The sequence below is a fragment of the Oncorhynchus nerka genome, linkage group LG18, assembly GCF_034236695.1.
Source record: "Oncorhynchus nerka isolate Pitt River linkage group LG18, Oner_Uvic_2.0, whole genome shotgun sequence".
Classification (NCBI taxonomy): domain Eukaryota; kingdom Metazoa; phylum Chordata; class Actinopteri; order Salmoniformes; family Salmonidae; genus Oncorhynchus; species Oncorhynchus nerka.
In genome coordinates this window covers 76,822,014-76,966,192 of record NC_088413.1, presented here as the reverse complement: position 1 = coordinate 76,966,192, position 144,179 = coordinate 76,822,014, and the positions used below count along the sequence as shown (strand labels likewise).

At 41.3% G+C, this 144,179-nt stretch overlaps 2 protein-coding genes and 1 long non-coding RNA gene across 3 annotated transcripts; all 3 read left to right on the top strand.

Annotated features, from left to right (window-relative positions):
• Positions 1–10,198: 10,198 nt before the first annotated feature.
• On the top strand, positions 10,199–16,110 carry lg18h8orf74 (linkage group 18 C8orf74 homolog). Its single transcript, XM_029688756.2, has 6 exons — positions 10,199–10,307; positions 12,838–13,027; positions 13,164–13,284; positions 13,423–13,525; positions 15,178–15,339; positions 15,578–16,110. Exons 1-6 carry the CDS (start codon positions 10,260–10,262, stop codon positions 15,800–15,802), a joined length of 849 nt encoding a protein of 282 aa, XP_029544616.2. The 5' UTR covers positions 10,199–10,259; the 3' UTR covers positions 15,803–16,110.
• A 15,875-nt stretch (positions 16,111–31,985) lies between these two features.
• Positions 31,986–33,298, top strand: LOC115146696 (uncharacterized). Its single transcript, XR_003866211.2, has 2 exons — positions 31,986–32,018; positions 32,383–33,298. It is a non-coding gene; the product is annotated as an uncharacterized LOC115146696 (long non-coding RNA).
• A 1,961-nt stretch (positions 33,299–35,259) lies between these two features.
• Positions 35,260–142,025, top strand: LOC115146531 (gamma-2-syntrophin-like). Its single transcript, XM_065003297.1, has 17 exons — positions 35,260–35,714; positions 61,744–61,881; positions 62,391–62,447; positions 64,157–64,214; positions 66,370–66,413; positions 67,186–67,227; positions 68,475–68,562; positions 70,295–70,380; positions 78,378–78,505; positions 99,470–99,599; positions 103,418–103,456; positions 114,508–114,624; positions 114,840–114,911; positions 115,088–115,297; positions 138,022–138,114; positions 138,269–138,379; positions 141,050–142,025. The coding sequence occupies exons 1-17, from the start codon at positions 35,646–35,648 to the stop codon at positions 141,173–141,175; spliced, it is 1,608 nt and encodes a 535-aa protein (XP_064859369.1). The 5' UTR covers positions 35,260–35,645; the 3' UTR covers positions 141,176–142,025.
• The last annotated feature ends 2,154 nt before the right edge of the window (positions 142,026–144,179 follow it).

Below are 144,179 nucleotides of genomic sequence, written 5' to 3'. Positions count from 1 at the left end.
GTTTGCTTTCATAAGGTCCGTCAGCCACAGTTGGAATCCAGCCACTGTAATAAGTGAGACTACAAGAACACACACACCCAGTAGCTCTCCAAGAGGGCGCTTGGCCACCCATGTCTCAGAGCAGAGGGTAGGAATCAGTTCACAGTGGCTGCCAGCTGAAAGGCTCTCTATTTTGAATACAGTTTAGGGATTAGCTTCTGAGAAACTTAGGCACAGTCCTTCACACCGAGGCACAGTCCTTCACACCGAGGCACAGTCCTTCACACCGAGGCACAGTCCTTCACACCGAGGCACAGTCCTTCACACTGAGGCACAGTCCTTCACACCGAGGCACAGTCCTTCACACCGAGGCACAGTGCTTCACACCGAGGCACAGTCTTTCACACCGAGGCACAGTCCTTCACACCGAGGCACAGTCCTTCACACCGAGGCACAGTCCTTCACACCGAGGCACAGTCCTTCACACCGAGGCACAGTCCTTCACACTGAGGCACAGTCCTTCACACACACAGCACGATTATATAATTACATCTTAGATCTTCCTCACGTCGTACTTAAATCTTACCAAACAGAGCATTTGTGTCATCACATGAAGTACTTTATGGACTTAGAGATGTAGAGAACAAAGTGTCAGACATCAGAAGACCAGGAACACTCACTCACACTCTCACACTGCACATTTGGGCTTTTCACCCAATAAATACATGCTTTTTTTTCTTCATCTTTTATAGTTTAAAATTCTTTGTATTGAATTATAATTTTGGGAAAGAAATATTCTCTTAGGTCTGTGTATTTGTCACAGTGTAATAGGAAATGCAGCTCTGTTTCTACCTCTCCCCTGGAACAGAGTGAGCACAGCCTGTCCTCTGGGCAACCAGGTTTGTCTGTGAGACCGGTCTCTATAGCCAGACTGTGCTCACTGAGTCTGTACCTAGTCAATGTTTTCCTCAGTTCTCTATCAGTCACAGTGGTCAGATAGTCTGCCAAATAGCATTGAAGTTTACTTTGATTTTTTTGTGGTGTCTTTCCAATAGATGATATATTTGTATTTTTGTTTTGTGATGATTTGGTTGGGCCAGATTTTCTGAGTGCTGTCCTGAGGCTCTATGGGGTTGGTTTGGGTTGGTTAACTGAGCCTCAGAACCAGCTGGCTGAGGGGACTCTTCACTGGTTTCATCTCTTGACATTGTAGAGCTGTGTAATGGAATGTTTTGGGATCACTTGTTTTTAGATGGTTGTAAAATTTGATGGCTCTTTTTTCTATTCGAATGAGAAGGGGGTGTTGGCCCAATTCTGCTCTACATGAGATATTTGGAGTTTTTCTTTGTACTTGCAATACAGTCTTGCAAAACTCTGCATGCAGTATTTCAATTGGATGTTTGTCCCATTTGGTGAATTCATTATACTTCCCTGCCATGTAGAGTAATTGGTTCTATAACCAATTAGAACATTGAGCCAGATTCTAATTGGAACTTCGATTTGAATGTTCCTTTTAATGGCATAGAATGCTCTTCTTGCTTTGTCTCTCAGCTCATTCACAGCCATGTGAAAGCAACCGGTGTTGCTGATATTTAGTCCTAGATACGTGTCGTTTTTGGTGTGTTCTAATAGAACTGTGTCCAAATAGAATTTATATTTGTCATCCTGATTTCTGGACCTTTTTTGGAATATCATTATATTTGTTGTTTTTTAGGATAACGGTCAGAGCCCAAGTCTGACAGAACCTGTGAAGACGATCTAGGTGCTGCTGTAACCCCTCTTTAGTGGGAGACAGCAGCACCAGGTCATCTGTCTACAGCAGACCCTCCTTAGTGGGAGACAGCAGCACCAGGTCATCTGCGTACAGCAGACACTTGATTTCAGTGTTTTGTAGGGTGATACCAGGTGCTGCCAATTCTTATAATGTTTTTGCCAATTCATTAATGTAGATGTTAAATAGTGTTGGACTTATTGGGCAGCCCTGTTTCACTCCCCATCCCTGAGAGAAGAAGTCTGTTTGCTTGTTGCCAATTTTAGCCGCACATTTGTTTTTAGTGTACATTGATTTAATAACATCATGTGTTTTCCCTCCAATACCACTTTTTATTAGTTTATTAAAAAAATACCTTTGTGCCAAATTGAATCAAATGCTTTCTTGAAATCTACAAAACACGAGTAGATTTTGCCTTTGTTTTGGTTGAATTGTTTGTCATTTACAGTGTGTAAATGTGGTCTGTTTGTACGATAATTTTTTAGAAATCCAATCTGGCTTCTGCTCAGGACGTTGTGTTCGTCAAGGAAATTATGTAGTCTGCTATTTATGATACTGCAGAGAATTTTCCCCAAGTTGCTGTTAACGCAAATTCCTCTGTAATTATTTGGGACCAATTTTTATAGATTGGTGTGATCAATCTCTGGTTCCAAATATTGGGGAAAATACCTGCAATGAGGATAATGTTGAAGAGTTTGAGTAGAGCCAATTTGAATTTGTGGTCTGTATTTTTGATCATTTCATTTAAAATACCATCAGCACCACAGGCCTTTTTGGGTTGGAGAGTAGGTAGTTTTTCCAATAATTCTTCTTCTGTAATTGGGGGATCCACAGAATTCTGATAGTATTTGACTGCTGATTCAAGGATTTGTAATTTTTCTTGTATATATTTTTGTTCTGGGCTCTTTGTTATATTGCTGTAGAGGTTTGCAAAGTGATTTCTCCACATATCCCCATTTTGGATAGCCAGTTCCTCATGAGGTTTGTTTTATTTATTCCAATTCTCCCAGAAGTGGTTTGATTCTATGGATTCCTCAATTCCATCCAGCTGATTTCTAATGTGATGTTCCTTTTCTGTTCTTAGGGTGTGTTTGTATTGCTTCAGTGTTTCCCCATACTGTTCTTAGGGTATGTTTGTATTGCTTCAGTGTTTCCCCATACTGTTCTTAGGGTGTGTTTGTATTGCTTCAGTGTGTCTCCATATTGAAGGTGTATGTTTGTTCTTAGGGTGTGTTTGTATTGCTTCAGTGTTTCCCCATATAGAAGGCCTATATTTTTGTTGTCTGGTTCTCTGTGGTTTTGATTAGATATATTTCTCAATGACTTTCTTAGATTTTTGCAATCATTATCAAACCATTTCTCATTTTCTGTTATTTCTGGTTTGTTCTTATGCTTCTTTAGATTAGCCAAGGAGGCAAATTTGTCAAATATATAGTTTATATTCCAAACGGCCAAATTTACACCTTCATTGCTGAAGGAGAATGTTAAGGCTAAAAAGTTGTCCAGGAGAGATTGTATTTTTTGGCTACCAATTGCTTTTTGGTAGATGTCTGTACTGTTTGCACTCCATCTATAGGCCTGTTTTGTACCGTGTAATTTATTGGGCCGTGATGCTTCATGGTTGGGTTCCCCTCTTCTTAGATACACTCTGATTTTACTGTGGTCTGAGAGAGGTGTTGGTGGGCTGACTGTGAAGGCCCTGAGAGACTCTGGGTTTAGGTCGGTGAGGAAGTAGTCTACAGTGATGCTGCCAAGGGATGAGCTGTAGGTGTACCGACCAAAAGAGTCCCCTCTCAGCCTACCATTAACTATGTACAGACCCAGTGTTCGACAGCCTACCATTGACTATGTACAGACCCAGTGTTCCACAGAGCTGTAGGTGTACCGACCAAAAGAGTCCCTTCTCAGCCTACCATTGACTATGTACAGACCCAGTGTTCGACAGCCTACCATTGACTATGTACAGACCCAGTGTTCCACAGAGCTGTAGGTGTACCGACCAAAAGAGTCCCCTCTCAGCCTACCATTCACTATGTACAGACCCAGTGTTCGACAGAGCTTCACGAGCTGTACTCCGTTTTGTTTTTCACTTTGTCATAGTTGTTTCTTTGGGGGTATGTGGGGTGGGAAAGGTGGTTGCTTCCTGGTAGGTGTTTATCCCCATGACTGTTTATAGTGTCTTGTTCTTCTGCTGTTCTAGCATTCAGGTCTCCACAGACCAGTACATTGCCTTGGGCCTGAAAGTGACTAATTTCCCCCTCTAGAATGGAGAAACTCTCTTCATTGAAGTTGGGTGACTCTGAGGGGGGAATGTATGTGGTACACATTCTCTCTCTGTCTCTCTCTCTATTGTCCGCTTCTCTCTCCTTTCTGTCCCTCTCTCTCTCCTGTCTATCTTTCTGTCTTTCTCATCTATCTGTCTATATTTCTGTCTTTCTGTCTCTCTTTCTCTGTCATGTCATCTAGCAATTGCCAGATACATAAATGTTGGCAGCTGGAGGTGGAAGTTGAAGACTGTATGCAGAATAACTAGCAACGACAGAGCCCTCTCCTGGTAAGGAGAATAACTAGCAACGACAGAGCCCCCTCCTGGTAAGGAGAATAACTAGCAACGACAGAGCCCTCCTGGTAAGGAGAATAACTAGCAACGACAGAGCCCTCTCCTGGTAAGGAGAATAACTAGCAACGACAGAGCCCTCTCCTGGTAAGGAGAATAACTAGCAACGACAGAGCCCCCTCCTGGTAAGGAGAATAACTAGCAACGACAGAGCCCTCCTGGTAAGGAGAATAACTAGCAACGACAGAGCCCTCCTGGTAAGGAGAATAACTAGCAACGACAGAGCCCTCTCCTGGTAAGGAGAATAACTAGCAACGACAGAGCCCTCCTGGTAAGGAGAATAATTAGCAACGACAGAGCCCTCTCCTGGTAAGAAGAATAACTAGCAACGACAGAGCCCTCTCCTGGTAAGGAGAATAACTAGCAACGACAGAGCCCTCTCCTGGTAAGGAGAATAACTAGCAACGACAGAGCCCTCTCTCCTGGTAAGGAGAATAACTAGCAACGACAGAGCCCTCTCCTGGTAAGGAGAATAACTAGCAACGACAGAGCCCTCTCCTGGTAAGGAGAATAACTAGCAACGACAGAGCCCTCTCCTGGTAAGGAGAATAACTAGCAACGACAGAGCCCTCTCCTGGTAAGGATAATAACTAGCAACGACAGAGCCCTCTCCTGGTAAGGAGAATAACTAGCAACGACAGAACCCTCTCCTGGTAAGGAGAATAACTAGCAACGACAGAGCCCCCTACTGGTAAGGAGAATAACTAGCAACGACAGAGCCCTCCTGGTAAGGAGAATAACTAGCAACGACAGAGCCCTCTCCTGGTAAGGAGAATAACTAGCAACGACAGAGCCCCCTCCTGGTAAGGAGAATAACTAGCAACGACAGAGCCCTCTCCTGGTAAGGATAATAACTAGCAATGACAGAGCCCTCTCCTGGTAAGGAGAATAACTAGCAACGACAGAGCCCTCCTGGTAAGGAGAATAACTAGCAACGACAGAGCCCTCCTGGTAAGGAGAATAACTAGCAACAACAGAGCCCTCTCCTGGTAAGGAGAATAACTAGCAACGACAGAGCCCCCTCCTGGTAAGGAGAATAACTAGCAACGACAGAGCCCTCTCCTGGTAAGGAGAATAACTAGCAACGACAGAGCCCTCCTGGTAAGGAGAATAACTAGCAACGACAGAGCCCTCCTGGTAAGGAGAATAACTAGCAACGACAGAGCCCTCTCCTGGTAAGGAGAATAACTAGCAATGACAGAGCCCTCCTGGTAAGGAGAATAATTAGCAACGACAGAGCCCTCTCCTGGTAAGGAGAATAACTAGCAACGACAGAGCCCTCTCCTGGTAAGGAGAATAACTAGCAACGACAGAGCCCTCTCCTGGTAAGGAGAATAACTAGCAATGACAGAGCCCTCTCCTGGTAAGGAGAATAACTAGCAACGACAGAGCCCTCTCCTGGTAAGGAGAATAACTAGCAACGACAGAGCCCTCTCCTGGTAAGGAGAATAACTAGCAACGACAGAGCCCTCTCCTGGTAAGGAGAATAACTAGCAACGACAGAGCCCTCTCCTGGTAAGGAGAATAACTAGCAACGACAGAGCCCCCTCCTGGTAAGGAGAATAACTAACAACGACAGAGCCCTCTCCTGGTAAGGACAGAGCCCTCTCCTGGTAAGGAGAATAACTAGCAACGACAGAGCCCTCTCCTGGTAAGGAGAATAACTAGCAACGACAGAGCCCTCTCCTGGTAAGGAGAATAACTAGCAACGACAGAGCCCTCTCCTGGTAAGGAGAATAACTAGCAACGACAGAGCCCCCTCCTGGTAAGGAGAATAACTAGCAACGACAGAGCCCTCTCCTGGTAAGGAGAATAACTAGCAACGACAGAGCCCTCTCCTGGTAAGAGCCCTCTCCTGGTAAGGAGAATAACTAGCAACGACAGAGCCCTCTCCTGGTAAGGAGAATAACTAGCAACGACAGAGCCCTCCTGGTAAGGAGAATAACTAGCAACGACAGAGCCCTCCTGGTAAGGAGAATAACTAGCAAAGACAGAGCCCTCTCCTGGTAAGGAGAATAACTAGCAATGACAGAGCCCTCTCCTGGTAAGGAGAATAACTCTCTGGTAAGGAGAATAACTAGCACGACAGAGAATAACCCAGAGCCCTCTCCTGGTAAGGAGAATAACTAGCAACAGACAGAGCCCTCTCCTGGTAAGGAGAATAACTAGCAACGACAGAGCCCTCTCCTGGTAAGGAGAATAACTGACAGAGCCCTCCTGGTAAGGAGAATAACTAGCAACGACAGAGCCCTCTCCTGGTAAGGAGAATAACTAGCAACGACAGAGCCCTCTCCTGGTAAGGAGAATAACTAGCAACGACAGAGCCCTCCTGGTAAGGAGAATAACTAGCAACTACAAAGCCCTCTCCTGGTAAGGAGAATAACTAGCAACGACAGAGCCCTCTCCTGGTAAGGAGAATAACTAGCAACGACAGAGCCCTCTCCTGGTAAGGAGAATAACTAGCAACGACAGAGCCCTCTCCTGGTAAGGAGAATAACTAGCAACGACAGAGCCCTCTCCTGGTAAGGAGAATAACTAGCAACGACAGAGCCCTCTCCTGGTAAGGAGAATAATTAGCAACGACAGAGCCCTCCTGGTAAGGAGAATAACTAGCAACGACAGAGCCCTCTCCTGGTAAGGAGAATAACTAGCAACGACAGAGCCCTCTCCTGGTAAGGAGAATAACTAGCAACGACAGAGCCCTCTCCTGGTAAGGAGAATAACTAGCAACGACAGAGCCCTCTCCTGGTAAGGAGAATAACGAGCAACGACAGAGCCCTCTCCTGGTAAGGAGAATAACTAGCAACGACAGAGCCCTCTCCTGGTAAGGCTGGAGACTGACTGGTTTGACAAGAACACCAAAAATAGTGTCTCTCCTGTGTGTATTTTTCAGATCCGCCTTGGCAATTTTGAGACACCTGCTCCACTGGAGAGAGAGAGTGTGTGTGTGTGTGTGTGTGTGTGTGTGTGTGTGTGTGTGTGTGTGTGTGTGTGTGTGTGTGTGTGTGTGTGTGTGTGTGTGTGTGTGTGTGTGTGTATGTGTGTGTGTGTGTGTGTGTGTGTGTGTGTGTGTGTGTGTGTGTGTGTGTGTGTTGGGGGGGATATAGAAGCCTGTCAACTTCCTGTGATGACAGGAACTAGACAGTTGAACCAGGAATAGTGTCTCTTGTGGGGTCAGATTCACAACTCTGTCTCCATCTCAAAAATCTCCTCCTTTCTGTCAACTCCCCTTTTCCCGCTCTCTTAACCCAATATCTCAACACCTTCGCTTTCACCCCTCCTCTGTTTTCTGGTCTGTTATTTTTGTCTTCTCCTCTGAGTCCTTCCTCCCCCTCTCATATCCACTCTCGTTATCTCCTCCCTCCTCCTCTTCCCTCCCTCCCTCCTCCTCTTCTCTCCTCCCTCCTCCCTCTCTGACCCTCATCCCTTCCTAAGCAGCTGTGACTCACCTGAACAAACACCTTAATCCACCTCACCACAGGAGCTATAGGCTAAATAAATAACACACACATACACACTCTGTAGCTATTCTCCTGTGCTTACCTTAAATAACTCATTGGCTTCTTCTCTACCAGAAACAGATAATTCAGCCAGTCAACTCCTCAGGTCATTTACCAGAAACAGATAATTCAGCCAGTCAACTCCTCAGGTCATTTACCAGAAACAGATGATTCAGCCAGTCAACTCCTCAGGTCATTTACCAGAAACAGATAATTCAGCCAGTCAACTCCTCAGGTCATTTACCAGAAACAGATGATTCAGCCAGTCAACTCCTCAGGTCAGTTACCAGAAACAGATGATTCAGCCAGTCAACTCCTCAGGTCATTTACCAGAAACAGATGATTCAGCCAGTCAACTCCTCAGGTCAGTTACCAGAAACAGATGATTCAGCCAGTCAACTCCTCAGGTCATTTACCAGAAACAGATGATTCAGCCAGTCAACTCCTCAGGTCATTTACCAGAAACAGATGATTCAGCCAGTCAACTCCTCAGGTCACAGTTACCAGAAACAGATGATTCAGCCAGTCAACTCCTCAGGTCAGTTACCAGAAACAGATGATTCAGCCAGTCAACTCCTCAGGTCAGTTACCAGAAACAGATGATTCAGCCAGTCAACTCCTCAGGTCATTTACCAGAAACAGATGATTCAGCCAGTCAACTCCTCAGGTCACAGTTACCAGAAACAGATGATTCAGCCAGTCAACTCCTCAGGTCAGTTACCAGAAACAGATGATTCAGCCAGTCAACTCCTCAGGTCAGTTACCAGAAACAGATGATTCAGCCAGTCAACTCCTCAGGTCATTTACCAGAAACAGATGATTCAGCCAGTCAACTCCTCAGGTCAGTTACCAGAAACAGATGATTCAGCCAGTCAACTCCTCAGGTCATTTACCAGAAACATATAATTCAGCCAGTCAACTCCTCAGGTCATTTACCAGAAACAGATGATTCAGCCAGTCAACTCCTCAGGTCAGTTACCAGAAACAGATGATTCAGCCAGTCAACTCCTCAGGTCATTTACCAGAAACAGATGATTCAGCCAGTCAACTCCTCAGGTCATTTACCAGAAACAGATGATTCAGCCAGTCAACTCCTCAGGTCATTTACCAGAAACATATGATTCAGCCAGTCAACTCCTCAGGTCACAGTTACCAGAAACAGATGATTCAGCCAGTCAACTCCTCAGGTCATTTACCAGAAACAGATGATTCAGCCAGTCAACTCCTCAGGTCAGTTACCAGAAACAGATGATTCAGCCAGTCAACTCCTCAGGTCACAGTTACCAGAAACAGATGATTCAGCCAGTCAACTCCTCAGGTCATTTACCAGAAACAGATGATTCAGCCAGTCAACTCCTCAGGTCATTTACCAGAAACAGATGATTCAGCCAGTCAACTCCTCAGGTCACAGTTACCAGAAACAGATGATTCAACCAGTCAACTCCTCAGGTCATTTACCAGAAACTGCTTTATAATCCACAGCAAGAAGCAGAGTCTCTGCTTTATAATCCACAGCAAGAAGCAGAGTCTCTGATGTAATCCACAGATACGGAACGGTAAACTCCAAGTCAGATACGGAACGGTAAACTCCAGGTCAGATACAGAACGGTAAACTCCAGGTCAGATACAGAACGGTAAACTCCAGGTCAGATACAGAACGGTAAACTCCAGGTCAGATACAGAACGGTAAACTCCAGGTCAGATACAGAAAGGTAAACTCCAGGTCAGATACGGAAAAGGTAAACTCCAGGTCAGATACGGAAAAGGTAAACTCCAGGTCAGATACGGAAAAGGTAAACTCCCAGTTCTGTCCATGACCCGGTCTGCACAGCATGCATTCCGTTATCTCTCTCCGTTAATGGCCCTGAAATAATATTAGGTGTATTGTTTCCGGTTCTCGCTCTGTTGCTCACACCATTTATCTAATTATGATCCCAACAGGAGAGGAGAGAGGAGAGGAGGTGGGATTCATAAGAAAAGGGATTAGAACGTCTGAGCCATCTGTGTTCACGGGGAATTAACCCCCCACACTCAGGCAGACAGACAAAAACACAGATACACACAGACACAGGCACACACACAGACACAGGCACACATAAAACACACACACACACACACACACACACACACACACACCACACACACACACACACACACACTGCAGGTTGTCAACTCAACTAAGAAGCAGACAAGACATAGAATGATGTTTATGGGTTAACTCAGGTATACCAAGCAAACTGCTAGAAATAGACACCTGCATAAACTGCTAGAAATAGACATCAGAATACTGAAATGAGTTGGAAATTCCAGTCAGGCGACGTCATCAGCCAATGTCAAAACCTGCGCCGTGGTTCCCATAGCAACAAAAACGCCCCCCCCTGACAACGCTGCAATGGCCTCCCTGACAGACGCAGAGATGGCGGAGATTGCCAAACTTCAGGTAAAATTAAAGACACAAAAACGGCATTCATAAATGCAACTCCGGGTTTAGAGAATACGACGATAAACAATACGTGATTTGTGCGGATTACTGGAGCGTCACTAAAACACGATTTGCCTACGATATCCAACATGCAGGCTATTCGTGATGTACTGTTAGTCAATTGCATGATGTAACGTTAACGAGTTAACTTCGTTACAACTTGACATTTAGGGTAGACTAGTCGGCATGCAAGCGGTAAGCGACGATTGGTAGCCTGTCGATATTCACTGATCTAGGCTACAGGACGAGATCATCGAGGGTAGGGGAGAGGATTGACAGGTGTGAAGGGAGGCCGAGAAATTATGGATTTCATTTTAGAGATATTTGCGATGTACACACACACACACACACACACACAGTCGGTAGCCTCCTGTTTAAAGCAACAAGTTCTCTAGCAGCCGAATCGCACATATTTGATGAGACTGGTGGGATGGCTCTGAAAACAACACACACATCGTAGCTAATCCAGTGCATTAGAATTTCTGCCACACAGTATCAGGATAACATCTGCTGTCTATCTCTTTAACTATCTTACCTTCAGTAGAGAAACAAGCGCCCTGCGCACACAACAATGCATGATGGATCGTGCGCGCACAGCAAGGGCTCGTGTTTCTGTGCGCGGTGTGTGCCTTTATCCATGCGATCATATTATTATTATTGTTGTAAATAATAACAACAACAACAATAATACATACAGATATAGCAGCGAGCAGCAATGAACAGGGTTGACAGGATGACAGAAATTATTAAAGATCAGTTGGATAACAAAGCAAGCGCTGTATTATGTAGGCTAGGGACTATCTTCCTCATCAGGGAAAAACATGACCATGTTTATCACTCAATACCTCAAGGATGACGCAAGTGAAGTCATTGCTTAATGTTTTGAGTTCATATACCAATTTCGGGGTCAATTTATGTTATGATTTGTTCAATATTTTCAGAGTTAGTGTAGGCTAATGGTATATTTGCCGTCATCTTCGAATTCTGGGACTTTATTTTTGTCGAAATCTGCTTGTGTAAATAATTATAATCTCACTTGGTACACTCTACATTAGCGTTCCAAGCCACAGGATTTTCCCAAATAAAACATCCACTTTTCACTACATTTACATCACATAATAAGGCAACAATATGTGATTATACAGATATACTATATTCCACATTGTTCATGGCCCCATGGTCCATTGGTTTAGTTATTTTAGCTCTGGTATGGCCGACTTTGAAGCGAGTAATCATTCAACACACTTTCACAGCTTGGGGGTGGCAGGTCGCTGATAGACCACTGTGGAGTGGATTTACAGTAGTTTAAATTGACATATAACATATGTTTTGGGGGTAATTTTGTCAAAAACTCAGCCATCTTTTGACCAATCCTTTATCTTTTCTCAAACTATGTTAAGACATGTACCATGGGCATACATTTGGTGTCATTTGGTCCTATGGTTTAATGAGAATAAGATTTTGGAAGTATTTTTAGCATATGTGCTAATATGCATTTACTTGTAATAGCGTGGCCATGTTTGAATGAGAAAAAGAAGAAGATTTTAAGCATTAACGTTACATAGTCAAAGAAGTTCATTGTTAATAGTTTCCTTTTTCTTTTTTTTTAAGATATCAATGTCAAATTTAACATGGTTCATCAGGTTACCCTACAGTTTTCAAGTTGATAGGCCATTTTAAAGAGGATTTTCAAAGGGTTTTTATGGACATGTAAAAATCATAATTCCTGATTTATCTCTTAACCAATCTCTTAGTTTTTCTCAAACTAAGTTTAGAGATGTACCATGGGCTTACATACTGAATTTGGTGTTACTTCTTATGGTTCATGAGAATAAGGTTATCCAACATTTCCAAAATGGAGGACATAATAAAGACTCGAAGTTTCAATGGGTGACGGATTGAAGTGAGATTGCTTATCACAGCGCCACCTATAGGCCAATCTGTGCCATTATTTTAGACCAAGTTACTCATGGCCTTTAGTTTCTGAGTGCCAAATTAGAAGAAAAAAATCTATGCTTCTCATTCAGAGAATAACAATAAGTTAACCTCTAATACTGTGCTATATTTTTCCCCTGCTCCTAATGTATGCGTCTTTTCTTGGAAAAACTCAATTTTATAGAGGCTATAGGACCTACACAACGTTTGTCTACAGAGGTGCTCTTTGAGACAAAATAGGTTTCAGTAATTGGACAGAAATATAGCCCAGAAATGACATTGTTATTGGCCAGTCAGGGCACAACTCCTCACACCATGAACAAAAAAAAACAAATAGTTTGCAACTAAAACAAAGGATTTGTGTGGTTTCCTGAGATAATATTCGATTATAATGTTTATGAATCATTACAAGCCAAGAAGTGACATTAAACAATTATCAACTAGTCCATAGTATATCTTTAGTGTATGTGAGTTTCCGTAAAATTCAGACTTCATACAGATAAAATATGTTTCCAGAAAGAACTCTGTTCACTAATCAACTTGTGTGTGTCAGAGAGAGGAGGGTGTGCAGCAGCTAAGCGGTCACTTCTCGTGGCCTGAGTTCTCTGGGGACGCTGTATGGCAGAGCGCCCATCAACAGTTTGTTTACGAGTGTGCCATGTTCGCCGTCGACCGCGGCCTGGCCTGGAGTGCTGTGAGAGCAGTGGCCGGGATGACTAGAGACCTGTTCCCTCAGCTAGCTGGTCAGTAGTTATCTATTGTCTTTATTATACATATATATTATATATTAATAATTCAAATTGACTGCAGCTCCATTTCTATAATATAAAATAATGTCATAATTTATATTGAGTTTGCGATTTCATTCGTCTCCCCCAGATTTGGACCCGCCCAGAGTGCTAGCCCTAATTTCAGATTGGCTGACAAAGTGTTTGCCCCGCCTACCTCCTGCCCACCACAAAGCAGTCTTCCACTTCCTGTCTGACACTTGTGTCACTAGGTAACCAATAAATTACTGGGAGTTTATATATAGAGTGTGGTACTCTCTTTATTTGGGTGTGCGTCAGCTCATGTTTTTTCTTTGACTATGATGTAATGGTAAATATCACAGAGTTCTGTTCATATGTCTGACATTTAGTCAACGACTGCTACAAGCTGTGGTGGTCGGGACCAGTCACCGGTCAATCAATCAGAAACACCTGGAGGTTCATGTGCCCCCAACACCCCTCCCCCTGGCACAGGTGATACAGGAAGTGTGGATGTGTATGTGCGCATTTACATTCTCTCTCAGGGTGATGATGAGTGTGTTCTGTCTCTCAGGGTGATGATGAGTGTGTTCTGTCTCTCAGGGTGATGATGAGTGTGTTCTGTCTCTCAGGGTGATGATGAGTGTGTTCTGTCTCTCAGGGTGATGATGAGTGTGTTCTGTCTCAGGGTGATGATGAGTGTGTTCTGTCTCTCAGGGTGATGATGAGTGTGTTCTGTCTCTCAGGGTGATGATGAGTGTGTTCTGTCTCAGGGTGATGATGAGTGTGTTCTGTCTCTCAGGGTGATGATGTGGGTGTTCTGTCTCTCAGGGTGATGATGAGTGTGTTCTCTCAGGGTGATGATGAGTGTTCTGTCTCTCAGGGTGATGATGAGTGTGTTCTGTCTCAGGGTGATGATGAGTGTGTTCTGTCTCTCAGGGTGATGATGAGTGTGTTCTGTCTCTCAGGGTGATGATGAGTGTGTTCTGTCTCTCAGGGTGATGATGTGGGTGTTCTGTCTCTCAGGGTGATGATGAGTGTGTTCTGTCTCTCAGTGATGATTGTGTTCTGTCTCAGGGTGATGATGAGTGTGTTCTGTCTCAGGGTGATGATGAGTGTGTTCTGTCTTTCAGGGTGATGATGAGTGTGTTCTGTCTCTCAGGGTGATGATGTGGGTGTTCTGTCTCTCAGGGTGATGATGAGTGTGTTCTGTCTCTCAGGGTGATGATGAGTGTGTTCTGTCTCAGGGTGATGATGAGTGTGTTCTGTCTTTCAGGGTGATGATGAGTGTGTTCTGTCTTTCAGGGTGATGATGAGTGTGTTCTGTCTCTCAGGGTGATGATGAGTGTGTTCTGTCTCAGGGTGATGATGAGTGTGTTCTGTCTCTCAGGGTGATGATGAGTGTGTTCTGTCTCTCAGGGTGATGATGAGTGTGTTCTGTCTCTCAGGGTGATGATGAGTGTGTTCTGTCTCTCAGGGTGATGATGAGTGTGTTCTGTCTCAGGGTGATGATGAGTGTGTTCTGTCTCCGGGTGATGATGAGTGTGTTCTGTCTCAGGGTGATGATGAGTGTGTTCTGTCTCTCAGGGTGATGATGAGTGTGTTCTGTCTCAGGGTGATGATGAGTGTGTTCTGTCTCAGGGTGATGATGAGTGTGTTCTGTCTCTCAGGGTGATGATGAGTGTGTTCTGTCTCTCAGGGTGATGATGTGTGTGTTCTGTCTCTCAGGGTGATGATGAGTGTGTTCTGTCTCTCAGGGTGATGATGAGTGTGTTCTGTCTCAGGGTGATGATGAGTGTGTTCTGTCTCTCAGGGTGATGATGAGTGTGTTCTGTCTCAGGGTGATGATGAGTGTGTTCTGTCTCTCAGGGTGATGATGAGTGTGTTCTGTCTCTCAGGGTGATGATGAGTGTGTTCTGTCTCAGGGTGATGATGAGTGTGTTCTGTCTCAGGGTGATGATGAGTGTGTTCTGTCTCTCAGGGTGATGATGAGTGTGTTCTGTCTCAGGGTGATGATGAGTGTGTTCTGTCTCTCAGGGTGATGATGAGTGTTCTGTCTCTCAGGGTGATGATGAGTGTGTCCTGTCTCTCAGGGTGATGATGAGTGTGTCCTGTCTCTCAGGGTGATGATGAGTGTTCTGTCTCAGGGTGATGATGAGTGTGCGTTGGAGCGCCAGCGTGTGTGTGCCCTGCTACAGGTTGCCAAGCAACAGAAGAGGGAGGAACTTCGGAGGCTCAGAGAGGAGGAGGGGCCACAGGGGTCAGAGGTCAGATTGGACACATTAAATGACCGCAGACTCGACAGAGAGGTAGACACACACTCTAAACACACATCACCACCCCAGATTGTGGTCAATTTCTTTTTGTATGCAGTCAATTCAGAAAGTAAACTGAATTTCCATTTCAATTCCAATTTTCCTCAATGTCTCCTATAAGATGAATTTGGAATTAGAAATTGGAGTTTCAGTTTACTTCCTGAATCGACTGAGTTGAAATGGAATTCAGCCACACCACTGTGTACTGTATGAAGTTGTATTGTTTCTCCAGGAGGTGGCAGACCTAGTGCGGTCTACTGTGAGGGCCACAGGAGAGCTGCTGATGGGGAGGCTGCTGAAGGAGAGTAGCCTGGTGCATGACCTACTGGAGCTCAGCCTGCAACACACAGCCCTTACCACCGGGGAGAACTCTATACACCCTGACCACACACACACCCTGACCTCACACAATCGAAGGATCCCACCGGGGTCATACACGCAGCTAAACCCAAGATGAGGTGAGAGGACCAAGATGAGGTGAGAGGGGGAAGAGGCCATGCTGACACAAAAATCAGTAATAAAGTATACTGAACAAGAATGTAAACACAACATGCAACAATTTCTAAGATTTTGCTGAGTTACAGTTCATATAAGAAAATCAGTCAATTGAAATAAATAAATGTATCTTGTCAATATGTCAGTGTATCATGTTTGTTTGTAACAGTGTGTTATATGTGAAAATGTGATTGTATTATACATTTATTGTAATGGAAGATTAGTCCAAATAAGGACTCAAAATAAAAATCCAATCAAATTAGGCCCTAATCTATGGATTTCACATGACTGAGCAGGGGTGCAGCCATGGGTGGGCCTAGGAGGGCATGGGCTTAGGAGGGCATGGGTTTAGGAGGGCATAGGAGGGCATGGGCCTTGGAGGGAATGGGCCTAGGAGGGCATGGGCCTAGGAGGGAATGGGCCTAGGAGGGCATGGGCCTAGGAGGGCATAGGCCTAGGAGGGCATAGGAGGGCATGGGCCTAGGAGGGCATGGGCCTAGGAAGGCATGGGCCTAGGAGGGCATGGGCCTAGGAGGGAATGGGCCTAGGAGGGCATGGGCCTAGGAGGGCATGGGCCTAGGAGGGAATGGGCCTAGGAGGGCATGGGCCTAGGAGGGCATAGGAAGGCATGGGCCTAGGAGGGCATGGGCCTAGGAGGGAATGGGCCTAGGAGGGCATGGGCCTAGGAGGGCATGGGCCTAGGAGGGCATGGGCCTAGGAGGGCATGGGCCTAGGAGGGCATGGGCATAGGAGGGAATGGGCCTAGGAGGGCATGGGCCTAGGAGGGCATAGGCCTAGGAGGGCATGGGCCTAGGAGGGCATGGGCCTAGGAGGGCATGGGCCTAGGAGGGCATAGGCCTAGGAGGGCATGGGCCTAGGAGGGCATGGGCCTTGGAGGGCATGGGCCTAGGAGGGAATGGGCCTAGGAGGGCATAGGCCTTGGAGGGCATAGGCCCAGCCACTGGGGAGCCAGGCCGAGCCAATCGGAATTAGTTTTTCCCCACTAAAGGGCTTTATTACAGACAGAAATACTCCCCCCCTTAAGACGATCCTGCAGGTGTAGAAGCCAGATGTGGAGTTCCTGGGCTGGCTTGGTTACCCGTGGTGTGTACGTACTGCCAAAATTCTCACATACAATATTGGAGGCAGCTCAATGAACATTCCATTTCTCTGGCAACAGCTCTGGTGGACATTCCTGCAGTCAGCATGCCAATCGTACTCTCCCTCAAAACTTGAGACATCTGTGGCATTGTGTTGTGTGACAAAACTGCACATTTTAAAGTGGTCTTTTATTGTCCCTAGCACAAGGTGCACCTGTGTAAGGATCGTGCTGTTTAATCAGCTTCTTGATATGCCACACCTGTCAGGTGGATGGATTATCTTGGTAAAGGAGAAATGCTCACTAACAGGGATGTAAACACATTTGTGCACAAAATGCGAGAAAATAATATTTTTGTGCGTATGGAACATTTCTGGAATATAGGATCAGTGTATACAGTGGCAAGGAAAAGTATGTGAACCCTTTGTAAATACCTGGATTTCTGCATAAATTGGTCATAAAATTTCATCTGATCTTCATCTAGGTCACAACAGTAGACAAACACAATCTGCTTAAACTAATAACACACAAACAATTATACGTTTTCATGTCTTTATTGAACACACCGTGTAAAAATTCACAGAGCAGGGTGGGAAAAGTATGTGAATCCTTGGATTTAATAACTGATTGACCCTCCTTTGGCAGCAATAACCTCAACCATATGTTTTCTGTAGTTGCAGATCAGACCTGCACAATGGTCAAGAGGAATTTTGGACAATTCCTGTTTACAAAACTGTTTCAGTTCAGCAATATTCTTGGGATGTCTGGTGTGAACTGCTCTCTCGAGGTCATGCCACAGCATCTCAATCAGGTTGAGGTCAGGACTCTGACTGGGCCACTCAGGTTGAGGTCAGGACTCTGACTGGGCCACTCTGGAAGGTGTATTTTCTTCTGTTGAAGCTATTCTGTTGATTTACTTCTGTGTTTTGGGTTGTTGTCCTGCTGCATCACCCAACTTCTGTTGAGCTTCAATTGGCGGACAGATAGCCTAACATTCTCCTGCAAAATGTCTTGATAAACTTGGGAATTCATTTTTCCGTCGATGATAGCAAGCTGTCCAGGCCCTGAGGCAGCAAAGCAGCCCCCCCAAACCATGATGCTCCCTCCACCATACTTTACAGTTGGGATGAGGTTTTGATGTTGGTGTGCTGTGCCTTTTTTCTCTCCACACATAGTGTTGTGTGTTCCTTCCAAAAAAACTCAGCTGTAGTTTCATTTGTCCACAGAATATTTTGCCAGTAGCTCTGTGGAACATCCAGGTGCACTTTTGCAAACTTCAGACGTGCAGCAATATTTTTGGAGGACAGTGGTGGTGGTGTCCTCCCATGAGCACCATTCTTGTTTAGTGTTTTATGTATCGTAGACTCGTCAACAGAGATTTCTGTAAGTCTTCAGCTGACACTCTAGGATTCTTCTTAACCTCATTGAGCATTCTGCACTGTGCTCTTGCAGTCATCCTTGTAGGATGGCCACTCCTAGGGAGAGCAGTAACAGTGCTGAACTTTCTCCATTTCTAGACTATTTGTCTTACTGTGGACTGATGAACATCAAGGCTTTTAGAGATACTTTTGTAAACCTTTCCAGCTTTATGCAAGTCAACAATTATTAATTTCAAGTCTTCTGAGCTCTCTTTTGTTCGAGAAATGGTTCACATCAGGCAATGCTTCTTGTGATTAGCAAACTCAAATGTGAGTGTTTTTTATAGGGCAAGGCAGCTCTAACCAACGTCTCCAATCTCGTTTCATTGATTGGACTCCAGGGTAGCTGATTCCTGAGTCCAATTAGCTTTTGGAGAAGTCACTATCCTAGTGGTTAACATACTTTTTCCAACCTACACTGTGAATGTTTAAATGATGTATTCAATATAGACAAGAAAAATACAATAATTTGTGTGTTATTAGTTTAAGCACACTATTTTTTGTCTATTGTTGTGACTTAGATGAAGATCAGATCAAATTTGATGACCAATTTATGCAGAAATCCAGGTAATTCCAAAGGGTTCACGGTTTTCTTCCGCTGCAGGAGAGGAGGACCAAAATGCAGCGTGGTTAGTGTTCAACATCTTTAATATAAACGAGAACACTACAAAATACAAAACAATACATTGTGAAAACCGAAACAGTCCTGTGTGGTGAAACAAAAACAGACACGGAATCAATCACCCACAAAGTAACCACAGAATATGGCTGCCTAAATATGGTTCCCAATCAGAGACAACGATAGACAGCTGCCTCTAATTGAGAGCCAATCTAGGCAACCATAGACATACAATATACCTAGAAAGGAAACAGCCCCATAAACATACAAAACCCCTAGACAAGACCAAAAACACATACATCACCCATGTCACACCCTGACCTAACCAAAATAACAAGGAAAACAAAGAATACTAAGGTCAGGGTGTGACACACATACTGTTTCTTGTCACTGTAAATGAACAATACTTGTCAATCCTGATGGTTTATTTGTTTTTCTTTGGAACAGTTTCCAGATATTTTCATAAACTAAATTAAACATTGGTGTTATCTGGTAACCCTGGTAACAAATATTGCATTTTACTATTACTACAATGTATCGTAATGAACAGTTGAATTTGGGAAACTCAGCCCAGGTTTTTGCGACAAAAACAACATATTTTTTTACTAGATATACGTTTTTTTTATTTTTTATAAATTCACACAAGGTTTTTGGGGTGGAAATCAGAGGGTTTAAAAGCATTTGTCGAATAACACATTCTTGGTTAAAGTTGGCTCTGACAATCAATGAGTGGGTTATTGCGATAAGAATCATATTTTGACTAGATTTAAACCACGAAGTGACTCAAACTTTCAATCTTCTGATTTGGAATCAGAAACCTTTTCCATTACGTCAAGCGGTCTGTTTGGACATGACAATATCATACTGTTTCTTGGCAACAATGGACATGTTTTTATAAGCAATTTGGGAACCTGTGCAAGTAGGTAAAGTTAGTCCAATTAAACCACAAAACAACTGGAAGCCTCAATCTTCTGATTGAAAGTCATACGCCTTATCCATTAGGCCACATGGTCTGTTGTGTCAGGCAGATCAACTGAAAGTGTACTCAACTTTGTTCCAAATCCGATTGGTTTCAAAAAAGTCAATGGGCGGAGTTTAACAGATTTTTTATTTTTTTTACATACTTAAGTTTTTATTGTAGGAACACAAAGAAAGTACAAATAAAGTCAAATAAAAGAACAACAAAAAAAGGATTTGGCAGTTACAGTGCACTTCATACCTTCATCATCATATCATCATATTAGTTACATTGACATCTTTGAATTAGTCCGTTTTCCATGTACGAAACCCATTTTTCCCAGTATTCTTGACCTCTCTCCTGTTGAGTTCTTAAAGCAAAGGTCATACGCTCCATGTGGTGTATTTCTTCTACAATGTCTATCCAATGTGTCACTGTGGGAGGGTCTTTTTGTAGCCATTTCCTAGTGATAGCCTTTTTACTGGCTGCTAGTAGGACCTTCAAGAGGTACTTTTCTCTATTGTGTAAGTTATCAGGTATTTCACCCAAGTACAAAGAAATGGATGTTTGTTCTATGTCAAATCCCATTATTTTTCCAATGTTAGATCTTATTTCTCCCCAGTAAGTTTCGATTGCGGGGCAACTCCAAAAGATATGAGAGTGGTCGGCCCTCAATAGACCGCATTCTCTCCAACAAGGGTGTAGTGAGCCAGTCTGTTTTGATTTCAGTTTAGGTGTTTTGGCTATTATTGATGCATATAGTTTATAATCTGTGTTAAGAATTGCGATAGGTCTATATGAACTGCATTCTTTCTTATCTTTACCCTCTTTTGGGATTACTGATACTGTATATAATGGTGATGTAAGAGACCTGGTATGTGTATACACGACATCTCGGATGTTAAGGACTGTATTATCTGTGCTAGTTGACCTGTAACTACTGTATATCAAGGCACAACTCAAGACCCAAATGCAGACACATGAGGCAGATGGTTGGAGTCTTACAATGTTTGTAAATCCAAAGGGGTAGGCAAGAGAATGGTCGTGGACATGCAAAGAGGTGAAAACCAGATCAGAGTCCAGGAGGTACAGAGTGGCAGACAGGCTTGAGGTCAAGGCAGGCAGAATGGTCAGACAAGCGGGTACAAAGTCCAGAAACAGGCAAAGGTCAAAACCAGGAGGAATAGAAAAAGGAGAATGCAAAAAGCAGGAGAAAGGGGAAAAAGGCTGGTTGACTTGGAAACGTACAAGACGAACTGGGACAGAGAGACAGGGAACACAGGGATAAATACACCGGGGAAAATAAGCGACACCTGGACGGGGTAGAGACAATCACAAGGACAGGTGAATCAAATCAAAGTTTATTTGTCACGTGCGCCGAATACAACAGGTATGCTTACTTACAGGCTCTAACCAATAGCGCAAAAAAATATATTAGGTGAACAATAGGTAGGTAAAGAAATAAATCAACAGTAAAAAGACATGCTACATACAGTAGCGAGGCTATAAAAGTAATGATCAGGGCGTATCAGATCAGTGCGTGACACTGTTTAAAATATATTTTTTCTTATCTTATTTTTTTAATCTCTTTGTTATGCTGCATTATTGTCTTTGTTGTATATTACTACCAAATAATGTACAAGGGCAATTATTTTGTAAACGCTGGTGTTGAAAATTCAAGAAACGATGTAAAAAAATAATAATAATAATCTTGTATATAAAAGTTTGAGTTACAAGTTGTAACATTTTGAAATCATTGTGTTACAGTAGTCAGACAAATGTAACAATATCTCTAAAATACAACTGGTCTCCTGAACCAAAAAGTAAAATGTAGCAAGCTAGCAGCAACATACTAAGCTAATCAGAACAAGTTAACAACCTCTGAGCTACTTATGTTGAATTAATAATAGAGCTAGCTAGCTGTCAAATATACAAGTAAGTCAGCTAACATTTTACTTTATTGAAATATTGAGTTGAATAAGCAAAATGAACTATTTTGTTTTTTAACGGGATGGACAGTTAAACTGCCCCAGTGGCAGCAACGTGAAATACTAAGCTAAACAGATAGCAGATAGCAACCTCTTACTAATGTTAAGTAGTAGAATCAAATATACCAGTAAGTCAGCTCCCACTTACATTATCAAAATATTTCACGTAAACTCGCAATTCGCCTAGGTCCGTACAATTGCCCTTGTTTTAGCGCCCCCAAAACGTAACACTTCCAGATCAACTGTAATGTCAATACCATTGTAAAGCACAATTACTCCCCTTTCCAAAAGAATAAATTACATGACCTAAACGCTGCCCGTTTCTGCATAATTCAAAGCAGGCAATGAGCCCCGTCGGGTCTTTTTAAAATTGGCGCGTGGGAAAGCGAAACTAATGCGTGATAGTGAGACAGAGAGATGTCGTGTGGGAAAATTGCTTTTTTACACTTGATCTGTCCAACTTATCACCTTATCGCCTCTAAAATGTAAATAAAATACTATAAAGAGTTTATATAATGTGTCATTACATACCTATTTGAAGGTTTGTGTCGAATTTGAATCGGGTTTTTAGGGCGGTACTAAAGTGATCTTAGAGGTAAAACAGCGGCTTTGAGAATGATGATCACATGCAATGATGACGCAAACATGACTAGGTATCCATCCCTTACCCCGTCCACTGTCCATTTCTTGTTTTTAAAGGATGAGAGTCGTGCTACACCTGGTGGAGAGAGATTGTAAGACAGAAATAGTTGCTATATGCGTGCTGTACGTTACGACATGACACGTTCCGATGTAACGGAGGGTCCGTTTTTTCAACTTTTCTCCAATATTATAGAGCCATTACCATGTCGATCAACGCTTGAATAGAAACCTAGTTCAACACCCCCGAATTTGAAGTCAACACGGTCGCTACAGTCCCATTAGTTTTCTTTGTAGCCTCGTTTGAATGTTGCGGTTGCCCACATTTGTACGGAATGGGGTGAGTTTACGTTAGCTATCTGCTTAGCCAGCCAGTTAATTTTAGCGTAGCATTTTAAGTTTCTGACCTCTGAAGAAGCATAACAGTCCATTTCCATTTTTAAGTTTATACAGCTTATTCAACTAAATATTTTGCTGAAGTGGGAGGTGACTTACTGGTATATTTGAGACCTAGTTAGCCCTATTCTATGACAGCATTAGTAAAATATGGCTATCTGCTGTCCAATTAGCTGTTTAGCTTAGCATTTTATGATGCTGCTTTATTAAAATTCCAATAAAACAAATGTTAACTGCCTTGTATATTTGACACCTAGCTAGCTAGCTAGCTTTATTTATTAATTCAACATGAGTAGCTAATATGTTGCTAAATGCTCAGCTAGCTAGCTTGCTCTGAATATTAGCATGTTGCTGCTAGCTTGCTACATTTAACAATTTGGTTCAGGAGAGCAGTTGTATCTTAGATATATTGTCACATTTGTCTGGCTACTGTAACACAATAATGATTTCAAAATGTGGTAACTTGTAACTCAAAGGTTTATTTACAAGATGTTCAGTTCAAACCTCGGCCATGCTTTCAAAAGTTGCACATCTGTTAAACTCCGCCCATTGACCTTTTAGAAACATTTTACATTTAAGTCATTTAGCAGACGCTCTTATCCAGAGCGACTTACAAATTGGTGCTTTCACCTTATGACAACCAATCAGATTTGTTCTGCTCAGAGAAGAGCCTACACATTACAATCTCCTACCTTAACCTGGCAACAAGGGACAGTCTAAGCAACTGGAGAACCTGTTCAATATATGTAAAGCTAGCAAATCAAAACAGCCATGATGTGACTTGAACCTTTCATCTTCTGATCAGAAGTGTGAAGCCTTACCAATTAAAGCCACATGGTCTGTGATAGCAGAGACCACATGACAACGTTCGACCTCAATTTGCCTCAGGTGAAATATGGTTGCAATGTGACTGTGAACCGTTCAAATGAATTGTCTGCAGGTGTGGTTGCATTGCCTAGCAACACCAGTTATGTTGCTTGAACCATTAGCATCAGTTACAGTTGAAAATCCTCATTCGTTCTGTGTGTTTGTGAAAGATACAGTCGGAGTACAACTTCTTTGTTGGCTGTGTGGATACTTCAGCACTCGCGTGTAACCTTTATTTAAACTAGGCAAGGCAGTTAAGAACAAATTCTTATTTACAATGTCCGGCCAAACCCGGACAGCGCTGAGCCAATTGTGCGGCGACTATGCGACTCCCAATCACGGCCAGATGTGATTACTCTTTTTTCCCCTCATCCTCCTGGTTTTGACCCTTTCCTGTCCTGAGTCTGCCTGCCCGTCCTGTACCTTTGCTCCTACTCTGGATTACCGACCTCAGCCTGACCTGACCCTGAGCCTGCCTGCCGTCCTGTACCTTGTCCCCACTACTCTGTTTCCTCAACCCCTGCCTGCCTTGACCTTTCGTTTGCTTACCCCTGTTGTTGCAATAAACATTCTTGCTTCAACACGGTCTGCACTTGGGTTTTACCTGAAACCTGATAGACAGATTTTCATGCAAGTAACTCTCAAATCTGCATTAAAACAATTTGCGCATTTTTTTCCACCAGAGATGTTTCCATCAAATTGACTTGTAGTGGATAAAAGGCATAGTGCGCATGAAAATAACTTTTACTGTTAAATTCCCATGTATCAAATAAAAAAACACAAGTTAAATGGCTTTCCATTGGATTTTTAACTCTACTGATGGTTTTGTCAGAATAAATCTTCCGTTATATAACGAACTCTGCTTTTGGCACGTGCTCTCTAGCCAACAGTTCGCAGATACAGTAGCAGGTAGGCTACCTGCAATTAGATGATTATGGACGAAAGAGCAAGATTGTATTTTTTTCAAACGGCAGCCAAACATCGATCTTTCATGTCACCAGATTAAAAACGTCGATATTTATTGGAAAGTGGCATCATGCTCATCAACGTGCACTTTCACCACCCAGTGAAGTTCATAATTTATTTCATCTGTAGCCTAATAAACTTCATGCTTTCCCGCGTCATAGTGGAAGGACCACGCAACATTTCATTGCGTGACTCACAATATTTGCTCCTAAAGGCGTGTCCACCTAGCCTGGGTACCAGTCTCTTTAGCGAATCCACTCCCTGTAACCTACTCCGTGTCATGTGCCAAAGAACGAGCCTGGCCTTTCTGCCATCTTCAAATATGAACGCCCCACAGTGGAGGTGGACTCCTACTGCTGTACTCGTAAAACTACGAATATGTATTGTTGCAATAAGAAACTATTAAAACAATTTAGGTTTGCATTATTGATATAATGGGATTGGGGTTTGGGAGAAGAAGAAAAAATGGATATTTATATAGGGAACCCATTCTGCATGGAGAGGTCTCAGCTCTGTTTTGTAAGCGGTGCGCTCATGATATGCTCTTATCTATTCAGTTGTGGCTGGTTTGGAGTCAGACACGCTCTGCTGTGTGATAGACAGTTTAGTTTGAATTAAATTGGATCTCTCTTTCTCTCCCTCCCTGTGCCTTTACCCACTCTCTCGCTCTCCCTTTTCTCTATCACTTGTGGTGGATATCAAGTGATCTGTGAGAGGTGCTCACAATTCTCCACATCTATTTTCTATTAGTTTATCATTCTAAACTTGACGAAAAGGGAACGGGAACAATATCAAATAAGGAACATTGCATTCGTTCTCCCTCGGCTCAAAGGACTGCTTCTGCTCATGTCAAACACTAGGTGTACCAGCCCACTAGTCCTAGCAAGCAAACACAGTGCTGGGCACGGGAATCAAGAGATCGGGTATCTATTTAGCCTATGCGTGCTCCGTCAACGTTAAGAGGACAGAGAAGCCGGACAAATACGAATTGCTCACATGGAGTGCTCCGAATAAAATACAATGAAAAAAGAAAAAGAAAAGAAAAACTCGAATAAATGATGGTATCAAATTAACCAAAACGTGTTTCTCACAAGTATAGTAGGTTGTGAACTCTGCAAACAAGGTTTCTACTCCCACTTCATAGTAAATGAATGCAGGCCTAATTAATCCATGCATTAACAGAAATGAATGTCACTAAATGGCAGGATTAATGATGCATTTACCACTGGTGGCATGTAATGGACAATTCATAATAACAACAAAACAAATGGGCAAACAATTAACACAATAAAAACATGAATGTGCAAGAATTGGCTGGAGACACCTCAGCTGCATTCAAATCAAATGTTGTTGGTCCCATGTGCCAAATACAACAGGTGTAGACTTTACAGTGAAATTCTTACTTATGAGCTCATTCCCAAGAGTGCTGAGTTAATTAAAAGACTAAATATTTGCAAAATAAAAAAAGGAAATAAGGCTACTGTCACGGCTGTTTAAAGAGCTGGACCAAGGTGTGGCGTTGTACTGTCACGGCTGTTTAAAGAGCTGGACCAAGGTGCAGCGTTGTGAGCGTACATATTATTTTATTTAGAAAAGACACAGAACAAAACAATACACACCACAAAACAATAAACACTACAAAACAATAAACACCACAAAACAATAAACACTACAAAACAATAAACACTACAAAACAATAAACACCACAAAACAATAAACACTACAAAACAAACCATGACGCTAAAGGCTATGTGCCCTAAACAAAGTCACCTTCCCACAAAGCCACCTTCCCCACAAAGTCACCTTCCCCACAAAGCCACCTTCCCCACAAAGTCACCTTCCCCACAAAGCCACCTTCCCCACAAAGTCACCTTCCCCACAAAGACAGGTGGGAAAGGGGCTACCTCAGTATGGTTCTCAATCAGAGACAACGATAGACAGCTGTCCCTGATTGAGAACCCAAACCGGCCAAAACATAGAAATACAAATAATAGAACATAGAATACCCACCCCAAATCACACCCTGACCAAACCAAATAGAGACATCAAAAGGATCTCTAAGGTCAGGGCGTGACAGCTATTCAGACCCCTTCCCTTTTTCCACATTTTATAATGTTATAGCCTTATTCTAAAATGAATGAAATTTAAAAAAAAAAAAATAATAATAATAATTTGTCAATGTACACACAATACCCAATAATGACAATGTGAAAACAGGTTATTAGAAATTTGAGCAAATCTATTTTAAAAAAAAATGAAATACCACATTTACATAAATATTCAGACCCTTTACTCAGTACTTTGTTGAAGCACCTTTGGCAGCGATTACAGCCTTTGATACTTCTTATGTGATTCATAAATGTCCTTCAATTTGCAAGAGACTGAATGTATCTCACCGGAGAAAGCATAGGAGTAAACAAAACAGTTCCCCTATGTCTCAGTATGTGTAGCATATCTATCTGATGTTGTCTGGTCAAAAAATATATAATTGAATCACTCATTGATTGAATGTAAGGGAAACCAGGAGCATTTGGCCTCCCTTGATAATTAAAATTAAATAAAAAAATAGCCAATCAACTTTGATCTAAACTGAGTGAGCTCATATGCATATAATTTTTTAATCGTCTATGCCTAAATCGCCCACTGCTCACTACTGTAAATCGCTTTGGATAAGAGCATCTGCTAAATTACTTTTTGTTTTTGTTTTATGTCAAATGTACCGTTTGTCACCATTATAGTGCAATTCATGTGTTGTGTAGTGGCTTTGCTGGTATGCATCTAAAAAAAATGTTGAGTTTGCCCCACCAAGATTTACATGATCAAGTCCAACTCTACTGTAATCCAGTGCATATTGAACGTTGAATGTTACCGAAAGGCCATTGGCAGTGAGGGGATATTATTCATTATGAATCATTAAAAGTGAATGTTTTTCATAAAAAAAAAAAAACGATCTGCTTTCACATTTAAAACTAGTTTGAAAAAATCAAACAAATATTGAATGGAAAATAGATGTTGTACGTGCCCAATGACAAGTGGTGGCAAGGAGTCAGCGGTGGCCGCTGATTGGCTGAATACCCGGGAAGCGAGGTGGTTTGTTTTCAACAGATTAGATGATACTAGTTAGCTGCCGGTTGATGAACGAACAGACGAGATTAGATGATACTAGTTAGCTGCCAGTTGATGAACGAACAGACGAGATTAGATGATACTAGTTAGCTGCCAGTTGATGAACGAACAGACGAGATTAGATGATACTAGTTAGCTGCCAGTTGTTCAACGAACAGACGAGATTAGATGACACTAGTTAGCTGCCAGTTGTTCAACGAACAGACGAGATTAGATGATACTAGTTAGCTGCCAGTTGTTCAACGAACAGACGAGATTAGATGATACTAGTTAGCTGCCAGTTGATGAACGAACAGACGAGATTAGATGATACTAGTTAGCTGCCAGTTGATGAACGAACAGACGAGATTAGATGACACTAGTTAGCTGCCAGTTGATGAACGAACAGACGAGATTAGATGACACTAGTTAGCTGCCAGTTGATGAACGAACAGACGAGATTAGATGATACTAGTTAGCTGCCAGTTGATGAACGAACAGACGAGATTAGATGACACTAGTTAGCAGCCAGTTGATGAATGAACAGACGAGATTAGATGACACTAGTTAGCTGCCAGTTGATGAACGAACAGACGAGATTAGATGATACTAGTTAGCTGCCAGTTGATGAACGAACAGACGAGATTAGATGACACTAGTTAGCTGCCAGTTGATGAACGAACAGACGAGATTAGATGATACTAGTTAGCTGCCAGTTGATGAACGAACAGACGAGATTAGATGACACTAGTTAGCTGCCAGTTGATGAACGAACAGACGAGATTAGATGATACTAGTTAGCTGCCAGTTGATGAACGAACAGACGAGATTAGATGATACTAGTTAGCTGCCAGTTGATGAACGAACAGACGAGATTAGATGATACTAGTTAGCTGCCAGTTGATGAATGAACAGACGAGTGCACCAGGGAGAACCGTCATCACTAGTTATCCCAGCTATAGTCGAAGTCAGACTATTTCTACAATCTTCCCATAAAATTAGATGTTTTAAACCTAACCTTAGGTTAGACCATATTCATGTTATCTATTAACCGCACTGCTAACCTTATGCCTAATCCATAACCTTAATAAATTAAGACCAAAATAGATCATTTTTGTTTTTATGAATTTCTACTATGGTTGTGATCCTAATGTGCACTCTGCAAATTCAGAGTGTTGTCAGATTGTCCGTTGGTAAATTCAGAGTGTTGTCAGTTTGTCCGTTGGTAAATTCAGAGTGTTGTCAGATTGTCCGTTGGTAAATTCGGAGCGTTGTCAGATTGTCCGTTGGTAAATTCAGAGTGTTGTCAGTTTGTCCGTTGGTAAATTCAGAGTGTTGTCCGTTTGTCCGTTGGTAAATTCAGAGCGTTGTCAGTTTGTCCGTTGGTAAATTCAGAGCGTTGTCAGATTGTCCGTTGGTAAATTCAGAGTGTTGTCAGTTTGTCCGTTGGTAAATTCAGAGTGTTGTCAGTTTGTCCGTTGGTAAATTCAGAGTGTTGTCCGTTTGTCCGTTGGTAAATTCAGAGTGTTGTCAGTTTGTCCGTTGGTAACTTAAGAGTGTTGTCAGTTTGTCCGTTGGTAAATTCAGAGCGTTGTCAGATTGTCCGTTGGTAAATTCAGAGTGTTGTCCGTTTGTCCGTTGGTAAATTCAGAGTGTTGTCAGATTGTCCGTTGGTAAATTCAGAGTGTTGTCAGATTGTCCGTTGGTAAATTCAGAGTGTTGTCAGATTGTCCGTTGGTAAATTCAGAGCGTTGTCAGATTGTCCGTTGGTAAATTCAGAGTGTTTCGCCCTCGGAGCGTTAGAGCACACACTCTGGGACGCTCTGGCCGAGGAGTAGCGTTGATCCGAGCATTCTGACCTCACAACGGCAGAGCTAACTGGCTAACCTTGCCTACCTTGCTGGAAAAAAACTTCCAGACACAAATGAGAGAACACCTCACTCTGACCATTTTACTCGCCCTAGCAGAGCTGGTTAGGCCATTTTCATGTTATCCAGAGCGTTGGTGACTGTAACTGTGCTGCAGGCCACAATTTAATTGCACTTTTTTCCACCAATGTTTACCGACATCGGCCTTATTCAATGGGTGTTGAATGTTTGTAAATTCATCAACGAAGACGCTGGGAGTCGAGAAGCAGGTGGTGAGTTTAATAAAACAACGACCGATACAAACCAGGAGTCACATCTTGACACGAATCACATAATCAATACTGTCTGGAGAATGAACCTAAGGGAGTGACAGATATAGGGGAGGTAATCAGGAAGGTGATGGAGTCCAGGCGAGTCTCATAATGAGGGACAGGTGCGTGTAATGATTGTTGTCTGGGCCAGTGGTTAGTAAACCGGCGACGTCGAGCGCCGGAGAGGGGGAGAGCGGGAGTAGACGTGACAATCAGTAATTCGGGCGCTCTGTCACTCTCAGATGAGAGTGCTCTGAAATCGTAGTAGATGGCCAGAGTGAATTTACAAACGCACCCTATATATATCCACTTTCTGGCTGTGGTAACTATGGAAACCAGGGAGAAGGCAACAAGCGTTCAGACGCAATAAGTGAAAATAAATGTTCTAATTAAGGGTGCGTTCGTAGAATAACTGGTGAATTTACGAACGCTCAACACCTGTTGAATATGGCCGGTGTATTTAAATTGTTGCCAGCAGCAAAGTTAGTCACCAACGCTCTGGATAAAATGAAAACAGCCTAACCAGCTTTGCTAGCGTGAGTAAAATGGTCAGAGTGAGTTTGCTCTCTCATTTGTGTCTGGAAGTAGCGAGTTAGCCAGTTAGCTTGGGTGATTGACTGGCATTGTGAGGTCAGAACGCTCAGGTCAACCCTTCTCCTCAGCCAGAGTGTCCACTATGCGCTCTGAACACTCCCATGAACCAAACGCTCTGAATTTTCAAACGGACAATCTGACAACACTTTGAATTTAGGAATGCCTAGAACGCATTCAGAGCACACTGTGGCACTCCAGATTTAATTGACGAACACACCCTAAGTGATATAATGCCTGAGAAGCAAACCGTGCCAATATATGCTCCAAACACTGGCTTCAAGGGCATTATCACTTTTATACAATGGGTTACCAACATATTAAAATAAAGATTGACATTTCTTTGTATACAGTGCATTCGGAAAATATTCAGACCCCTTGACCTGTTACATATTTTGTTACGTTACAGCCTTATTCTAAAATTGATTAAATTAAATGTCTTTCCTCCTCAATCTGCACACAATACCCCATAAAAACAGTTTTTTAGACATTTTTGCAAATGTATTTACATAATGATTTCAGACCCTTTGCTATGAGACTCAAAATTGAGCTCAGGTGCATGTCAGAGCAAAAACTAAGCCATGAGGTCAAACTAATTGTCCGTAGAGTGCCGAGACAGGATTGTGTCAAGGCACAGACCTGGGGAAGGGTACCAAAACATTTCTGCGGCATTGAAGGTCCCCAAGAACACAGTGGCCTCCATCATTCTTAAATGAAAATGTTTGGAACCACCAAAACTCTTCCTAGAGCTGGTCGCCTGGCCAAACTGAGCAATCGGGGGAGAAGGGCCTTGGTCAGGTAAATGACCAAGAACCCGATGGTCATTCTGACAGAGCTCCAGAGTTCCTCTGGAGTACTCCACCAATCAGGCCTTTATGCTCGAGTGGTCAGACAGAAATCACTTTATAGTAAAAGGCATATAACAGCCCGCTTGGAGTTTGCCAAAAGGCACCTAAAGACTCTCAGACTATGAGAAAAAAGATTATCTGGTCTGATGAAACCAAGATTGAACACTGATAGAGCAGCTCAAGTCTCACGTGCGGAAGTAAGCCGTCTGGCGAGAGAGACTCATTGGGGGAGGAGACTAGAGCCAGTTCTGACCCAGTTCTGACCCAGTTCTGACCCAGTTCTGACTGAACAGACACACATTTTAGCATCCCAATGTAACAAGTGTTGAATTTTATGTTGCATAATTACACAAAATCTGAATAGTTTCCATGCCTGATATTACTGTACATGTTGTTGTCAGTGCCCTTTTTAATGTCGCACACTTCCTTCTCCTTCTGCCTTCCCCCTCATCAATATCCACTTCCCCCTTACCTCTTTCCTGTCTACTGTATCCACGTGGAAGAGGTAGGTCACTGAACTCGTCCCATGAAAATCAGAATCAATCCTATATGTTAAAACACACTTGAGTTTATATAGTCAGTGATATTGTAATATCGTGATGTTCTACCAGTATATTGTGATATTTATGAACATTTCATCTGTTAATTTGTGAACGTTGTACATGCTAGCTACTGTACTTTCTAATGTATGTTGTCATTGGGCTAGCATGGCTATTCATGTCCCCTGTTAATCTGTGCATTAAAGAGGTGCAACAATGGCAGCACATTTTATTTTATGGATGTCGTTTGTCTCTTTATCTGGTATGTCATGTGTTTTTGTTTGTTATGATATTTATACCCCCCCCCCCCTATTTCTCCCAAATTGGTAGTTACAATTTTGTCTCATCGCTGCAACTCGCCAACAGAGAGAGACAAAGTTTGAGAGTCATGCGTCTTTCCCCGAAACATGAACCGCCAAGTCGCGCCGCTTCTTAATACACTTCTCTTTTAACACCTGAAGCCAGCCGCTCCAATGTGTCTGGAGGAAACACGTCCAACCGAAGTCAGTTTGCAGGCGCACGGCCCGCCACGAGAAGTCACTAGAGCAAGCCAAGGAAGTCCCCCCGGCCAAAGCCGGATGACGCTGGGCCAATTGTGCGCAGCCCCATGGGCGCACGGCCGGCTGTGACACAGCCTGGGATCGAACCCTGAGGCTTAAGTGACGCCTCAGCACTGCGTGGTAGTGCCTTAGACCGCTGTACCACCCTTTGTTATGATATTCTTGACAATATTTTACTGTTAGTTTGCAAGTGCATGTCATGTACTAACTGTACGTAAAGCCTGGCTGTAATTGATGAAAGTTGGCTATACTGTACATTATTATACATGATAAATGTTGGCTAGCCCATGCCCATAGGCTATACTGTACATTATTATACATGATAAAAGTTGGCTAGCCCATGCCCATAGGCTATACTGTATATTATTATACATGATTAAAGTTGGCTAGCCCAACACCATAGGCTATACTGTTCATTGTTTTACATGATAAAAGTTGGCTAACCCATGCCCATAGGCTATACTGTACATTATTATACAAGATGAAAGTTAGCTAGCACCAACACCATAGGCTGTACTGTACATTGCACTATATTGTATTGTTATCTAACGAGACAATTGTTATTGATAGCCCTGTCTACTGTATCCATCTGGAAGAGAGGAGTTGGTGCATGAGGGCAGCACAACATTTCATTTCTGGATGTATTTTTTTTCTTCATCGGAATAAAAGATCGTCACCAACTCTAATCTTTTTGTTCATATGTGGACCGATCAAAACACAACGCAGAGGCAATCTACACTGGTCAAACCAGGCTGGTCCATTTGATTTGTACTGTTAGAATTTATGCTATTAAATCCTGCGAGTTCATTGGGGCAGTTCCCCCTCATAGCAAATAGCTGGTAAAATAATGTATGCAATGTTCGCAAGGCCACTGAGCTGCTGCTGCTGCAGGCATTTACTGAGGGACAGATTAGTAAGTAACTGAATATCTTGCTATGAAAAATATTTATTTGAAACAAGAAAATATACACATTTACCACACTTTTATGACCATTTAAAACATAATCCATATTTTTTTTTCATATATATTATATAGTTCAACTTTTTTTAGACCAATCAAAAGATAAAAAAAAAAGAAAAAAAAGAAAGAAAAAAAAGAGGACCAATCACAAGTGGGGTGCCGCCCCTAATGCCCTAATGGGTGGGCCGTCGCTGCAAGGAGTGGAACCATAGCCAAAGACACTGGTTTTCAGACTAGTTTCCACCACCATTTCTCACATCAATAGTTTGTCAGGAACAGGGATGGAGACCCATGCCTTAACCAGTTACAAAAATACTCATTCAATAAGAGTTATTCAGTGAAAGAGACGGAATTCCTCTTTCATAGTTAGATCTTACTATTCACAATAATGGAAAGGTTTTCAGAGTTGACATGTTAGACTGCATTTTCACCTCAAGAAATTAAATGACACCTCAAGTACTTCATTTCATCAGATGATTTATTTTCTTCAAACTGCAACAACAATAGTTTGTCCCATGTAAATAGACCTGCTAACAGTGCTAATGAATCCCCTCATATTTCAGAGCCTCAGACTGAATCAAACATATAGAATCAGATACTACATAACTGTCTCGAGTATTGTGCTACGTTGGTTGAAATGAGAGTATAGTGCCACATTTTTTTTTGCAATTAGTGTTATCCACATCATGGACAGTTAGCCTGGAGAAGAGGGATCTTTTTCCATTTGAGGGCGAGGGAAATGTGGAAGAAATAACAAGCCCCTCTGCTTACTCTAATCTCTAGGGTATTCTGAAAACTGTAGACTGGCGTACAAAATAACATATTGCAACTATATTGCCTGTACACCTTTCGAGAGAAACACAGTGCTCTCTAACAAATACATTATTAATAACAATGTTTTTGTATGTTTGTTTTTTTAAACAACAATACATCTGGTTTGTGGATTGAATGGATCAAATGAATGTATAAGGTCTGTTGCAGAGTCTTGGAGTCTAGTTCTGCTCCCTGTATATTATAACGAAATCAACATGAATGTCTTAGACTGTAAATGTCAATCATGTCCTTTATTACTGAGAGGAATAGTTTACAGGCCTGTGAGTGCTATTGTATTAGATTAGACGTATTTGGCCTACCACACAACTTTTGAATCATGGGGAATTCAAATTCGATTCATTTGTATCCATTGTTTGTTTGATATTAAATAAATGCAATTTATTATAAACTAATGACAACAATAGAGTATTTATTAGATCTGGATCACTAGGCCGATAGCTGATTAACAGGCTACTCCAGTAGTCCTATTGAATTGTAAATGAACTTATAGTGTATTTATTTGGATGCCAAATTGGAGATGGTTTGATGGCACAGAGATGAAACGGTGAATAAACACAACGCATTAAATCACATTTGATGAAATCTCTGCTTCACAAATATCCCAATTCCTTTTGCTAAACCTCATTTGGATACAACTAAAGTCAATCATAGAATGTAAACATTTTTGAAGGAGAAAATTAGTTCACGAACTAAATCCTGCAGTGACAATTGACAACAGAGAAGATGTGTAAACATGTTAATGCATAGGCCTACTGGACCCATCGCAATGGTTAAAAATAAGATGCGGGAGGAGGGAGGGGGAGGCAGCGGGTGAAGAAGACAACGTTTGGACTGTCCCGCGTTTCACCGAGTACAACGACAGAATGCAGTTAACAACGTAGCAGCGGAAGCTGTTTCGACCTCAATCATGGATTCACCTATCTGACACTGAGCTGTGGATTTGTTTTTCTCATAGTTGCTATGTATTGCGTGACTATCTATCAGATCCATAATCACCGTCGGAAAATGTGATATAGAGACTGGAGACAGTGCAGCGTTGAGCTCGGTAGCCTGCCTACCTTCCTTATCTACTCTAGTTGCGTACTGGGGCTAGGCTATATGCTCGGTCTGTCCGTACGTCCGTGTGCCTCTTTCGGTGACTGGGACATAGTTGAACGGCACTACTCGACTATTGTTGGATAAATGACTTATGAAAGTCTCTTCGAGTTCAGTGGACAGAGCCAGCGGCTGTATGGGAAATGAATGTGCCCGGGAAACAGCAACCTGAACTGTTAGAGCGACCAGCCAGCCTCTTGGTTCCAACTTGGGCAAGTAGAGGGTCTCGCTGCCTTTATTTAGCCTACTAAAGATGTATGATGTTTTAGTGTATTTAATCAGATATGCCCCAGTTCTGCTGTAAAGAGAAGGTCAGGTTTTAAACAAATGATCACAGCAGTATATATATATATATATTGCACCGTGGATGCTTGAGAAGCAGGAGAATTTGAAGAAATATTGCACTCATAGAACGTGTTTTTGTTGGTTGTTACGTTGACAATCTGTTCTGCCTTCATGCATTCATTGAGTTCCCGTATTGGATTAACAACTACTGTTCCTACGTAGGCTTGTGTTTATCAATAAGCATGATACACATGTGTTTAATAAAAATAAAATAAATCCCAGCAGGGCTACAAGAATATCTCATCTAATACCAGACTTGGCTAATATAGAAAGCAGCAAGACTATTTACCACATATGAGTTATTATTGTATGGCTCTGGTTGAGTCTTATTTGAACATAAAATGACTTTTATATATTTTTTAAATATTTGTTAATTTTTATTATTACAATTGTATTGACAATTGTCACATGTTGTCAAGAGTAGGATGGTAATGAAGAATACCTACACTGAGATATTTTACTCATTAGTTGTGGTGCAACCCATACGTTCATCATCTTCCATCTATGTAGGTTTGAGGTTGGCCCTAAGCCTATTAGAATTTTAAATACATTTGGTAGGTGCTTATTTGTTCTATTATATTTGTGCTATTTCACATGCGTGTATTAATATGTGTGAATCCCATGGGGTCACGTCACGGCCAGGGATCAGCCATTATCAACGGTGACCTTGGAGAAATTAGGGTTAAGTGCCATGCTCAAGGGCACATCGGCAGATTTGTTTTGACTTTGTCAACTCAAGGATTCAAACTAGTGACATTTTGGTTACTGGCCCAGCGCTCTAACCACTAGACTCTTAGGGAAACAAGGGTTCCAAAAGGGTTCTTTGCAGAGGGATAGGTTTCTACCAAGAACCATTTTCATATGAAGAACCCTTTTTGGAAGATGAGGGTTCTTTGCAAGGCAAAGGGTTCGACCTAGAATCATTCTCAGCCTAAGAACCCTTTTTGGAAAAAAATGGTTCCCCCGTGGGGACAAACAGAAGAAACCCTATATGGCTTTACTATGCACCTCTTTTTCTAAGAGTGTAGGCTTCCTGCCGTCCCCATCTTGGGTTAACCTAACATGCATGTTATTCAATCATTTCATCCAAACTGCTCCCGGGTGTCTGTGTAGCCAGGCGCTAATATAGAACTTGGTTCAATTCTAATTTAGCTCGCGTGGCACGCTGCAAGTCCCGCCTCCCGCCATTTACGCATTGGTTTTTACGAGCATATACCCACGTGGGTAATGGAAAGATGAACAAGGTCCACACTCCCAGTTCAGTTGGTGGACGATAACGCACCTTTTAAGTTGGTTGCCAACCGCCATATAAAATCCACAGAAGAAGGAAGCTGAACGAGGAGAGATTAATTAAAGAAAACAAACTAAAACCTAACTAGGTTTCCCCTTTTTATCTGTGGATAAATCGTCGGAGTAACGAACACTTTTATGTGAATCAAAAAATGGGTCAAAATTCTATAAACATCCGTAATAAAAAGGTTCATATTCATTACAGATAAACATTTGGTTGTTATTTTATCTCCCAGGACAAATTAGCCTGCAACAGCAAGCTAGCTAAATGTCCATGAATGTTTGTGTTTCGACCTGTCCCCAAATTAATAGAGTTGGTTCACAGTTGGTTTTGGTATTTTAACCTGTGTGAGGATATGAACACGTCTGGTGGGGTTAGACAAAACCGACATGAACACGTCTGGTGGGGTTAGACAAAACCAACATGAACACGTCTGGTGGGGTTAGACAAAACCGACGTGCGCATGATGGTACACGCAGATTCACGGGGGTGGAGCCAGTTTGGTCATCATGTTAGAAAAGGCAGAAAGAACACTAGGCGCATTTAAAAAAAAAAAATTGCAAAGCAAGACTCAGTGTGCACCTTGCATAGACCTGAAACAGTGTGCACCTTGCATAGACCTGAAACAGTGTGCACCGTGCATAGACCTGAAACAGTGTGCATAGACCTGAAACAGTGTGCACCTTGCATAGACCTGAAACAGTGTGCACCTTGCATAGACCTGAAACAGTGTGCACCTTGCATAGACCTGAAACAGTGTGCACCGTGCATAGACCTGAAACAGTGTGCATAGACCTGAAACAGTGTGCACCTTGCATAGACCTGAAACAGTGTGCACCTTGCATAGACCTGAAAGAGTGTGCACCTTGCATAGACCTGAAACAGTGTGCACCTTACATAGACCTGAAACAGTGTGCACCGTGCATAGACTTGAAACAGTGTGCACCTTGCATAGACCTGAAACAGTGTGCACCTTGCATAGACCTGAAACAGTGTGCACCGTGCATAGACCTGAAACAGTGTGCATAGACCTGAAACAGTGTGCACCTTGCATAGACCTGAAACAGTGTGCACCTTGCATAGACCTGAAACAGTGTGCACCTTGCATAGACCTGAAACAGTGTGCATAGACCTGAAACAGTGTGCACCTTGCATAGACCTGAAACAGTGTGCACCGTGCATAGACCTGAAACAGTGTGCACCTTGCATAGACCTGAAACAGTGTGCACCGTGCATAGACCTGAAACAATGTGCATAGACCTGAAACAATGTGCACCTTGCATAGACCTGAAACAGTGTGCATAGACCTGAAACAGTGTGCACCTTGCATAGACCTGAAACAGTGTGCACCGTGCATAGACCTGAAACAGTGTGCATAGACCTGAAACAGTGTGCACCTTGCATAGACCTGAAACAGTGTGCATAGACCTGAAACAGTGTGCACCTTGCATAGACCTGAAGCAGTGTGCACCTTGCATAGACCTGAAACAGTGTGCACCGTGCATAGACCTGAAACAGTGTGCATAGACCTGAAACAGTGTGCACCGTGCATAGACCTGAAACAGTGTGCATAGACCTGAAACAGTGTGCACCGTGCATAGACCTGAAACAGTGTGCATAGACCTGAAACAGTGTGCATAGACCTGAAACAGTGTGCACCTTGCATAGACCTGAAACAGTGTGCACCTTGCATAGACCTGAAACAGTGTGCACCGTGCATAGACCTGAAACAGTGTGCACCGTGCATAGACCTGAAACAGTGTGCACCGTGCATAGACCTGAAACAGTGTGCACCTTGCATAGACCTGAAACAGTGTGCACCTTGCATAGACCTGAAACAGTGTGCACCTTGCATAGACCTGAAACAGTGTGCACCTTGCATAGACCTGAAACAGTGTGCACCTTGCATAGACCTGAAACAGTTGACCATAATAATAATAAGACTAGCATGTATTTGTTTTCAATGGGCTTGGTTCACTCATAGTGGATGCAGGTCTGGTTTATAAACTATGCCCGAGTTTAAGTCGTGACTCCCCATAGGGGAACCATTTTTTTTTTTGCTAAATTATTGGTCGAAAGAGCTGATCTGATGAATCAAAAGACCGATTGGTGGATCAGAATTGGGCTGCCTGTATAAACGCCAGACATTGTCCCTGAGATCGAGGCTCAGTCTGATATTTCTCCATCATTGGTCCCTCCTCTCCTTCCCCATGATGTTAAATGACTCACGATATTCTTCCATTATTGAAAGTGAATTTTGTTTGCTATAGGTGAAATAACCCTCCAATGTCAGAAAGACCTGGAGAGACAAAAGTTGGATCTTCGATGTTATTAAATGTAGATATGCCGGAATCATAAGTAGCGGTAAGACTTCCGACATAAGCACGTACTGCGTTTACACAGCCAGCCCATTTCTGATCTTTCTCCACTAATTGGTCTTTTGACCAATCAGATCAGCTCTTTTGCCAGTAAAAGATCAGAATGGGCTGCCTGTATAAACGCACCCAGAGAGAGTATGAAGTAAAGAGGTTAAACCCATTAGCATTTCTTGTCACACAGCCGTCACATTGCATGACGGAGTGAATTCCTGTGAGTGAATACATGCTCAGAAGCGTCACTGAATCTATCTTAAAGCTCACAGACAAGAAAATAGATTGTTAGATAAGGTTATTTATTTACTGGTGAGCAAACCCTTTTTTAGTCAGAAATAATTGTCTTCTGTTATGAATCTCAGTCATGATTCAAGACTATTTTTCACAAGGTGTTCAACCATTCACCTTCTTCCCACCACGGGATCAACAGCCTGTATTTCCACTGTTGGGTCTGGTTTTTAGGATGATTACCTCTGAGGCTGAGTTGACAAAACATTAGGAACACCTCTTTCCATGACATAGACTGACCATGAAGGGCAGAAGACAGATGAAAGATGTTTAAGCTTTGAGACATTTGAGACACGGATTGTGCATGTGCCATTTTAGAGGGTGAATGGGCAAGACGAAAGATGTAAGTGACTTTGAAACGGGTCTGGTAGTAGGTGCCAGGCGCACCAGTTTGAGTATATCAAGAACTGCAAAGCTGCTGGGTTTTTCACTCAACAGTTTTTCCCATGTGTGTCAAGAATGGTCCACCACCCAAAGGACATCCAGGCATCTTGACACATCTGTGGGAAGCATTGGAATCAACATGGGTCCAGCATCCCTGTGGAACGCTTTCGACACCTTGTAGAGTCCCATGTCCCGACGAATAGAGGCTGTTCTCAGGGCAAAAGGGTGGGGGGGTGCAACTCAATATTAGGAAGGTGTTCCTAATGTTTTGTGCACTCTGTGTAGATTTGCAATCAATCAAATGTATTTATAAAGCTCTTTTTACATCAGCTGATGTCACAAAGTGCTGTACAGAAACCCAGCCTAAAACCCCCCAAACAGCAAGCAAGGCAGGTGTTGAAGCACATCACATCACATCTACCTACAGTAACTAGTATGCTGTACAGAAACCCAGCCTAAAACCCCAAACAGCAAGCAAGGCAGCTGATATCTCAACGTGCTTGGCGTGATCCTGGACAACACCCTGTCGTTCTCAACTAACATCAAGGCCCGCTGAGGTTCATGCTCACAACATCCGCAGAGTACGACCCTGCCTCACACAGGAAAGGTCCCCAGGCACTATCTCCCGTCTGGATTACTGCACCCTGTTGGCTGGGCTCCTGCCTGTGCCATTAAACCCCTACAACTCATCCAGAACGCCGCAGCCCGTCTGGTGTTCAACCTTCCCAAGTTCTCTCACGCCACCCCGCTCCTCCGCTCCCTCCACTGGCTTCCAGTTGAAGCTATCCGCTCAAGACCATGGTGCTTGCCTACGGAGCTGTGAGGGAACCACCTCAGTACCTCCAGGCTCTGAAGGCCCTACACCCAAACAAGGGCACTGCATCCACCTCTGGCCTGCTGAGGAAGTATTCAGCCCAGTCAAAACTGTTCGCTGCTCTGGCCCCCAATGGTGGAACAAACTCCCTCACGAAACAGCGGAGTCAATCACCACCTTCCGGAGACACTAAACCCCACCCTTTAAGGAATACCTAGGATAGGATAAAGTAATCCTCTCACCCCCTCCCCTGAAAAGATTTAGATGCACTAGTTCCACTGGAGGTCATAAGGTGAATGCATCTGGATAAGAGCGTCAAATGACTTAAATGTAAATGTAATGTAAATGTGCTGTACAGAAACCCAGCCTAAAACCCCAAACAGCAAGCAAGGCAGCTGATATCTCAACGTGCTGTACAGAAACCCAGCCTAAAACCCCAAACAGCAAGCAAGGCAGCTGATATCTCAACGTGCTGTACAGAAACCCAGCCTAAAACCCCAAACAGCAAGCAAGGCAGGTGATATCTCAACGTGCTGTACAGAAACCCAGCCTAAAACCCCAAACAGCAAGCAAGGCAGGTGATATCTCAACGTGCTGTACAGAAACCCAGCCTAAAACCCCAAACAGCAAGCAAGGCAGGTGATATCTCAACGTGCTGTACAGAAACCCAGCCTAAAACCCCAAACAGCAAGCAAGGCAGCTGATATCTCAACGTGCTGTACAGAAACCCAGCCTAAAACCCCAAACAGCAAGCAAGGCAGCTGATATCTCAAAGTGCTGTACAGAAACCCAGCCTAAAACCCCAAACAGCAAGCAAGGCAGCTGATATCTCAAAGTGCTGTACAGAAACCCAGCCTAAAACCCCAAACAGCAAGCAATGCAGCTGATATCTCAAAGTGCTGTACAGAAACCCAGCCTAAAACCCCCCAAACAGCAAGCAAGGCAGGTGTTGAAGCACATCACATCACATCTACCTACAGTAACTAGTATGCTGTACAGAAACCCAGCCTAAAACCCCAAACAGCAAGCAAGGCAGCTGATATCTCAACGTGCTGTACAGAAACCCAGCCTAAAACCCCAAACAGCAAGCAAGGCAGCTGATATCTCAACGTGCTGTACAGAAACCCAGCCTAAAACCCCAAACAGCAAGCAAGGCAGCTGATATCTCAACGTGCTGTACAGAAACCCAGCCTAAAACCCCAAACAGCAAGCAAGGCAGGTGATATCTCAACGTGCTGTACAGAAACCCAGCCTAAAACCCAAAACAGCAAGCAAGGCAGCTGATATCTCAACGTGCTGTACAGAAACCCAGCCTAAAACCCCAAACAGCAAGCAAGGCAGGTGATATCTCAACGTGCTGTACAGAAACCCAGCCTAAAACCCCAAACAGCAGGCAAGGCAGCTGATATCTCAACGTGCTGTACAGAAACCCAGCCTAAAACCCCAAACAGCAAGCAAGGCAGCTGATATCTGAACGTGCTGTACAGAAACCCAGCCTAAAACCCCAAACAGCAAGCAAGGCAGCTGATATCTCAACGTGCTGTACAGAAACCCAGCCTAAAACCCCAAACAGCAAGCAAGGCAGGTGATATCTCAACGTGCTGTACAGAAACCCAGCCTAAAACCCCAAACAGCAAGCAAGGCAGCTGATATCTCAACGTGCTGTACAGAAACCCAGCCTAAAACCCCAAACAGCAAGCAAGGCAGCTGATATCTCAACGTGCTGTACAGAAACCCAGCCTAAAACCCCAAACAGCAAGCAAGGCAGCTGATATCTCAACGTGCTGTACAGAAACCCAGCCTAAAACCCCAAACAGCAAGCAAGGCAGCTGATATCTCAACGTGCTGTACAGAAACCCAGCCTAAAACCCCAAACAGCAAGCAAGGCAGGTGTTGAAGCACATCACATCACATCTACCTACAGTAACTAGTATGCTGTACAGAAACCCAGCCTAAAACCCCAAACAGCAAGCAAGGCAGCTGATATCACAAAGTGCTGTACAGAAACCCAGCCTAAAACCCCAAACAGCAAGCAAGGCAGCTGATATCTCAACGTGCTGTACAGAAACCCAGCCTAAAACCCCAAACAGCAAGCAAGGCAGCTGATATCTCAACGTGCTGTACAGAAACCCAGCCTAAAACCCCAAACAGCAAGCAAGGCAGGCAGCTGATATCTCAAAGTGCTGTACAGAAACCCAGCCTAAAACCCCAAACAGCAAGCAAGGCAGCTGATATCTCAACGTGCTGTACAGAAACCCAGCCTAAAACCCCAAACAGCAAGCAAGGCAGCTGATATCTCAACGTGCTGTACAGAAACCCAGCCTAAAACCCCAAACAGCAAGCAAGGCAGGCAGGTGATATCTCAAAGTGCTGTACAGAAACACAGCCTAAAACCCCAAACAGCAAGCAATGCAGGTTGTAGAAGAACATGGACCTTTAAACTACCCTTAAGTCTTTTTAGAAGAATGTTTACAGTCTTGTTTTGTGGATGATCCCACATTATATTGCTAATAGAGAAAAACACTATCTGAACCCCCCCCCCCCCATCCATCCATCCATCCATCACTTCAGTTACATTCTCCAGGGACTGATCACCCATTCTGAGGTATATTAAGGCCCAGCAGTATCTGTACTATCAAACTATGTTCTAATCTGCCTTCAGGATTTGGTCTTTTCAGGTTATTATTCTTTATTTTAAACACCTCCTTTGATTTATGCTGTCATGAAAACTGTGAAGTTAAAAAAAAACATGCCACCCCCCCTCTCCTCCTTTTAGCATGGGCAGCAGAAACGTAATTACACCCCCAGTGGAGTGTGAAAGTCGATGGAGTTGTAGCCAGGAAATCAATCAGGCATTAATTTTAAAACAAGTCAGTCCTGCTCTAGTATCTGTTTTGAGAATGTCATATCCAGAGCCACCGTGGTTGGTGGCTTTTACCAGCCTCTATTGTACTGGTCGGAAGCAATACAATCTCAAACAGATAATGATTCTCCGATGTTTCCTATGAGACCGGCTTGGTGATACCTATTTAAATATTGTCCTGAGATGTTTACTTAGTGAATTCAAATGCAACTCCTCCGTTGCATAATTATTAGTGCCCCAACAATCTTTCATTGACATTTTCATTTTGATCTAAGGCGGGGACCTCATGAATTTTAATGATGTCCCATCCATTTCAAAATGAGATTTTTTTATTATTTATTTTTCTTATCTGCCTCGTCTCCTTTAAAATCTGGCATTTCGTAAGTGCGTTGTCCACTAGATTCTACTGATTAGTGTAAGACCTGTTTAACTTTGCAGGCATACTGCTGCTCATTTTGTATTTATTATTATTATTATTATTATTAAAATTATAGTTACTATAAATCATTATGCTGGATTGTAATTCTCCTTGAATTCCTGAATGGTCACAACAGTCAAATGTAAGAGAAATATGTGTATTTTTGACAGCCCCAGATTGCATTTCAAGTTAGATATTTAAAACTGAAGCAGCAAATGATGCTTGGCCCCCAACTGAGCATCAATTTGCTGACATTATCCCTCTAAGGTAGGTTTAAATGACCTCCAACCAGAGGGAAGCTCTCATGACATTATCCCTCGAGGGTAGGTTTAAATGACCTCCAACCAGAGGGAAGCTCTCATGACATTATCCCTCGAGGGTAGGTTTAAATGACCTCCAACCAGAAGGAAGCTCTCATGACATTATCCCTCAAGGGTAGGTTTAAATGACCTCCAACCAGGGGCAAGCTGTCATGACATTATCCCTCGAGGGTAGGTTTAAATGACCTCAAACCAGGGGGAAGCTGCCATGACATTATCCCTCGAGGGTAGGTTTAAATGACATCCAACCAGGGGGAAGCTGCCATGACATTATCCCTCGAGGGTAGGTTTAAATGACCTCCAACCAGAGGGAAGCTGTCATGACATTATCCCTCGAGGGTAGGTTTAAATGACCTCCAACCAGGGGGAAGCTGCCATGACATTATCCCTCGAGGGTAGGTTTACATGACCTCAAACCAGGGGGAAGCTCTCATGACATTATCCCTCAAGGGTAGGTTTAAACGACCTCCAACCAGAAGGAAGCTGTCATGACATTATCCCTCGAGGGTAGGTTTAAATGACCTCCAACCAGAAGGAAGCTCTCATGACATTATCCCTCAAGGGTAGGTTTAAATGACCTCCAACCAGGGGCAAGCTGTCATGACATTATCCCTCGAGGGTAGGTTTAAATGACCTCAAACCAGGGGGAAGCTGCCATGACATTATCCCTCGAGGGTAGGTTTAAATGACATCCAACCAGGGGGAAGCTGCCATGACATTATCCCTCGAGGGTAGGTTTAAATGACCTCCAACCAGAAGGAAGCCGTCATGACATTATCCCTCGAGGGTAGGTTTAAATGACCTCCAACCAGAGGGAAGCTGTCATGAAATTATCCCTCGAGGGTAGGTTTAAATTACCTCCAACCAGAAGGAAGCTGTCATGACATTATCCCTCGAGGGTAGGTTTAAACGACCTCCAACCAGAGGGAAGCTGTCATGACATTATCCCTCAAGGGTAGGTTTAAATGACCTCCAACCAGAAGGAAGCTGTCATGACATTATCCCTCGAGGGTAGGTTTAAATGACCTCCAACCAGAAGGAAGCTGTCATGACATTATCCCTCGAGGGTAGGTTTAAATGACATCCAACCAGTGGGAAGCTGCCATGACATTATCCCTCGAGGGTAGGTTTAAATGACCTCCAACCAGAAGGAAGCTGTCATGACATTATCCCTCGAGGGTAGGTTTAAATGACCTCCAACCAGAGGGAAGCTGTCATGAAATTATCCCTCGAGGGTAGGTTTAAATGACCTCCAACCAGAAGGAAGCTGTCATGACATTATCCCTCGAGGGTAGGTTTACATGACCTCCAACCAGAGGGAAGCTGTCATGACATTATCCCTCAAGGGTAGGTTTAAATGACCTCCAACCAGAAGGAAGCTGTCATGACATTATCCCTCGAGGGTAGGTTTAAATGACCTCCAACCAGAAGGAAGCTGTCATGACATTATCCCTCAAGGGTAGGTTTAAATGACCTCCAACCAGAAGGAAGCTGTCATGACATTATCCCTCGAGGGTAGGTTTAAATGACCTCCAACCAGAAGGAAGCTGCCATGACATTATCCCTCGAGGGTAGGTTTAAATTACCTCCAACCAGAAGGAAGCTGTCATGACATTATCCCTCGAGGGTAGGTTTAAATGACCTCCAACCAGAAGGAAGCTCTCATGACATTATCCCTCAAGGGTAGGTTTAAATGACCTCCAACCAGGGGCAAGCTGTCATGACATTATCCCTCGAGGGTAGGTTTAAATGACCTCAAACCAGGGGGAAGCTGCCATGACATTATCCCTCGAGGGTAGGTTTAAATGACATCCAACCAGGGGGAAGCTGCCATGACATTATCCCTCGAGGGTAGGTTTAAATTACCTCCAACCAGAAGGAAGCCGTCATGACATTATCCCTCGAGGGTAGGTTTAAATGACCTCCAACCAGAGGAAGCTGTCATGAAATTATCCCTCGAGGGTAGGTTTAAATTACCTCCAACCAGAAGGAAGCTGTCATGACATTATCCCTCGAGGGTAGGTTTAAACGACCTCCAACCAGAGGGAAGCTGTCATGACATTATCCCTCAAGGGTAGGTTTAAATGACCTCCAACCAGAAGGAAGCTGTCATGACATTATCCCTCGAGGGTAGGTTTAAATGACCTCCAACCAGAAGGAAGCTGTCATGACATTATCCCTCGAGGGTAGGTTTAAATGACATCCAACCAGTGGGAAGCTGCCATGACATTATCCCTCGAGGGTAGGTTTAAATGACCTCCAACCAGAAGGAAGCTGTCATGACATTATCCCTCGAGGGTAGGTTTAAATGACCTCCAACCAGAGGGAAGCTGTCATGAAATTATCCCTCGAGGGTAGGTTTAAATGACCTCCAACCAGAAGGAAGCTGTCATGACATTATCCCTCGAGGGTAGGTTTACATGACCTCCAACCAGAGGGAAGCTGTCATGACATTATCCCTCAAGGGTAGGTTTAAATGACCTCCAACCAGAAGGAAGCTGTCATGACATTATCCCTCGAGGGTAGGTTTAAATGACCTCCAACCAGAAGGAAGCTGTCATGACATTATCCCTCAAGGGTAGGTTTAAATGACCTCCAACCAGAAGGAAGCTGTCATGACATTATCCCTCGAGGGTAGGTTTAAATGACCTCCAACCAGAAGGAAGCTGCCATGACATTATCCCTCGAGGGTAGGTTTAAATTACCTCCAACCAGAAGGAAGCTGTCATGACATTATCCCTCGAGGGTAGGTTTAAATGACCTCCAACCAGAAGGAAGCTGCCATGACATTATCACTCGAGGGTAGGTTTAAACGACCTCCAACCAGGGGGAAGCTGCCATGACATTATCCCTCGAGGGTAGGTTTAAATGACCTCAAACCAGGGGGAAGCTGCCATGACATTATCCCTCGAGGGTAGGTTTAAATGACATCCAACCAGTGGGAAGCTGCCATGACATTATCCCTCGAGGGTAGGTTTAAATGACCTCCAACCAGAAGGAAGCTGTCATGACATTATCCCTCGAGGGTAGGTTTAAATGACCTCCAACCAGAGGGAAGCTGTCATGAAATTATCCCTCGAGGGTAGGTTTAAATGACCTCCAACCAGAAGGAAGCTGTCATGACATTATCCCTCGAGGGTAGGTTTAAATGACCTCCAACCAGAGGGAAGCTGTCATGACATTATCTCTCGAGGGTAGGTTTAAATGACCTCCAACCAGAAGGAAGCTGCCATGACATTATCCCTCGAGGGTAGGTTTAAATGACCTCCAACCAGAGGGAAGCTGTCATGACATTATCCCTCTAAGGTAGATTTAAATGACCTCCAACCAGTGGGAAGCTGCCATGACATTATCCCTCGAGGGTAGGTTTAAATGACCTCCAACCAGGGGGAACCTGCCATGACATTATCCCTCGAGTGTAGTTTTAAATGACCTCCAACCAGGGGGAAGCTGCCATGACATTATCCCTCGAGGGTAGGTTTAAATGACCTCCAACCAGTGGGAAGCTGCCATGACATTATCCCTAGAGGGTAGGTTTAAATGACCTACAACCAGAAGGAAGCTGTCATGACATTATCCCTCGAGGGTAGGTTTAAATGACCTCCAACCAGTGGGAAGCTGTCATGTAATTATCCCTCGAGGGTAGGTTTAAATGACCTCCAACCAGGGGGAAACTGTCATGACATTATCCCTCGAGGGTAGGTTTAAATGACCTCCAACCAGAAGGAAGCTGTCATGACATTATCCCTCGAGGGTGGGTTTAATTGACCTCCAACCAGAGGGAAGCTGTCATGAAATTATCCCTCGAGGGTAGGTTTAAATGACCTCCAACCAGAAGGAAGCTGTCATGACATTATCCCTCGAGGGTAGGTTTAAATGACCTCCAACCAGGGGGAAGCTGCCATGACATTATCCCTCGAGGGTAGGTTTAAATGACCTCCAACCAGGGGGAAGCTGTCATGACATTATCCCTCGAGGGTAGGTTTAAATGACCTCCAACCAGAAGGAAGCTGCCATGACATTATCCCTCGAGGGTAGGTTTAAACGACCTCCAACCAGGGGGAAGCTGCCATGACATTATCCCTCGAGGGTAGGTTTAAATGACCTCAAACCAGGGGGAAGCTGCCATGACATTATCCCTCGAGGGTAGGTTTAAATGACCTCCAACCAGAAGGAAGCTGTCATGACATTATCCCTCGAGGGTAGGTTTAAATGACCTCCAACCAGAAGGAAGCTGTCATGACATTATCCCTCGAGGGTAGGTTTAAATGACCTCCAACCAGGGGGAAGCTGCCATGACATTATCCCTCGAGGGTAGGTTTAAATGACCTCCAACCAGGGGGAAGCTGTCATGACATTATCCCTCGAGGGTAGGTTTAAATGACCTCCAACCAGTGGGAAGCTGCCATGACATTATCCCTAGAGGGTAGGTTTAAATGACCTACAACCAGAAGGAAGCTGTCATGACATTATCCCTCGAGGGTAGGTTTAAATGACCTCCAACCAGTGGGAAGCTGTCATGTAATTATCCCTCGAGGGTAGGTTTAAATGACCTCCAACCAGGGGGAAACTGTCATGACATTATCCCTCGAGGGTAGGTTTAAATGACCTCCAACCAGAAGGAAGCTGTCATGACATTATCCCTCGAGGGTAGGTTTAAATGACCTCCAACCAGAGGGAAGCTGTCATGAAATTATCCCTCGAGGGTAGGTTTAAATTACCTCCAACCAGAAGGAAGCTGTCATGACATTATCCCTCGAGGGTAGGTTTAAATGACCTCCAACCAGGGGGAAGCTGCCATGACATTATCCCTCGAGGGTAGGTTTAAATGACCTCCAACCAGGGGGAAGCTGTCATGACATTATCCCTCGAGGGTAGGTTTAAATGACCTCCAACCAGAAGGAAGCTGCCATGACATTATCCCTCGAGGGTAGGTTTAAACGACCTCCAACCAGGGGGAAGCTGCCATGACATTATCCCTCGAGGGTAGGTTTAAATGACCTCCAACCAGAAGGAAGCTGTCATGACATTATCCCTCGAGGGTAGGTTTAAATGACCTCCAACCAGAAGGAAGCTGTCATGACATTATCCCTCGAGGGTAGGTTTAAATGACCTCCAACCAGGGGGAAGCTGCCATGACATTATCCCTCGAGGGTAGGTTTAAATGACCTCCAACCAGGGGGAAGCTGTCATGACATTATCCCTCGAGGGTAGGTTTAAATGACCTCCAACCAGAAGGAAGCTGCCATGACATTATCCCTCGAGGGTAGGTTCAAATGACCTCCAACCAGGGGGAAGCTGCCATGACATTATCCCTCGAGGGTATGTTTAAATGACCTCCAACCAGGGGGAAGCTGTCATGACATTATCCCTCTAAGGTAGGTTTAAATTACCTCCAACCAGAGGGAAGCTGTCATTACATTATCCCTCAAGGGTAGGTTTAAATGACCTCCAACCAGAGGGAAGCTGTCATGACATTATCCCTGTAAGGTAGATTTAAATGACCTCCAACCAGTGGGAAGCTGCCATGACATTATCCCTCGAGGGTAGGTTTAAATGACCTCCAACCAGGGGGAAGCTGCCATGACATTATCCCTCGAGTGTAGTTTTAAATGACCTCCAACCAGGGGGAAGCTGCCATGACATTATCCCTCGAGGGTAGGTTTAAATGACCTCCAACAAGAAGGAAGCTGTCATGACATTATCCCTCGAGGGTAGGTTTAAATGACCTCCAACCAGAGGGAAGCTGTCATTACATTATCCCTCAAGGGTAGGTTTAAATTACCTCCAACCAGAGGGAAGCTGTCATGACATTATCCCTCTAAGGTAGGTTTAAATGACCTCCAACCAGTGGGAAGCTGCCATGACATTATCCCTCGAGGGTAGGTTTAAATGACCTCCAACCAGAAGGAAGCTGTCATGACATTATCCCTCGAGGGTAGGTTTAAATGTCCTCCAACCAGGGGGAAGCTGCCATGACATTATCCCTCGAGGGTAGGTTTAAATTACCTCAAACCAGGGGGAAGCTGCCATGACATTATCCCTCGAGGGTAGGTTTAAATGACCTCCAACCAGGGGGAAGCTGTCATGACATTATCCCTCTAATGTAGGTTTAAATGACCTCCAACCAGAAGGAAGGTGTCATGTCATTATCCCTCGAGGGTAGGTTTAAATGACCTCCAACCAGGGGGAAGCTGTCATGACATTATCCCTCGAGGGTAGGTTTAAATGACCTCCAACCAGGGGGAAGCTGCCATGACATTATCCCTCAAGGGTAGGTTTAAATGACCTCCAACCAGAAGGAAGCTGTCATGACATTATCCCTCGAGGGTAGGTTTAAATGACCTCCAACCAGAGGGAAGCTGTCATGAAATTATCCCTCGAGGGTAGGTTTAAATGACCTCCAACCAGAAGGAAGCTGTCATGACATTATCCCTCGAGGGTAGGTTTAAATGACCTCCAACCAGGGGGAAGCTGCCATGACATTATCCCTCGAGGGTAGGTTTAAATGACCTCCAACCAGGGGGAAGCTGTCATGACATTATCCCTCGAGGGTAGGTTTAAATGACCTCCAACCAGAAGGAAGCTGCCATGACATTATCCCTCGAGGGTAGGTTTAAACGACCTCCAACCAGGGGGAAGCTGCCATGACATTATCCCTCGAGGGTAGGTTTAAATGACCTCAATCCAGGGGGAAGCTGCCATGACATTATCCCTCGAGGGTACGTTTAAATGACATCCAACCAGGGGGAAGCTGCCATGACATTATCCCTCGAGGGTAGGTTTAAATGACCTCCAACCAGGGGGAAGCTGTCATGACATTATCCCTCGAGGGTAGGTTTAAATGACCTCCAACCAGAGGGAAGCTGTCATGACATTATCCCTCGAGGGTAGGTTTAAATGACCTCCAACCAGGGGGAAGCTGCCATGACATTATCCCTCGAGGGTAGGTTTAAATGACCTCAAACCAGGGGGAAGCTGCCATGACATTATCCCTCGAGGGTAGGTTTAAATGACCTCCAACCAGAAGGACGCTGTCATGACATTATCCCTCGAGGGTAGGTTTAAATGACCTCCAACCAGAGGGAAGCTGTCATGAAATTATCCCTCGAGGGTAGGTTTAAATGACCTCCAACCAGAAGGAAGCTGTCATGACATTATCCCTCGAGGGTAGGTTTAAATGACCTCCAACCAGAAGGAAGCTGTCATGAAATTATCCCTCGAGGGTAGGTTTAAATGACCTCCAACCAGAGGGAACCTGTCATGACATTATCCCTCTAAGGTAGATTTAAATGACCTCCAACCAGTGGGAAGCTGCCATGACATTATCCCTCGAGGGTAGGTTTAAATTACCTCCAACCAGGGGGAAGCTGCCATGACATTATCCCTCGAGTGTAGTTTTAAATGACCTCCAACCAGGGGGAATCTGCCATGACATTATCCCTCGAGGGTAGGTTTAAATGACCTCCAACCAGTGGGAAGCTGCCATGACATTATCCCTCGAGGGTAGGTTTAAATGACCTCAAACCAGGGGGAAGCTGCCATGACATTATCCCTCGAGGGTAGGTTTAAATGACCTCCAACCAGGGGGAAGCTGTCATGACATTATCCCTCGAGGGTAGGTTTAAATGACCTACAACCAGAAGGAAGCTGTCATGACATTATCCCTCGAGGGTAGGTTTAAATGACCTCCAACCAGAAGGAAGCTGCCATGACATTATCCCTCGAGGGTAGGTTTAAACGACCTCCAACCAGGGGGAAGCTGCCATGACATTATCCCTCGAGGGTAGGTTTAAATGACCTCAATCCAGGGGGAAGCTGCCATGACATTATCCCTCGAGGGTACGTTTAAATGACATCCAACCAGGGGGAAGCTGCCATGACATTATCCCTCGAGGGTAGGTTTAAATGACCTCCAACCAGGGGGAAGCTGTCATGACATTATCCCTCGAGGGTAGGTTTAAATGACCTCCAACCAGAGGGAAGCTGTCATGACATTATCCCTCGAGGGTAGGTTTAAATGACCTCCAACCAGGGGGAAGCTGCCATGACATTATCCCTCGAGGGTAGGTTTAAATGACCTCAAACCAGGGGGAAGCTGCCATGACATTATCCCTCGAGGGTAGGTTTAAATGACCTCCAACCAGAAGGACGCTGTCATGACATTATCCCTCGAGGGTAGGTTTAAATGACCTCCAACCAGAGGGAAGCTGTCATGAAATTATCCCTCGAGGGTAGGTTTAAATGACCTCCAACCAGAAGGAAGCTGTCATGACATTATCCCTCGAGGGTAGGTTTAAATGACCTCCAACCAGAAGGAAGCTGTCATGAAATTATCCCTCGAGGGTAGGTTTAAATGACCTCCAACCAGAGGGAACCTGTCATGACATTATCCCTCTAAGGTAGATTTAAATGACCTCCAACCAGTGGGAAGCTGCCATGACATTATCCCTCGAGGGTAGGTTTAAATTACCTCCAACCAGGGGGAAGCTGCCATGACATTATCCCTCGAGTGTAGTTTTAAATGACCTCCAACCAGGGGGAATCTGCCATGACATTATCCCTCGAGGGTAGGTTTAAATGACCTCCAACCAGTGGGAAGCTGCCATGACATTATCCCTCGAGGGTAGGTTTAAATGACCTCAAACCAGGGGGAAGCTGCCATGACATTATCCCTCGAGGGTAGGTTTAAATGACCTCCAACCAGGGGGAAGCTGTCATGACATTATCCCTCGAGGGTAGGTTTAAATGACCTACAACCAGAAGGAAGCTGTCATGACATTATCCCTCGAGGGTAGGTTTAAATGACCTCCAACCAGAAGGAAGCTGTCATGTAATTATCCCTCGAGGGTAGGTTTAAATGACCTCCAACCAGGGGGAAACTGTCATGACATTATCCCTCGAGGATAGGTTTAAATGACCTCCAACCAGAAGGAAGCTGTCATGACATTATCCCTCGAGGTTAGGTTTAAATGACCTCCAACCAGAGGGAAGCTGTCTTGACATTATCCCTCGAGGGTAGGTTTAAATGACTTCCAACCAGGGGGAAGCTGCCATGACATTATCCCTCGAGGGTAGGTTTAAATGACCTCAAACCAGGGGGAAGCTTCCATGACATTATCCCTCGAGGGTAGGTTTAAATGACCTCCAACCAGAAGGAAGCTGTCATGACATTATCCCTCGAGGGTAGGTTTAAATTACCTCCAACCAGAGGGAAGCTGTCATGACATTATCCCTCGAGGTTAGGTTTAAATGACCTCCAACCAGAGGGAAGCTGTCATGACATTATCCCTCGAGGGTAGGTTTAAATGACTTCCAACCAGGGGGAAGCTGCCATGACATTATCCCTCGAGGGTAGGTTTAAATGACCTCAAACCAGGGGGAAGCTTCCATGACATTATCCCTCGAGGGTAGGTTTAAATGACCTCCAACCAGAAGGAAGCTGTCATGACATTATCCCTCGAGGGTAGGTTTAAATTACCTCCAACCAGAGGGAAGCTGTCATGAAATTATCCCTCGAGGGTAGGTTTAAATGACCTCCAACCAGAAGGAAGCTGTCATGACATTATCCCTCGAGGGTAGGTTTAAATGACCTCCAACCAGAGGGAAGCTGTCATGACATTATCCCTCGAGGGTAGGTTTAAATGACCTCCAACCAGGGGGAAGCTGCCATGACATTATCCCTCGAGGGTAGGTTTAAATGACCTCCAACCAGGGGGAAGCTGTCATGACATTATCCCTCGAGGGTAGGTTTAAATGACCTCCAACCAGGGGGAAGCTGTCATGACATTATCCCTCTAAGGTAGGTTTAAATGACCTCCAACCAGAGGGAAGCTGTCATTACATTATCCCTCAAGGGTAGGTTTAAATGACCTCCAACCAGAGGGAAGCTGTCATGACATTATCCCTCTAAGGTAGGTTTAAATGACCTCCAACCAGTGGGAAGCTGCCATGACATTATCCCTCGAGGGTAGGTTTAAATGACCTCCAACCAGAAGGAAGCTGTCATGACATTATCCCTCGAGGGTAGGTTTAAATGACCTCCAACCAGGGGGAAGCTTCCATGACATTATCCCTCGAGGGTAGGTTTAAATTACCTCAAACCAGGGGGAAGCTGCCATGACATTATCCCTCGAGGGTAGGTTTAAATGACCTCCAACCAGGGGGAAGCTGTCATGACATTATCCCTCTAATGTAGGTTTAAATGACCTCCAACCAGAAGGAAGCTGTCATGTCATTATCCCTCGAGGGTAGGTTTAAATGACCTCCAACCAGTGCGAAGCTGTCATGACATTATCCCTCGAGGGTAGGTTTAAATTACCTCCAACCAGGGGGAAGCTGTCATGACATTATCCCTCGAGGGTAGGTTTAAATGACCTCCAACCAGGGGGAAGCTGTCATGACATTATCCCTCGAGGGTAGGTTTAAATGACCTCCAACCAGAGGGAAGCTGCCATGAGTACTTCTGTGTTGTTTTTCATCCTCTGCCTGTATTCCATTGACTTCATTTTTGATTCCAGACTGAAAGACCATGAAAGGGAAACGGATGAAAGGGAAGCCCGACAAAAGCACTGATTGTGACACCTGCCAAGAACACCCAGTATTCGTCTTTTATCCATATCCTTTTGGAACTGATCATTTCTATCCATTGCTGCATGTGGACTATGGACTCAGTAGTACTATTCTGTAGTCTTGTGCTTGTTCCATGTGACTTCTAGGCGATTACTGCTATATGCTGTGCTTTAGTTCTATAATCAATCAATAATTATGGAATGTTTCTGGTATTTCTAAAATAATTCCACACAATCGGTAGAACCAAGTGTTAGCTACCTGGGTCCAAGTGTAATATGGTGATGTTTTGTTGTTGTCAATTAATCTCAGAAAACATTTAAAGTGTTATTTACTATGAGGTTATTAGGTCATTACCGTTTTAATAAGTTGTTATTAAGTCAACGTTGTAAGTAGTGGTCTGTAAAATAAAGTGTTACTGATATTACCCTTATTAGCTGACCCATAAGCATTTAAGCCAATTTACACAGACGTAAAAAAATAAAATCATAAGTAATTTAAAAGATTTATTCAACAATGTATTCATTTATGACACTAGTTTGGGAATGTTTGCCAGAGGATATTAGTTCTATGTCAAAATAAGTCTCACAACCATGAATCCTGAAGGCCATCAACATCAGACCAGTGTTACCATGATACCTGAAGGCCGTCAATATCAGACCAGTGTTACCATGAATCCTGAAGGCCGTCAATATCAGACCAGTGTTACCATGAATCCTGAAGGCCGTCAATATCAGACCAGTGTTACCATGAATCCTGAAGGCCGTCAATATCAGACCAGTGTTACCATGAATCCTGAAGGCCATCAATATCAGACCAGTGTTACCATGAATCCTGAAGGCCGTCAATATCACCCCTGTGTTACCATGAATCCTGAAGGCGCCAATATCAGACCAGTGTTTCCATGAATCCCGAAGGCGCCAATATCAAAACCAGTGTTACCATGAATCCTGAAGGCGTCAATATCAGACCAGTGTTACCATGAATCCCGAAGGCGCCAATATCAGACCAGTGTTACCATGAATCCTGAAGGCGTCAATTTCAGACCAGTGTTGCCATGAATCCTGAAGGCGTCAATTTCAGACCAGTGTTACCATGAATCCTGAAGGCCGTCAATATCACCCCTGTGTTACCATGAATCCTGAAGGCGTCAATATCAGACCAGTGTTACCATGAATCCTGAAGGCCATCAATATCAGACCAGTGTTACCATGAATCCTGAAGGCCGTCAATATCAGACCAGTGTTACCATGAATCCTGAAGGCGCCAATATCAAACCAGTGTTACCATGAATCCTGAAGGCCGTCAATTTCAGACCAGTGTTACCATGAATCCTGAAGGTGTCAATATCAGACCAGTGTTACCATGAATCCTGAAGGCCGTCAATATCAGACCAGTGTTACCATGAATCCTGAAGGCCATCATTATCAGACCAGTGTTACCATGAATCCTGAAGGCCGTCAATATCACCCCTGTGTTACCATGAATCCTGAAGGCGCCAATATCAGACCAGTGTTTCCATGAATCCTGAAGGCGCCAATATCAAACCAGTGTTACCATGAATCCTGAAGGCCGTCAATTTCAGACCAGTGTTACCATGAATCCTGAAGGCGTCAATATCAGACCAGTGTTACCATGAATCCTGAAGGCGTCAATTTCAGACCAGTGTTACCATGAATCCTGAAGGCGTCAATATCAGACCAGTGTTACCATGAATCCTGAAGGCGTCAATTTCAGACCAGTGTTACCATGAATCCTGAAGGCCGTCAATATCACCCCTGTGTTACCATGAATCCTGAAAGCCATCAATATCAGACCAGTGTTACCATGAATCCTGAAGGCCATCAATATCAGACCAGTGTTACCATGAATCCTGAAGGCCATCAATATCAGACCAGTGTTACCATGTATCCTGAAGGCGTCAATATCAGACCAGTGTTTCTCATGTGGCTGTTTCTCATGTGGCTGTTTCTCTCCACTGGTTTATCATGTGGCTGTTTCTCTCCACTGGTTTATCATGTGGCTGTTTTTCTCCCCTGGTTTCTCATGTGGCTGTTTCTCATGTGGTTGTTTCTCTCCCCTGGTTTCTCATGTGGCTGTTTCTCATGTGGCTGTTTCTCATGTGGCTGTTTCTCTCCCCTGGTTTCTCATGTGGCTGTTTCTCATGTGGCTGTTTCTCATGTGGCGGTTTCTCTCCCCTGGTTTCTCATGTGGCTGTTTCTCATGTGGCTGTTTCTCATGTGGCTGTTTCTCTCCCCTGGTTTCTCATGTGGCTGTTTCTCTCCCCTGGTTTCTCATGTGGCTGTTTCTCTCCCCTTGTTTCTCATGTGACTGTTTCTCATGTGGCTGTTTCTCCTCTGGTTTCTCATGTGGTTGTTTCTCTCCCCTAGTTTCTCATGTGAGAATCATACTTAGGTAGCCTGTTTTGTGGGTAATTATTTTCTGTTTAGTGCTTTTTCGTCACCTTACAGAACTGTTTCGGGTTTCGTTTCATTCTCTTTGTTATTTTGTTTAGTGTTCTGAGTTTAAATAAATATATCATGAACACAAACCACTCTGCGCTTTGGTCCTCCTCTCCTTCCACCGAATAGACAACCGTTACAGTTGGTTAGGAGCACATGAAACATCAGCCACCCTGTATAGCCATCATTCAATGAGTTCACAACAAGATGCATTTGTACAGACGCCTTCACTTCCCACACCTCAAGACCCAGTACCATGGTGGTGGGAGAAGGCGACACCTGCCTCTGATTGAGAACCATACCAGGCCAAACACATAAACACAACATAGAAAAAAGAACATAGACTACCCACCCCAACTCACGCCCTGACCAAACTAACACAAAGACATAAATAAAGGAACTAAGGTCAGAACGTGACGCCATCTGTGTTATTTGTATTAAAAAAATAGCATTGTTTGTATCTTATGTTGTACATAATGTTGTTGCTACCATCTCTTATGACCAAAAATAACTTCTGGACATCAGAACAGCGATTACTCACCACCAGCTGGTAGAAGCTTGAAGGGTATATTGCTTTCCTGGGAACAGGCCCAAATCCCCGTCATTTGCGTGAAGAGAAGACGGAGAAAAAGGGGGTGGGGGGTGGGGCTGCGTTCTGAGAATTCGTAGGTGAGCGAGTAAATCCCCACTGCCATCCTGTTCTATTGGCAAACATGCAATCATTGGAAAATAAAATTGATGTCCTAGGAGCAAGATTAAACTACCAAAGGGAGATTTAAAAACTATATCTTATGTTTCACCGAGTAGTGGCTGAACGACGACATGAACAACATGCAGCTGCCGGGGTTTTACACTGTATCGGCCGGATAGAACAGCAGCCTCTGGTAAGACAAGGGGTGGCGGCCTATGTATATTTGTAAACAACAGCTGGTGCACGATATCTAAGGAAGTCAAGGTTTTTCTTGCCTGAGGTAGAGTATCGCATGATAAGTTGTAGACCACACTATCTACCTAGAAAATTTTCATCTGTATTTTTTGTAGCTGTCTACATACCACCACAGACCGATGCTGGCACTAAAACCGCACTCAATGAGCTGTATACGGGCATAAGTAAACAGGAAAACGCTCATCCAGAGGCGGCGCTCTTAGTGGCCAGGGACTTTAATGCAGACAGACTGGAATATGTTCTGGGATTCTTCCGGAGGCATTGATGAGTACACAACATCAGTTATTGGCTTCATCAATAAGTGCATCGATGACGTCGTCCCCACCGTGACTTTACGTACATACCCCAACCAGAAGCCATGGAATACAGGCAACATCCGCATTGAGCTAAAGGGTAATGCTGCCGCTTTCAAGGAGCGGGACTAATACGGAAGCTTATAAGGAATCCTGCTATCCCCTCTGATGAACCATCAAACAGGCAAAGCATCAATACAGGACTAAGATTTATTCGTACTACACTGACTCCGACACTTGTCAACTACAGATTACAAATCGAAGCACAGCCGAGAGCTTCCCAGTGACACGAGCCTACCAGACCAGCCCAATTACTTCTATGCTCACGTCGAGGCAAGTAACACTGAAACGTGCATGAGAGCATCAGCTGTTCTGGACGACCGTGTGTTCACACTCTCCGCAGCCGATGTGAGTAAGACCTTTAAACAGGTCAACATTCACAAGGCCGTAGGGCCAGATTGATTACCAGGACGTGTACTCCGAGCATGCGCTGACCAAATGGCAAATGTCTTCACTGAAATTTTCAACCTGACCCTGACTGAGTCTGTAATACCAACATGTTTCAAGCAGACCACCATAGTCCCTGTGTCCAAGAACTAAGGTAACCTGCCTATATGACTACCGATCCGCAGCACTCACGTCTGTGGCCATGAAGTGCTTTGAAAGGCTGGTCATGGCTCACATCAACACCATTATCCCAGAAACCCTATACCTACTCCAATTTGCAAACCTCCCTAACAGATCCACAGATGATGCAATCTCTATTACACTCCACACTGCCCTTTCCCACCTGAACAAAAGGAAAACCTATGTGAGAATGCTATTAATTGACTACAGCTCAGCGACAACACCATAGTGCCCTCAAAGCTCATCACTAAGCTAAAGAGGTAACAACATATTCGCCACGCTGATCCTCAACACGGGGGCCCATCAGGGGTGTGTGCTCATTCCCCTCCTGTACTCCCTGCTCACTCATGACTGCATGGCCAGGCACGTCTCCAACACCCTCATTAATTTTGCTGATGACACAACAGTGGTAGACCTTATCACCGACAACGACTAGACAGCTTATAGGGAAGAGGTCAAGGACCTGGCCGTGTGGTGCCAGGACAACAAAATCTCCCTCAACGTCATCAAGACAAAGGAGTTGATTGTGGACTACAGGAAAAGGAGCACGCCCCTATTCTCATCGACGGGGCAGTAGTGGAGCAGGTTGAGAGCTTCAAGTTCCTTGGTGTCCACATCACCAACAAACTAACAGGGTCCAAGCACACCAAGACAGTTGTGAAGAGGGCACAACAAAACCTACTCCCCCTATTCACCATCAAAAGCATCCTGACTGGTTGCATCACTGCCTGGTATGGCAACTGCTCGGCCTCTGACCGCAAGGCACTACAGAGGGTAGTGCGTACAGCCCAGTACATCACTTCTGGCCAAGCTTCCTGCCATCCAGGATCTCTATACCAGGCGGTGTCAGAGGAAGGCCCTAAAAATGGTCAAAGACTCCAGCCACCCTAGTCATAGACTGTTCTCTCTGCTACCGCACAGCAAGCGGTACCGGAGCGCCAAGTCTAGGTTCAAGAGGCTTCTAAACAGCTTCTACCCCCAAGCCATAAGACTCTAATCAAGATCTAATCAAATGGCTACCCAGACTATTTGATTTGCTCCCCCGCCCCCTCTTTTAAACTGCTGCTACTCTCTGTTATTATCTGTGCATAGTCGCTTTAATAACTCTACCTACATGTACACATTACCTCAATTACCTCGACTAACCGGTGCCCCCGCACATTGACTCTGTACCGATACCCCCTGTATATAGCCTCTCTATTGTTATTTTACTGCTGCTATTGAATTATTTGTTACTTTTATTTGTTATTCTTATTTTATTTTATTTTATTTTTTTGTGTACATTTTTTTTTTACTGGTTAGGGGCTTGTATGTAAGCATTTCACTGTCAGGTCTACAGTGTTGTATTTGGGCATCATCATGTGACAAATAAAAAAAAAGAAGAAAAACAAAGACCATTCTAAAACTCTCAAAAATCTTCCATGCGTTTTTTTCTCCCCCCAGCACATTATGCAAAATCAAGAGATGGAATGAAGAAGAAGGCATAGAATAAATCATGGAGGATATAATGTGAACAGAACTAGCAGCACAAAACATTGAAGGGGAAAGAAAACAAATCTTAATAAAAAAAAACTGTAAAAAACAAACTTTTTTATTTTTATCTTTCTTTGAAGCAGCAGAGAGCACCCTGGTCCCCCCCCCCCACTCACTCAATGTGTTCTGGTACCGCAGAGCACCCTGGTCCCCCCCCCCACTCACTCAATGTGTTCTGGTACCGCAGAGCACCCTGGTCCCCCCCCACTCACTCAATGTGTTCTGGTACCGCAGAGCACCCTGGTCCCCCCCACTCACTCAATGTGTTCTGGTACCGCAGAGCACCCTGGTCCCCCCCCTCACTCAATGTGTTCTGGTACCGCAGAGCACCCTGGTCCCCCCCCCAGTGTAAATCTTCTCTCTGAGATCCTGTTGTTAGTGAGAGAACTAGGCCACCTTAAGACTGGTTATTTGGACGACCCAATTACCTTAGGAACGGAGGACATAATAAATGCAGCCAAACAGATGGCCAAACATGCTATTGGGTTTTACTCTCAGGTTTTGGGTGATAAGATCAGTTGCTATACATGCAATTATTTTTTTCTTCCCGGGATTGAAACCATCAAAGATTAGCAACATCTCACCACATGGCGATCGAGTTTTATAATGTTTATGTCCTGTTGTGGTGTAAACACAGTAGAGCCGACAAAATCCACAATCTATGTCCCAGTAACTCAGGCAGGTAAAATCCTATTTGTTTTTCTATGTGTCAACAGACAAAAGCTGGAATTGCCCTGCTGTATAACAAGGAGACCAGTAATACTTATGATGTTCGTCTGAAGCTGACAAAAGAGGTGTTGACCATACAGAAGCTGGATGTGGTTTGCACGAGAGGGGGTGACCCACAATTAAATGTAAGTACTTAAGATCTACCTTGACATTAGGGGTTTGCATGGGTGTCACAGTGGGCTTTCCTATACTTGGATAAACCAGGCACACATAACTAACCCTTTAAACTCAAACTGGTATTTGTGTGTGAATATATTTGTGCTCCTGTTACTCGGCGTTCACTGAAGTGACTTCAGTTCCGTTCACATTAATACCTTTTTTAATGATGACGACAACTCAGCTGGCTTTTCACTTCCTGATACTGATGTCAGAGATCACGATAGCTTTAGTTGGATGTAATTGGGGACTTGAGCTTTAGTAAATTGTATAGCATACATAAGTGTTCCCGAAAATCTATAGTAATGGAAGTATATTTTTTTATGTGTTACCATGGAGACATTCTGTATCTGTCAATCTTGGGGTTTTTGATAGTGAGGATAAGTGGAGGATAAGTGCCATAACCCATTTGTTATGCTCCAACCTTGTTTCAACATTTCAAGATTATTTTACCAAGGTCAAATCCCATTTTTTAAAGCACAGAACTGTCGTTCTCCGAAGGCAGGCGGCTGGAGGTCTGGGTATAAGCATCAAAGTAAGTGTTACATTTTCATCAATACAACATCTAAAGGCTATTGGACCTTTTATAAGAGATTCTGGACTAACAAACCTTAACGCGATGGTAAATCTAAGCGCAGTTGGTAGTCAGAATGTTTTTGTTGTTGCTATTTTCACTATTACAATTATCAGCTGACTTGCTGCCGTTGGCGCGAAAGAGCTGGATTTTGATGAATATAGTTGTGGGTATGTTGAGGCTTGGCCCCTCACTGGCCAATCAGAACGTGCTCCATGGTGAAATATGTGGCTGCTTCCAAGTTGTGTGTATGTTGAGGCTTGGCCCCTCACTGGCCAATCAGAACGTGCTCCATGGTGAAATATGTGGCTGCTTCCAAGTTGTGTGTTTATGGTCTTTTATGTATTGCCTTGGAATCAATTCCAATGTTAGTCCGTTATAGTTTGTTAAATGGCTTTACAGAAATGGAAAAGAAAAAAAAAAAAAATGTAGACCAATCTTTGTTAAATATGTTAACTTGAACTCATTTGCTGTCCACATTGTTCTAAGCAATTGCATGTTTTCAATAGCATTCACACTGATTTAGGGGCTTGGCCTACTGTACATTACATTATGGCTGAGAATTGACATGCCAAACAAGATTCAATTCATTATTGATAAGGCCTAACAAGAGAATAAATATTTCTAATCAAATTCTAAACAAAACAAAACAACAACGTATTTTAAATAGGCTATGTCACACTTACAGGCACCATCATTTATCCCTGTGGACATATAATATAATATTAAAGAGACTATGGAGGGTTTTACGCACGTCCAACACGGGACCTTCAGGTCTAAAATAATGTGGACCTTTCTACAATGCAGAGATAAAAAGGGAATTTTGGCTCACTGTTTTCCTCCTCTCAAACTTAAAACTTAAAATTTTAATAAAGTTTTGGTGATTAAGATTAATTTCCAAGCGGTCTCAGGAGCCAAACCGTTTATCGACAGCCTTGACTACTTTGCGATCGCATTGGGGCAGAACAACAAATAAATACATCCTTCATTGAGAGGAGGGGAGTCTATGCTTGGTTTTCAATCAAAAAAACAAAATGGGAAAAAAGTTTAGTTTTTAAAAAGTAAAAAAAAACGAAACTAAAACGTTTTTAAATACAAAGTATAAAAGCACCAAAAGCCCGTTTGGCTACTCTTGTTTTATGCCCATATGGGCAGTGTGCATCACGGCAGGATAGGCTGTGTTTCAGCTGTCAGAATTCATGACATAACCAACTGTGTTACCACTAAAACCAGCTTTTAGTTGGTCTTAAATATCCGTCTCAGTGCTGCTTGAAATTAGCACTTTGGACACGCCTCAAAATTTTCCACCCCTCCCATCTGAGCGCAAGCGAGCTGACATAAGACCGGTAAATTGCCGAACCTGGTTTTTACATGACGAAATTGCTAACGAACGTGCGTTTGATACTAGCGGCGCCTTTGTTATTATGGGGTATTGTGATGTCATTATGGGGTATTGTGATGTCATTATGGGGTATTGTGATGTCATTATGGAGTATTGTGTGTAGATTGAAAAACATTTTTTTTAATCCATTTTAGAATAAGGCTGTAACGTAACAAAATGTGGAAAAAGTGAAGGGGTCTGAATACTTTCTGACTGCACTATATATATTTAAATATAAATGTTACACATGTTACACATTTTAAAATGACCTTTCTCTCGTGTCTCCCAGGGGGGTGCTGAGCATAAAGTGCCTGTGGTCATTTCAAAGATGTTTAAAGATCAAGTAGGTAAGGCTGTCTGAACATTTCTACCAGTGATGTTGACAAAAATATCTACCAGTGATGTGGACTGAAACATCTAACTGTGATGTGGACTGAAACACCTGACAGTGATGTGGACTGAAACACCTGATAGTGATGTGGACTGAAACACCTGATAGTGATGTGGACTGAAACATCTACCTGTGATGTGGACTGAAACATCTACCAGTGATGTGGACTGAAACATCTACCAGTGATGTGGACTGAAACATCTACCTGTGATGTGGACTGAAACACCTGATAGTGATGTGGACTAAAACACCAGACAGTGATGTGGACTGAAACATCTACCAGTGATGTGGACTAAAACACCTGACAGTGATGTGGACTGAAACATCTAACTGTGATGTGGACTGAAACACCTGATAGTGATGTGGACTGAAACACATGATAGTGATGTGGACTAAAACATCTACCAGTGATGTGGACTGAAACATCTACCTGTGATGTGGACTGAAACATCTACCTGTGATGTGGACTGAAACATCTACCAGTGATGTGGACTGAAACATCTACCTGTGATGTGGACTGAAACATCTACCAGTGATGTGGACTGAAACATCTACCAGTGATGTGGAATGAAACACCTGATAGTGATGTGGACTGAAACACCTGATAGTGATGTGGACTGAAACATCTGATAGTGATGTGGACTGAAACACCTGATAGTGATGTGGACTGAAACATCTACCAGTGATGTGGACTGAAACACCTGATAGTGATGTGGACTGAAACATCTACCAGTGATGTGGACTGAAACACCTGATAGTGATGTGGACTGAAACACCTGATAGTGATGTGGACTAAAACACCAGACAGTGATGTGGACTGAAACATCTACCAGTGATGTGGACTGAAACATCTACCTGTGATGTGGACTGAAACATCTACCTGTGATGTGGACTGAAACATCTACCAGTGATGTGGACTGAAACACCTGATAGTGATGTGGACTGAAACACCTGATAGTGATGTGGACTAAAACACCTGATAGTGATGTGGACTGAAACATCTACCAGTGATGTGGACTGAAACATCCGGCATGTTTAGTACTGTTATGAACAATATCAATATACAACACTTTAGGTTATGTTCCCCTCATGTCTATACGTTTCTATGTCAGGTAATTATTGTATTACTACATTGGTAACCAGAATGCAGTTGCTCAACTGTACATGGAAATCTGCTGACGAGGTATATAAAACAATGGTTTAATTGTAACGAATAGGAACTAGATCCATTCTGTTAGAGCCTCCCGCTGCTCAGGATAACCCTGAGATTGAACCCTAAAATAGAAGGGCATCTTCTCTTTTGCCCCATCCCCCAATTCCTTTCTGGGTAGTGAAAGCAGAAAAGCATGCTTCTAGTCACCCAGAGAGGAACATGCCTCTAGTCACCCAGAGAGGAACATGCCTCTAGTCACCCAGAGAGGAACATGCCTCTAGTCACCCAGAGAGGAACATGCCTCTAGTCACCGAGAGAGGAACATGCCTCTAGTCACCCAGAGAGGAACATGCCTCTAGTCACCCAGAGAGGAACATGCCTCTAGTCACCCAGAGAGGAACATGCCTCTAGTCACCCAGAGAGGAACATGCCTCTAGTCACCCAGAGAGGAACATGCCTCTAGTCACCCAGAGAGGAACATGCCTCTATTCACCCAGAGAGGAACATGCCTCTAGTCACCCAGAGAGGAACATGCCTCTAGTCACCCAGAGAGGAACATGCCTCTAGTCACCCAGAGAGTCACCCAGAGAGGAAAATGCCTCTAGTCACCCAGAGAGGAACATGCCTCTAGTCACCCAGAGAGGAACATGCCTCTAGTCACCCAGAGAGGAACATGCCTCTAGTCACCCAGAGAGGAAAGTTAACATTCTTCTTCAAAGATGGAAATCTTTTCAGCAGTTAAGAAGTGCCATTGTTTTGTTAACGCTGCTGCAAATGAGTTAATATCCCGATTAGTTCCGTATTTCATGGTTTATTGTGCTCCTGAGAGCTCTATGATGTCAGTGGAGATTAGGCAGACAGGAACATGGATATTTCCATCACATTGCCATGTATGAAATGAGTCATTATTTTCTAATGTTTTCATTAACCTTTCACACTCAACGATTGGCGCCTGCAGCATACCAAACCGGAAAGCTATTCGTTGGGGACGCCATGTTACAGGTTAGTGCACCCTCAGACCAGAGGCGAAAGACGGAGAGATATGCTCTTTGAATTTTAATTGAGCTTTCTTTCTTTGGAATGAGAGTTGTAATTTCACTTAAGGGAACCTGAAAAGGAGCTATTTGATACATTTATAAAATCAGTTTACATATGGAGATATTTGCATTGATCACACAACCAACAGATGAACAAACATATATTTATTTACATGACAATATAGGGGTGGCAGGTAGTCTAGTTGTTAGAGCATTGGGCCAGTAACCAAAAGGTTGCTAGATCGAATCCCTGAGCTGACAAGGTAAAAATCTGTCATTCTGCCCCTGAACAAGGCAGTTAACCTGCTGTTCCTAGGCCGTCATAGTGAATAAGAATTTGTTCTTAACTGACTTGCCTAGTTAAATAAATAAAAATACAAAACATGTTGGTGTAGGTATGTTCTCTCATATGCAATTATCCTGTTGCCTTTGAAACACACATCTTACAATAAACTAGAGATTCTAGACATGGTTGTAAATTACGGAACAATATTTACAATGACACTGAACTGTCTTTATCATAGTTACAGTATACAGCACCACTCAGAAAACATGAGCATCCTTAGTGTCTCTACAGTGACTTTATCTTACATGTCCAAAAGCAAAACAAGATTGCATCTATTTGCATCACTTACATATGCCAAGGTCACTGTAATTACCATGGAGTTGGTGTTTCACTTCTAAATGAGAGTGTTTGTTAACTTTGTTCTTAATCCTTTCTTGTTTCCTCCGTTCAGATCAACGGTATCAATGTCGAAAACTGTAGTCATGAAGAAGTTGTGAGTATAATTTATTCAGCTTCTGCACAGACGTTGTCACATATATTTTCCCCAGATTTAAAATATAAAAAACAAATTCCCTGTGATTCCGCAAAACGGAGAGAAGCTTGGCCAAGTGAGCGGAGCTCTGTCATGTCATAAAGGAGACTCATTGAGTTTGTTTTGTTTTTTACCTGTCTGGACTGTGACAAATCGATTAGGAGTAGATTCATCACACAAAGAGTGCACAGAAATTGAGCTCCTAGTTTAAGAGAGCTATGATTCATCAGTCTCTCTCTCTCTGTCTGTCTGTCTGTCTGTCTGTCTGTCTGTCTGTCTGTCTGTCTGTCTGTCTGTCTGTCTGTCTCTCTCTCTCTCTCAATCTCTCTGTCTCTCTCTCTCTGTCTCTCTGTCTCTCTCTCTCTCTCTGTCTCTCTGTCTGTCTCTGTCTCTCTCTCTCTCTCTCTCTCTGTCTGTCTCTGTCTCTCTCTCTCTCTCTGTCTCTCTCTCTCTCTCTCTCTGTCTGTCTCTGTCTCTCTCTCTCTCTGTCTCTCTGTCTGTCTGTCTCTGTCTCTCTCTCTCTCTCTGTCTCTCTCTCTCTCTGTCTCTCTGTCTCTCTGTCTCTCTCTCTCTCTCAACAGCTGTTCTCTATTATTCACCTCCAGAACTTCAATGCAATTTCACTTTAAAGAAAATATACTTAAGACAGCTTGGCTTAATGCGCTTTAATAGTAACAGACTATAGCAAAAAGAGTAACAACTGATGTTGTTGGGAAGAAGTCGAATAAATTAATTGTAGACAATAGCTTATGGTAGTTTTGTTATTGTATCACTCCTGCAATGTCATTGGAAAATATTTAATTTGGCCTGCTAAACCCCCTCAAAAAACCCCCCCACGTATTTCTTGACTTGGCTCTGTCTGTGCCATACCAAGTATAAATACCATCTACAAATCAGATAATGGGGTTGTCTGATCTCAGACACGGACAGGGTAATTACTTTCCATTGTTTGCTTGTATCTTGCTCGCTTGTCACCAGCGAATGAAAGGTTATATTTGAAGATATAGCAGTGTATGTGATTACTTAAGAGACATCACTTCAGACAGGGTTAACTGCTGATTGCATGTTCTGTATTTATATCAAGTGTTGCGTCACGTCTGTGCCTAAGTTCTGTACAGTGACATGTACTTGTAGGTGGCTATTTGTTATTAATCTGAGAGAAGAACTCTCTCTCTCTCTCGACCCCCCCCCCCCCCCCCCCCTGCCAGGTTCATCTCCTGCGGACTGCTGGGGAGGAGGTCACCATCACTGTGCGGTACCTCAGGGAAGTTCCATCTTTTCTAAAGCTCCCATTGGGTAAGAGTTCTGAGTGGAAGCACCATTACATGTGCCATGTCGTATTCTGCACTGTAACTACGCATTCAAAAAATGGAGAAGGAAGCTCAAGTGAAACTGTCCGTTGGTTGACTGTCGTCTGGTCTTTTTTTTTTTGACTCAACCAATGGCCTGAAGTCATGTTCATAAGCTTTCCTTTGTCTTCCTGTGGCAGCTGATCTAACTGAGGGTTGCTGTTTTCTGTGGAGGATTGGTTAGAACAGTAGCTGGGACTTCAGTGCCAAGCTAATGTCATATCAGAGGCCTGCATTTGTCTCTGCTGGCCTCCCTGCCTGGCCTGCGGCATGCCGGAGACCGAATGTCAGCAGGCTGGTGTATTCTGTGGTTACATTGAATGTTTTTGGTCTGTTTTTAACAATATGATAACGAGGTTGGCACATAATTGCTCGGTGTCCAAAATCCTAGCAGCCATATTGGAACGACTACATAATGAGTCTGGAAATGGTCCTTTGAAGTTGTCGGCATGGTGAGTCAACAATGAAGCTTTTGAGCTTTATGCTGATTGGTTGGATGAGAGAAAGGAGCTCCATTAGACCTAGTTGTATTCTCAGCTATGCTAATTCCCCACATGGTCCGGGTCCCAGGCTAGGGGACCAATGCTTTTGACAAGACATACTAGCACAAGGCCCTCTTTAAATTCTCTACTGCCTGGCCAAGGTGCTCTGATACCTGAGGTACCCAGAGAGGCAGCTGTGGTGCTCTGATACCTGAGGTACCCTGAGAGGCAGCTGTGGTGCTCTGATACCTGAGGTGCCCAGAGAGGCAGCTGTGGTGCTCTGGTACCTGAGGTACCCTGAGAGGCAGCTGTGGTGCTCTGATACCTGAGGTGCCCAGAGAGGCAGCTGTGGTGCTCTGGTACCTGAGGTACCCTGAGAGGCAGCTGTGGTGCTCTGATACCTGAGGTGCCCAGAGAGGCAGCTGTGGTGCTCTGATACCTGAGGTGCCCAGAGAGGCAGCTGTGGTGCTCTGGTACCTGAGGTACCCTGAGAGGCAGCTGTGGTGCTCTGATACCTGAGGTGCCCAGCGAGGCAGCTGTGGTGCTCTGATACCTGAGGTGCCCAGAGAGGCAGCTGTGGTGCTCTGGTACCTGAGGTACCCAGAGAGGCAGCTGTGGTGCTCTGATACCTGAGGTGCCCAGAGAGGCAGCTGTGGTACCTGAGGTGCCCAGCGAGGCAGCTGTGGTGCTCTGATACCTGAGGTACCCTGAGAGGCAGCTGTGGTGCTCTGGTACCTGAGGTACCCTGAGAGGCAGCTGTGGTGCTCTGATACCTGAGGTACCCTGAGAGGCGGATGTAGTGTTTGGTCGCTGCTTGTGTGTTTTTTAGTTTTTGTTTGTAATCTTGTCTGTTGATACTGTTTACTGTGGCACCACCATTTCACTTAATCACTTTCTGAGTGTATGTACTTGTGCCTGGAGAATAAAGGTGAAGCTGATTCTGAGGCTGATTCTGTGACTGATTCTGATTCTGTGACTGAGGCTGGTTTTGTGACTGAGGCTGATTCTGATTCTGAGGCTTATTCTGAGGCTGATTCTGTGACTGATTCTGTGACTGATTCTGTGACTGATTCTGATTCTGTGACTGATTCTGATTCTGTGACTGAGGCTGGTTTTGTGACTGAGGCTGATTCTGATTCTGATCACATGAAGTATTTCATGTTTCAACCATATAACATTTGCTCTCATGGTTTTCAGGCTCTCCTGTACCATCCGCTGATCAAAGAGTCTCTTCTCCACTATTTGACAGTGGTTTACATTTAAATGGGAATTCTAGCAACACAGTAAGTAAACCTTAATGACATTGCATTGTTTTTCTTACGTTAAATGTTCTCGTGATTCCGGTATCATGCATTAATTTCACACTAATACACAGCGACAATTTTCGAAAGCTCCCAAAACATGGTTTGAGGATTTGACGTCTTGTTTTAGACTGAGGGTGGAGGCGAGGATGTAAGTTAACAGGTGTAAGGAATCCTACAGTGACCCCCCCCCCCCTCATAGTAAGATTAAAGCACAATGCTTTAAATAAACAAAGCATTGCTAGAACCATACTCAGCTCACTTGGCAGCGAGCCAATGAGGGCGATGGCAGCAATTCAGAGTGAGCTTAGCATCACATTAGTGACATTGCCTTCCTCAGGCCTGAAGTACTGTTTCCCCTTTGTCCACGACAGCTCCAGGTTCTGTAGTAGTTGTGGATATGACAGACACCTTTAGAGTACAGGATACTGTTGGATACCTCACATGGAATCCCAGAGAATGTACATTCAACTGTACATCCCATCATATATAACATACACAGTGTGTGTACAGTTGAAGTCGGAAGTTTACATACACCTGAGCCAAATACATTACAACTCAGTTTTTTCAAAATTCCTGACATTTAATCCTAGTAAAAATTCCCTGTCTTAGGTCAGTTAGGATCACCACTTTATTGTAAAAATGTTAAATGTCAGAATAATAGTAGAGAGAATGATTTATTTCAGCTTTAATTTCTTTCATCACATTCCCAGTGGATCAGACATTTGCATACACTCAATTAGTATTTGGTAGCATTGCCTTTAAATTGTTTAGCTTGGGTCAAATGTTTCGGGTAGCCTTCCACAAGCTTCCCACAATAAGTTGGGTGAATTTTGGCCCATTTCTCCTGACAGAGCTGGTGTAACTGAGTCATGTTTGTAGGCCTCCTTGCTCGCACACGCTTTTTCAGTTCTGCCCACAACTTTTCTATAGGATTGAGGTCAGGGCTTTGTGATGGCCACTCCAATATCGTGACTTTGTTGTCCTTAAGCCATTTTGCCACAACTTTGGAAGTATGCTTGGGGTCATTGTCCATTTAGAAGACCCATTTGCAACCACGCTTTAACTTCCTGACTGATGTCTTGAGATGTTGCTTCAGTATATCCACATCATTTCCCCATTCCTCATGATGTCATCTATTTTGTGAAGTGCACCAGTCCCTCCTGCAGCAAAGCACCCCCACAACATGATGCTGCCACCGACGTGCTTCAAGGTTGGGATGGTGTTTTTCGGCTTGCAAGCATCCACCTTTTTCTTCCAAACATAATGATAGTCATTATGGCCAAACAGTTCTATTTTTGTTTCATCAGAACAGAGGATATTTCTCCAGAAAGTACGATCTTTGTCCCCATGTGCATTTGCAAACCGTAGTCTGGCTTTTTTATGGCGGTTTTAGAGCAGTGGCTTCTTCCTTGCTGAGCAGCCTTTCAGGTTGTGTCGATATAGGACTCATTTTTACTGTGTAGATACTTTTGTACCTGTTTCCTCCAGCCTCTTCACAAGGTCCTTTGCTGTTTTTCTGGGATTGATTTGCACTTTTCGCACCTAAGTACGTTAATTTCTAGGAGACAGAGCGCGTCTCCTTCCTGAGCAGTAGGACGGCTGCATAGTCCCATGGTGTTTATACTTGCGTACTATTGTTTGTATAGATGAACGTGGTACCTTCAGGTGTTTGGAAATTGCTCCCAAGGATGATCCAGACTTGTGGAGGTCTACAATCTTTTTCTGAGGTCTTGGCTGATTTCTTTAGATTTGCCCATGATGTCAAGCAAAGAGGCACTGAGTTTGAAGGTAGGCCTTGAAATACATCCACAGGTACACCTCCAATTGAATCAAATTATGTTCTAAAGCCATGACATAATTTTCTGGAATTTTCCAAGCTGTTTAAAGGCACAGTCATCTTAGCGTATGTAAACTTCTGACCCACTGGAATTGTTATACAGTGAATTACAAGTGAAATAATCTGTCTGTAAACAATTGTTGGAAAAATCACTTGTGTCATGCAGTAAGTAGATGTCCTAACCGACTTGCCAAAACTATAATTTGATAAAAAGAAATTTGTCGAGTGGTTGAAAAACGAGTTTTAATGACTCCAACCTAAGTGTATGTAAACCTCCTACTTCAACTGTATATACAGTACCAGTCAAAAGTTTGGACACACCTACTCATTCAAGGGTTTTTCTTTATTTTTTACTATTTTCTACATTGTAGAATAATAGTGAAGACATCAAGACTATGAAATAACACATATGGAGTCATGTAGTAACCAAAAAATGGTTAAACAAATCAAAATATATTTGAGATTCTTCAAGGTAGCCATCCTTTGCCTTGATGACAGTTTTGCACACTCTTGGCATTCTCTCTAATTAATTAATTAAAAGTTAATTCCACAAATTAACTTTTAACAAGACACACCTGTTAATTAAAATGCATTACAGGTGACTACCTCATGAAGCTGGTTGAGAGAATGCCAAATGTGTGCAAAGCTGTCAAGGCAAAGAGTAGCTACTTAGTTGAACACTTTTTTGGTTCCTACAGGATTCCATAAGTGTTCTTTTATAGTCTTGATGTGTTCACTATTATTCTACAATGTAGAAAATAGTATTTGTTTTTAAGAAAAACTCTTGAATGAATAGGTGTGTCCAAACTTTTGACTGATACTGTATATCTGGACTCTGACATTGCTCATCTTAATATTTCTACATTTCTTAATTCTAATTATTTTACTTTTAGATTGTTGTGTATTGTTAGATATTACTGCACTTTTGGAGCTACGAACATACGTAATTATCACGACTCAGGATATGACCCAGACGTCGACACAGGATGCGGATAGTTTGATTCTCAGAATGTTTATTATAACAAATGGGCAGGTCGAGGGCAGGTCGAGGGCAGGTCGACGGCAGGTCGAGGGCAAGCAGAGGTTCGTAAGTCCAGGTCAGAGTCAATCAGGGACAGAACGGCAGGCGGGCTCAGGGTCAGGACAGGCAGAAGGGTCAAAACCGGAAAGCCTCGAAAACAAAACTTGAGAACAGTAGAAAACGGGAAACACGCTGGTAAGAACTAACAAAACAAGACGAACTGGCAACAGACAAACAAATGCAGACTGGGAGTAGGAGACAAAGGAAACAGGAGACAAAGGGTTGTGGACAGAGGTTTAATCGTAGACACATGGAAAGTGGGATGTATATATGGACAGAGGTTTAGTCGTAGACACATGGAAAGTGGGATGTATATATGGACAGAGGTTTAGTCGTAGACACATGGAAAGTGGGATGTATATATGGATAGAGGTTTAGTCGTAGACACATGGAAAGTGGGATGTATATATGGACAGAGGTTTAGTCGTAGACACATGGAAAGTGGGATGTATATGTGGACAGAGGTTTAGTCGTAGACACATGGAAAGTGGGATGTAAATGTGAGTGTGTGGGGCAACAGAAGACAGACATTACTGGGGCTAAAGATTTTAGAAATGTGGGATAAACAACCGGTTAGCTGGGCCCCCCTCAGCCTTGCGGACCAGGCTCTCAATACCTCAGACGAGTGTTGCTGCCAGACAGGAGGTAGGGAGGATGGTCAGACGGTGTAGCTGCAGAGCTATGCAAGCGAGAGAGGGCATCAGGCGTCACACTTTTGGACCCAGGGCGGTAGGAGATGGTCAAATTAAAGTGAGTGAATAACAGAGCCTTACAGGCCTGCCTTGAGTTGAGGCGCTTGGCAGTGCAGTGATATTCAAATTCTTATGGATGAATGGATGAATGGATGTTCAGCCCCTTCTAGCCAGTGTCTCCACTCCTCCAGCTCCATCTTGACTGCAAAAAGTTCCCGATTTCCCACGTTATAGTTCCTCTCAGTGGGATTAAGACGATGGGACAGGAAAGCGCAGGGTTGCAGCTTTTGGTCCTGGGAAGATCACTGTTACAGGACGGCCCCCCACTCCAACTACCGAGGCGTCGACCTCCACCACCAACCGACAGGATGGGTCCGGATGGATTAAGATCGGGCTGTGGTGAATTGATGTTTGAGATCCGAAAATGCCCGGTCAGCAGCTGGGGACCACGTGAGCGGAACCTTGGGTGAGGTAAGTGCAGAGAGGGGGGAAGCCCGGGGGCTGTGGCCCTGGATGAAGCGGCAGAAGAAATGAGCAAATCCCAGGAAACGTTGAAGCTGCACTCTGTACGTGGGTTGGGGCCACCCCACAACCGCTCTCACCTTGTTAGGATCTACCTGAATGTTCCCTGCAGCGATGACATATCCCAGAAAAGAGATTGTGGAGCGAAGGAATTCATATTTCACAGCTTAAACAAACAACTGGTTCTCCAGGAGGCGCTGGAGGTCTTGTTGGAAGGGGAGAACGGGAATAGACCAGGATGTCGCCGAGGTAGACACACATGAACTGGTTCAACATGACCAGGGCCTGGTACACTGTGGGAGTGTTGGTCAGTCCGAATGGCATAACCAGGTACTCATCGTGTCCGCTAGCCATGTTAAAGGCTTCCATTCGTCTCCTTCTTGTATTTGAACCAGATGGTAGGAGTTCCCGAAGGTCCAACTTCGAGAACATGGTCACCCCCCTGGAGAGTCACAAAAGCTGAGGAGAGGAGTGTTTTTTTTTTGTTACTGTGATGCCATTAAGACCCCGGTAGTTGATACACGGGCGCAGGGTTTTGCCCTTCTCCACAAAAAAGAACCCTACGCCGTCTGGAGAGTCGGAAGGACGAATGAGCTCTGCAGCCAGAGAGTCCTCAATGTTCCCTCATATGGTCTTGATCTCCGGACCTGACAGGGAATAAAGCTGCCCCCGAGGCGGCGTAGTGCCCAGGAGGAGGTCAATGGCGCAGTCGTAGGGTCGATGCAGAGGAAGAGATGTGGCGCGGCCTGTGTTGAAAACCTGAGAGATCTGAGGCTTTTCCCAATTCCACAGGAGGACGTCCAGGGGCAGGCTGCGCCACCTTGAGACAATATGACATAACAAGCTCCAACCCAGGATAGAACCCGAAGCCCAGTCGATCAGGGGTATGTGCCTCTGGAGCCACGATAATCCCAAAACCACAGTTACATGAGGAGACTCACAGTGGTTACCTGACACTCACAGGTTGATGGGAACCGTACTGTGAGTGACCCTGTCGATAGAGCGTCCGTCCAGTGCTATGGGGGCCATGGGAATGGAGAGGTGTTGTGTGGAGATGGCCAGCTCCGACACCAGGGCAGCGTTCATAAAGCTCCCGTAGGCTCCAGAGTCCATGAGCACCTGAAGAGATGTCCTGAAGTACCACAATACAGGCAACTTTTGGAGTTCAGTCTGCGTAAACATTCCTCAGGAGACAATCTAGCCCTGCCCAGTTGTATGGGCTCCGGAGGAGGTGAGTCGACAGTCCTCGATGATTCCAGAGGGAACTTGTGTGACATCGGATTCTATCGGGAATGCAGGCATACGGGACTTCCGGGATTCTTCGGGGGCGAAGGGGAACCCATCCTGATTTGCCATCCTATATCACAGTGATCTGAATGCCCCTTTGCCAGCATATACATTGCATTCCATGCAGATGAACATTCTTACAAAGGCCACATTTTCTACATATTCATGTTTTGTTAGCATCAGTGTGAATGACTGAACATACTTTTTTTTCTTCAATGATCAATGAGTGCAGCTGATTCAATTCACAAAAATACTTAATTCCCTGATAAGTCTTTGAACGTTAAATATTTGGCATGAGCAGGCTGGATATCAGATGGAGATTTATCCCTGCATCTGTTCAGTGTGTTGTTATAATTCAGTAACAGCTAGACGATCCTGGAGCACTAAGCTCTGTGGACTGCATTATCACTGTATTCTCATATTATTCATATACTTTTTTCAGGTATAAAGTCAGGTTTCACTTAATGTGACACAATGGGTCAGCTGGCTGGGTTATCACAATAGATCAGCTGGCTGGGTTATCACAATGGGTCAGCTGGCTGGCTGGCTGGGTTATCACAATGGGTCAGCTGGCCGGGTTATCACAATGGGTCAGCTGGCTGGCTGGGTTATCACAATGGGTCAGCTGGCTGGCTGGGTTATCTGGCTGGCTGGGTTATCACAATGGGTCAGCAATGGGTCAGCTGGCTGGCTGGGTTATCACAATGGGTCAGCTGGCTGGGTTATCACAATGGGTCAGCTGGCTGGCACAATGGGTCAGCTGGCTGGGTTATCACAATGGGTCAGCTGGCTGGCTGGGTTATCACAATGGGTCAGCTGGCTGGGTTATCACAATGGGTCAGCTGGCTGGGTTATCACAATGGGTCAGCTGGCTGGGTTATCACAATGGGTCAGCTGGCTGGGTTATCACAATGGGTCAGCTGGCTGGGTTATCACAATGGGTCAGCTGGCTGGGTTATCACAATGGGTCAGTTATCACAATGGGTCAGCTGGCTGGGTTATCACAATGGGTCAGCTGGCTGGGTTATCACAATGGGTCAGCTGGCTGGGTTATCACAATGGGTCAGCTGGCTGGGTTATCACAATGGGTCAGCTGGCTGGGTTATCACAATGGGTCAGCTGGCTGGGTTATCACAATGGGTGAGCTGGCTGGGTTATCACAATGGGTCAGCTGGCTGGGTTATCACAATGGGTCAGCTGGCTGGGTTATCACAATGGGTCAGCTGGCTGGGTTATCACAATGGGTCAGCTGGCTGGGTTATCACAATGGGTGAGCTGGCTGGGTTATCACAATGGGTCAGCTGGCTGGGTTCTCTACAGTAAATTCTGAGGTCAGGTGGCTGACAAACACGATTAGCTGGCCAGTTTCCTCACACACACACAACAACAACAAAAAATACTCGAGTTGAAAAATATGCAAAATAGGAAAAGCTGCCTTGAAGCCACAACAAACTGCTCACGTCACGTTGGATCACTGGATTGTAGAGTATCAGCAGGGTTTAATTTAGCATCTTCTGGTGTTTTTCACAGTGAGGAAGCAGGACATGGATGACATGTTTTAGCCTGTTTGGTTTCTTCTGTACAAATGATAATAGCAGTCAACAACCGTGCACCATGTAGACTAGATACTGAATCCCACGGTGGAGTGGCTTTTTTTTGACCTCGTTCTCCCTGCAACTGATGAATGTAGCTGAAACTGGTGGGAAAAAAATGCTGCTCTGTAATTGCTTAGTTCACATAAACAAACAAAAAATGATTATACCAGACAGTTTTCCTTCCTTCCTTTAGCATTCTTGTTTTCATGTCCGCAGGTGATTTTATAATTCTCTAAGCTCGTCATCTCTTCTAGGTGCCGTCAGCATTGAAATGATTGACATTGTTTCCCTTTCATTGCCTCCCAGGAGGTCTTCCTATTGATTCATTTACATGCCTCCAAATAATGACGCTTTGTTTTTTGTTTTTTTGTTTTTTTTTGTCTCCTGAAATATCACAAGCTATAGAAGAGGGAATTCTACGAAGGACAAGCGTGGCAGCTTAGCTTTTGGTTCCCCCACATCCTAGGTGTAAGCAGAGACCTTGTCCCTCTAGTCCGCGATGACAGATAGTATTACATTTCCTGTCATCTCTACCACTCAACTTTCAAAGTATAGTCGAGTGTAATTATTGAGCGTCTCTACATAAACTGAACAAGGGAGAATCGTTTGCTGTGGAAAGTAGCCATGATTGGTCAATAGGCCTTAGGTCAGAGGGAAAGCAAAGGATTTGTTCAACAACATGTGCCAGGTACTACGATTGGCAAATGGGAAAATGCCATTGTGAAATCCAAACGACATTGTAAGTTAAAGATGTGCTCACTAGGTTACCATAAGTGATCACTAATCACTAATAAGGAATAGTTTATCCAGTAAGTAAACAAGGGTAATCATTCTTTCGAGTGCAAAATGGACTGAAAGAAGGATGTTGTTTTTAGAAGGCCCTTTGAATGCACAATGATCTAAGTGACCCAGCCAGTGAACGAGAGGAGACCCTCACTGCCTTCTTCATCTGACCCACATAGGCTCCATCCTCGCCCTCCAAACCCTCGGCTATTGAACCAAAGTACGAGAAGCGCTGGCTGGATGCAGTGTCCCTACCCTTGTTGATGGCCCGAGTCTCCAAATACAAAGCCGTAACGGCTAAATTGAGGTAAGGTAATCCCGTGTGATGTAATTCACCTCTGAGGCGCACAGTTTCTGTTGATTTTACAAGCACTTTTCATTTAGGTGAGAGGGTGTTCACTCCCATATCTATCCCCATGCATACAAGGTCAGCGATGCAGCAGGGCCCAGACAGTGAAGCATGATAGGAAGGTTTGACTTTAACACACTGAATTGGTTCTTGTAGAGATATAAATGACATCAAATGAATGCAGGAAATCCCAAAAAATGTTATTTTCCTTCCTTTTTTCTGCTAGATAATCAATCAAATTCAATAAAGCCCTTTTTTTTTACATCAGCCAATGCCACAAAGTGAGGTACAGAAACCCAGCCTAAAAACCCCTAAACAGCAAATAATGCAGGTGTAGAAGCACGGTGGCTAGGAAAAACTCCCTAGAAAGGCAGCAACCTAGGAAGTGATGTAAGAGATATGGCAGTCCTATAGAGCCCCGAATGGAGCTGTTATTTTAGAAATAAACAAAGAACTAATCAATGGATATCTTTGTTACTTATAACTCAAATACGTTATCGCTGTTAGTCACAACCTGATACCAAATGATGCATTATGGTCCTTGATTCTGTGAATTCTAAATAAAACTAAAAATATATGAAAGTGCTCTTTAAGCATGTTTTTTTTTTAATTATTGATACCCATAATCACACTTTTCAGGCTTAATTAATGAAGACAATATTGAGTGGATATATTTTATAAGAAGTAATTATCTGGCACTAAAAAATATTATATATGAAGGCACTGCTTCAGCATATTAATGGGAAGATTTATAAAAAACACAAGACAGGCTGATGCACTCAATTTCTTGATTAAAGACATTCCATTTGGTGAGTTCTATCTAATTAAGGATGAGACCTTATTAGTGTTTTTGGAGATGACAACATGGCACTAACTAACTTTAAATAAAGTTTTGACCAGGATGTGTATGTAAACATGAATCATCTGTGAACAAGATCTTTCTTTCTGTCTACATCATTATCCCCACTATTAACGTTATTGTCCTCATCATCTACGTCATTATGCTCACTGTCTACATCATTATCGCCACCATCTACGTCATTATCCCCACCATCCACTTCATTATCCCCACCATATACTTCATTATCTCCACCATCTACATCATTATCCCCACCATCTACGTCATTATCCCCACCATCTCCACCATCTACATCATTATCCCCACCATCTGTCATTATGCCCACCATCTGTCATTATCCCCACCATCTGTCACTATGCCCACCATCTGTCATTATCCCCACCATCTACATCATTATCCCCACCGTATATGTCATTATCCCCACCATCTACGTCACTATGCCCACCATCTGTCATTATCCCCACCATCTACGTCATTATCCCCACCATCTACATCATTATCCCCACCATCTACATCATTATCACCACCATCTACGTCACTATGCCCACCATCTACGTCATTATCCCCACCATCTACGTCATTATCCCCACCATCTACATCATTATCCCCACCATCTACTTCATTATCCCTATAATCTACAGTACCAGTCAAAAGTTGACACACCTACTCATCCAGGTTTTTTTCTTCTTTATTTTTTACTATTTTCTATATCGTAGAATAATAGTGAAGACATTATAGATGCTGAAGTTGAGTACAGGTCTCTCACATTACAGATGCTGAAGTTGAGTACCCTACGGTGTGGTTCTATTTCTATTTCCATGACTAGTAAACAGATCACTCTGCTGTTCCTGGACATACACTCTTTGAAGAAAATGTGATGTATAGAACCTAAAAGGGTTGTCTCTATAGGAGCACATTTTGAAGAACCCCTTTTGGTTCGAGGTAGAACGTGTTTTACCTGGAACCAAAAGGGTTCCTATCGAAACCATAAAGCGTTCAACCTGGAACCAAACAGGTTTTTCTCCTTTGGGGACTGCTGACAAAAACATTTTCGAAGAGTGTACAATGTACTGTAGTATGACAGCTTCCTCTTGGATTAGTATCACAGCTATCCCTCTTCTTCTTCTTGGATTAGTATCACAGCTATCCCTATTCTTCTTCTTGGATTAGTATCACAGCTATCCCTTTTCTTCTTCTTGGATTAGTCTCACAGCTATCCCTCTTCTTCTTCTTGGATTAGTATCACAACTATGCCTTTTCTTCTTCTTGGATTAGTCTCACAGCTATCCCTCTTCTTCTTCTTCTTGGATTATTATCACAGCCCTCCTTCTTGGATTATTATCACAGCCCTCCTTCTTCTTGGATTATTATCACAGCCCTCCTTCTTGGATTATTATCACAGCTCTTCATCTTCTTCTTGGATTAGTATCACAGCTCTCCTTCTTCTTGGATTAGTATCACAGCTCTCCTTCTTCTTGGATTAGTATCACAGCTCTCCTTCTTCTTGGATTAGTATCACAGCTCTTCATCTTCTTCTTGGATTAGTATCACAGCTCTCCTTCTTCTTGGATTAGTATCACAACTATCCTTCTTATTGGATTAGTATCACAGCTCTCCTTCTTCTTGGATTAGTATCACAGCTCTCCTTCTTCTTGGATTAGTATCACAGCTCTCCTTCTTATTGGATTAGTATCACAGCTCTCCTTCTTCTTGGATTAGTATCACAGCTCTCCTTCTTCTTGGATTAGTATCACAGCTCTTCATCTTCTTCTTGGATTAGTATCACAGCTCTCCTTCTTCTTGGATTAGTATCACAGCTCTCCTTCTTCTTGGATTAGTATCACAGCTCTACTTCTTCTTGGATTGGTATCACACCTCTCCATCTTCGATTAGTATCACATCCCTCCTTCCTCTTGGATTACTATCACAGCTATTCTTCTTCTTGGATTAGTATCACAGCTATTCTTCTTCTTGGATTAGTATCACAGCTATCCTTCTTGGATTAGTATCACAGCTATCCTTCTTGGATTAGTATCACAGCTATCCTTCTTGGATTAGTATCACAGCTATCCTTCTTCTTGGATTAGTATCACAGCTATCCGTCTTCTTGGATTAGTATCACAGCTATCCTTCTTGGATTAGTATCACAGCTATCCTTCCTCTTGGATTACTATCACCGCTCTCCATCTTCTTCCTCTTGGATTAGTGTCACAGCTATCCTTCCTCTTTGATTACTATCACAGCTCTCCATCTTCTTCTTTGATTACTATCACAGCTATCCTTCTTCTTGGATTAGTATCACAGCTATCCTTATTTTTCTTCTTCTTGGATTGGTATGACAGCTCTCCTTCTTCTTGGATTGGTATCACAGGTCTCCTTCTTCCTCATGGATTTCACTGCATATTCCTGGCAACTGTTATCATGGGTGTCCACTAGGTTTTATATTTATCTCAATATACTCTGACTATTTATTTTATTTTTATTTTTATTTAACCTTTATTTAACTAGGCAAGTCAGTTAATTAGAACAAAATCTGGCCTACACTATTCAACCAAGAGCCCTATTTGTTCCACTTCAGGACATGTGGTTATCTTTAACAGATAGACTCCTGCAGTAGTTCTTGGAGCTGACAGTGTATTCCAGACAATTTATTCTCCTGGGTGACCACCTTTTTGGATTAATCTATTCATTACTGAGCTCTTATTTCATCCTGCCCCCCTTGCTGTTCTTTTTCCTCAGTGTACTCCTCAATTCTCAACAAGAATGGAACACTGTGGACTAAAATAATTTTTATTGTGCTCTGTCACTCACAGAGACAGTCTGGGTTTTAGAGGGACCACGCTGCAATGTGCTGATAGTTGAGGCAGAACATTCCACTCTCCAGGCAATCTCAGAAACGGGTCAAGCAGGCAGGGTATAGCTATACTGTATCCATCACTGAGCTTGCATTCCTTGAAATAATGTTATCTCGAAAGGGCTATGTGGTATATCATAATCACTCTCTTGATATATATTCTCACTACTTGTTTCCAGTGGGAATTTATACAGGGGAATTTATCTGTGCACCCTGCCCTACACATCGAGAAGATTTATACCTAACTTTACAATTGAGAATCCCTCAGAATTGCATCTGACTCACCAATGGGTCACCACCACTCAGTGGAACAAAGAATTATAACAAGCCCATTGACATATGCATTGTAGAGTTTTATGGGCCATTTCAACCGAAGAATCAAGGTTCCCAAAAAGATTTACTAAGAGCCAGCCCTTTCTAATTTGTAACATTGTAACCCGGATTTGTCTGAGTGGCAGGGAGAGTGGGTACAAGCTCTGGTTATTTCAAACGTTGATTGCAGTGCATTCATCATGCTCTTAATTCTCCTCATGTTTCTCAACATTCTCCTTCAGAACATTCTCATGTTTCTCAACATTCTCCTTCAGAACATTCTCATGTTTCTCAACATTCTCCTTCAGAACATTCTCCTCATGTTTCTCAACATTCTCCTTCAGAACATTCTCCTCATGTTTCTCAACATTCTCCTCATATTTCTCAACATTCTCCTAAATAACATTCTCCTCATGTTTCTCAACATTCTCCTTCAGAACATTCCCCTCATGTTTCTCAACATTCCCCTACAGAACATTCCCCTCATGTTTCTCAACATTCCCCGACAGCACATTCTCCTCATGTTTCTCAACATTCCCCTACAGAACATTCTCATGTTTCTCAACATTCTCCTACAGAACATTCTCATGTTTCTCAACATTCCCCTACAGAACATTCTCATGTTTCTCAACATTCTCCATCAGAACATTCTCCTCATGTTTCTCAACATTCCCCTACAGAACATTTTCATGTTTCTCAACATTCTCTTTCAGAACATTCTCATGTTTCTCAACATTCCCCTACAGAACATTCTCATGTTTCTCAACATTCTCCTACAGAACATACTCATGTTTCTCAACATTCCCCTACAGAACATTCTCATGTTTCTCAACATTCTCCTACAGAACATTCTCATGTTTCTCAACATTCTCCTACAGAACATTCTCATGTTTCTCAACATTCTCCTTCAGAACATTCTCCTCATGTTTATCAACATTCTCCTACAGAACATTCTCATGTTTCTCAATATTCCCCTACAGAACATTCTCATGTTTCCCAACATTCCCCTACAGAACATTCTCATGTTTCTCAACATTCTCCTTCAGAACATTCTCATGTTTCTCAACATTCTCCTACAGAACATTCTCATGTTTCTCAACATTCTCCTACAGAACATTCTCATGTTTCTCAACATTCTCCTTCAGAACATTCTCATGTTTCTCAACATTCTCCTTCAGAACATTCTCATGTTTCTCAACATTCTCCTTCAGAACATTCTCCTCATGTTTCTCAACATTCTCCTCATATTTCTCAACATTCTCCTACATAACATTCTCCTCATGTTTCTCAACATTCTCCTTCAGAACATTCCCCTCATGTTTCTCAACATTCCCCTACAGAACATTCCCCTCATGTCTCTCAACATTCCCCGACAGAACATTCTCATGTCTCTCAACATTCCCCGACAGAACATTCTCATGTTTCTCAACATTCCCCTACAGAACATTCTCATGTTTCTCAACATTCCCCTACAGAACATTCTCATGTTTCTCAACATTCCCCTACAGAACATTTTCATGTTTCTCAACATTCTCTTTCAGAACATTCTCATGTTTCTCAACATTCTCCTACAGAACATTCTCATGTTTCTCAACATTCTCCTACAGAACATTCTCATGTTTCTCAACATTCTCCATCAGAACATTCTCCTCATGTTTCTCAACATTCCCCTACAGAACATTCTCATGTTTCTCAACATTCTCCTACAGAACATTCTCATGTTTCTCAACATTCTCCATCAGAACATTCTCCTCATGTTTCTCAACATTCCCCTACAGAACATTCTCATGTTTCTCAACATTCCCCTACAGAACATTTTCATGTTTCTCAACATTCCCCTACAGAACATTTTCATGTTTCTCAACATTCCCCTACAGAACATTTTCATGTTTCTCAACATTCCCCTACAGAACATTTTCATGTTTCTCAACATTCCCCTACAGAACATTTTCATGTTTCTCAACATTCCCCTACAGAACATTTTCATGTTTCTCAACATTCCCCTACAGAACATTCTCATGTTTCTCAACATTCCCCTACAGAACATTCTCATGTTTCTCAACATTCCCCTACAGAACATTCTCATGTTTCTCAACATTCCCCTACAGAACATTCTCATGTTTCTCAACATTCTCCATCAGAACATTCTCCTCATGTTTCTCAACATTCCGCTACAGAACATTCTCATGTTTCTCAACATGCCCCTACAGAACATTCTCATGTTTCTCAACATTCCCCTACAGAACATTCTCATGTTTCTCAACATTCCCCTACAGAACATTCTCATGTTTCTCAACATTCCCCGACAGAACATTCTCATGTTTCTCAACATTCCCCGACAGAACATTCTCATGTTTCTCAACATGCCCCTACAGAACATTCTCATGTTTCTCAACATTCTCTTTCAGAACATTCTCATGTTTCTCAACATTCCCCTACAGAACATTCTCATGTTTCTCAACATTCTCCTACAGAACATTCTCATGTTTCTCAACATTCCCCTACAGAACATTCTCATGTTTCTCAACATTCCCCTACAGAACATTCTTATGTTTCTCAACATTCCCCTACAGAACATTCTCATGTTTCTCAACATTCCCCTACAGAACATTTTCATGTTTCTCAACATTCTCTTTCAGAACATTCTCATGTTTCTCAACATTCCCCTACAGAACATTCTCATGTTTCTCAACATTCCCCTACAGAACATTCTCATGTTTCTCAACATTCCCCTACAGAACATTCTCATGTTTCTCAACATTCCCCTACAGAACATTTTCATGTTTCTCAACATTCTCTTTCAGAACATTCTCATGTTTCTCAACATTCCCCTACAGAACATTCTCATGTTTCTCAACATTCTCCTCATATTTCTCAACATTCTCCTACATAACATTCTCCTCATGTTTCTCAACATTCTCCTTCAGAACATTCCCCTCATGTTTCTCAACATTCCCTACAGAACATTCTCATGTTTCTCAACATTCCCCTACAGAACATTCTCATGTTTCTCTACATTCTCCTTCAGAACATTCTCCTCATGTTTCTCAACATTCCCCTATAGAACATTCTCATGTTTCTCAACATTCTCCTCATATTTCTCAACATTCTCCTACATAACATTCTCCTCATGTTTCTCAACATTCTCCTTCAGAACATTCCCCTCATGTTTCTCAACATTCCCCTACAGAACATTCTCATGTTTCTCAACATTCCCCTACAGAACATTCTCATGTTTCTCTACATTCTCCTTCAGAACATTCTCCTCATGTTTCTCAACATTCCCCTATAGAACATTCTCATGTTTCTCAAAATTCTCCTCATATTTCTCAACATTCTCCTACATAACATTCTCCTCATGTTTCATAACATTCTCCTCATGTTTCTCAACATTCCCCTACAGAACATTCTCATGTTTCTCAACATTCCCCTACAGAACATTCTCATGTTTCTCAACATTCCCCTACAGAACATTCTCATGTTTCTCAACATTCCCCTACAGAACATTCTCATGTTTCTCAACATTCTCCTCATATTTCTCAACATTCTCCTACATAACATTCTCCTCATGTTTCTCAACATTCTCCTTCAGAACATTCCCCTCATGTTTCTCAACATTCCCCTACAGAACATTCTCATGTTTCTCAACATTCCCCTACAGAACATTCTCATGTTTCTCAACATTCTCCTACAGAACATTCTCATGTTTCTCAACATTCCCCTACAGAACATTCTCATGTTTCTCAACATTCTCCTCATATTTCTCAACATTCTCCTACATAACATTCTCCTTATGTTTCTCAACATTCTCCTTCAGAACATTCCCCTCATGTTTCTCAACATTCCCCTACAGAACATTCTCATGTTTCTCAACATTCCCCTATAGAACATTCTCATGTTTCTCAACATTCTCCTCATATTTCTCAACATTCTCCTACATAACATTCTCCTCATGTTTCATAACATTCTCCTCATGTTTCTCAACATTCCCCTACAGAACATTCTCATGTTTCTCAACATTCCCCTACAGAACATTCTCATGTTTCTCAACATTCCCCTACAGAACATTTTCATGTTTCTCAACATTCCCCTACAGAACATTTTCATGTTTCTCAACATTCCCCTACAGAACATTTTCATGTTTCTCAACATTCCCCTACAGAACATTTTCATGTTTCTCAACATTCCCCTACAGAACATTTTCATGTTTCTCAACATTCCCCTACAGAACATTTTCATGTTTCTCAACATTCCCCTACAGAACATTCTCATGTTTCTCAACATTCCCCTACAGAACATTCTCATGTTTCTCAACATTCCCCTACAGAACATTCTCATGTTTCTCAACATTCCCCGACAGAACATTCTCATGTTTCTCAACATTCCCCGACAGAACATTCTCATGTTTCTCAACATGCCCCTACAGAACATTCTCATGTTTCTCAACATTCTCTTTCAGAACATTCTCATGTTTCTCAGAACATTCTCATGTTTCTCATGTTTCAACATTCTCCTACAGAACATTCTCATGTTTCTCAACATTCCCCGACAGAACATTCTCATGTTTCTCAACATTCCCCGACAGAACATTCTCATGTTTCTCAACATGCCCCTATAGAACATTCTCATGTTTCTCAACATTCTCTTTCAGAACATTCTCATGTTTCTCAACATTCCCCTACAGAACATTCTCATGTTTCTCAACATTCTCCTACAGAACATTCTCATGTTTCTCAACATTCCCCTACAGAACATTCTCATGTTTCTCAACATTCCCCTACAGAACATTCTCATGTTTCTCAACATTCCCCTACAGAACATTCTCATGTTTCTCAACATTCCCCTACAGAACATTTTCATGTTTCTCAACATTCTCTTTCAGAACATTCTCATGTTTCTCAACATTCCCCTACAGAACATTCTCATGTTTCTCAACATTCTCCTCATATTTCTCAACATTCTCCTACATAACATTCTCCTCATGTTTCTCAACATTCTCCTTCAGAACATTCCCCTCATGTTTCTCAACATTCCCCTACAGAACATTCTCATGTTTCTCAACATTCCCCTACAGAACATTCTCATGTTTCTCTACATTCTCCTTCAGAACATTCTCCTCATGTTTCTCAACATTCCCCTATAGAACATTCTCATGTTTCTCAACATTCTCCTCATATTTCTCAACATTCTCCTACATAACATTCTCCTCATGTTTCATAACATTCTCCTCATGTTTCTCAACATTCCCCTACAGAACATTCTCATGTTTCTCAACATTCTCCTCATATTTCTCAACATTCTCCTACATAACATTCTCCTTATGTTTCTCAACATTCTCCTTCAGAACATTCCCCTCATGTTTCTCAACATTTCCCTACAGAACATTCTCATGTTTCTCAACATTCCCCTATAGAACATTCTCATGTTTCTCAACATTCTCCTCATGTTTCTCAACATTCTCCTACATAACATTCTCCTCATGTTTCATAACATTCTCCTCATGTTTCTCAACATTCCCTACAGAACATTCTCATGTTTCTCAACATTCCCCTACAGAACATTCTCATGTTTCTCAACATTCCCCTACAGAACATTTTCATGTTTCTCAACATTCCCCTCAGAACATTTTCATGTTTCTCAACATTCCCTACAGAACATTTTCATGTTTCTCAACATTCCCCTACAGAACATTTTCATGTTTCTCAACATTCCCCTACAGAACATTTTCATGTTTCTCAACATTCCCCTACAGAACATTTTCATGTTTCTCAACATTCCCCTACAGAACATTCTCATGTTTCTCAACATTCCCCTACAGAACATTCTCATGTTTCTCAACATTCCCCTACAGAACATTCAGAACATTCTCATGTTTCTCAACATTCCCTACAGAACATTCTCATGTTTCTCAACATTCCCCTACAGAACATTCTCATGTTTCTCAACATTCCCCTACAGAACATTCTCATGTTTCTCAACATTCTCCTACAGAACATTCTCATGTTTCTCAACATTCCCCTACAGAACATTCTCATGTTTCTCAACATTCTTACAGAACATTCTCATGTTTCTCAACATTCCCTACAGAACATTCTCATGTTTCTCAACATTCCCCTACAGAACATTTCATGTTTCTCAACATTCCCCTATAGAACATTCTCATGTTTCTCAATTCTCTTTCAGAACATTCTCATGTTTCTCAACATTCCCCTACAGAACATTTCTGTTTCAACATTCTCCTACAGAACATTCTCATGTTTCTCAACATTCCCCTACAGAACATTCTCATGTTTCTCAACATTCCCCTACAGAACATTCTCATGTTTCTCAACATTCCCCCTACAGAACATTCTCATGTTTCTCAACATTCTCTCTCAGAACATTCTCATGTTTCTCAACATTCCCTACAGAACATTCTCATGTTTCTCAACATTCCCTCATATTTCTCAACATTCCCTATTTCTCAACATTCTCCTAACATTCTCCTCATGTTTCTCAACATTCTCCTTCAGAACATTCCCCTCATGTTTCTCAACATTCCCCTACAGAACATTCTCATGTTTCTCAACATTCCCCTACAGAACATTCTCATGTTTCTCAACATTCTCCTTCAGAACATTCTCATGTTTCTCAACATTCCCCTATAGAACATTCTCATGTTTCTCAACATTCTCCTCATATTTCATGTTTCTCAACATTCTCCTACAGAACATTCTCCTCATGTTTCTCAACATTCCCCTACAGAACATTCTCCTCATGTTTCTCAACATTCCCCTACAGAACATTCTCATGTTTCTCAACATTCCCTCATGTTTCTCAACATTCCCCTACATAACATTCTCATGTTTCTCAACATTCTCCTCATGTTTCTCAACATTCCCCTACAGAACATTCTCATGTTTCTCAACATTCCCCTACAGAACATTCTCATGTTTCTCAACATTCCCCTCCTACAGAACATTCTCATGTTTCTCAACATTCCCCTACAGAACATTTTCATGTTTCTCAACATTCCCCTACAGAACATTCTCATGTTTCTCAACATTCCCCTACAGAACATTTTCATGTTTCTCAACATTCCCCTACAGAACATTCTCATGTTTCTCAACATTCCCCTACAGAACATTTTCATGTTTCTCAACATTCCCCTAGAACATTCTCATGTTTCTCAACATTCCCCAGAACATTCTCATGTTTCTCAACATTCCCCCTACAGAACATTCTCATGTTTCTCAACATTCCCCTACAGAACATTCTCATGTTTCTCAACATTCCCTACAGAACATTCTCATGTTTCTCAACATTCCCCTACAGAACATTCTCATGTTTCTCAACATTCCCTTTCAGAACATTCTCATGTTTCTCAACATTCCCCTACAGAACATTCTCATGTTTCATGTTTCTCAACATTCTCCTACAGAACATTCTCATGTTTCTCAACATTCCCCTACAGAACATTCTCATGTTTCTCAACATTCCCCTACAGAACATTCTCATGTTTCTCAACATTCCCCTATAGAACATTCTCATGTTTCTCAACATTCTCCTACAGAACATTCTCATGTTTCTCAACATTCTCCTACAGAACATTCTCATGTTTCTCAACATTCTCCTTCAGAACATTCTCCTCATGTTTCTCAACATTCTCCTACAGAACATTCTCATGTTTCTCAACATTCCCCTACAGAACATTCTCATGTTTCTCAACATTCCCCTCCATTCTCATGTTTCTCAACATTCTCCTTCAGAACATTCTCATGTTTCTCAACATTCTCCTACAGAACATTCTCATGTTTCTCAACATTCCCTACAGAACATTCTCATGTTCTCAACATTCTCCTTCAGAACATTCTCATGTTTCTCAACATTCTCCTTCAGAACATTCTCATGTTTCTCAACATTCCCTTCAGAACATTCTCCTCATGTTTCTCAACATTCTCCTCATATTTCTCAACATTCTCCTACATAACATTCTCCTCATGTTTCTCAACATTCTCCTTCAGAACATTCCCCTCATGTTTCTCAACATTCCCCTACAGAACATTCCCTCATGTTTCTCAACATTCTCATGTCTCAGACAGAACATTCTCATGTTTCTCAACATTCCCCTACAGAACATTCTCATGTTTCTCAACATTCCCCTACAGAACATTCTCATGTTTCTCAACATTCCCCTACAGAACATTTTCATGTTTCTCAACATTCTCTTTCAGAACATTCTCATGTTTCTCAACATTCTCCTACAGAACATTCTCATGTTTCTCAACATTCTCCTACAGAACATTCTCATGTTTCTCAACATTCTCCATCAGAACATTCTCCTCATGTTTCTCAACATTCCCCTACAGAACATTCTCATGTTTCTCAACATTCTCCTACAGAACATTCTCATGTTTCTCAACATTCTCCATCAGAACATTCTCCTCATGTTTCTCAACATTCCCCTACAGAACATTCTCATGTTTCTCAACATTCCCCTACAGAACATTTTCATGTTTCTCAACATTCCCCTACAGAACATTTTCATGTTTCTCAACATTCCCCTACAGAACATTTTCATGTTTCTCAACATTCCCCTACAGAACATTTTCATGTTTCTCAACATTCCCCTACAGAACATTTTCATGTTTCTCAACATTCCCTACAGAACATTTTCATGTTTCTCAACATTCCCCTACAGAACATTCTCATGTTTCTCAACATTCCCCTACAGAACATTCTCATGTTTCTCAACATTCCCCTACAGAACATTCTCATGTTTCTCAACATTCCCCTACAGAACATTCTCATGTTTCTCAACATTCTCCATCAGAACATTCTCCTCATGTTTCTCAACATTCCGCTACAGAACATTCTCATGTTTCTCAACATGCCCCTACAGAACATTCTCATGTTTCTCAACATTCCCCTACAGAACATTCTCATGTTTCTCAACATTCCCCTACAGAACATTCTCATGTTTCTCAACATTCCCGACAGAACATTCTCATGTTTCTCAACATTCCCGACAGAACATTCTCATGTTTCTCAACATGCCCCTACAGAACATTCTCATGTTTCTCAACATTCTCTTTCAGAACATTCTCATGTTTCTCAACATTCCCCTACAGAACATTCTCATGTTTCTCAACATTCTCCTACAGAACATTCTCATGTTTCTCAACATTCCCCTACAGAACATTCTCATGTTTCTCAACATTCCCCTACAGAACATTCTTATGTTTCTCAACATTCCCCTACAGAACATTCTCATGTTTCTCAACATTCCCCTACAGAACATTTTCATGTTTCTCAACATTCTCTTTCAGAACATTCTCATGTTTCTCAACATTCCCCTACAGAACATTCTCATGTTTCTCAACATTCCCCTACAGAACATTCTCATGTTTCTCAACATTCCCCTACAGAACATTCTCATGTTTCTCAACATTCCCCTACAGAACATTTTCATGTTTCTCAACATTCTCTTTCAGAACATTCTCATGTTTCTCAACATTCCCCTACAGAACATTCTCATGTTTCTCAACATTCTCCTCATATTTCTCAACATTCTCCTACATAACATTCTCCTCATGTTTCTCAACATTCTCCTTCAGAACATTCCCCTCATGTTTCTCAACATTCCCCTACAGAACATTCTCATGTTTCTCAACATTCCCCTACAGAACATTCTCATGTTTCTCTACATTCTCCTTCAGAACATTCTCCTCATGTTTCTCAACATTCCCCTATAGAACATTCTCATGTTTCTCAACATTCTCCTCATATTTCTCAACATTCTCCTACATAACATTCTCCTCATGTTTCTCAACATTCTCCTTCAGAACATTCCCCTCATGTTTCTCAACATTCCCCTACAGAACATTCTCATGTTTCTCAACATTCCCCTACAGAACATTCTCATGTTTCTCAACATTCCCTACAGAACATTCTCCTCATGTTTCTCAACATTCCCCTATAGAACATTCTCATGTTTCTCAAAATTCTCCTCATATTTCTCAACATTCTCCTACATAACATTCTCCTCATGTTTCATAACATTCTCCTCATGTTTCTCAACATTCCCCTACAGAACATTCTCATGTTTCTCAACATTCCCCTACAGAACATTCTCATGTTTCTCAACATTCCCCTACAGAACATTCTCATGTTTCTCAACATTCCCCTACAGAACATTCTCATGTTTCTCAACATTCTCCTCATATTTCTCAACATTCTCCTACATAACATTCTCCTCATGTTTCTCAACATTCTCCTTCAGAACATTCCCCTCATGTTTCTCAACATTCCCCTACAGAACATTCTCATGTTTCTCAACATTCCCCTACAGAACATTCTCATGTTTCTCAACATTCTCCTACAGAACATTCTCATGTTTCTCAACATTCCCCTACAGAACATTCTCATGTTTCTCAACATTCTCCTCATATTTCTCAACATTCTCCTACATAACATTCTCCTTATGTTTCTCAACATTCTCCTTCAGAACATTCCCCTCATGTTTCTCAACATTCCCCTACAGAACATTCTCATGTTTCTCAACATTCCCCTATAGAACATTCTCATGTTTCTCAACATTCTCCTCATATTTCTCAACATTCTCCTACATAACATTCTCCTCATGTTTCATAACATTCTCCTCATGTTTCTCAACATTCCCCTACAGAACATTCTCATGTTTCTCAACATTCCCCTACAGAACATTCTCATGTTTCTCAACATTCCCCTACAGAACATTTTCATGTTTCTCAACATTCCCCTACAGAACATTTTCATGTTTCTCAACATTCCCTACAGAACATTTTCATGTTTCTCAACATTCCCCTACAGAACATTTTCATGTTTCTCAACATTCCCCTACAGAACATTTTCATGTTTCTCAACATTCCCCTACAGAACATTTTCATGTTTCTCAACATTCCCCTACAGAACATTCTCATGTTTCTCAACATTCCCCTACAGAACATTCTCATGTTTCTCAACATTCCCCTACAGAACATTCTCATGTTTCTCAACATTCCCCGACAGAACATTCTCATGTTTCTCAACATTCCCCGACAGAACATTCTCATGTTTCTCAACATGCCCCTACAGAACATTCTCATGTTTCTCAACATTCTCTTTCAGAACATTCTCATGTTTCTCAACATTCCCCTACAGAACATTCTCATGTTTCTCAACATTCTCCTACAGAACATTCTCATGTTTCTCAACATTCCCCGACAGAACATTCTCATGTTTCTCAACATTCCCCGACAGAACATTCTCATGTTTCTCAACATGCCCCTTTTCTCATGTTTCTCAACATTCTCTTTCAGAACATTCTCATGTTTCTCAACATTCCCCTACAGAACATTCTCATGTTTCTCAACATTCTCCTACAGAACATTCTCATGTTTCTCAACATTCCCCTACAGAACATTCTCATGTTTCTCAACATTCCCCTACAGAACATTCTCATGTTTCTCAACATTCCCCTACAGAACATTCTCATGTTTCTCAACATTCCCCTACAGAACATTTTCATGTTTCTCAACATTCTCTTTCAGAACATTCTCATGTTTCTCAACATTCCCCTACAGAACATTCTCATGTTTCTCAACATTCTCCTCATATTTCTCAACATTCTCCTACATAACATTCTCCTCATGTTTCTCAACATTCTCCTTCAGAACATTCCCCTCATGTTTCTCAACATTCCCTACAGAACATTCTCATGTTTCTCAACATTCCCCTACAGAACATTCTCATGTTTCTCTACATTCTCCTTCAGAACATTCTCCTCATGTTTCTCAACATTCCCCTATAGAACATTCTCATGTTTCTCAACATTCTCCTCATATTTCTCAACATTCTCCTACATAACATTCTCCTCATGTTTCATAACATTCTCCTCATGTTTCTCAACATTCCCCTACAGAACATTCTCATGTTTCTCAACATTCTCCTCATATTTCTCAACATTCTCCTACATAACATTCTCCTTATGTTTCTCAACATTCTCCTTCAGAACATTCCCCTCATGTTTCTCAACATTTCCCTACAGAACATTCTCATGTTTCTCAACATTCCCCTATAGAACATTCTCATGTTTCTCAACATTCTCCTCATATTTCTCAACATTCTCCTACATAACATTCTCCTCATGTTTCATAACATTCTCCTCATGTTTCTCAACATTCCCTACAGAACATTCTCATGTTTCTCAACATTCCCTACAGAACATTCTCATGTTTCTCAACATTCCCCCTACAGAACATTTTCATGTTTCTCAACATTCCCCTACAGAACATTTTCATGTTTCTCAACATTCCCCTACAGAACATTTTCATGTTTCTCAACATTCCCCTACAGAACATTTTCATGTTTCTCAACATTCCCCTACAGAACATTTTCATGTTTCTCAACATTCCCCTACAGAACATTTTCATGTTTCTCAACATTCCCCTACAGAACATTCTCATGTTTCTCAACATTCCCCTACAGAACATTCTCATGTTTCTCAACATTCCCTACAGAACATTCTCATGTTTCTCAACATTCCCGACAGAACATTCTCATGTTTCTCAACATTCCCCGACAGAACATTCTCATGTTTCTCAACATGCCCCTACAGAACATTCTCATGTTTCTCAACATTCTCTTTCAGAACATTCTCATGTTTCTCAACATTCCCCTACAGAACATTCTCATGTTTCTCAACATTCTCCTACAGAACATTCTCATGTTTCTCAACATTCCCCGACAGAACATTCTCATGTTTCTCAACATTCCCCGACAGAACATTCTCATGTTTCTCAACATGCCCCTATAGAACATTCTCATGTTTCTCAACATTCTCTTTCAGAACATTCTCATGTTTCTCAACATTCCCCTACAGAACATTCTCATGTTTCTCAACATTCTCCTACAGAACATTCTCATGTTTCTCAACATTCCCCTACAGAACATTCTCATGTTTCTCAACATTCCCCTACAGAACATTCTCATGTTTCTCAACATTCCCCTACAGAACATTCTCATGTTTCTCAACATTCCCCTACAGAACATTTTCATGTTTCTCAACATTCTCTTTCAGAACATTCTCATGTTTCTCAACATTCCCCTACAGAACATTCTCATGTTTCTCAACATTCTCCTCATATTTCTCAACATTCTCCTACATAACATTCTCCTCATGTTTCTCAACATTCTCCTTCAGAACATTCCCCTCATGTTTCTCAACATTCCCCTACAGAACATTCTCATGTTTCTCAACATTCCCCTACAGAACATTCTCATGTTTCTCTACATTCTCCTTCAGAACATTCTCCTCATGTTTCTCAACATTCCCCTATAGAACATTCTCATGTTTCTCAACATTCTCCTCATATTTCTCAACATTCTCCTACATAACATTCTCCTCATGTTTCATAACATTCTCCTCATGTTTCTCAACATTCCCCTACAGAACATTCTCATGTTTCTCAACATTCTCCTCATATTTCTCAACATTCTCCTACATAACATTCTCCTCATGTTTCATAACATTCTCCTCATGTTTCTCAACATTCCCCTACAGAACATTCTCATGTTTCTCAACATTCCCCTACAGAACATTCTCATGTTTCTCAACATTCCCCTACAGAACATTTTCATGTTTCTCAACATTCCCCTACAGAACATTTTCATGTTTCTCAACATTCCCCTACAGAACATTTTCATGTTTCTCAACATTCCCCTACAGAACATTTTCATGTTTCTCAACATTCCCCTACAGAACATTTTCATGTTTCTCAACATTCCCCTACAGAACATTTTCATGTTTCTCAACATTCCCCTACAGAACATTCTCATGTTTCTCAACATTCCCCTACAGAACATTCTCATGTTTCTCAACATTCCCCTACAGAACATTCTCATGTTTCTCAACATTCCCCGACAGAACATTCTCATGTTTCTCAACATTCCCCGACAGAACATTCTCATGTTTCTCAACATGCCCCTACAGAACATTCTCATGTTTCTCAACATTCTCTTTCAGAACATTCTCATGTTTCTCAACATTCCCCTACAGAACATTCTCATGTTTCTCAACATTCTCCTACAGAACATTCTCATGTTTCTCAACATTCCCCGACAGAACATTCTCATGTTTCTCAACATTCCCCGACAGAACATTCTCATGTTTCTCAACATGCCCCTATAGAACATTCTCATGTTTCTCAACATTCTCTTTCAGAACATTCTCATGTTTCTCAACATTCCCCTACAGAACATTCTCATGTTTCTCAACATTCTCCTACAGAACATTCTCATGTTTCTCAACATTCCCCTACAGAACATTCTCATGTTTCTCAACATTCCCCTACAGAACATTCTCATGTTTCTCAACATTCCCCTACAGAACATTCTCATGTTTCTCAACATTCCCCTACAGAACATTTTCATGTTTCTCAACATTCTCTTTCAGAACATTCTCATGTTTCTCAACATTCCCCTACAGAACATTCTCATGTTTCTCAACATTCTCCTCATATTTCTCAACATTCTCCTACATAACATTCTCCTCATGTTTCATAACATTCTCCTCATGTTTCTCAACATTCCCCTACAGAACATTCTCATGTTTCTCAACATTCCCCTACAGAACATTCTCATGTTTCTCAACATTCCCTTACATAACATGAGCACTGCTTGGTGTCCAACACTTCATCCCAGCCTTTGGACAATTTGCTTAACATTTGACACTTTTATAAGATCTAAGTGATAAATGCGATTGCCTCACCATCAGAGAAAAACTGATTTGGCGTCGTTGTCATGTTCAATGCTATTTCTGTTGAATATTTTGGACAGCTGTCTCTAAGTTGAATTTATCTTGAGCATATTTCAAATGCACAAAAAAATGACATGTCAAAAAGCATCACATTAAATATACGTGATGAAAGGTATTCTGTACACCTGTACGCCATTTTACAATGGCAGTGTCATTATCTGTGACATGCAACAAAAGATAATGTAACCTTCATTTGTAATTGTCTTGGTGTTCTGTTTTTCTTTTTAAATTTGCTCCTGAAGTAATTTGGATGTGCTGTAGCAATTACATATGTGACCGGTTACAGGATATGAGGCATTTGACGCCAGTTCCTACTTCACTGTTGGGCCGTAAATATATACATTCTTCAGAAATGCCTTCTTAAACTTTAATGCGTCTTAATTACAAACTGGTATGTGATCTATAAATATTAATAAAAACGTTGAATTTATGAGCCTAGTTTAGCCAAGGAGAAAGCACTGAGCTACAGTATTCAGGGAGAAAGAAAGGATCCTTCCTGGCTAGTCATGATTGGCTGAGATAATTGAGAGGTTGGACATGCCGTGAGATGAGTCCTGATTGGCCTGTCATGTCACAGGATTCTGTTTATAAAAGAATGGGGGCTTTCCTTGTCAGTATATCGATAATATTTGCTACCACAGATTTTTGGAAAGATATAGATTTGGACAACTGAAAAAGTGTTACTAGAGCTCTCAAAAATATTGCTGCTCTGAATTTAGCTGTGTTTTAGTAGAGAGAATACTCTCTGGAGGACATTGCCATGCTGACTCACGTGTTTACATGTGTGGGTGGGTGGGGCTAAGGCTTAAGAGGGTGTGAACTATGCTGAATAGGTGTAAACACAGAAGAGCTCTCTAGGAAGTGCAACAATCTCATCAAAATCTTTCAAAGGGCATTTTCTCCTACTTGTTTCTTATGTGGGATAACAAGTTTATTATGTTTTTCCAGCACCATACGTTTCCCATGTTTCCTTCAACTACAGTAAAAATAAATAAAACATATCACTTGCATTTGATTAAAGCCTCAATAGAGACATCTGGACACGATGTGCGATCAAATATCTGAGAATTATATTTCAAAGTAACTATTTTTTTCATTCTCTACAAAAATGTGGAGAACGCTGTAAAGACCAGTCAAAATAAAGACTAACACTACAGAATGTGTGGAGTACATTGTAAAGATCAGTCAAAATAAAGACTAACACTACAGAATGTGTGGAGAACACTGTAAAGATCAGTCAAAATAAAGACTAACACTACAGAATGTGTGGAGTACATTGTAAAGATCAGTCAAAATAAAGACTAACACTACAGAATGTGTGGAACACTGTAAAGACCAGTCAAAATAAAGACTAACACTACAGAATGTGTGGAGAACACTATAAAGATCAGTCAAAATAAAGACTAACACTACAGAATGTGTGGAGTACATTGTAAAGACCAGTCAAAATAAAGACTAACACTACAGAATGTGTGGAGTATGTGGTATAGATCAGTCAAAATAAAGACTAACACTACAGAATGTGTGGAGTACATTGTAAAGACCAGTCAAAATAAAGACTAACACTACAGAATGTGTGGAGTATGTGGTATAGATCAGTCAAAATAAAGACTAACACTACAGAATGTGTGGAGTTTGTGGTATAGATCAGTCAAAATAAAGACTAACACTACAGAATGTGTGGAGAACACTGTAAAGATCAGTCAAAATAAAGACTAACACTACAGAATGTGTGGAGTTTGTGGTATAGATCAGTCAAAATAAAGACTAACACTACAGAATGTGTGGAGAACGCTATAAAGATCAGTCAAAATAAAGACTAACACTACAGAATGTGTGGAGAACACTGTAAAGATCAGTCAAAATAAAGACTAACACTTCAGAAGGTGAAATCTGTTCAAGAGGCACTATGGTTAGTGAATGCAGTGGAACTGTGATGTTAATTTGCACCGGAACACTGCCTGACCTAACTTCAGTGAAAGAACAGCTTGGTAATAGCTTTTCCCCTCTGACCACATTAGTTCAAGAAGTGCTTTCCACCCACTGTACTTCTATAACCTGAGCGTTCATACCCCCCTCCAGGTCGAACAGCTTTGAAGTCTGCGCCTTAGATGGAACGAGCACCAACATCCTACAATTTTGCACTGCAGCAGAAAGCATTGACTGGCTTCAAGCAATATCAACCAATATCAGTGATTTGACACTGGAGAATGTAAGTCTACAGTATTAAACAGGTACATTTTTTTTTTTAACACAGATTGAATTGATATGATTAAGAGGTTAAGATTACTTTATTGGTCAATTGCATACAAAATCCTACCGAAATGTGACGATACACATTTAACCCAACAGCGCTGAAAGACAGACAGACAGACAGACAGACAGACAGACAGATATATACAGTGCCGTCAGAAAGTATTCAGACCCCTTGACTTATTCCACATTTTGTTGTGTTTACAGCCTGAATTGAAAATTGATTAAATATCTATTTTTTTTCTCTCACCAATCTACTACACACAGTATCCCATAATGCCAATGTGAAAACATGTTTTTAGAAATGTTTGCAAATGTATTGAAAAGGAAATGCAAAGATATCCAATTTACATCAGTATTCACTCCCATGAGTCAATACATGTTAGAATCACCTTTGGCAGCGAATACAGTTGTGAGTGTTTCTGGGTAATTCTCTAAGAGCTTTGCACACCTGGATTGTACAATATTTGCACATGATTATGTCATTGCTAGACAGCCATTTTCAAGTCTTTCCATCCATTTTCAAGCCAATTTAAGTCAAAACTGTAACTAGGCCACTCAGGAACATTCAATGTCTTCTTGGTAAACAACTCCAGTGTATATTTGACCTTGTGTTTTAGGTTATTGTCCTGCTGAAAGGTGAATTCATCTCCCAGTGTCTGTTGGAAAGCAGATTGAACCATAGCACTTTGTATTCAGGACAAAAAGCAGTATTACTTTAGTGTCTTGTTGCAAACAGGATGCATGTTTTGTAATATTCTGTACAGGCTTCCATCTTTTCACTTTGTCAATTAGGTTAGTATTGTGGAGTAACTACAATGTTGTTGATCCATCCTCAGTTTTCCTCTATCACAGCCATTAAACTCTTAGCTGTTTTAAAGTCACCATTGGCCTCATGGTGAAATCCCTGAGCAGTATCTTCTCAGGCACTGAGTCAGGAAGGACGCCTGTGTCTTTGTAGTGACTGGGTCTATTGATTCACCGTCTAAGTGTAATTAATAACTTCACCATGCTCAAATGCTTATTCAGTGTCTGCTTTTTTAAATATTTTACCATTCTACCAATAGGTGCCCTTCGTTGCGAGGCATTGGAAAACCTCTCTAGTCTTTGTGGTTGAATCTTTGTTTGAAATTGTGTGGGGTACAGAGATGAGCCATTCAAAAATCATGTTCATGCAACTTATTATATAACTTCTAATGACAAACCTATTTAGGCTAGTCATTGTGGCGGCAGGATAGCCTAGTGGTTAGAGCGTTGGACTAGTAACCGGAAGGTTGCAAGTTCAAATCCCCGAGCTGACAAGGTACAAATCTATCGTTCTGCCCCTGAACAGGCAGTTAACCCACTGTTCCTAGGCCGTCATTGAAAATAAGAATTTGTTCTTAACTGACTTGCCTAGAAAAAAATATATACTTTTTTTTTAGGCCATAACAAAAGTGTTGAATTCGTATTGACTCAAGACATTTCAACTTTTCATTTTTTATGAAAATATTAAACCGTTAGCTAAAAATATTTAAAAAAATACATAATTCCACTTTAATTATCATTATGTGGTATTGTGTGAAGACCAGTGACACAACATCTCAATGTAATCTATTTGAAATTCAGGCTGATACAAAACAAAATGTGGAAAAAGTCAAGGTGGTGTGAATACATTCTGAAGGCAGGTTTTGTAGAGGTGCGGGTGCCTGCCCGTACCGCCAAGAGGTGCGGGTGCCTGCCCGTGTACCACCAAGAGGTGCGGGTGCCTGCCCGTGTACTGCCAAGAGGTGCCTGCCACGCTGGGAGCTGTTGTTGTACAATTTCCCAAGGGCCAAACCCTGAGATGCACACAAGTTACTCAACAGAAGATTTGTGCCGAGAGCCGAGTGGTATTAGAATATTTAAATCGCCCCTATTCCTATTAGAATATCATTACTATCATAATGCTCCTCTCCCTCTCTTCTAGAAAGAGGTGTCCATAGGCATAATGCCTTGTAGTAATCCATCATTAATACTCACATGCTTGCTAGTGTTTAGCTATCTCATTTTCATGATCCCCTTTTGATTAGCACTCTGATGATCTATCTGCCTGCCTCTCTAAAGATCCATCCATGCTGCTCTGAGCTGCACAACCACACAGCTGTTTTTTTTTTATTTTTTTAATTCAGCCGTGCGTCACCTAATTATGGATAAGGAGTCTGATTGCTAAACGTCCAATCAGGATGTGATTGTGAGAGGAGCTTGGGGAGCAGAACTCTTTTGGCTTTTATTGTGGTGACCAACAACCTATAAATAGACTGTGACATCCTCTGGGCCCTGACATGTTCATCAATTGAGACTTCATATGATATAGCAGCTGACTTTCAGCTTGCTTAATAGGATTTTAGTTGTTGATTTGACCATGGGACAGTAATTACATTACAGCTGGTTTGACCATGTGACAGTAATGTATTACAGCTGGTTTGACCATGTGACAGTAATGTATTGCAGCTGGTTTGACCATGTGACAGTAATGTATTGCAGCTGGTTTGACCATGTGACAGTAATGTATTAGATCGGGTTTGACCATGTGACAGTAATGTATTAGATCGGGTTTGACCATGTGACAGTAATGTATTACAGCTGGTTTGACCATGTGACAGTAATGTATTACAGCTGGTTTGACCATGTGACAGTAATGTATTACAGCTGGTTTGACCATGTGACAGTAATGTATTACAGCTGGTTTGACCATGTGACAGTAATGTATTACAGCTGGTTTGACCATGTGACAGTAATGTATTAGATCGGGTTTGACCATGTGACAGTAATGTATTGCAGCTGGTTTGACCATGTGACAGTAATGTATTGCAGCTGGTTTGACCATGTGACAGTAATGTATTACAGCTAGTTTGACCATGTGACAGTAATGTATTACAGCTGGTTTGACCATGTGACAGTAATGTATTACAGCTGGTTTGACCATGTGACAGTAATGTATTACAGCTGGTTTGACCATGTGACAGTAATGTATTAGATCGGGTTTGACCATGTGACAGTAATGTATTAGATCTGGTTTGACCATGTGACAGTAATGTATTACAGCTGGTTTGACCATGTGACAGTAATGTATTACAGCTGGTTTGACCATGTGACAGTAATGTATTGCAGCTGGTTTGACCATGTGACAGTAATGTATTACAGCTGGTTTGACCATGTGACAGTAATGTATTACAGCTGGTTTGACCATGTAACAGTAATGTATTGCAGCTGGTTTGACCATGTGACAGTAATGTATTACAGCTGGTTTGACCATGTGACAGTAATGTATTGCAGCTGGTTTGACCATGTGACAGTAATGTATTAGATCTGGTTTGACCATGTGACAGTAATGTATTAGATCTGGTTTGATCATGTGACAGTAATGTATTACAGCTGGTTTGACCATGTGACAGTAATGTATTAGATCTGGTTTGACCATGTGACAGTAATGTATTACAGCTGGTTTGACCATGTGACAGTAATGTATTACAGCTGGTTTGACCATGTAACAGTAATGTATTAGATCGGGTTTGACCATGTGACAGTAATGTATTACAGCTGGTTTGACCATGTGACAGTAATGTATTACAGCTGGTTTGACCATGTGACAGTAATGTATTAGATCGGGTTTGACCATGTGACAGTAATGTATTAGATCGGGTTTGACCATGTGACAGTAATGTATTGCAGCTGGTTTGACCATGTGACAGTAATGTATTGCAGCTGGTTTATAATGTATTACATGCATTTCTTTATTGTTTTCACCTCTTACAGATGAAAATGATTAACAGATATTGCTCTCCGGATGACCAGGTATGTTCTCACACAAGGCGCTATAAATAACTTCAACTATAACTATTTACATCTTTATCTACATCTATAACTATCTACAACTATCTACATCTATGACTATCTATACCTACAACTATCTACATCTACAACTATCTACATCTATGACTATCTATACCTACAACTATCTACATCTATAACTATCTACATCTATGACTATCTATACCTACAACTATCTACATCTACAACTATCTACATCTATGACTATCTATACCTACAACTATCTACATCTATAACTATCTACATATATATCTATCTATATCTATCTATACCTACAACTATCTACATCTATAACTATCTACATATATATCTATCTATACCTACAACTATCTACATCTACAACTATCTACATCTATAACTATCTACATCTACAACTATCTACATCTATAACTATCTACATCTATAACTATCTACATCTATAACTATCTACATCTACAACTATCTACTTCTATAACTATCTACATCTATAACTATCTACATCTACAACTATCTACTTCTATAACTATCTACATCTATAACTATCTACATCTACAACTATCTACATCTATAACTATCTACATCTATAACTATCTACATCTATAACTATCTACTTCTATAACTATCTACAACTATCTACTTCTATAACTATCTACATCTATAACTATCTACATCTATAACTATCTACATCTACAACTATCTACATCTATGACTATCTACATCTATAACTATCTACATCTATAACTATCTACATCTATAACTATCTACATCTATAACTATCTACTTCTATAACTATCTACATCTATAACTATCTACTTCTATAACTATCTACATCTATAACTATCTACATCTATAACTATCTACATCTACAACTATCTACATCTATAACTATCTACATCTATAACTATCTACATCTACAACTATCTACATCTATAACTATCTACATCTATAACTATCTACATCTATAACTATCTACATCTATAACTATCTACTTCTATAACTATCTACATCTATAACTATCTACATCTACAACTATCTACTTCTATAACTATCTACTTCTATAACTATCTACATCTATAACTATCTACATCTATATCTATCTACATCTACAACTATCTACATCTATATCTATAACTATCTACATCTATATCTATCTACATCTATAACTATCTACATCTATAACTATCTACATCTATAACTATCTACATCTATAACTATCTACATCTATAACTATCTACATCTACAACTATCTACATCTATAACTATCTATAACTATCTACATCTATAACTATCTACATCTATAACTATCTACATCTATAACTATCTACATCTATAACTATCTACATCTATAACTATCTACTTCTATAACTATCTACATCTATAACTATCTACTTCTATAACTATCTACATCTATAACTATCTACATCTATAACTATCTACATCTATAACTATCTACATCTATAACTATCTACATCTATAACTATCTACATCTATAACTATCTACATCTACAACTATCTACATCTATAACTATCTATAACTATCTACATCTATAACTATCTACATCTATAACTATCTACATCTATAACTATCTACATCTATAACTATCTACATCTATATCTATCTACATCTATAACTATCTATAACTATCTACATCTATAACTATCTACATCTATAACTATCTACATCTATAACTATCTACATCTATATCTATCTACATCTATAACTATCTACATCTACAACTATCTACATCTATAAATAACTATAACTATCTACATCTATAACTATCTACATCTATAACTATCTACATCTATAAATAACTATAACTATCTACATCTATAACTATCTACATCTATATCTATCTACATCTATAACTATCTACATCTACATCTATCTACATCTATAACTATCTACATCTATAACTATCTACATCTATAACTATCTACATCTATAACTATCTACATCTACAACTATCTACATCTATAACTATCTACATCTATAAATATCTATAACTATCTACATCTACAACTATCTACATCTATAACTATCTACATCTACAACTATCTACATCTATAACTATCTACATCTATAACTATCTACATCTATAACTATCTACATCTATAACTATCTACATCTATAACTATCTACATCTATAACTATCTACATCTATATCTATCTACATCTACATCTATATATATCTACATCTATAACTATCTACATCTATATCTATCTACATCTATAACTATCTACATCTACATCTATCTACATCTATAACTATCTACATCTATAACTATCTACATCTATAACTATCTACATCTACAACTATCTACATCTATAACTATCTACATCTATAACTATCTACATCTACAACTATCTACATCTATAACTATCTACATCTATAAATAACTATAACTATCTACATCTACAACTATCTACATCTATAACTATCTACTTCTATAACTATCTACATCTATAACTATCTACATCTACAACTATCTACTTCTATAACTATCTACTTCTATAACTATCTACATCTATAACTATCTACATCTATAACTATCTACATCTATAACTATCTACTTCTATAACTATCTACATCTATATATATCTACATCTATAACTATCTACATCTATAACTATCTACTTCTATAACTATCTACATCTATATATATCTACTTCTATAACTATCTACATCTATATATATCTACATCTATAACTATCTACATCTATAACTATCTACATCTATATATATCTACATCTATAACTATCTACTTCTATAACTATCTACATATATATCTATCTATATCTATCTATACCTACAACTATCTACATCTATAACTATCTACATATATATCTATCTATACCTACAACTATCTACATCTACAACTATCTACATCTATAACTATCTACATCTACAACTATCTACATCTATAACTATCTACATCTATAACTATCTACATCTATAACTATCTACATCTACAACTATCTACTTCTATAACTATCTACATCTATAACTATCTACATCTACAACTATCTACTTCTATAACTATCTACATCTATAACTATCTACATCTACAACTATCTACATCTATAACTATCTACATCTATAACTATCTACATCTATAACTATCTACTTCTATAACTATCTACAACTATCTACTTCTATAACTATCTACATCTATAACTATCTACATCTATAACTATCTACATCTACAACTATATCTACTATCTACATCTATAACTATCTACATCTATAACTATCTACATCTATAACTATCTACATCTATAACTATCTACATCTATAACTATCTACTTCTATAACTATCTACATCTATAACTATCTACTTCTATAACTATCTACATCTATAACTATCTACATCTATAACTATCTACATCTACAACTATCTACATCTATAACTATCTACATCTATAACTATCTACATCTACAACTATCTACATCTATAACTATCTACATCTATAACTATCTACATCTATAACTATCTACATCTATAACTATCTACATCTATAACTATCTACATCTATAACTATCTACTTCTATAACTATCTACATCTATAACTATCTACATCTACAACTATCTACTTCTATAACTATCTACTTCTATAACTATCTACATCTATAACTATCTACATCTATAACTATCTACATCTACAACTATCTACATCTATATCTATCTACATCTATAACTATCTACATCTATAACTATCTACATCTACAACTATCTACTTCTATATCTATCTACATCTATAACTATCTACTTCTATAACTATCTACATCTACAACTATCTACATCTATATCTATCTACATCTATAACTATCTACTTCTATAACTATCTACATCTATAACTATCTACTTCTATATCTATCTACATCTATAACTATCTACTTCTATAACTATCTACATCTATAACTATCTACATCTATAACTATCTACATCTACAACTATCTACTTCTATAACTATCTACATCTATAACTATCTACTTCTATAACTATCTACATCTACAACTATCTACTTCTATATCTATCTACATCTATAACTATCTACATCTACAACTATCTACATCTATATCTATCTACATCTATAACTATCTACATCTACATCTATATCTACTTCTATAACTATCTACATCTATAACTATCTACATCTACAACTATCTACATCTATAACTATCTACATCTACAACTATCTACATCTATAACTATCTACATCTATATCTATCTACATCTATAACTATCTACTTCTATAACTATCTACATCTATAACTATCTACATCTATAACTATCTACATCTATAACTATCTACTTCTATAACTATCTACATCTATAACTATCTACATCTATAACTATCTACATCTATAACTATCTACATCTATAACTATCTACTTCTATAACTATCTACATCTATATATATCTACATCTATAACTATCTACATCTATAACTATCTACTTCTATAACTATCTACATCTATATATATCTACTTCTATAACTATCTACATCTATATATATCTACATCTATAACTATCTACATCTATAACTATCTACATCTATAACTATCTACATCTATATATATCTACATCTATAACTATCTACTTCTATAACTATCTACATCTATAACTATCTACATCTATATATATCTACATCTATAACTATCTACATCTATGACTATCTATACCTACAACTATCTACATCTATAACTATCTACATATATATCTATCTATATCTATCTATACCTACAACTATCTACATCTATAACTATCTACATCTATAACTATCTACTTCTATAACTATCTACATCTATAACTATCTACATCTATAACTATCTACATCTATAACTATCTACTTCTATAACTATCTACATCTATATATATCTACATCTATAACTATCTACATCTATAACTATCTACTTCTATAACTATCTACATCTATATATATCTACTTCTATAACTATCTACATCTATATATATCTACATCTATAACTATCTACATCTATAACTATCTACATCTATAACTATCTACATCTATATATATCTACATCTATAACTATCTACTTCTATAACTATCTACATCTATAACTATCTACATCTATATATATCTACATCTATAACTATCTACATCTATGACTATCTATACCTACAACTATCTACATCTATAACTATCTACATCTATATCTATCTATATCTATCTATACTATCTACATCTATAACTATCTACATATATATCTATCTATACCTACAACTATCTACATCTACAACTATCTACATCTATAACTATCTACATCTACAACTATCTACATCTATAACTATCTACATCTATAACTATCTACATCTATAACTATCTACATCTACAACTATCTACTATAACTATCTATCTATAACTATCTACATCTACAACTATCTACTTCTATAACTATCTACATCTATAAATATCTACATCTACAACTATCTACATCTATAACTATCTACATCTATAACTATCTACATCTATAACTATCTACTTCTATAACTATCTACAACTATCTACTTCTATAACTATCTACATCTATAACTATCTACATCTATAACTATCTACATCTACAACTATCTACATCTATAACTATCTACATCTATAACTATCTACATCTATAACTATCTACATCTATAACTATCTACATCTATAACTATCTACTTCTATAACTATCTACATCTATAACTATCTACTTCTATAACTATCTACATCTATAACTATCTACATCTATAACTATCTACATCTACAACTATCTACATCTATAACTATCTACATCTATAACTATCTACATCTACAACTATCTACATCTATAACTATCTACATCTATAACTATCTACATCTATAACTATCTACATCTATAACTATCTACTTCTATAACTATCTACATCTATAACTATCTACATCTACAACTATCTACTTCTATAACTATCTACTTCTATAACTATCTACATCTATAACTATCTACATCTATAACTATCTACATCTACAACTATCTACATCTATATCTATCTACATCTATAACTATCTACATCTATAACTATCTACATCTACAACTATCTACTTCTATATCTATCTACATCTATAACTATCTACTTCTATAACTATCTACATCTACAACTATCTACATCTATATCTATCTACATCTATAACTATCTACTTCTATAACTATCTACATCTATAACTATCTACTTCTATATCTATCTACATCTATAACTATCTACTTCTATAACTATCTACATCTATAACTATCTACATCTATAACTATCTACATCTACAACTATCTACTTCTATAACTATCTACATCTACAACTATCTACTTCTATATCTATCTACATCTATAACTATCTACATCTACAACTATCTACATCTATATCTATCTACATCTATAACTATCTACATCTACATCTATATCTACTTCTATAACTATCTACATCTATAACTATCTACATCTACAACTATCTACATCTATAACTATCTACATCTATAACTATCTACTTCTATAACTATCTACATCTACAACTATCTACTTCTATATCTATCTACATCTATAACTATCTACATCTACAACTATCTACATCTATATCTATCTACATCTATAACTATCTACATCTACATCTATATCTACTTCTATAACTATCTACATCTATAACTATCTACATCTACAACTATCTACATCTATAACTATCTACATCTACAACTATCTACATCTATAACTATCTACATCTATATCTATCTACATCTATAACTATCTACTTCTATAACTATCTACATCTATAACTATCTACATCTATAACTATCTACATCTATAACTATCTACTTCTATAACTATCTACATCTATAACTATCTACATCTATAACTATCTACATCTATAACTATCTACATCTATAACTATCTACTTCTATAACTATCTACATCTATATATATCTACATCTATAACTATCTACATCTATAACTATCTACTTCTATAACTATCTACATCTATATATATCTACTTCTATAACTATCTACATCTATATATATCTACATCTATAACTATCTACATCTATAACTATCTACATCTATAACTATCTACATCTATATATATCTACATCTATAACTATCTACTTCTATAACTATCTACATCTATAACTATCTACATCTATATATATCTACATCTATAACTATCTACATCTATATATATCTACATCTATAACTATCTACATCTATAACTATCTACATCTATATCTATCTACATCTACAACTATCTACATCTATATCTATCTACATCTATAACTATCTAGATCTATATCTATCTACATCTATATATATCTACATCTATAACTATCTACATCTATAACTATCTACATCTATATCTATCTACATCTACAACTATCTACATCTATATCTATAACTATCTACATCTATATCTATCTACATCTATAACTATCTACATCTATAACTATCTACATCTATAACTATCTACATCTATAACTATCTACATCTATAACTATCTACATCTACAACTATCTACATCTATAACTATCTATAACTATCTACATCTATAACTATCTACATCTATAACTATCTACATCTATAACTATCTACATCTATAACTATCTACATCTATATCTATCTACATCTATAACTATCTATAACTATCTACATCTATAACTATCTACATCTATAACTATCTACATCTATAACTATCTACATCTATATCTATCTACATCTATAACTATCTACATCTACAACTATCTACATCTATAAATAACTATAACTATCTACATCTATAACTATCTACATCTATAACTATCTACATCTATAAATAACTATAACTATCTACATCTATAACTATCTACATCTATATCTATCTACATCTATAACTATCTACATCTACATCTATCTACATCTATAACTATCTACATCTATAACTATCTACATCTATAACTATCTACATCTATAACTATCTACATCTACAACTATCTACATCTATAACTATCTACATCTATAAATAACTATAACTATCTACATCTACAACTATCTACATCTATAACTATCTACATCTACAACTATCTACATCTATAACTATCTACATCTATAACTATCTACATCTATAACTATCTACATCTATAACTATCTACATCTATAACTATCTACATCTATATCTATCTACATCTACATCTATATATATCTACATCTATAACTATCTACATCTATATCTATCTACATCTATAACTATCTACATCTACATCTATCTACATCTATAACTATCTACATCTATAACTATCTACATCTATAACTATCTACATCTACAACTATCTACATCTATAACTATCTACATCTATAACTATCTACATCTACAACTATCTACATCTATAACTATCTACATCTATAAATAACTATAACTATCTACATCTACAACTATCTACATCTATAACTATCTACATCTATATCTATCTACATCTATAACTATCTACATCTACAACTATCTACATCTACAACTATCTACATCTATAACTATCTACATCTATAACTATCTACATCTATATCTATCTACATCTATATCTATCTACATCTATATCTATCTACATCTATCTACATCTATATCTATCTACATCTATATCTATCTACATCTATATCTATCTACATCTATAACTATCTACATCTATATCTATCTACATCTATATCTATCTACATCTATATCTATCTACATCTATAACTATCTACATCTATAACTATCTACATCTATAACTATCTACATCTATAACTATCTACATCTATAACTATCTACATCTATATCTATCTACATCTATAACTATCTACATCTACAACTATCTACATCTATAACTATCTACATCTATAACTATCTACATCTATAACTATCTACATCTATATCTATCTACATCTATAACTATCTATAACTATCTACATCTATAACTATCTACATCTATATCTATCTACATCTATATCTATCTACATCTATATCTATCTACATCTATAACTATCTACATCTATAACTATCTACATCTATAACTATCTACATCTATATCTATCTACATCTATAACTATCTACATCTATATCTATCTACATCTATATCTATCTACATCTATAACTATCTACATCTATAACTATCTACATCTATATCTATCTACATCTATATCTATCTACATCTATATCTATCTACATCTATATCTATCTACATCTATATCTATCTACATCTATAACTATCTACATCTATATCTATCTACATCTATATCTATCTACATCTATAACTATCTACATCTATAACTATCTACATCTATAACTATCTACATCTATAACTATCTATAACTATCTACATCTATAACTATCTACATCTATAACTATCTACATCTATAACTATCTACATCTATAACTATCTACATCTACAACTATCTACATCTATAACTATCTACATCTATCTAATCTATAACTATCTACATCTATAACTATCTATCTATAACTATCTACATCTATGGTATCTACATCTATAACTATCTACATCTATAACTATCTACATCTACAACTATCTACATCTATAACTATCTACATCTATAAATAACTATAACTATCTACATCTACAACTATCTACATCTATAACTATCTACATCTATATCTATCTACATCTATAACTATCTACATCTACAACTATCTACATCTATAACTATCTATAACTATCTACATCTATAACTATCTACATCTATAACTATCTACATCTATAACTATCTACATCTATAACTATCTACATCTACAACTATCTACATCTATAACTATCTACATCTATCTACATCTATAACTATCTACATCTATAACTATCTACATCTATAACTATCTACATCTACAACTATCTACATCTATAACTATCTACATCTATAACTATCTACATCTATAACTATCTACATCTATATCTATCTACATCTATATCTATCTACATCTATATCTATCTACATCTATCTACATCTATATCTATCTACATCTATATCTATCTACATCTATATCTATCTACATCTATAACTATCTACATCTATATCTATCTATCTATATCTATCTACATCTATATCTATCTACATCTATAACTATCTACATCTATAACTATCTACATCTATAACTATCTACATCTATAACTATCTACATCTATAACTATCTACATCTATATCTATCTACATCTATAACTATCTACATCTACAACTATCTACATCTATAACTATCTACATCTATAACTATCTACATCTATAACTATCTACATCTATATCTATCTACATCTATAACTATCTATAACTATCTACATCTATAACTATCTACATCTATATCTATCTACATCTATATCTATCTACATCTATATCTATCTACATCTATAACTATCTACATCTATAACTATCTACATCTATAACTATCTACATCTATATCTATCTACATCTATAACTATCTACATCTATATCTATCTACATCTATATCTATCTACATCTATAACTATCTACATCTATAACTATCTACATCTATATCTATCTACATCTATATCTATCTACATCTATATCTATCTACATCTATATCTATCTACATCTATATCTATCTACATCTATAACTATCTACATCTATATCTATCTACATCTATATCTATCTACATCTATAACTATCTACATCTATAACTATCTACATCTATAACTATCTACATCTATAACTATCTATAACTATCTACATCTATAACTATCTACATCTATAACTATCTACATCTATAACTATCTACATCTATAACTATCTACATCTACAACTATCTACATCTATAACTATCTATAACTATCTACATCTATAACTATCTATAACTATCTACATCTATAACTATCTACATCTATAACTATCTACATCTATAACTATCTACATCTATAACTATCTACATCTATAACTATCTACATCTATAACTATCTACATCTATAACTATCTTTAACTAAGACGTATCCACTCATAGTATGTATTTTAATTACAAATAACCCAAAAGAGATTGGATTACCTTGTTTCTGCAGGTTGTCCACATGGCTTGGGTGTGTGAAAACCCTCAAGCTAATGATGCTAGTCCATCAAGTACCTTCAAGTTCCTGGCATTGAGAGGACCTTCGCTCTACATCTTCAGGAGTCCTCCTGTATGAACCTCCCATTGATTTCCTCGTCATTCATTGTCTTCCCGAGTTATTTGGGTTAATAAGTTAATGCAGAGATTCCAAATGCTGTTTATCAAACACTGTATGTTGGCTTATTATGGTCCAGTGTATCGTAACACAATGCCTGTAAGATACTGTATGATTACATTTATAAAAACAAAAAAATGCACATACTTTTGTCCCCCCCACCACCTTAGGTTAGTGGAACAGACTGGGGACAAGCTGAAACTATGTATACCCTCTATGAGGTTCTGTTAAAGGTTCACAAGGTATGTTCAACGTTCACATGCAGAATAAGATACCAGCACGAAATGTTACCGGAATATTGAAAATTATGTGCACATCACTTGAACCATGTCTGTGTTAGATCTACACATAGACAAGTTGGGAGTTTAGCTTCCAGTGAATAAAACTGGATAACGCGTCATGTTTGGATGTGTTGCAGCTATGTGTGACGGAGGACTGTTGGATCCAGGCCAAGTTCTACCTTGGTCTCCAGCAGGATGAGGATCTGCAGGACGGAGAGCCTTTCTGTTTCAGTATCCTGGTCGGCCACGGCCAGAGTCACACCTTCGGTGTGGAGATGACCTCTGACCTCGCCGTGTGGGAGAAGTCCTTCCAAAGAGCCGTCTTCATGGAGGTGCAGAGAGTCGGGGTAAGTTGGAACAGCAAATTAGGTTTGTTTGGTCATGATGTGATTCTCCCCGGAGTCAAAGGTTTTGGGGGGTTGTTATAAAAGTGGTGCTGAGAGACTGTATGACTGACACTTTTACACATTTTTGAAAAAGATGAGCCGTCATTGTGTTATCACAATTTGAACTGCAGCAAACACGATGCCAACACATTACTTCCAGACGTGCATTCATTTTGATAAAGTGTTCCGTTTAGTGGATTATTCTAGAATAGAACATAGGGCTCTATTTTAACGAGCCTAACATAATGGTAAATCTAAGCACCACTTCAGGTTGTGTATTTACAGTCATTTATGTATCGCTTTGGAATTAACGCCAATTCCAATGTTAGTCCAAAACGGGACGCTCAGGTCTAAAATAATGTGGGCCTGCCTACAATACATAGATTAAAAAAGGGAATGTCGGCTCACTGTTTTCCTCCTCTCAAACTTTAAATTTGAATAAAGCTTTGGCGATTAAGATTTATTTCCAAGCAGTCTCAGGAGCCAAACCGTTTATCGACAGTCTTGACTACTTTGCGATCGCATTGGGGCAGAACAACAACAAAAACATCCTTCATTGACAGGAGGGGAGTCTATGCTTTGTTTTCAATCAAATAAAACAAAATGGGATTTTTAAAATATTTTTTTTCTGTTTTTAAATACAAAGTATAAAGGCACCAAAAGCCCGTTTGGCTACTCATGTTCAATGCCCATATGTGCAGTGTGCATCACGGCAGGATAGGCTGTGTTTCAGCTGTCAGATTTCATGACATAACCAACTGTGTTACCACTAAAGCCAGCTTTTGGTTGTTCTTAAATATCCGTCTCAGAGCTGCTTTGAATTAACACTTTGGACATGCCTCAAATATTTCCACCCCTCCCATCTGCAGGATTATGGTGATGAGCTCTGTTATGGTAAAGTCTATAGCATTATGGTGATGAGCTTTGTTATGGTAAAGTCTCAGAGGTGATGAGCTCTGTTATGGTAAAGTCTATAGCATTATGGTGATGAGCTCTGTTATGGTAAAGTCTACAGCATTATGGTGATGAGCTCTGGTATGGTAAAGTCTATAGCATTATGGTGATGAGCTCTGTTATGGTAAAGTCTATAGCATTATGGTGATGAGCCCTGTTATGGTAAAGTCTAGAGTATTATGGTGATGAGCTCTGTTATGGTAAAGTCTATAGCATTATGGTGATGAGCCCTGTTATGGTAAAGTCTATAGCATTATGGTGATGAGCCCTGTTATGGTAAAGTCTATAGCATTATGGTGATGAGCTCTGTTATGGTAAAGTCTATAGCATTATGGTGATGAGCCCTGTTATGGTAAAGTCTATAGCATTATGGTGATGAGCTCTGTTATGGTAAAGTCTATAGCATTATGGTGATGAGCCCTGTTATGGTAAAGTCTACAGTATTATGGTGATGAGCTCTGTTATGGTAAAGTATGCAGTATTATGGTGATGAGCCCTGTTATGGTAAAGTCTATAGCATTATGGTGATGAGCTCTGTTATGGTAAAGTCTACAGCAGTATGGTGTTGAGCTCTGTTATGGTAAAGTCTACAGTATTATGGTGATGAGCTCTGTTATGGTAAAGTCTGCAGTATTATGGTGATGAGCCCTGTTATGGTAAAGTCTGCAGTATTATGGTGATGAGCTCTGTTATGGTAAAGTCTGCAGTATTATGGTGATGAGCTCTGTTATGGTAAAGTCTGCAGTATTATGGTGATGAGCTCTGTTATGGTAAAGTCTCAGAGGTGATGAGCTCTGTTATGGTAAAGTCTACAGCATTATGGTGTTGAGCTCTGTTATGGTAAAGTCTACAGTATTATGGTGATGAGCTCTGTTATGGTAAAGTCTACAGTGTTATGGTGATGAGCTCTTGCAGAGAACGCATATTGCAGCACACCATGTTCAGGAAGTGAATAGATTACATATTTAACTGCTACTGGTCTTTTCGGTATTTAATAAGAGTTTTATTTAACCTCTTGTTTAACCTTTACCTGTATATGTGAAAGATTTGCTAAAGGTCAGACTGCATTAAATTACTAAGCTCCTCATAATCAGCGCTTTAACGTGGACTGAAATAGTTGCCGGTACTCATGTTGGGTGCTGTTACTGTCCTCATAATCAGAGTTTAACATGGACTGAAATAGTTGCCGGGCATGGACAGGGCATGGACAGGGGCATGGACAGGGCATGGACAGGGCATGGACTGAAATAGTTGCCGGTACTCATGTTGGGTCCTGTTATTGTTTACATTTAGGGATCAGGAGCTCCACAATACTTCTGAACTAATATTCTGTAAGAGGGACAGGAGCTCCAGCAGTAGAATATGTGTGGTGCTGCTACTCAGCTCCGGTGAACTCCTACCCAGAGTCAACCACACACCATGTAATGTATCCAGCTCTATCGACAACAGGAGCTCCAGCAGTAGAACATATGAGGTGCCGTTGCTCAGCTCCGGTGAACTCCTGTCCAATTGAAGAACTGCTCATAATCACAGCCAAAAGGTATATTATCTTATACCTGCTACTGTTAATTAACACAGTGGGCCTGCTACTGTCAACACAGTGGGCCTGCTACTGTCAGCACAGTGGGCCTGCTACTGTCAACACAGTGGCCCTGCTACTGTCAGCACAGTGGGCCTGCTACTGTCAGCACAGTGGGCCTGCTACTGTCAGCACAGTGTGCCTGCTACTGTCAACACAGTGGGCCTGCTACTGTCAACACAGTGGGCCTGCTACTGTCAACACAGTGGGCCTGCTACTGTCAGCTGTATGCAGACTAGAGTGGTGTTGTACTGTATGCTGACTAGAGTGGTGTTGTACTGTATGCTGACTAGAGCGGTGTTGTACTGTATGCAGACTAAAGTGGTGTTGTACTGTCAGCTGTATGCAGACGAGAGTGGTGTTGTACTGTCAGCTGTATGCAGACTAGAGTGGTGTTGTACTGTATGCAGACTAGAGTGGTGTTGTACTGTCAGCTGTATGCAGACTAGAGTGTTGTACTGTCAGCTGTATGCAGACTAGAGTGGTGTTGTACTGTCAGCTGTATGCAGACGAGAGTGGTGTTGTACTGTCAGCTGTATGCAGACTAGAGTGGTGTTGTACTGTATGCAGACTAGAGTGGTGTTGTACTGTCAGCTGTATGCAGACTAGAGTGTTGTACTGTCAGCTGTATGCAGACTAGAGTGGTGTTGTACTGTCAGCTGTATGCTGACTAGAGCGGTGTTGTATTGTCAGCTGTATGCAGACTAGAGTGGTGTTGTACTGTCAGCTGTATGCAGACTAGAGTGGTGTTGTACTGTCAGCTGTATGCAGACTAGAGCGGTGTTGTACTGTCAGCTGTATGCAGACTAGAGTGGTGTTGTACTGTATGCTGACTAGAGTAGTGTTGTACTGTATGCAGACTAGAGTGGTGTTGTACTGTCAGCTGTATGCAGACTAGAGTGGTGTTGTATTGTCAGCTGTATGCAGACTAGAGCGGTGTTGTACTGTCAGCTGTATGCAGACTAGAGTGGTGTTGTATTGTCAGCTGTATGCAGACTAGAGCGGTGTTGTACTGTCAGCTGTATGCAGACTAGAGCGGTGTTGTACTGTATGCAGACTAGAGTGGTGTACTGTCAGCTGTATGCAGACTAGAGTGGTGTTGTACTGTCAGCTGTATGCAGACTAGAGCGGTGTTGTACTGTCAGCTGTATGCAGACTAGAGCGGTGTTGTACTGTATGCAGACTAGAGTGTTGTACTGTCAGCTGTATGCAGACTAGAGTGGTGTTGTACTGTATGCAGACTAGAGCGGTGTTGTACTGTCAGCTGTATGCAGACTAGAGTGGTGTTGTATTGTCAGCTGTATGCAGACTAGAGCGGTGTTGTACTGTCAGCTGTATGCAGACTAGAGCGGTGTTGTACTGTATGCAGACTAGAGTGGTGTTGTATTGTCAGCTGTATGCTGACTAGGGTGGTGTTGTACTGTATGCTGACTAGAGTAGTGTTGTACTGTATGCAGACTAGAGTGGTGTTGTATTGTCAGCTGTATGCAGACTAGAGTGGTGTTGTACTGTCAGCTGTATGCAGACTAGAGTGGTGTTGTATTGTCAGCTGTATGCAGACTAGAGCGGTGTTGTACTGTATGCTGACTAGAGTGGTGTTGTACTGTCAGCTGTATGCAGACTAGAGCGGTGTTGTACTGTATGCAGACTAGAGTGGTGTTGTATTGTCAGCTGTATGCTGACTAGGGTGGTGTTGTACTGTATGCTGACTAGAGTGGTGTTGTACTGTCAGCTGTATGCAGACTAGAGTGGTGTTGTACTGTATGCAGACTAGAGTGGTGTTGTACTGTATGCTGACTAGAGCGGTGTTGTACTGTATGCAGACTAGAGTGGTGTTATACTGTAAGCTGTATGCAGACTAGAGTGGTGTTGTACTGTCAGCTGTATGCAGACTAGAGTGGTGTTGTACTGTCAGCTGTATGCAGACTAGAGTGGTGTTGTACTGTATGCAGACTAGAGTGGTGTTGTACTGTCAGCTGTATGCAGACTAGAGTGTTGTACTGTCAGCTGTATGCAGACTAGAGTGGTGTTGTACTGTCAGCTGTATGCTGACTAGAGCGGTGTTGTATTGTCAGCTGTATGCAGACTAGAGTGGTGTTGTACTGTCAGCTGTATGCAGACTAGAGTGGTGTTGTACTGTCAGCTGTATGCAGACTAGAGCGGTGTTGTACTGTCAGCTGTATGCAGACTAGAGTGGTGTTGTACTGTATGCTGACTAGAGTAGTGTTGTACTGTATGCAGACTAGAGTGGTGTTGTACTGTCAGCTGTATGCAGACTAGAGTGGTGTTGTATTGTCAGCTGTATGCAGACTAGAGCGGTGTTGTACTGTCAGCTGTATGCAGACTAGAGCGGTGTTGTACTGTATGCAGACTAGAGTGGTGTTGTATTGTCAGCTGTATGCTGACTAGGGTGGTGTTGTACTGTATGCTGACTAGAGTAGTGTTGTACTGTATGCAGACTAGAGTGGTGTTGTATTGTCAGCTGTATGCAGACTAGAGTGGTGTTGTACTGTCAGCTGTATGCAGACTAGAGTGGTGTTGTATTGTCAGCTGTATGCAGACTAGAGCGGTGTTGTACTGTATGCTGACTAGAGTGGTGTTGTACTGTCAGCTGTATGCAGACTAGAGCGGTGTTGTACTGTATGCAGACTAGAGTGGTGTTGTATTGTCAGCTGTATGCTGACTAGGGTGGTGTTGTACTGTATGCTGACTAGAGTGGTGTTGTACTGTCAGCTGTATGCAGACTAGAGTGGTGTTGTACTGTATGCAGACTAGAGTGGTGTTGTACTGTATGCAGACTAGAGTGGTGTTGTACTGTATGCAGACTAGAGTGGTGTCGTACTGTCAGCTGACAAAAGTATCAATAGAGTTTCTCTGATGCATATAGTTCACAACACCTTGTATTTGAATGGGATCTACTGGCATTGATAACACCTGACATGTATGTTTCATAACTTTATGAGCAGTGCAGGATCCTTCATAATAACAGGCTTATTAGCACTGTACACATTGGACAATTGTCAAAACCTTCACAGATATGCTTCAGAATGAGATTTGATGTTTTCAGTATAAATATGCTCCCTTTTTTTTTGAGCTCTTCTCTATTCATTCACTTGAACCGAGAGTCAACAGTATGCTAGATGTCAAGTCGGGGCCTCATCGAATGGCCGTTGGGGTTCTGTATAAATCTCCTCTTCAAAAGCAGCCAACCAAAGTAAAAAGGCTGAAACGCAGTTAAGCTGGAGGGCTATGATGCTCAGAACCCTTAACTACAGACATGTATAAATAATACAGAGGAAAGAACCTGTCAGAAGAGATTTAAATCACTGCAGGGCTGAAATACATTTTAAGGGCAAAGTGTGAACCCACAAAATTCCATAATTTGGTTCTGCTCAACAAAAAAAATGGTTGGCCAAGCGCAAGTTCTTAAAATTCATTGGCTGTTGAGAAAATACCTCTCTTTTGAAGGCAAGTACAATCCCATTATGTTCTATAGAGTGGCTTGTTTGTTCATGGATAGTTCTGCGTCGTGATTCCACAGGGCTCAATTAAGTTGCCACTTAATTCTGAGGACATTCATTCCATAGGCAAGTTCTTGGCTGTACCAACAAACAAAAAAACAATTTAACATATAAACTGCAGAATAAAATAAGGAATGGCCTATCAAACAAAATGAAGCCCAATAAAATGAACATTCTCTCTTAATCTTTCATAGACTGAACCCTTGAAAGCAGGAACAGATGGTCATGTCGTGCTGATGTATCCTGTACTTCAATTGGACTGGGACTTGTTGTTTATTGTAGAATACAAAATGGAGGATACAACATGAATATTACATAGTGGACACTACGAAGGACATAGTCGTCCTGGTACACTATTATGAAGGACATAGTGAAGGACATAGTCGCCCTGGTACAGTACGAAGGACATAGTCGTCCTGGTACACTATTATGAAGGACATAGTCGTCCTGGTACACTATTATGAAGGACATAGTGAAGGACATAGTCGCCCTGGTACAGTACGAAGGACATAGTCGTCCTGGTACACTACGGAGGACATAGTTGTCCTGGTACACTATGAAGGACATAGTGAAAGACATAGTCGTCCTGGTACACTACGAAGGACATAGTCTTCCTGGTACACTACGAAGGACATAGTCTTCCTGGTACACTACGAAGGACATAGTCGTCCTGGTACACTACGAAGGACATAGTCGTCCTGGTACACTACGAAGGACATAGTCGTCCTGGTACACTACGAAGGACATAGTCGTCCTGGTACACTATGAAGGACATAGTTGTCCTGGTACACTACGAAGGACATAGTGAAGGACATAGTGTACTATGAAACAGATATTTTATATAAAACAATGATAATTACATTTACATTTAAGTCATTTAGCAGACGCTCTTATCCAGAGCGACTTACAAACTTTGGGCAAAAAGGCAAACTCGGCTCCATCATTCATTGAATCAGATGGCTCCTTTCATCACAAAACAAACTGATATTGCCAACTACTTTAATGCTTTTTTTAATTGGAAAGATTAGCAAACGTAGGCATGACAACAATACATTCTGAACCTAGACATCCATCCATAACTGACCAAATTATGAAATAGAGAACATTGTATTTTTAAATTCCGTAAAGTGAGTGGGGAAGAGGTGAAAAAAATTATTGTTGTCCATCAACAATAACAAGCCACCTGGGTCTGACAACATGGATGGAAGATTACTGAGGATGATAGCAGACAATATTGCCACTCCTATTTGCCATCTATTCAATCTAAGCCTGTAAGTGTGCTATCAGTGTCACGTTCTGACCTTAATTCCTTTTGTTTTGTCTTTGTTTTAGTATGGTCAGGGCGTGAGTTGGGGTGGGCAGTCTTTGTTCTTTTTTCTACAATTTGGGATTTCTGTGTTTGGCCTGGTATGGTTCTCAATCAGAGGCAGCTGTCAATCGTTGTCCCTGATTGAGAACCATACTTAGGTAGCCTGTTTTCACCTTTGAGTTGTGGGTGATTCTTTTCTGTTCTGTGTTTTGCTGCACCGTTCAGGACTTTTCGTTTTTGTCGTTTTATTGTTTTTGTTCAAGTGTTCAGTATTCGTATTAAATACAATTTGGACACCAACCACGCTGCGCATTGGTCCTCACCTTCTTCCACCAACGACGAACGTTACAATCAGGCCTGGAGGGAAGCAAAAGTAATTCCACCCTCCAAGAATAGCAAAGCACCCTTTACTGGCTCAAACGACTGACAAATCAGCCTGTTACCAACCCTTAGTAAACATTTTGAAAAAACATTTGTTTTACCAGATACAATGGGATTTCACAGTAAACAAATTAACAACAGATTTTTCAGCTTTTAGGGAATTTCAACATGTACGGCACACACAAATGACTGATGATTTGCTGAAAGAAATTGATAATAAAAAGATGATTGTGGAAGCTGTTTTGTTAGACTTCAGTGCAGCAGTTGATCATAATCTGCTGCTGGAAAAACGTATGTGTTTTGGTTTTACACCTCCTGCTATGTCGAGGATCGAGAATTACCTGTCTAACAGAACGGAGGGTGTTCTTTAATGGAAGCCTCTGCAACATAATCCAGGTAGAGTCAGGCATTCCCCAGGACAGCTGTCTAGGCCCCTTACTTTTTTCAATGTTTTACTAATTACCTGCCACTGGCTCTAAAATAAAAGCCTGTGTGTCTAAGTATGCTGGTAACTCAACACTATACACATCAGCTACCACAACAAGTGAAATCACTGCAACACTTAACAAAGAGCTGGCAACACAATATCCATTGTGCGTATAGGCTATTTAGTGTGGTCTCAGTCAAATCATCCATAGCCTATAGGCTACGAAGTGCATGTGCGGAGAAGCACAATCAATCAATTAATCAAATGTATTATTTACATCAGCCGAAGTCACTTATACAGCTTATACAGAAACCCAGCCTAAAACCCCAAACAGCAAGCAATGCAGATGTAGAAACCCGGTGGCTAGGAAAAACTCCCTAGAAAGGCCGAAACCTAGGAAGAAACCTAGAGAGGAACCAGGCTCTGAGGGGTGGCCAGTCCTCTTCTGGCTGTGCTGGGTGGAGATTATAACAGTACATGACCAAGATGTTCAAACGTTCATAGATGACCAGCATAGTCAAATAATAATAATCACAGTGGTTGTCGAGGGTGCAACTGGTCAGCACCTCAGGAGTAAATGTGAGTTGGCTAGGGACAGCAGGTGCGGTAGAGAGAGAGTTGAAAACAGGAGATCCGGGACAAGGTAGCACGTCCAGTGAACAGGTCAGGGTTCCATAGCCACAAGCAGAACAGTTGAAACTGGAGCAGCAACACGACCAGGTGGACTGGGGACAGTAAGGAGTCATCATGCCAGGTAGCCCTGAGGCGTGGTCCCAGGGCTCAGGTCCTCCGGGAGGGGAGCGAGAGAGAGAGAATTAGAGGGAGCACACTTAAATTCACACAGGACACAGGATATAACATATCTAACAGACTGACCCTAGCCCTCTGACACACAAACTATTGCAGCATAAATACTGGAGGCTGAGACAGTAGGGGTCGGGAGACACTGTGGCCCCGTCCGACGATACCCCCGGACGGAGCCAACCTGGCAGGATATAACCCCACCCACTTTGCCAAAGCACAGCCCACACACCACCACCATTAGGGGGATATCTTCAAACCACCAACTTACTACACTGAACAAGACTGAGTATACCCCACGAAGATCTCCCCCACAGCACAAACCCGAGGTGGGCACCAACCCGGACAGGAAAATCGCGTCAGTTACTCAACCCATTCAAGTGATGCACCCCTTCTAGGGACGGCATGGTAGAGCGCCAGTAAGCCAGTGACTCTGTAATATGGTTAGAGGCAGAGAATCCCAGTGGAGAGAGTGGAACCAGCCAGGCAGAGACAGCAAGGGAAGTTTGTCGCTCTAGTGCCTTTCCGTTCACCTTCACACCCCTGGGCCAGACTACACTCAATCATAGGGCCTACTGAAGAGAGTTTTCAGTAAAGACTTAAAGGTTGAGACCGAGTCTGCGTCTCTCACATGGGTAGGCAGACCATTCCATAGAAATGGAGCTCTATAGGAGAAAGCCCTGCCTCCAGCTGTTTGCTTAAAAATTCTAGGGACAGTAAGGAGGCCTGCGTATTGTGACCATAGCGTACGTGTATGTACGTCAGGACCAAATTGGAAAGATAGGTGGGAGCAAGCCCATGTAATGCTTTGAAGGTTAGCAGTAAAACCTTGAAATCAGCCCTAGCCTTAACAGGAAGCCAGGCTAGCACTGGAGTAATAGGATCACATTGTTTGGTTCTAGTCAAGATTCTAGCAGCCGTGTTAAGTGATTTATCCGGGTAGCCAGAAAGTGGAGCATTGCAGAATTCTAATCTAGAAATACAAAAGCATGGATTAGCTTTTCTGCATCATTTTTGGGCAGAAAGTTTCAGATATTTTCAATGTTACGTAGATGGCAAAAAGCTGTCCTTGAAATTGTCTTGGTATGTTCGTCAAAAGAGAGATCAGGGTCCAGAGTAACGCAAAGGTCCTTCAGTTTTATTTGAGACGACTGTACAACCATCAAGATGAATTGTCAGATCCAACAGAAGATCTCTTTGTTTCTTGGGACCTAGAACTACGTAGCATCTCTGTTTTGTCCGAGTTTAAAAGTAGAACATTTGCCGCCATCCACTTCCTTATGTCTGAAACACATGCTTCAGGGAGGGCAATTTTGGGGCTTCACCATGTTTCATCGAAATGTACAGCTGTGTATCGTCCGCGTAGCAGTGAACGTTAACATTATGTTTCTGAATGACATCACCATGAGGTAAAATATATAGTGAAAACAATAGTGGTCCTAAAACGGAACCTTGAGGAACACTGAAATTGACAGTTGATTTGTCAGAGGCCAAACCATTCACAGAGACAAAGTTACATTTCTAATATAGCTGCCGGGAAATAAATAAATAAAAATAGGCTGCATTACACTACATTGGATATTCCAACCTTGAGGCCTGGCCTGCTCTGCTCTTGCTAATCAAAAACCGTGTGTGCTGCCTAACCACAGGCTGTGCTGTTTAGTGTTACGGTGGCAGTTCAGGAGGTTCAGTTCAGGAGGAAAGTCAAATGTTTATTGTGAAAATAATTTTGGATTCGGCCTTGCGCGTGGACTAGCTTAGAGCCTATGTTCTGTTCAGTTGGAGAAGGAGAGCGCGAAGATGAGAAGGAGGACCGGAGGTCAACTTTGATCGCTTGCTACTACTCTGATTTTAATAAAAACCAATATGTTTCTTTCCCATGATATATTTATCAGAGTTATTGACCTCACAATAATTCAGATTGAGTCATTTACATTGTGGTGCTGAAAGTAGAAATTCAAGTAGGCATATCTCATTTCAGTCTTCATTTTAATTAGACTTTACTAACAACAAGAGGGCTTTGTGTTGGAGCCTATTTCTTCCTGTTTAAGAAATAAGAGGTAGGCCTACCTCTTTGACAAATTAAATTAGGCTACAGGCTGCTATATCCATAGATTGTGTCGGTCAATTCCTCCACCCACCATGCACTCTTTAAATAGCCTAACTCCATGTCAATTATGGCCTGTTATAAGGTAGAACCAAAACTCAAATTGATGGGGTATGAAAGGGTATGCCATAGGCCTACCTTTTGTTAAAGGAAATGTCAAATATCACAGGCCTACCCTAAGTTAGCTTAAGATTTTGAAGAAAATAAAATGGATCTGATTATATAAAGTGATCTATAACAGCGCTTTGGTCCTTAATGCTTTATGCTCGAAACAAACAGCAAAATATCCTGGAAAAACATGACTGATGCATTATGGGAATATCATTGTTTTATTTCCTTGATATTCAGAGGTGGAACTACAACCTTCTATAGCCAAGGAGACAAAAAAATGTACTTTGTTTGGGAAGTAATCTAATTCTGTCACTATCAATTGATTAAGCTATTTACTTTCCGTGCAATAGGAGATGTTTAAACCCAGACAGCTTTCAGGGTAACGTGTGGGTTAAGCCACAGAAGACGAATAGCCAACATTTAAAGACTGCATTTTTCTGCGTCGGTAGGCCTACTCTGTCTGGGGTGGAAAGATAGGCCTAACTTTTGAAAGTACCATACTCATATTCCTAATGATGTCTCGGATTTTATTATATCCCAACAGGGACAGTTTCATTGCAAACAAGACACACCGATTTGGCATTAGAGAAATATGATAAGATGAACACATAGGCCTATCTCTCTGTCTACTCTTAGCCTGTAATTTCAGTCATTTGTGTGGTACTAAAAAACAATTACGTTTATAAAAAGACAACTTTTTCTCAGACCAGCAAATACAATGCTTTTACTAAACAGGAGCTCTTTCTACCTCTACTCTTGTCCACGGTGGTCTGCAAACTCACAATCTTCTGGCCCCAGCCCTGTGCGCTATCAAAATTCCTGCGTTGACATGTAATTCTGACAGGACGGAGAACAGTATCTAAAACTGCGTATCCCAAGCTCTGGTCTGTCCAGGAACTGAGGGTATGCATGTTCTCTGCTATCCTCTTTGTTGTAATTATTATTTTGGCTATAGGGGAGGGGTAATTGGGGTTTTTCATGTGTTCATGGAGGTTTAGGTCAAATATATTTTCCCTGTAAGCCTTATTATAAATTACATTCACTCCCTTAGTCCTAATTTTTCAAAAACTAAAAGCATTGTATTTGGGACAAATCAATCACTAAACCCTAAACCTCAACTAAATTTTTTTTTATGAATGGTCACGAAATTAAGTAAATTGAGGAGACTAAAATGCTTGGAGTAACCCTGGATTTAAAATTGTCCAGGTCAAAACATATAGCTAAGACAGCAGGTAGCCAAGTGGTTAGCGCATTGGGCCAGTAACTGAAAGGTTGCTGGATCGAATCCCTGAGCTGACAAGGTAAAATCGTTCTGCCCCTGAGCAAGGCAGTTAACCACACTGTGGATGTTGATTAAGGCAGCACCCCACACCTCTCTGATTCAGAGGGGTTGGGTTAAATGCAGAAGACACAGTTCAGTTGAAGGCATTCAGTTGTACAACTAGGACTAGGTATCATCCTTCCCCTAAGATGGTGGAGAGGTCTGTCCATGATAAAGCGCTGCTCTGCCTTCTTAATAAGGCAGGTCCTACAGGCCCTAACTTTGTCTTACCTGGACTACTGTCCAGATGTGTGGTCAAGTGCCACAGAGGGATTTAGGAAAATTACAATTGGCCCAGGACAGAGCAGCAGGGCTGGCCCATAAATGTACAACAATAATATTATATGCATGTAGAGGACAGATTGACTTCATCACTACTTGTTTTTGAGAGAGGTATTGACATGCTGAATGCATTGAGCTGTCTGTTTAAACTACTAGCACACAGCTCAGACACCCATGCATATACACCACAAGACATGCCACAAGAGGTCTCTTCACAGTCCCCAAGTCCAGAACAGACTATGGGAGGCACACAGTACTACATAGAGCCATGACAACATGGAACTCTATTCCACAGTACTACATATAGCCATGACTACATGGAACTCTATTCCACAGTACTACATAGAGCCATGACTACATGGAACTCTATTCCACAGTACTACATAGAGCCATGACTACATGGAACTCTATTCCACAGTACTACATAGAGCCATGGCTACATGGTACTCTATTCCACAGTACTACATAGAGCCATGACTACATGGTGCTCTATTCCACAGTACTACATAGAGACATGACTACATGGTACTCTATTCCACAGTACTACATAGAGCCATGACTACATGGAACTCTATTCCACAGTACTACATAGAGCCATGACTACATGGAACTCTATTCCACAGTACTACATAGAGCCATGACTACGTGGTACTCTATTCCACAGTACTACATAGAGCCATGACTACATGGTACTCTATTCCACAGTACTACATAGAGCCATGACTACATGGTACTCTATTCCACAGTACTACATAGAGACATGACTACATGGAACTCTATTCCACAGTACTACATAGAGCCATGACTACATGGAACTCTATTCCACAGTACTACATAGAGCCATGACTACATGGTACTCTATTCCACAGTACTACATAGAGCCATGACTACATGGTGCTCTATTCCACAGTACTACATAGAGACATGACTACATGGTACTCTATTCCACAGTACTACATAGAGCCATGACTACATGGAACTCTATTCCACAGTACTACATAGAGCCATGACTCTACATGGAACTCTATTCCACAGTACTACATAGAGCCATGACTACATGGAACTCTATTCCACAGTACTACATAGAGCCATGACTACATGGAACTCTATTCCACAGTACTACATAGAGCCATGACTACATGGAACTCTATTCCACAGTACTACATAGAGCCATGACTACGTGGTACTCTATTCCACAGTACTACATAGAGCCATGACTACATGGTACTCTATTCCACAGTACTACATAGAGCCATGACTACATGGTACTCTATTCCACAGTACTACATAGAGACATGACTACATGGAACTCTATTCCACAGTACTACATAGAGCCATGACTACATGGAACTCTATTCCACAGTACTACATAGAGCCATGACCACATGGAACTCTATTCCACAGTACTACATAGAGCATTGACCACATGGAACTCTATTCCACAGTACTACATAGAGCCATGACCACATGGAACTCTATTCCACAGTACTACATAGAGCCTTGACTACATGGAACTCTATTCCACAGTACTACATAGAGCCATGACTACATGGAACTCTATTCCACAGTACTACATAGAGCCATGACTACATGGAACTCTATTCCACAGTACTACATAGAGCCATGACTACATGGTACTCTATTCCACAGTACTACATAGAGACATGACTACATGGAACTCTATTCCACAGTACTACATAGAGACATGACTACATGGAACTCTATTCCACAGTACTACATAGAGCCATGACCACATGGAACTCTATTCCACAGTACTACATAGAGCCATGACTACATGGAACTCTATTCCACAGTACTACATAGAGCCATGACCACATGGAACTCTATTCCACAGTACTACATAGAGACATGACTACATGGAACTCTATTCCACAGTACTACATAGAGCCATGACTACATGGAACTCTATTCCACAGTACTACATAGAGCCATGACTACATGGAACTCTATTCCACATCAGGTAACTGATGCAGCAGTAGAATCAGATAAAAAAAAACACCTTATGGAACAGCGGGGACTGTGAAGAGACACACATACACGATAACATGCGCACTATTCACTTACGTACACATGGCTTTTGTGCTGTACATACAGTGGAGCAAAAAAGTATTTAGTCAGCCACCAATTGTGCAAGTTCTCAAACTTAAAAAGATGAGAGGCCTGTAATTTTCATCATAGGTACACTTCAACTATGACAGACAAAATGAGGGGGAAAAATCCTGAAAATCACATTGTAGGATTTTTAATGAATTTATTTGCAAATTATGGTGGAAAATAAGTACAATATTTACCCATTATTCTTTTCAAAATTCTTCAAGCTCTGTCAAATTGGTTATTGATCATTACTAGACAACCATGTTCAGGTATTGCCATATATTTTCAAGCAAATTTAAGTCAAAACTGTAACTCGGCCAATCAGGAATATTCACTGTCTTCTTGGTAAGCAACTCCAGTGTAGATTTTGCCTTGTGTTTTAGGTTATTGGCCTGCTGAAAGAATAATTAATTTCCTAGTGTCTGGTGTAAAGCAGACTGGACCAGGTTTTCCTCTAGGAACCTGAATGCCAAAAATGTTTTGGTGGATTGGTGGAGTCAGGGTTCAGACCTGAGCCAACTCCCCATGCTTACTGTGGGGAGCGTGTGACTGGTCAGGCACTGTGTTATGCGGTGATGCACACGGTGTTTCCCCAGTGAGCAGCCACAGCCCGATGCGCTCTGTGCAAGCTCCCGTGCTTTAGTGGTCATTCAGCCAGGACGGATTGTGTCAGCTCAATGCTCAAGGCCTCCGGTGCGTCTCTTCGGCCCAGGATATCCTGCGCCAGCTGTACTCACGGTAGCCCCAGTTCGCCAGCACAGCCCAGTGCGGCCTGTTCCAGCTCCCCTAACTTAAAATATATATATATATATTTCACCTTTATTTAACCAGGTAGGCAAGTTGAGAACAAGTTCTCATTTACAATTCGACACATACAACAACGCAGAGTTACTCATGGAGTAAAACAAACATACAGTCAATAATACAGTAGAAAAATAAGTCTATATACAATGTGAGGAAATGAGGTGAGATAAGGGACGTAAAGGCAAAAAAGGACATGGTGGTGAAAGTAAATACAATATAGCAAGTAAAACACTGGAATGGTTGATTTGCAGTGGAAGAATGTACAAGGTAGAGATAGAAATAATGGTGTGCAAAGGAGCAAAATAAATAAATATCGTAGGGGGAGAGGTAGTTTTTTGGGCTAAATTATAGATGGGCTATGTACAGGTGCAGTAATCTGTGAGCTGCTCTGACAGCTGGTGCTTAAAGCTAGTGAGGGAGATAAGTGTTTCCAGTTTCAGAGATTTTGGTAGTTCGTTCCAGTCATTGGCAGCACAGAACTGGGATTCAGAACTGGGATTCAGCCAGGACGCGTTGTGCCAACTCTGCGCTCCAGACCGCCTCCACGGCCCAGCATATCCTGCGCCGGCTCTACGCACTATGCCTCCAGTGCGCCGTCATAGCCTAGTGTGTCCCGTGCTAGCTCTCCACACTCACCGAGCTAAAGTGAGTATCCAGGAAGGATGTGTTGTGGCAGCTCCACTCACAAGGCTCCACGTACGAAGCCTCCAGCGACGGACCCCAGTCCGGAGCCCCCAGCGACGGTCCCCAGTCCGGAGCCTCCAGCGACGGTCCCCAGTCCGGAGTTTTCGGCGACAAGCTGTAGTCCGGTTCAGTTCAGAGCCTACGGCAATGATTCATGGTCCAGAGTCTCCGGCGACGATCCACGGTCCAGTTCCTCCGGCGATGATTCATGGTCCGGTTCCACAGAAGTGGAGGGATCAGCGTAGTGGTCATTCATTGGATACGCCCCGAACCGGAGCCGCCACCGAGATTAGATGCCCACCCGGACCATCCCCTATAGGTTCAGGTTTGCGGCCAGGGGGGGGGGTACTGTCACGCCCTTAGAGATCCTTGTTATTCTCTATGTTTGGTTAGGTCAGGGTGTGATTTGGGTGGGCATTCTATGTCCTCTATTTCTTTGTGTTTGGCCGAGTGTGGTTCCCAATCAGAGGCAGCTGTCTTTCATTGTCTCTGATTGGGGATCATACTTAGGTAGCCCTTTTTCCCTCCTTCAGTGTGGGATCTGGTCTTTGTTTGAGTGCATGTAGTTTGCACGACAAAGCTTTTCGTTCGTTGTATTGTTTATTGTTTTTCTTAGTGGAACATTTAAATGAAATAATGTACGCCTACCACGCTGCACTTTGGTCTCCTTCCGACGACAAACTTTACAGCTTGAACATATGGATGGTGGAACTCAGTAATGTGTTGTATTGGATTTGCCCCAAACATAACACTTTGTATTCAGGACAAAAAAGTGCATTTCTTTGCCACATGATTTGCAGTATTACTTTAGTACCCTCTTAGAATATTTGCATTCTATACAGGCTTCCTTCTTTTCACTTTGTTAATTAGGTTAGTATTGTGGAGTAACTACAATGTTGATCCATCCTCAGTTTTCCCTTATCACAGCCATTAAACACAAACTGTGTCAATGTCACAATTGTATGTGTGGGGTACAGCAATGAGGTAGTCATTCAAAAATCATGTTAAACACTATTATTACACAGAGTGAGTCCATGTAACTTATTATGTGACTTGTTAAACAATTTTTACTCCTGAACTTGTTCAGGATTCCCATAACAAAGGGGTTGAATACTTATTGATTCAAGACATTTCAGCTTTTCATTTTTAATGAATGTGTAAAGATGTAACAGTGACACAAAATCTCAATTGAATCCATTTCAAATTATGGCTGTAACACAACCAAAATGTGGAAAAAGTGAAGAACTGAATACTTTCTGAAGGCTCTGTAATTGCCTTCATTTTGCTGGACCCCAGGAAGAGTAGCTGCTGCCTTGGCAGGAACTAACAGGGATCCATAATAAACCTTCAGGAAGCGTAGCTGCTGCCTTGGCAGGAACTAACGGGGATCCATAATAAACCCCAGGAAGAGTAGCTGCTGCCTTGGCAGGAACTAACAGGGATCCATAATAAACCCAAGGAAGAGTAGCTGCTGCCTTGGCAAGAACTAACAGGGATCCATAATAAACCTCCAGGAAGACTAGCTGCTGCCTTGGCAGGGACTAACAGGGATCCATAATAAACCCCAGGAAGAGTCGCTGCTGCCTTGGCAGGAACTAACAGGGATCCATAATAAACCTTCAGGAAGCGTAGCTGCTGCCTTGGCAGGAACTAACGGGGATCCATAATAAACCCCAGGAAGAGTAGCTGCTGCCTTGGCAGGAACTAACAGGGATCCATAATAAACCCCAGGAAGAGTAGCTGCTGCCTTGGCAGGAACTAACAGGGATCCATAATAAACCCAAGGAAGAGTAGCTGCTGCCTTGGCAAGAACTAACAGGGATCCATAATAAACCCCAGGAAGAGTCCAGGAAGACCATAATAAACCCAAGGAAGAGTGCTGCCTTGGCAGGGACTAACAGGGATCCATAATAAACCCCAGGAAGAGTCGCTGCTGCCTTGGCAGGAACTAACAGGGATCCATAATAAACCTCCAGGAAGAGTAGCTGCTGCCTTGGCAGGAACTAACAGGGATCCATAATAAACCCCAGGAAGAGTAGCTGCTGCCTTGGCAGGAACTAACAGGGATCCATAATAAACCCCAGGAAGAGTAGCTGCTGCCTTGGCAGGAACTAACAGGGATCCATAATAAACCTCCAGGAAGACTAGCTGCTGCCTTGGCAGGAACTAACAGGGATCCATAATAAACCCCAGGAAGAGTAGCTGCTGCCTTGGCAGGAACTAACAGGGATCCATAATAAACCCAAGGAAGAGTAGCTGCTGCCTTGGCAGGAACTAACAGGGATCCATAATAAACCTCCAGGAAGACTAGCTGCTGCCTTGGCAGGGACTAACAGGGATCCATAATAAACCCCAGGAAGAGTCACTACTGTTCCACTGGATGTCATTGGCAGGAACTAACAGGGATCCATAATAAACCTCCAGGAAGAGTAGCTGCTGCCTTGGCAGGAACTAACAGGGATCCAAACCCCAGTAATAAACCTAAACCAGGAAGACTAGCTGCTGCCTTGGCAGGAATTAACAGGGATCCATAATAAACCCCAGGAAGAGTAGCTGCTGCCTTGGCATGAACTAACAGGGATCCATAATAAACCCCATGAAGAGTAGCTGCTGCCTTGGCAGGAACTAACAAGGATCCAGTAATCCCTCTAATCCCTCTCACCCCCCCCCCCTTAAAAGATTTAGATGCACTACTGTTCCACTGGGGTCATTAGGTGAATGCCCAGGAAGAGTAGCTGCTGGGAACTAAGAGCGATCCATAATAAACCCCAGAAGAGTAGCTTAAATGTAAATGTAAATGATCCATAATAAACCCCAGGAAGAGTAGCTTCTGCCTTGGCAGGAACTAACGGGGATCCATAATAAACCCCAGTAAAAGTAGCTGCTGCCTTGGCAGGAATTAACAGGGATCCATAATAAACCCCAGGAAGAGTAGCTGCTGCCTTGGCATGAACTAACAGGGATCCATAATAAACCCCAGGAAGAGTAGCTGCTGCCTTGGCAGGAACTAACAGGGATCCATAATAAACCCCAGGAAGAGTAGCTGCTGCCTTGACAGGAACTAACAGGGATCCATAATAAACCCCAGGAAGAGTAGCTGCTGCCTTGACAGGAACTAATGGGGATCCATAATAAACCCCAGGAAGAGTAGCTGCTGCCTTGGCAGGAACTAACTGGGGATCCATAATAAACCCCAGGAAGAGTAGCTGCTGCCTTGGCAGGAACTAACTGGGATCCATAATAAATACAAATAGTGGGCCTTTTACACTACGAAGGACATAGGGGGACAAGTTAAATCTCCAAAATGATCAAGCATTTTGTCCACATTATCCTGAGGTGTTAACCGCTGACACAGTGAGCCCAGTCTGAACATTATCCTGAGGTGTTAACAGCTGATACAGTGATCTTAGTCTGAACATTATCCTGAGGTGTTAACCGCTGACACAGTGAGCCCAGTCTGAACATTATCCTGAGGTGTTAACAGCTGATACAGTGAGCCCAGTCTGAACATTATCCTGAGGTGTTAACAGCTGATACAGTGAGCCCAGTCTGAACATTATCCTGAGGTGTTAACCGCTGACACAGTGAGCCCAGTCTGAACATTATCCTGAGGTGTTAACAGCTGATACAGTGAGCCCAGTCTGAACATTATCCTGAGGTGTTAACCGCTGACACAGTGAGCCCAGTCTGAACATTATCCTGAGGTGTTAACAGCTGATACAGTGAGCCCAGTCTGAACATTATCCTGAGGTGTTAACCGCTGACACAGTGAGCCCAGTCTGAACATTATCCTGAGGTGTTAACCGCTGACACAGTGAGCCCAGTCTGAACATTATCCTGAGGTGTTAACAGCTGATACAGTGAGCCCAGTCTGAACTTTATCCTGAGGTGTTAACAGCTGATACAGTGAGCCCAGTCTGAACATTATCCTGAGGTGTTAACAGCTGATACAGTGAGCCCAGTCTGAACATTATCCTGAGGTGTTAACAGCTGATACAGTGAGCTTAGTCTGAACATTATCCTGAGGTGTTAACCGCTGACACAGTGAGCCCAGTCTGAACATTATCCTGAGGTGTTAACAGCTGATACAGTGAGCCCAGTCTGAACATTATCCTGAGGTGTTAACAGCTGATACAGTGAGCTTAGTCTGAACATTATCCTGAGGTGTTAACCGCTGACACAGTGAGCCCAGTCTGAACATTATCCTGAGGTGTTAACAGCTGACACAGTGAGCCCAGTCTGAACATTATCCTGCTTTAAATAAACATTAGTGAGGACAAACCTAACTGGACTGTTTGTCCCTCACAGTTTTACTCATTTTGTATGGAGCTAGGTGTTTTCACATCAAACTTGGACAGGGTCATACTATTTGTTTATTAATTGTATTATGTAGAGTAGAACCACAGCGCTAACCGTAACTGTGGTATGGAAATTTCCTGAAACCACTGCATGTCGTATTATCCCGATCCCTACTGTGGAAAGTCTCCAATTAGCAATGTGTAGTCTCTATTTACCATGTTACAGCAACCTCTCACACAACGTGGCTAAGTAAATCTGCCCTCATGCAGGTTTCTTTTCATGGCAACTCAATTTCAGGCTGGAGAATCTTTTTTTTTTTTTATATATATTTTTTTCATCAAGACACTCAGGGGCTGTTGAGTCCCCACTGTATTCACTGCTCACTGTAGTAAATGATTGAAAACAGCAGGCTCCCACCAGCCTTATGAGATGGGGGGAACAAGCAGTACCTGAAACTCACAACCAAAAGTGTCACTAAGGAGCATCCTGGTGTCTTTAGACTGGTCACTAAGGAGCATCCTGGTGTCTTTAGACTGGTCACTAAGGACCATCTTGGTGTCTTTAGACTGGTCACTAAGGAGCATCCTGGTGTCTTTAGACTGGTCACTAAGGAGCATCCTGGTGTCTTTAGACTGGTCACTAAGGAGCATCCTGGTGTCTTTAGACTGGTCACTAAGGAGCATCCTGGTGTCTTTAGACTGGTCACTAAGGAGCATCCTGGTGTCTTTAGACTGGTCACTAAGGAGCATCCTGGTGTCTTTAGACTGGTCACTAAGGAGCATCCTGGTGTCTTTAGACTGGTCACTAAGGAGCATCCTGGTGTCTTTAGATCACTGGAGCATCCTGGTGTCTTTAGACTGGTCACTAAGGGTGTCTTTAGACTGGTCATCCTGGTGCATCCTGGTTAGACTGAAGAACTGAATGAACCATGAAGGATAGCGATGCTACACAGAGCCACAACACAGAGCCACAAGCATTAGTTCCAGTATGAGCTACACTGGGCACAGATGACATGTCTAATTTGGATATACATTAGGTTGAGTTATCAACTCATGTGACTTCAACGTGAAATCAACAAAACATTTCACCATGTCATTGGATTTAGATTAAAAGTTGTGTGAAAAAAAGAAGAAGGAGGAAATGCCATAATGGTGATTTACTTTTTGTGAATCCAATCAGTTTTCCAGGTTAATTCAATATCACAGATTTTTTTCTGGTTGAAATGACGTGGCAACAACATTAATTCAATCAGTTTTTTTTTGCCCAGTGGGTCCTCACACATCACTGTGAAAAGCATTGTGTCTCACGTTTGGTTGTTCATGTTAGGACAGTAAATGGAAGACTACGAGGCACCCACAGATATATTTTATTTGGGTCTTGCATTTCATATCGAGTTGGTACGATCAGTACAGCCAAACTATGACTAACGATGCAGAACTAGTTCAGGATTATTCTCAAATGACACAATCAAACATTTCTACCCAGTATGGTGGATTCAACACTGCTGTAACAATACCATGACTAAATAAATGGATAGCCTATTTCATTGCATGATTTAAATAAGCTGTTTGTTGAACCCTTGAGTGGGTGGGTGTCCAATTCTGTAATTATTCAAAGCTCAGAGGGTGTTCAAGCATTTTCTTTGGATGTCATTCATTTCACAATAAACCATAGAGACTATACTCTGACCCTGACAGCAGTTCCTAAGCTTTCACCGAGAATACATGAACAGAATCCTAATTGCTCCCTTTGTTACTCCCCCACCTAAGATACCCCTCACTAGAAACACAATGAAAATGCACATTTATTTCAACTTTTTTGTTCAGTAACCCCATCTTCAGATATCCTCTGATTTCCAGAATGAAAACGTTTTAGTATGAGATGTTTTAAAATAGACTGACATATTTATTCTCTTTTCCTTGATGCAAATGTACAGTCTGTGTTGAAATGTGTGATTTGTTGTCTAAAGTACCGATCTGTCTCTCAACAGTCAAAGACCTACATGTGCAGCAGCCAGAGTAAAGTACTGTGTTTGACCATAGACTTTGGATCTGGCTTCACTTGTTCTGAGAGCTCCTCGAAGGTGAGTCATCGTTCATTCACTATTCTAACTGAATGTTCAACAGGCTATAGTAGGGGGGGATATTGTCCATGCTAGACTGGTTAATACCTACTGTTTACCGATTGGTCAAAGAATAATGAACCCTTACTATATTCCTCAATGTTATCCCCTGTAGAGTATATTATGGAGATACAAATTCTCTCAACTGAAAGGCTCCTCTGATGATGGGAAAACAAGGGTGAAACTCCTCTTCAAGAATGCTGAAAACAAACAGATAGAGATGAAGGTGACATCAACTCAACTTCAATTGCAGTGGCCTCTCTGAAGAGAGTATTGATAGACGGCAGAATGTTAGAATACTGTGGTCGCATATTAAAATGGAACTGAGAGCGTTTTTACTACTTTGCAGATATGAAACCAACAGAAAAACGAAATAATCAAAAAATATCAAATGTCCAGTTTATGCTACAAAAACAACTTCAATAAGAGGTTTTAAAATAGGTTATATTTGACTCAATTCTATGGCATACAGTAAGGCATCAGGGCAGCAGGTAGCCTAGTGGTTAGAGCGTTGGGCCAGTAACCAGCAGGTAGCCTAGTGGTTAGAGCGTTGGGCCAGTAACCAGCAGGTAGTCTAGTGGTTAGAGCGTTGGGCCAGTAACCAGCAGGTAGCCTAGGGGTTAGGTTAGTAACCAGCAGGTAGTCTAGTGGTTAGAGCGTTGGGCCAGTAACCAGCAGGTAGCCTAGTGGTTAGAGCGTTGGGTAACCAGCAGGTAGCCTAGTGGTTAGAGCGTTGGGCAGCCAGGGTAGTCTAGTGGTTAGAGCGTTGGGCCAGTACCAGCAGGTAGCCTAGTGGTTAGAGCGTTGGGCCAGTAACCAGCAGGTAGCCTAGTGGTTAGAGTGTTGGGCCAGTAACCAGCAGGTAGCCTAGTGGTTAGAGTGTTGGGCCAGTAACCAGCAGGTAGCCTAGTGGTTAGAGCGTTGGGCCAGTAACCAGCAGGTAGCCTAGTGGTTAGAGCGTTGGGCCAGTAACCAGCAGGTAGTCTAGTGGTTAGAGCGTTGGGCCAGTAACCAGCAGGTAGCCTAGTGGTTAGAGCGTTGGGCCAGTAACCAGCAGGTAGCCTAGTGGTTAGAGCGTTGGGCCAGTAACCAGCAGGCAGCCTAGTGGTTAGAGCGTTGGGCCAGTAACCAGCAGGTAGCCTAGTGGTTAGAGCGTTGGGCCAGTAACCAGCAGGTAGTCTAGTGGTTAGAGCGTTGGGCCAGTAACCAGCAGGTAGCCTAGTGGTTAGAGCGTTGGGCCAGTAACCAGCAGGTAGCCTAACTGTTAGAGCGTTGGGCCAGTAACCAGCAGGTAGCCTAGTGGTTAGAGCGTTGGGCCAGTAACCGAAAGGTTGCTAGATCAAATCCCTGAGCTGACAAGGTAAAAATCAGTTATTCTGCCCCTGAACAGGCAGTTAACCCACTGTTTCAAGGCTGTCATTGTAAATAAGAATTTGTTCTTAACTGACTTGCCTAGTTAAATAAAATAAAACAATTGTTGGCAGAATAGATGGATGCAGTTCAATGCATGATTAATATAATTCACCAATACATTTCTTGGTAATCCAACAAATATTACTATCAGGTTGTATTTTTTTTAACCTTTATTTAACTAGGCAAGTCAGTTAAGAACAAATTCTTATTTTCAATGACGGCCTAGTGGGTTAAAATGGTCAGAGTCAGGTGTTCTCTCATTTGTGTCTGGAAGTAGTTAGCAAGCTAGCCAATTTCAGCCAGTTATCTTGGTTTGCTGGACTGCCGTTGTGAGGAACCCTCATATCAGCCTTACTCCTTGGCCAGAGCGTCCCCTGTCAATAGTGCAGTGTGCGCTTTGGAATTTACGAACAAACCATTCAGTTGTCAAAACGTGGTTTGGGACAAGCATGCATTTGCAGGAAAGCTGCAGAAGGACAAGCAAGCTACTATTCCCCATCGTTTATCAGTGCAATTGTAACGGGCCAACTAGCTGAAAAGATTTGAGAGGGTTTATCTGATGTTCCCTCGTTAGATTTTAGCTCACCTCACTCAAGCTAGCATTAGTAGTTGATCTTGTTGTTGTTGTTGATGAGTATAACTGAGGGAGAGAGAACCTACCTGTGCATGGTTGTTTAATCAATAGGGCTGTGAAAGAGGACTCCTGTGAGATTGACATATTTGCAGAAATCCATTCAGGGTCTATTTTGTGGCTTTTTACAAATGCGTTATAAAGATTTAAAGTTGCGCTGTTGCACCTGCCTGTAAACACACAGTCCAGTTATAGGTTAATGATGGCAGGCCTGTGTGGCAAATGGCTTGTTTGCATAAAGCCCCTACTGTAGCTCTGATTGGCTATGGCGCACCTGTCTGCGTTGACTCCAGTCCTGGAGGAGAGGTGGTTTGATTAGGTTGTATGTGCTGCACTACTGTCTATTAATTGTCCAAAACCCCAAGGCCGCTTTGCCATTCTACATGCATTTCTATAGAACTTCCTCTACTGTACATCGTTCCCAAACATTTCATGAATTTATGAAAACTGACAAATGTCATCATGTCTAAATACTTGCTTGTCAGAATTTTTTTTTTACAAAAAGCGGTCATATTCTTTCTGAGAGAGATTTGAATACGATTTCACGTTGATAAAATGCTGCCAGTTCCACTTTAAAAATGGTATTGATAGGGAGAAGAATGTTCTGAATACTGTGGTTATTACTCAAATTGGCTTTTGCTACCTCATCAATATATAGAACTAAAATATTTCTGGTAAATTCCATGTGGGGAACAAGTAGAGGTTGTTGTTGTTATTATTATTAAGATGAGTGCCTATTTGTTACAAAAGTAATTGTGACATTTTAATGTATGCAAACATTATGTAAATATTATGCAAACTGTTAAGAGTATTCCTCACCATTTGTATTCCGGTTTTTTCTTTCCATTGCAGGAGCTGGAGTTTGGCAATCTGACAGCAGTCCTCCATTGTATTTCTTCTTTTATGGCTGCCAAAGTGGCCTCTGTGGACCCTGTCTTTGTCAAGTGTCAAAGCATCTCTGGAAAGTACATGAGTTAGACACTTCCTGGTGTTGTCATGTACATTTTAGTCACTAAAGCTAATCGACTATTTTATGCACATTCAAATGATATGTATTTCTTGTTCCTGTTATTTTTGTAAGGCTCTTATTAAATAATAAAAAATAAATATATATACATATATATATATATATATTTAAAAAACATCTGACTGGAAGTAAAGGATATTTATATTTGCATTAATTGGTTGGTATTGACATTTGAGTATGAATATGCTAAAGATTGTTTCATTTTATCCATGTAGAAAAACATCTGTCACAAAAAAATGGTTTCTATGTTTGTTCATGTGTATAGACACGACACAGTTTTCAATTCAAGCGTAGATGCAAGTTAACTTAAAAGCAGAACCGATAAAACAGAACTGTTGTACTGTACTAATCAACACACATGCAAACATTTGGGAATGTTTATTCTGCTGGGCTATATGATCTCTGGTTCTTCACTTATTCCAGAACTGCAGGAAGACTACAGATGCCGTGGCTGCAGCATGATTTTGGGGGAAAGAGTGTCTGATGAGTGTGTGTTGAGGCCCGCAAATGCGGGGCTTGGAGCAGGCTTTCATGACCCCAGAGGGTATTTTAGTTTGTATTTCAGTGTATACAGTCACTGATATGCTCCTTTACCAAACGGTGGCAGGACAAACACTGTTGGAAGAAGATATAGACTTATTGTAGCAGTGGTATCTCAGTGTATCTGTCAGGTGGTTTAAAATGTTGCTTTCTGAAGTTAAATTAACATTTGTTTTTACGCTCTTGTAGTCCCTTACTTTGTATGTAGCACTGACAGTCATTACAAAGCTTACAAATATATAAATGTTTATATTTATATTCCCTCAGCCTCTTGTTTTCTTTTATATTCCAAAATAAATCCAGAATCATTCCTCCTTATTGTCAAATGTTCTTTTATTGTATTCCGGGGATGTGTTCACAGTTATGGTGAAATAAACGCAGACTAACTAAGTCAATGTTGTTGATTTGCTGGGGAACATAAAGACATGAAGAGTCTTGAAGAGGGTAACGAGGAAATTGAGACAATTGACATGAAACACTCTTCAAATTATACAGCAATAACTTTCATGTCCCATTCTTAGACCCAAAATGTGTTTATTGGGCTTACTTGCCATTTTGGTTTTCCTAATTGGAGGATTGGAGGTATTCTACCCCCTGCCTGTCGCTTGGCTTTGATGCCTGAAGTGACCATATCCTTCCACTTAACAGAAGTCTCTGCCTGCTTGCTAATGTTATGCAGTTTCATCAGCCGTTTGTCAAGTATGGAGCTTAAATACCTTGCTCAATCTATCAGGAAGCATGCCACCCACTCTTGACGACAGGCAACAGTAGTCTCTGAATGCTAACTGAAGCATCCTGATTAGGGGCTTCTGAGGGCGGCTCCAGGAGGACTTATCCCATGAAATCCTGAAGCCTGTTTTAAAGAATTGGAAAACAGGTTACTGTAGTGTTGAATTAAGCCAATTAGAAATGACAGTGTGAGAGGACAGAAGCACAGGGACGACAGCAGCCGTATGAAAACACTTTAACAGAATTACTGTCCGAAAGACACGCATAGAACTTAGACGCGTAGTTAGACGCGCGTAGTTAGCCACGTAGTTAGACGCATAGTTAGATGCGTAGTTAGGCGCATAGTTACACGTAGTTAGACGCGTAGTTAGACGCATAGTTAGCCGCGTAGTTAGCCGCGTAGTTAGACGCGTAGTTAGACGCGTAGTTAGATGCGTAGTTAGACGCGTAGTTAGATGCGTAGTTAGGCGCGTAGTTACGCGTAGTTAGACGCGCAGTTAGACGCGTAGTTAGCCACGTAGTTAGACGCGTAGTTAGACGCGTAGTTAGCCACGTAGTTGGACGCGTAGTTAGACGCGTAGTTAGACACGTAGTTAGACGCGTAGTTAGACACGTAGTTAGACGCGTAGTTAGACGTGTAGTTAGACGCGTAGTTAGACGCGTAGTTAGACGCGTAGTTAGACACGTAGTTAGACACGTAGTTAGCCACTAAAGTCTAATGAAAACTGCCTGACAAAGAGTCCAACCTTGCAACGAGATAAATTACTATCAAAGCAGCACGACTACTGGGAATAAACAGTGTCATTCACTACAATGTAAACAATACCTATAAGCCTTCCATTAAATTACATTTCCATACGATTATACACCTTCAGTATTTACACCTCTTAACTTATTTTTTTTTTAAATGATGAAAAAGTTTCTCACCAATTTACATGAAATATCCCATAATGACAAGGTGAAGAAAATATTTGTAGAAATGTTTGCAAATTTATTGAGAAGGAAATACCGAAATATCTAATTGACATAAGTATTCACACACCTGAGTTAATACATGTTAGAATCACCTCTGGCAGCTATTACAGCTGTGAGTGTTTCTGGGTCCAGGTTTTACCAAAGAGGAAGAGACCTACCTGAATCTGTCCAATAAAAACACTAGTTTGTGTTGCAAAACAACATTTTGGAACTGTTTGGAGTAATGATTACACGCCTGTGTGCAAGGAAACTAGCAAGGCATGTTAAATATGAAGTTGTCGCTCAACAAGTAACCATGTAGCTGTTCGAAAAGTTATAACTTCTAGTCCTAGCTACTAAATCACGTACAGTCGTGGCCAAAAATATTGGCACCATTACACTTTTTTCAAAAAATCTCACAATTTTCCCTAAAAAAATAAAGTAAAAAATTTTACAAATGATTTGGTCTCCACAAATCTTTATTTCACTGTTAATATTACAGAACCTTTGTTTTTAAGTCAGAAAATATATCTATTTAAATCAGAAAAAAAAACAGAAATGGCATTGACAAAATGATTGACACCCTAGGCAATATTTGGTAGCACAGCCTTTGGTCAAAATAACTGCAATCAAGCGCTTCCTCTAACCATCAATGAGCTTCCTGCACCTCTGTACTGGCAGTTTATCCCTCTCCTCTTGGTCGAACTGCTCCAGTTCTCCCAGATAAGAAGG

Excerpts from the sequence above, each read along its gene's own strand:
- LOC115146531 (XM_065003297.1), top strand. The coding sequence starts at position 35,646 with ATGAATGTGCCCGGGAAACAGCAACCTGAACTGTTAGAGCGACCAGCC. Across the intron at positions 67,228-68,474 it reads ACTGTAGTCATGAAGAAGTT|GTTCATCTCCTGCGGACTGC; the intron begins GTGAGTATAATT and ends CCCCCCTGCCAG. Across the intron at positions 114,625-114,839 it reads ACATCTTCAGGAGTCCTCCT|GTTAGTGGAACAGACTGGGG; the intron begins GTATGAACCTCC and ends CCACCACCTTAG.
- lg18h8orf74 (XM_029688756.2), top strand. The coding sequence starts at position 10,260 with ATGGCCTCCCTGACAGACGCAGAGATGGCGGAGATTGCCAAACTTCAG. Across the intron at positions 10,308-12,837 it reads CGGAGATTGCCAAACTTCAG|AGAGAGGAGGGTGTGCAGCA; the intron begins GTAAAATTAAAG and ends TGTGTGTGTCAG. Across the intron at positions 13,526-15,177 it reads CACCCCTCCCCCTGGCACAG|GGTGATGATGAGTGTGCGTT; the intron begins GTGATACAGGAA and ends GTTCTGTCTCAG.